Below are 140,573 nucleotides of genomic sequence, written 5' to 3' on the forward strand. Positions count from 1 at the left end.
GCTCTGGCTACTTAGCTTTTGGTTTTAAGTGAAAACTTGAGTCTGACTTTTGATGTATACAGTTGGAAGGTATCAGGGATTGGGTACCTCTCTCCCAAGCTATGTGGCTGACTAGATGCCTGAAAATTGGATAGTTGAGCACACAATCTCCTATTTTTTCATTCCCTGGTGGGTAGAGATCAGGCTCATAAAAGGCTCCCACAGCCAAGGAGCCAAGATGGCTGAAAGGTCTAGTGGTAATGGCTTTCTTGCTTGCTTCCTTATGTATAGTGTTCTGTCTGCATATATGCCTGTACACCAGAAGAGGGTGCCAAGATCATATCACAGATGGTTTTCAGGACCTCTGGAAGTCTGTGCTCTTAACTGCTGAGCCATCTCTCCAGCCCGTTAATTGCTTTCTTTAGCCTCAGGCGTGCTGGGCTTTGTACAGCCAGTTCTTCTAGGAGCTAACTTTCCATCTTGGAGTGAAGCTCCTTAAGATACAGGATGTTCTAAAGGGAGTAAAACATCCCATTCTACAGGGAACCTCCTTAAGCTCAGTACGTAAACAACTCAATAGCTTCAGGAAGTCTCTGAAACCAACCACATTTTCTGGACCCTTTCTCCCTTCCCAAGTTTTTTTTTTTTTTTTTTTTTGGTTCTTTTTTTCGGAGCTGGGGATCGAACCCAGGGCCTTGCGCTTCCTAGGTAAGCGCTCTACCACTGAGCTAAATCCCCAGCCCCCCAAGTTTATATAATAGCAGTTCTCAAACCCTTTTTGGTGTTGAATGACTCTTTCACTGGGGTCCCCTAATACTATCAGAAAACATAAATATTTACGCTATGATTCATAATAGCAAAATTATAGTTATAAAATAGCAATGCAAACTTTGTGGCTGAGGGTCAATACAGCATGAGGAACTGTATTAGAGGGCCATGAGGAAGGCTGAGAACCACTGTTATAAGGATTGCAGAGACACTTTCAAACAAGCTCAACTACCTGGAGAAGGCACGTGAGCTTGTTAGAAACAACAGGACCTGGCTTGACTTTGAGTTTGAAATTAAACTTTACTCTTTTCAAAGTAATGTAACTTAGAAATGAATAGAGGTTTAAATAAACCACACAGAAGTCAGACAGACAAGGAAATGGGCAGACAGACAGACAGACAGAAGAGGGCTGGCGACAGTCAGCTGTGGTCAGATCTTCTTCTCCATCTTAGCAATGAGTTCATCGCAGATCCTGTTCAGTTCATCGTTCTCTTTAGTCTGAAGGAGAACAGGCGAGGCTGGCTTCAGAGGGAGTGGCTACTGACTAGAAAGATCCCACCCGTCTCAAGCAGAAAAGGAGACTAGAAAGGAAAAGGCTGGCCCTGGACTTCCTGAAAGATAATGTCCAGGAACCCCTGAATCAAAGCCAGCTCCTGAGCAGGCCTTGGGGTCTCTGTGTCCTACCTTCTGCTCCACAGTCTTCTCCAGTGACTGGATCTGCAACTGTGCCTTCCTCAGGCTTGCCTGGAGAGCCAGTGCCTCTGCTTGGGCCTTGCTTCGCACTTGGGCGATCTCTTCATTTGCCCTTGAGGTAGAGACACAGGCTAGGCCTGGCCCAGTCACAAGCTAGCCAGCCCTCCGTCCCAGGATGGGATCTGATACTCACATCTTGAGTTTTTCTTCTGCGTGGGCCTTCAGCGCCTGGTACCTCTGGCCTTCTTTTCCAATCTTCACTATGTAATCCTCAACACACTTCTTCAGTGAATCTTCATTCTAGAGAGTGAACAAATAGGAAACCTTAAAAGTACATTGTTCCACCAAGGCTGGGGTTATGTCCAGGCTTGGCATATGGGACTCCCAGGGTCAAGTGCAGACTGTAGACATTTAAGGTTTTGGGGGACATTAGTGATACACAACTTGACATTTTCTCTTTAGAAAAAGCCTTGTCTGGTCTCAATGGGAGAAGATGCCCCAGGGAAGAGAGATGCTGGTGGGGGTGAGTGGGTGGCTGATCACCCTCTCAGAAACAAAGGGTGTGTGTGAAGAGCTAGGGGAGGGGAGACTGGGAAGGGAGGCAACATTTGGAATGTAAATTTTAAAAAAGCACCCCTTGAGCTGGGTGTGGCTGTACATACCTTTGATCCTAGTACTTGAGATGCAGAGGCAGGCAGACCTATGAGTTTGAGGCCAGTCTGGTCTATGAAGTGAGCTCTACAACAGCCAGGGCTCTTACACAAAAAAAACCCGGTCTTGAAAAACCAAAACAGTCTATCCCACCTTCAAGGTAAAGAGAGCTTCTGGACTGTCACCTCTGGGAACTGAGCCTAACCCCCAGACCTTAGTACCAGGCATCAGTTCTTACTCGAGTGCAAACCATGACTAGGATTCCTACAGATTGTGACTGGGGGTAGCACAGTCCTGAGGAATATAATATATGCAGCCTTGCTCCTCTCAGCACACTCTGGGCCTCTCATAACCACTACTGAGGGCCATGTAGCAGGAGATACGAGAGCTCCGCAGCTGGTTTCTGACATGACTTGTTTTTTCCACTTGACCCCATGGGGAAGTCTAGTTTCCCCTTTCTTGCAAGATATTCCTGAGCCCACTGTTAGCTGTTCCCCAAACTCCATCGCCCAAAAATACCAATCTCTGTGTGGTGACTTGAATATGCTTGGTTCAGGGAATAGCACTATTAGGTGTGACCTAGTTGGAGCAAGTGTGTCACTGTGGGGGTGGGCTTAGAGACCCTCTTCCTAGCCATGTAGAAGATAGTCTTCTCCTGGCTTCCTTCCAATCAAGATGTAGAACTCTTGTCTCCTCCAGAAGCATGACTGCCTAGACACTGCCTTGATCCTGGACTGAACCTCTGAACCTATAACCCAGCCTCAATTAAATGTTTTCCTTTGTAAGAGTTGCCTTGGTCATGGTGTCTGTTCACAGAACTCTATAACTGCAAAGTTTTTTTTTCCCCTCTTTTTTTCTTTTGGGAGGACAGGAGGGTTGAAAAGTTAATGGAGAGTGAGCTAAGGGCCTTGTGCATGCCAGACATAGTAGCACTAAGCAGGGAAACCCTCAGTCTCTTCTGCTGAGGCTCCTAAAGCCTCTAAAACCACATCTCACAGATCGGCCGTGCTCTCCTACCAGAGTCTCGTGGTGCAGCTTGTCCTGCTGATAGATAGGCTATCACGTCCCTGGTGCCAAGGAACAGCACAGTTAAGAACCCAGATGTACGGAACACAGCTCAGCCAGAAAGGGATTAACATAGCAAGGACCGAAAGGGGATACAACGCACCTTCTGGTAGCCTTCAATCACTTCCTTCTGCTTCTCAAACCGCTTGAAGAGGTCAGAGAAGGACTTCTCCATAGAGTTCAGATCCGCAGTAAGTTGGTCTCTCTCTCTTAAAATCTTTTGAATTTTGTCTTCAGCTAGTTCCTTCTGTTTCTCAGCCTCCTCTTAAAAAAAAAAAAAAAAAAAAAAAAGCACCTGGGATTAGAAGTAACCACCCCACTGGATGCCAGAAACAGCAGTGACACAAGGGCTGAGGCAGAGCAGCAGGAAAGAGACAGGCATCCAGGAACAGCAGGTATGGACACTACTGAGTGTCCCATAACAAGACTCTCTGGGATGTAGCCCAGGCCCAGAACGCAGCTGGTTTTCCATGTCAGCCTCTAAGGAGCTTGCCTCATGACCCAGCAGTGAGAGGCTTAGATTAACACCATCATACGTGGTTTATGGGTCTTGGGGAAAGGAGAGCAGGGAGACCTATCGGAGCCACTGCTGGCTAGAGGTTCCTCAGGGACACCTGTGTTTCTGCTCTGATGCCTGCAATTAATTATCTCTGGGGAGGGGAAGGCAGGACAGGGTACAGTGTGACAGCTGCACAGAGCATGGGTTAGGAGAAGAAATAAACAATATGTTACCTCCAACACAAGGGGAGACGCAGCTGGCACTCACCCATTGATTTGTACACGATCTTCTCAAATCCATCAACGATCTTCCTATAGGAGGAGAGAGGATGAGCATCTGTGGCTCGTGATATGAGCAGACCTGGTCAGCACTGGTGTCTGTACTCTTACCCCATCTCCAGATACTTCGTGTTGAGGTCCTCATATTTGTTTCTCAGCTCCAAGTTCTCCTGCTGCATCACGTTCACCTACAAAAGCCACACGCCTGGGTCAGAGATGGACCAGTCACAGGGCTGTGGGGAATCTTCCCACAGGGACGGTTTCCTCAGTCTCTGAGATATGTTCCTGAGCTATGCTAACATACTGCCGTATGAAGTCACGTGGGGATGCTGGCCATGCTCCTGAGGGGAACCCAGCAGGCACTCGAGGACTATCTCTTAATGTATTAACTTACATTACCCACAAGGGGGCTCCCCAAACCCATTCAGTTGTCTGTATAAAAGCAAGTACCACAGGCCCAGGTGAGGGCCCTCGGACTGTCTGAGATAGAGAAAAGGATGCAGGCAATTCCGGTAGGCAGTGTTACAAAGCAGCTGCCTGGTCTCACCACTGCATCCAGGTCTTTCTGACTGTATTTCAGCACGTCCACAATAGGCTCGGCAGGAAGGAGACCTCGAGGCTCAAGGACACACAGGGGTGGGGCCGACACCTGTGTGGATAAAACATAGGTTCTCAAGATCTCCTCTCTTTGGATCACAAAAATCGCACCAAAGATACCAAAGTGCTTACAGGAACATCCAGACCTCCCAAGAAATCTAAGTCGACGAGCTTGGCTTCTGTTGGATTTCCGGAGCCAGACTCCTCTGTATCCTGTGTACTGAAACCAAACAGGCAGCAAGATCACCTCGTGCTGAGTACTCAATAGGGCATAAAAGTCAGTAGTGTTGTCTTAACAAGCTTTGTGTTTGGGTCTTGGTCTAAAAACAAATACAAACAAGACAGAGACTAGGAGTTGGGACTGGAGAACTAGGCCTGGCAGTTGCTGCCTCCAGCCCCCTCTGCCACCTGCCCCTCACTGTCCCTGTGAGGCAATGCCGTGCTTCCCTGGCTCATAGCAAGCTGTGCAGACAGTGCAGATGCCCTACTGCGGAGTCCTCAGAATGTACAGGGTTAATACCTAGTTAGAGGGGACAAATCTTTCCTTCCCTGGGCTCAAGGGTCTTGTGTTAGATTTAGCACATAATTCTCAGTAATATTTGATTATATTTTCTTCTAAAGTACTAGTTATCAGCCTGGGTTTTCCACAGATGTCAGATTTGAAGGCCCTATGGTTTCTGTCACAACAATTCGGATCTACCTTTTTTTTCCCCCCCCAGAGCTGAGGACCCAACCCAGGACCTGCTCTACCACTGAGCTAAATCCCCAACCCCCGGATCTGCCTTTATAATACAAGTCGTCATAGACGATGCATGAAGGAACAGGCCTTTGAAGTCCACTCATACAAACAGACTGTCTGGCCTGGCCCAGGCTCGTGCCCTCCTGTGCAATCATTGCTTGTGTGGCTGTGTGAAGAGCATGGCAGAGTACCTTACTAAAACACGGACTACCTGATCGATGAGGCTGGCTCTAGGCTCAGAGTCCTGTTTGTCTATTACCATCACTCATTTTAGCTGAGATTAGCCTTTTCCCACAAGTTTTCAATCAGTACATTTAGTAACAGCCACTAGATTCCTTGGCTCATGCTAACAGCTTCAAAGGAGGAACATACCTATTTGTCACTGGGGCCACTGGCACTGGCATTGACCGCAAAGGGCTCTCTTTCAGAAGGGGGTCAAATTTCAAGTACAAAGACTGCTTCCTCCAGGCTGACTCCTTGAACTGAGAGTTGGAGATGGGACAAGGAAAAGTAACAGGATTCATCATTGATTTAACAGATACCAGAAGCCAGGATGACCTTGTTGAGCAAAGTGGGCTGGGGAGACCACAACACACCCCGATAGGTCCAGGATTATCTGGGAGTGAGGGGACACCTGGGTCAGGACACTGTTGTAAGGCAAGGGCTCTTACATGCAGCCTTGACCAGACACAGTACAGGAACTAAAGGATGCTCCAGGAGCCAAGGATAAGTGGCCTAGGCTGACTGATTTACACATTGCAGTCGAGGCTGTCATAACGGGCAAGTACCTACCGAGGAAGTTCCAAATTGCTCCAGATAATCCACTTCAGCACCAGCACCTAGAACTGAAACAATGAGTGGTATTAGCCATTCCCCCAAGTACCGCAGGTTCTGAGGGCCACATGCCCAAAGTATTCAACAGAGTGGGATCACTGTTCTTTGAAATAAATTCCGAGATTGGTTCCAGCACCCAAACTAGCAGCTTCTCTGCTTCTATGAAGAAAGCCCTAGGTGAGCCCCCAATTGTTTTTTTGTTTGCTGTCTTGTAGTTCCTTCCCACAGACCTAACGAATAGTCATGAGTCAAGTAAAACCACAAGTTACTATACGAGGCGTTTCCAACGATGTGTGGCTACCAGAGAAGCCCCATCGGGATAGACCTCAAAAGGAGCCCCCAATTTTATACAGGAAGAAAAAGTACTTTCTTTCCCTTTTCGTATTCAATAAAGACACTTAAAAATTCTACCCAACGTTGACTGAATGAGAAGATGTGAAATCCATGGATAAAGACCCGACTTTTTCATTCTGGGGACTGACTGGCTCTCTAGTCTGGCTGGCCTTGAACTCTCAAGAGGACCCTGAATTTCTTTTTGTGTTTTTTTGAGACAGAATTTCTTTGTGAAACCCTGGCTGTCTGGAACTCACTGTGTAGACCAGACTGGCCTTGAACTCACAGAGATCTGCCTACCTGTGCTGGAATTAAAGCCTGTGTCACCACTAGCAGGCTGGCCATAGTGTTTCATCACAGCAATAGCAACCCTAAGACACTGCCCCATCTTTTAAGGACCAAAAGCTGATTCTCCCACCTTCCCCTTCTAGAGACAGGGTTTCTCTGTGTGACAGCCGGGGCTTGGAATTGGCTTTGTAGACCAGGCTGGCCCCAAACTCAAGAGATCCTTCTGCATCTGCCTACCCAATGCTGGGATTAAAGGTGTCACCATGCTTGGCTGGGAGCAAAAGTTTGTCAGGGAAAAGCCTGTGGAATAACTGCCTGGAACCTGCAGGTACGTAAGTGTCCACAGGGACTTTCAGAGAAACCTATGGTGACACCTTGGGGCCACAGTGTAGGCATAATGCTATTGTAATCTGTAAAGATTATCCTTGATCCTTTATTCAAGTGCTGACGAACCTCCCTCTCCCCCCCCCATATTTGGCTGCAATCTGGACAAGACACTGTAATGATCATTTTAAGTATCTCCTGCCTGAATTTTGTGTAAATATTGCTCCCCACTTACTCTCAGACTTGTCAATAAAAGCTGATCGGCTAATAGGGTTGAACTTCCAAGACCGAGGATTGGGGGAGGGAGTGAAAGAGGGACTAGATTCCACAGGAGAAAAAGAGACACCAAGGGGCCAGACTGATACTAAAATGCAAGTGTTTTGGCTGGGAAGTAGCCAGATTAGTTTAGAGTAATAAAACAGATTAATAACTGCTCAGCTACTGTACTATAAAGCTTATAAATCTTATAGTCTGTTTCATTTATTTGAGAGCTAGCCAGTACAGAGAAAAGATTATCACTTTTAAAAATGCATTTATGCCACATACCTTCTGCTGGGTCTCTAAAGCTCTCTTCCTTTGGGTCCAAGAGAGGTTCTGGTCCCTGATGGGAAGACTCTGGCACTGGTTCAACAGGAAGGGTCACTGGCTCACTGTCCAAGAGAGGTTCTGGTCCCTGATGGGAAGACTCTGGCACTGGTTCAACAGGAAGGGTCACTGGCTCACTGTCCAAGAGAGGCTCTGATCCCTGAGGGGTAGGTTCCAGTACTGGCTTGACTGGAGGGGTCACCGGCTCACTGTCCAAGAGAGGCTCTGGCCCCTGAGGAGTAGGTTCCAGCACTGGCTTGACTGGAGGGGTCACTGGCTCGCTGTCCAAGAGAGGCTCTGGCCCCTGAGGGGAAGGCTCCGGCATCGGCTCGATTGGAGGGGTTACCAGCTCACCGTCTGGAAAACTTGTGAAAGCTGAAGGGCTCAAGGAATTCAAAATTCCCTCCTGGAGAGAAAGTCAGCATCACCTTGTAGTGAGGTTCTGGGTGAGGGAGAGCCCCGCTCACTCTTTCCTTAAAGTAAACCCAGACAGGGAGGCAGCTTTAGGGGATGGGAGATAGTGTTGTATCCCACCCTGTTCATAGAAGAGAGCTGGTAGCCTCTTCTACTATGTTATTTTTCTGAGACAAGGTCTCACTCTGAAGCCCTGCTTGTCCTGGAACTCACTATGTTGACTGGGCTGGCCTAGAACTCAGAATCTGCCTGCCTCTGGGCTCCATGTGCTGGGATTAAAAGTATGCACCACTGTACCTCAATGCTGTTCCTCTGCTATGCAGTGTATAATAGTGTTGACAGCACACATACCTGTAACTCGTCCTCTGCTTTCAGGATCTCGGCTGCCATCTGAACCACAGGTACATCGTCCACTGGGGCTACCGGCAGCTGGCTGGAGAGACAGGGTCATCAGAGCTGGGCCTTCCCCATGTTCCTGATCCTGCACTGAACTATTATTTACCTCCCTCCTACGCTGATCACGTGAAAACTGCTCATGCTAAAAAGTACATGAAAATTATGAGGAGGTTTCTCTGGAGGTAACAGTTTATCTGGCTGCTGGAAAGCTAGTTTCAGGTCACAGCTGCCTCTGGAGTACCCAAGGACAGTGGCTTGTGGTACCAACCAGTTTTCACCTGATTGGTAGCCTATGCTTTCTTATAAAAGAGATGTTCTTACCACATAGAGAACCTCTTTTTTTTTTTTTTTCTTTTTTCCGGAGCTGGGGACTGAACCCAGGGCCTTGCGCTTGCTAGGCAAGCGCTCTACCACTGAGCTAAAACCCCAACCCCATAGAGAACTCTTGATCTGACTTCTCAGCCAGGGTGCTGGGATTTCTGGGAGCTACCCGCACTGATTTGCTAGTGATGCTGCACGTACGCTGTAAGAACTCTGGAGCGCCTCTCCCAGCGTCTGGGGATAGGGACTCTGGAGCTGTGCCTCTTTTGGACTAACCCAAGACCTGTTTGTCTTGAACTAAAAAGGATAGTAGTATGTTGGCTACATAAAGAGGTGGCATTTAGGCCCCAGATCACACACACATTAAATAAGCTGCCCTGAGATGACAACGTTCCCCTTTCCTACTTACTGGCTTGGAGAAGACTCCACGTCTGTAGGCCCAGCACTCAGCTGCTCAGCCACAGGCAAGGACAACCTGTTCTTGGGACTTTCAGGGAGCTTAGCCTTTTGGCCATTATACTTGGAGTCACTTCCAAATGGGTTGAAGTTTGGGTCATCCAACTTCTCCCAGTTAAGGTGATAAGAGCCCCAGGAAGTAGGCTGGGGACATTCATTTCTCTCTCTGGTCCCATCTCTTTCTTCTGTTTCTTTGGGGCACTGCTCCTGGCTGGTCTCTGATTTCTTCAGGAGAGGCTGGAGGCCAGGTCTCTCTGCCAGTCTCCTTGGTGAAGATACCTTTGTGCTGGTTGTACCATCAGAGAAGTCAAATTCTAGACTCATAGAATCATGACTTGAATGGATGACCATTTGGCTAGTGGCGGCTTCCTGAGTACTCGGGTCTGTGGCCCCATCTGTCTCAAGAGGGCCAGTTGGGATTGAGTTCTTAGGACTAGATGAACACAAACTAGAAGGGGTGTCAGTGCCTGCTGCTGGCTCGGGTGCCTACAATCTTGGGATAGGCGGAGGCCTTATCAGTCAGGTCTCCAGTGTTCCACTTTACTACTAAACTGCTTTTGTAAACTATTTAAACTGCCCATGTCTCGTCTCTCTCGATAGAATCCATTCTTTCATAAGATAAGAACTGCAAGATTGCTATACCACCTCCTAGGCTAGGACCTCAGATATACTAGAAATAAGCCCTGAAGAATCAAATACCTATCCAATCGCTCTGGTCATCCCCCCACCCTCTACCAAACTCACTCGAAGAGCTACCACCGGGGCAGCCTGCTTCTTCGGACACAGGATCGGCAGAGTGTTTTAAGTTGGTGAATGGCAATATGGTCCATGCATGCCTAGGCCCCAAGGATAAGCTTACAAGTGACATAACTGCTACCACTCAGAGCTGCCCTTCCAGCAGCACAGGAAGAGACAACTTCTTGGTCTCAAAGTAGGCTGGATTTACAGCAGCCAAGCGCCAACTGCTGGCTCTGTGTTTCTGAGGTTGTTATAGACCAACAGTGTTTGACACCAATCTCACTCAATCTCACTGGACTGAATTTCAGTAAAAAAAAAAACAAAAGAACCCCCCCCCCAAAAAAAAAAACAAAACCAAAATGAAGTTGTAAAGTAACAAGGACACCCTAAAAAAGAAACAGACTTGGGGGTGTTTTGATAGGACAGAGATAGCACAGAGCCCAGAGAGTTGTAACATTAAAGAGCATAGGAGTGATGCTTTATTTCTCATGCCTCCCCCCACCCCACCTCTCTTGTAAATTAGAAAAAAGCTTCAACAGCTGAATTAGTAAAACTGGAACAAACCCATACCAAAGTCCCTTCCTGCTCTGGATGTGTTTTTAATAATTTTCTGCTTAACATTCATTGGTGTCCTTCCTGTATTCATGTCTGTGTGAGGGTGTTAGATCCCCAGGAACCGGAATTGGAGATCAGTTGTGAGCTGCCATGTGGGAGCTGGGAATTGAACTCAAGTCCTCTGGAAAGAATTTCCAGCCCTAAAGATGTGCTCTTGGTGCCAGATTGGTGAAGTTCTAACTCCAAGGCCCTCCTCTCTAGGTAAAAGGTCAGCATCTGCTTGTCTGACTTCCACCAAGGAAATGTCTAATGTACCTATGGATGAAGCTTTCCCCTGTCCTTTTAGCTACACCATTCTTAATAGTTCCTCCTTTGTGTATATTTGCATGCAGATGTGTGGGTACACATGCACACAGTACATGCATGGTGTATGACCACTGTGTATGTGCGCATGTAAATGTATAAGAAGCCGGAAGTCAACACTTGATATCTTGCTCAACCATTCTTTACTTTGTATCTTGGAGCACAGAGTTGGCTAGAAAGCTTGACAGATTCTATCTCCACCTAACTAGGGCTGGAATTAGATGTGCACCCTGCTAGCTTTTTTGATCTAGATAGTGAGGATTAAACTCAAGTCCTCATGTTTGTATAGCCAACAATACCAAGGGTGCCACTCTGAGGCCCCAATTAATCAATCCTATGGTAATTTCTCTGTTTATCAGTCTATCTGCCCTTTCCAAGTTTTGAGCACGGGAAGCCAAATGATAATTTTAAGCAGCAGGGAGAGATGAACAGAACTCACTAGGAAGGAAACTACAAATAATCTTTTTTGGAAATAAGATCTAATTATTCCATCAAGTTATAGAAATAAAGAATGGGTGGTAGGTTTTGTGGGTTGTCCTGATGCTGTTTATATTCTGATGTCAAATCTGCTTCCTCAAGAGGGGCTGTCCCCGACAAGCAACCTATCATGTACTCTGGTGATCTCATGTGAATCTTCTCCCCATTTTAACTGGTCAATAAAGACTAGAGCCTTGATCGGGCAGTGGAGGGGAAAGATAGGACTGGAGGTTTCAGAGTGGGGACAGATAGAGAGAGGGGAGAAGAGGACGAGGGGGGAAGGAGAGGAGGTGGAAGCTACAGTGAAGCAGAACCAACGGCAAGTAGCAAGAGTCTCATAGCTGGGAACAAGTTTGTACAGTGACAGATCTGCACAATCTAGGCTCTTAGCTTATAACTGGATTGTGTGTTTTTTATATGGGCTCACTGGGGCTGGTTAGGGACCCAGCAAGAGTGAGGGATGGAGTTAAAACAGTCCAATTATCTGATGACTAACTCTCAACTAACAACTGTGCCAGATACTCCATTTAAGGGCAGTGCTCAAGAGAAGAAGACGTCTAGATAGGACAGGACCGAAAGCTTTGGCAACAACCCTCAGAGAGGACAGAACTGCAGAAGAGTTAAAAGGCATCAACACTTACTTCTCTTTCTGTAAGAAGACACAGTGGTCATTTTGTAATCCAACACTGTCATCCAGAGCAAAAGGAGCCTCAAGTTTGCTGGTCATATTAGGACTTAAGATCCTGTGTGTCTGTGGATCCCGAAGAGGTGTCTGAAAAGTCACCTAGTGAACGGTGGAAAGTGCACATGCTGTGACACAAGCCCTCACAAGTGAGCCCGAGTGCTGCCGTGAGGGTCCTCAGAGAGTCAATCCCAGGTACCCGCTGAGGACATGCATTACAGCCCACACTTACCTTTGCGGCTTTAGCCTGGTTCTTGGGAGGTACATTTTCTTTCTGTGACAGGCGAAGAACAGAGGATCTTCCGGTAAGTTCTGGTGCTGAAAACAGGAAGTCACGGCTTTCTGAACTCTTCTCGTTGGGGACATTTTCGTCAGTTAAGATATGCAGACTCATCCTGGGAAAACAGTATGTTGTAGTCACTGGGAGGTCAATGATGCTGCAGTGTATGTACAGGAATCCCCCACAGGTATGGCAGGGAGGTATCCTACTTCCGGACAGGTAGAACTAGTACTTTTTTTTTTTTTTAAAGATTTATTTATTTAATGTATGTGAGTACACTGTTGATCCCTTCAGACACACCAGAAGAGGGTACTCTACCCCATTACAGATGGTTGTGAGCCACCATGTGGTTGCTGGGAATTGAACTCAGGACCTCTGGAAGAGCAGTCAGTGCTCTTAACCACTGAGCCATCTCTCCAGCCCCAGAACTAGTACTTTTTACAGGGATAGGTAATACTTCAAGTCGGTGCCATCTTCCAGAGGAGGCCTGAGTCCCTTGTACTGCATTGGAGACACTGCTCCCTTGTGCTAAATTGCTAAAAGGGTTCAGGCAGGGAAGGAAAGAGAACCAGGAGTTCAGAATGACTCCCATTAATGTATTACACTTAAGGCAAGAACAGAGGAACACAATTTTGGTTTGAAGACGACTACAGAAGCAGGGTGGTAGAGGAGAGCACCTTTCATCTCGGCACTTGGGAAGCAGAGGCAGAGAACCATGGATTCTTGGGGGCAAAACCTTGGGAGCTCAGGTTGAGGAGTAAGGAGAGGCACTGGGGAGGGAGGGCATCAAAAGAGAAGCTATTGCTGACTTTCCTTTAGGAGCCCTTGAGGAAAAATGGGAGAGGGAAAGAACCAGAGGTTCCCTTAGCAAAAAGAGAATTAGACTAGGTTGCTCAGCAAGGTGCACAGGTCATGAGATAAAGGGGAAACAAATCAAGAGCAAGTTTTAGGCTTTTTGGCCAGAAAGCTTGGGGAAAGGGCACTGCAATGGCTGTGGGATTTGCAAGCATCGGCCTCTGGGCTGTACGGCATTAGATGAAGTCTTTCAGGCAAGAAGGCAGAAGAACAGTTGGCTCGGCCTTTGTTTGGGATTGGATTTTGGGGGGTGGGGTGGGGAGTGTTGGCGCTTGTAAAGGGGAGGTCAAAGGTTGGCATGAGGTGTTCTCTTCAGTTGTCCTCCACCTTGTTAGACTAACTGAACCTGGAGCTTACTAAATCAGCAAGACTCTGTGGCCAGTGGGCTCCAGGGATCCTCCAGTCGGCCTGCCCAGTGCTGGGATTGCAGACAGGTGAGGCTATACCACCCAATTTCTAGGTGGGTAATGAGGATCCAAAGTCAAGTCCTCAGGCTTGTTTGGCAAGCACGTTACTGTCTAAGCCATGTCCCCAGCTCCTGGAGGGAGTTCCTGGGGACGAAACTTGACAAGCTAGGTTTGGGTTCTGATGTCTTCTTGGTGCAGGAGTGACTATGGGGTGGGACAGGGAGCATATGAAGTTTTGTTGCTGCTGCTGCACCTGTCGTTCTGAGATCAAATATGGGGTCAAGGCACCTACGGGAGATGATAAAACTGAAGTTGACTAATGGTCTCCCAGGTGGAGTTTGGGGGTTGAAGGAGGAAGATGAAACACATCCCACCTGGAACAATGAGTTGGCAGGTGTGTACAATCAATGCCTGGAAACATGCATTTCTGAATAAATTGTATAGGTATAGGCATGAGGTCATCCTGGTAGCTAGAGTTGTGGAAAAAGGCCTTAGCCTTAAAGGACTCTGTTCAGAGAAGGATGCCATAGAGAAGAGAAACTTATCACGACCATCTGGAAGAAAGCGTTTCCAAGAGAAGCCATTTATTCTGAGGTTGTGGCCAGGCCGTACAGAAGCAGGACTTAGGGCTGGAGAGATGGCTCAGCGGATAAGAGCACTGACTGCTCTTCCAGAGGTCCTGAGTTCAATTCCCAGCAACCACATGGTGGCTCACAACCATCTGTAATGGGATTTGATGCCCTCTTCTGTTGTGTCTGAAGATAGCTACAGTGTACTCATATACATAAAGTAATAAATAAATCTTTAAAAAAAAAAAAAGAAGCAGGACTTAGAGGCACAGACCCAGGAACAAGAAATATCCCCTGTGAGAGTTGGTTCAGGAAGACAGTAGACAGATAGCACAGTTTCGCAGAAAAGGTGGAGAAAGAGACTTGGGGCGAAAGATGTCCTGGCTCTGGGACGAGAGTTTCATACAGGAGACCCTCGACTAAACAGGAACCTGGCGCGGCCTCTTTGGAGGACCGACATCAACTAGGTCAGACCGAGACCACGGGCAGGCCGGCCTGCAATGCCCAGTACGCCGGTTCCAGTCCTGTCTAGGAGGCTAGGCCCATCCCTTAGCTCAGAAAAGAGGGATGAGGGGTGGTTGCTTAACAAAGGAGCGAAGCTGCGGAACAAAAGAACAGCAACTCAGCTTGAAGAATCCAGTTCCGAGGGGCTGATCCCCACCCCGCGCCCAAGGGAAGTAAGAAAGCGCCGTTTACCTTTCCTGCCTACGGCTGCGGAGCCCTGGGCCCGCGCGGACGCCAACCGCAAGGGAGGAGAGCCGTATTTGCTCCGCAACAGAAAAACGAGCTAGAGAAACCGAGCCAAAGGAATCCGAACAAGCTCTGCTCTCTCGGTCCGTGAACGTCGTCCGCTACGCCCGCCCCAGATTCAAATACCGAGAGTTGACGTTCTGCAGCCAATCAGCGCGCTGCAGAAGAGGCCTCTGTATAGCTGGCGGCAGCCAATAGCAGGCCATACCAGTCCCGCCCTTCATGCGCAGGCAGTTCCGCTTCCGGGATTGAGGGCACAGTGGGAGCGTGGGGGCATATGGGAATTGTCGTCTAGCATCTCGGGCCCAGTGGGCTTGTTGGTAGCTAGTGACTGTGAGATCCACCACGGGACAGACAATCTCAGAGTCGGCCGCGAATGCGGTTAGAGAGCAGTTCGCCCTGGCTTGGCTTTTCTCAGCTGTTAAATGGAACCAGCTGCAGTGTCTCCTCCGAACTGTTTGTAAGGAAGAAGCTAAACCCATACCAGGGTGTCTGGGTGGCTCACAACTTGTGGATCCGCACAGGATTCCGAGAATTACCCATTCAGAACGCCGGGTGCGGCCTCACGAGACTCTGTCTCCCAGGATGCCCTTCGGGTTACCTGATAGGAAAATAGTCTCCCACAGGGCCCCGCGGGTAGCCTGCGAAGGGACTCCATTTCCTAGAATGCTTTGCGGGTGTCTTGACAGGAGTCTCTCAGTCTCCCAGAATGCCTCACGGCTAGCCTGACTAGGACTCTGTTTCCCAGAGTGCCTTTGGGCCGGTCTGGCGGTGGCTGCGGCAACCTACCAACTGTCCAGAAGTAGAAGCTGCTACCCCTGCCTGGCCCGGTGAGCGGCGGCGGGATGGACAGCCCTGAGGTGACCTTCACGTTGGCCTACCTGGTCTTCGCAGTGTGCTTCGTGTTCACGCCCAACGAGTTCTACTCGGCCGGGCTCACAGTGCAGAATCTGTTGTCGGGCTGGCTGGGCAGCGAGGACGCCGCCTTCGTGCCTTACCACCTTCGTCGTACTTCCGCCACACTACTGTGCCACTCACTGCTGCCGTTGGGTGAGCCTCCTGTTTGCGGGTCGGTGGTTGGCGCTTAACTGGGCGCTTGGAGACTCCAAGGGTGAGGAGGCTCCCCGCCAGAACCGGAGCAGAAGTCGGTCAAGACCTGGTGCAAGCGAGCGGGATCTCTGCAGCCCTGGCTGTGAGCTGGGCGCTCTAGGGCACTCTGTGCTCTTCCCAGTTGGGAGGCGGCGGCCCAGGCGCTGGCCTACTAGTCACCACTAGTCACTCGGATGGGGCTAAGCTCCAGTCTTTGACATCACTGAGGCTGGAGTGCAGAATCGTACAGCTTGTTTGCCATGTTGGGCGATTTCTAGGAAAGGGCTCCCGTTGATTCATTCCAACACGGGCTGGAGGGCTCCCGGGGAAGGTGGGTGTAAGGAGTGCAGGCAGAGATGAAGACGTTCAAGGTTGGGTATGTTAATGCAGAGTCTTTTTTGCCGGGCTAGGTCTATGGCCCTTTCCAAGGCAATGGTATGTGGTGCCCCAAGTGTAAGCGAGACCTCTGAGAGGCTCATCTGTCGGCTGTTTGGAGGGAAAGCTGGGGGAACAGCTGTGATATAGCACTGATTGAAGTCTGGGATCCAGATGAAGGAGACCTTTGGAGGAGGATACAGGGACAGGGAAAGATAGGTCTGGGAGGATAAATGTGTGATGGCCTGTCATACTTGCAGCTTTGAGCACAGGAATGAATGATTGGTGTGAGGATGCAGCAGCCTCGGCTCCAGGGAGATGGAGGCAGGTGTGGTAAATAGAAACACTCAGGTCTGTTTTGAGGAGGGTGGAGGAGACTCCATTGGAGAACTGGAGATGGAGCTGGCATGGTTTGGTTTGGGAACCTAGTACTCTGCAAGGCAGATGAAGTGAGGCTCTGAGGCAGGACTCCTGACCAAGGGCTGTCCAGTGGGCACTCCCATGCCTGAACAAGGAACCAAAGTTAATAAGCACAAGTCACTCAGGGAGGTCATATCGAGAGCAGACAGACGGTGGCGCTGTTGCTACGTAACCATAACAAGTTATTTATTTATTTATTTATTTATTTATTCATTCATTCATTCATTCATTCATTCATTCATTCATTCCGGAGCTGAGGACCGAACCCAGGGCCTTGCGCTTGCTAGGCAGGCGCTCTACCACTGAGCTAAATCCCCAACCCCTCATAACAAGTTATTTTAACATGTAGTGAATTGGCTAAAAGTAGACATTTACTATTGTTTTTTTGTTTTTTTTTTTTTTCCTTTTCTTTTTTTTTTTTCGGAGCTGGGGACCGAACCCAGGGCCTTGCGCTTGCTAGGCAAGCGCTCTACCACTGAGCTAAATCCCCAACCCTTACTATTGTTTTTTGCAGAATGGAGCCTGCTCAAACAGTACCTACAGATCATTTTGATGTTCAAGTTGTTCCCTGTTGGCTCAACAGGGCCCTAAAACTGTTTTTTTTTGTTCTTGAAACATGCCCTATCATTGGGTACTTGCTTACGTTCTTGGACAGTGCCCCAGCTCTGAGATGGGCTATGTTGGATCTGCCTCCTCAGAGGAAGCAAAATTGAGATACCAAGATATAGCCCAAAGAACTGTCTCAAGTAGGCCAGTGGTCAGTTTATGCAAAGTCATCATTTCCTTTTATTTTTCTAGGACTTTTTTTGTTTGTTTGGCGTGTGTGTATGTGTGTGTGTGTGTGTGTGTGTGTGTGTGTGTGTGTAGCCATGGCTGTCCCAGAATTAGCTCAGTAGATGAGGCTGGCCTTGGATCCATCTGCCTCCGAGTGCTGGTATTAAAAGTTTGAGTCACCGGGGTTGGGGATTTAGCTCAGTGGTAGAGCGCTTGCCTAGCAACCGCAAGGCCCTGGGTTCAGTCCCCAGCTCCGAAAAAAAGAAAAAAAAAAGTTTGAGTCACCTCCAACCAGCAATTTTTATTTTTATTTTTTTCTACTTGGCAATTTTTGGGAAGTTATAGTAGTAAATTGAAAACATTTTCCTCTAATATGTGGTGCCATTGCTCTGGCTAAGGGCTGAGGCAGGCCTGCTGTGGAGGTGCAGACGTAAAAGCAACATGTCCTGGGACTAGGTGACTAAGACAAGGCTCAGGGTTGGCAATGAAAAGGAAATAGCTCTTCCCTTCCCGAAGCACAGGGGTAGCATTTGTGGTCTTCAGGTCGTCCCCTGAGATGTCTTTTCTTCTGCAGGCTACTACATGGGCATGTGCTTTGCAGCCTCAGAAAAGCAGCTCTACTCCCCCGGTCAGGCCCCAGAAGCCTGGCAGCTCTTCCTTCTCCTGGCTGTGACCCTTCCCCTTGTCTCCTGTACCCTGATCTACTATTGGTCCTGGGATAGGTGGGCCCGGCACCCACTGGCCCAAACCCTGGCCCTCTATGCCCTTCCACAGTCTGGTTGGCAGGCGGTTGCCTCTTCCATCAACACAGAGTTCCGACGGATTGACAAGTTTGCTACCGGGGCACCTGGTGCCAGAGTGATTGTGACAGACACATGGGTAATGAAGGTGACCACATACCGTGTGCATGTGGCCCAGCAACAGGATGTTCATTTGACTGTGACAGAGTCTCGGCAGCACGATCTCTCGCCAGACTCAAACCTACCTGTGCAGCTTCTTACCATACATGTGGCAAGCACCAGCCCTGGTGCACAGCCCTTTGATATTAGGTGAGTACATGGTGGCTATGACTCATGCATCTCTTAGGAGGTGTTAAGGGTGGAGGAGGATGGAGGCACTCCTGGGGTTTATATGACATTGGTCAGTTGAACCCATCCGTGTCTACCTCTTCTTGCCTTCTGCTTTCTTTTTGTTGCTCCTTCTGCTCTGTCGTTGAGCTGTCCCTATACCTTCTTGGGATGGCCTAGAAGTGTAGTTTGGTGGCACTTTAGCTCCAGATGCTTCCTATCCTCTGTGCTGGGGATGAGGGAGTCTGTGGACTTTGCCTTGCTGGCCATCTTTAGTGGCTACTTCACGGAGGTGGCTTGTTTTCCCTAGCACTGGCTGCTTTTGGTTTTGAATAGCTTTAGGTTGTGGACCCAAGGGCAGATTGTCTCAGCTCATTAAGCATGCCTCTTGCAGGCTGAACTCCTCAGAATATGGCGAACTGTGTGAGAAGCTCCGTGCCCCAATCCGAAGTGCAGCCAATGTGGTCATCCGCCAGAGTCTAGGCGACCTCTTCCTAGAAACATTTGCTTCTCTTGTGGAGGTCAACCCAGCCTATTCAGCACCCAGCAACCAGGTGAGGGCTGGCCCAAGTGGGAGTGGGTGGTCCTCCTCCCAGGACCTTCTTGTCTGCCTTTCTGTAACCCCTTTTGTTTCAACTACCTCTCTGTAGGAGCTCGAGGCTTGTATAGGCTGCATGCAAACACGGGCCAGCGTGAAGCTGGTGAAGACCTGCCAGGAGCCAGCGGTGGGCGAGTGCCAGCAGTGCTACTGCCGACCCATGTGGTGTCTCACTTGCATGGGCAAGTGGTTTGCCAGCCGCCAGGATCCCCAGCGCCCTGACACTTGGCTAGCAAGCCGTGTGCCCTGCCCCACCTGCCGTGCCCGCTTCTGCATCCTGGATGTGTGTTGTGTACGCTGAGCATCACAGTATATTCTGTGTCTCCACTAGCCACTTAGGGAGTGGCTACAGCTCCTTGACTTCGGCAAGATGTCCTAGTTAAAGCACACACTTAATCTACAGCCACTCTCTACCTTGAGTCTATGGTCAGTTGAAGAGTTTTAGAAGAAATTCTCATGGAAATGCTCTATCCCTGACCTTCAGCGGGATCCCCTCTTCCTGTTTACCTCCAGGTGGGGCTGATATGCCACATAGGATGCTCCAAAGCCCCAGGACATTGGAGTTTGGCCCAAGAGCCTTCATTTGGCCTGTTTGCCTTACTTTCTATTACAGAGCATACCTGTACCTCAGTTACCAACCAGACCTGCGTCTGTCCCAGGCCCTGTGGTGGTGGGTAGACGCTGACCATTAAGAGCGGGTCACCGGGGTGCCACTCTAGTGTGAAGGCCTTTTCTAGGGTGTCTTGGTGACTGTAGCCAGCCAAGGGACCACTTCTTGGTAGGAAGGCAAGGGCAGCAACCTAGTCCATCCAGTACAGAGTACCCTCCCAAGTTACTCATGAGGCTTGCATATGTTTTAGAGGATCCACAATACTTTTGGGGTCTTGCTTCTCCAGTCCTGGGAAGGATTTTAGGGAAGCCAAGGAGAAGAGAGCCACAGTACTACCCAGAAAGAAACCCACCAGGAATGCAGTACAGGGTGAGCCAAGGCCCTGTGGGGAGCTTGGCTCAGGAGAGGATACCTCAGTGGTTAGGGTTCTGATGGACTACTACTCACATATCTATGGAACAGATGGGTGGGGAAAAGGCTGCCCTTTACCCTCCATCTCTGACACAAGTATAGCTGCTAGAGGGGAAGACCTCTCCTTCAACTTGTAGTCCTGAAGCACCTACACTGAGTTGTTGAAAGCAGCAGTGACAGACCAAGCTAGCCCCTTATCCAGCCAACACTGCACCTAACCCCAGGGATTTGCAAGCTCAGTTCTGCCAGTCCCCAAGTATGACTCAGAGTCAGCCAGTTTCAAGGGCTGTCTGCCCAGCAGAGGCCAAGTGGTTTGAAGTTATTTTTTTAACCACAGAAGAGTTAATTTTATACAGATAAATGTAAATGTAGCTAAATGACACCGTATTTAATAAAGTGTTCCTTTTCAAGTGATGTACTTCATTTTGTTTAACCTGTGAGTAAAACCAAACGTTTACAATACAATGGCTGCAGGATGTTGGAAAAGTCTGATGAGTATGGTCACAGATCAGAAAACAGTTTTAGAAACTAGTGCTTAGTGCGTTTAGAAGGACAAACCCTTTGATGGTGCCACGTAGTTACCACCTCCAACCCACCCTCTGTCCTCTCGCTGCTCTGGGTTAGACCATCTTACAACTAGGACAGGTGGGATTTGCAGGGGCCCGGCCTTCGTGCTGGTGACTCAAGCACCAGAGACGGCCTTGCAGGGGAAAAAAAGGCAACTAAGTTTGTTGGCTACTAAGGGATAGCTTGTACGGTTTTAAAATTGTGGGTTTAAACTAGAGGCGGGCGCACCCGGAGGACAGTGGCGGTGGGTAGGAGGGGCCAGTCGGGATCCCGGACAGTATCTGGGTGTTCCACCCTCGCCGTGGCCGCGCCTCCTTTGAGTGGCAGTGGCGCGCACTGCCCAATCTCCCGCCAATACCCCTTGGGCCCGCGAAGGGGCGGCCAATCAGAGGCCCAGCAGCTTCAGCGCCAGCCTCCTGGAAGGCCATAGGGGTCGGGGAAGGTCTCCGGTTCCTTTTCACCTAGTCGGGGTATCCCATTTTTCCCGCCCTTCTGGACGGCTGCGTAAGGCGTTGGGGTTTAGCGACTGCCTGCAGTTCTGAGGCTTAGGTCGGAACCGGGTCCGTCAGCCGGGCGCGCAGAGCCGAGAAGGGCTCCCCCACAGGTGCAGGTCCGGTGGTTTCGTCCGGCCCCGCGCGCGCGCGGGAGTTATTGAGGGGCGGGGCCCTGCGCACTTAAGGGCGGTTGGGCTAGGCAGGCTCAGACCTCTTCTGTGCTGTCGCTGGGTGAGGTTCCTGCTGGTGAGCTCTCCTTCAAACCACCGCCGCCATGGCCTGCAGACCTAGAAGCCCACCCCGTTACGGGAGTCGCCGCGACGGCGGTGCGAGGTAAGCGGTCATGCGGTTTTCAAGTCTTCGGTTTCTAGTCTCTCTGTGAGGTAGGGTTCCTTGAACCATCGGTGCTTTGGGGGCCCCGCCCACTGACCGCAGTCTGTGTCCTCAGCCCGCGGTCTCCTGCGCGATGGAGTCTCGGACGGAAGCGCAGAGCGGACGGAAGAGACCGGAAGCCTGAGGACTCCGAGGAAGGCGAGCTCCAGACTGCAGACCATCGACCTGAAAGGTGGGCCCCGACTCGGTGGGAACGGGTGGGTCACTCGGGTCTGGAGGCGAGCCAAGGGGGACCCTCATCTTATGGCACTCGGTTTTTTGAAGCTGCTGGAAGAGATTAGGTTACTCTGGAGATTCTATTCAGTTTTGCTCAGTATTAGAAGCTTCTTACCAGCGACTGGAAGGTAGCAGCAAAACTGGTTTTATCCGGAGTGGGTCAGCCTTTATATTTATCACGAATAGTGTCAGTAATGTCACAAGACTGCTACTTTTAACATCTTGTTAAAATGTTTCGACTTCCCAGTTCTTCCCCGCTGCCCCAGAGAGAGAGAGACAGACAGACAGACAGACAGAGTCAGAGTCTGTCAGAGACACAGAGACCGTCTGTCCGTCCGTCTGTGAAATTAGGTTTTATTGCCTGAGTGAAAGCAAGATTCAAACCAAAATTGAATTCCTAAGTTACTCATACTTCTAGTTGTTCTTGGGGCCTTTCCTTCTGATAAGACTTTGCCACGGTGTTTAGATTTTTTTCTTTTTCTTATGAAGCATTGTGCTGAAGTCAGTGAGGTCTCTTTGGTAGCCTGATGGAGGTGGACCAGCAAGTGAAATAGTAATTCTGAGAGACCAAGAGTGTTTTTAAGAGTAAGCTAGTGATCTGGACTCCTCAGAGAAGTGCTTTCTTTAGGGACCTTTATGTAGTAATGGATGAAGAGGAAGGTGATCTCAGAAATAAGAGCTGAAGCTTTGAACCCTGCCATGGTCTCAGTTATCTGAAAGTGTGTGTGTGTGTGTGTGTGTGTGTGTGTGTGTGTGTGTGTGTGTGTGTTTTAAGACAGGGTTTCTCTTGTGTGACCTTGGCAGTCCTGGAACTCACTAGGTAGACCAGGCTGGCCTTGAACTCACTGAGATCTTCCTGCTTTTGTCTCAAGTGCTAGGATTACAGGAATGTGGGTTATTACTCAGCAAATTATCTTTAACTCAAGTATTGGGGGTAAATTTTTAAAGATAGACTAATTATTCTTAGTGCAACCAAAGTTAGAACTGTCAGGCTTGTTGGGGAGTCTTTAATTCCAGCACTCGGGAGGGTGAGGCAAAAGGATCTCTGAGTTTAAGGCCAGTCTGGTCTACATAGTAAGATTTTTGTCTTAAAAACAAAAGTAAGAACTTTAAATCCACAACACTCATATTCTCACCCATTTCACGCTGATGGAGGTGCCTCTTATGTAGTGAGTCTTGTGCATCTAAAAGATAAGCCTCATCTGTTTTGGATTCTCACTGTGGGTTGGTCACAGTTTGTAGCACTATGTATTTTTGTTATCTGGAGTCTTTAAGATCCCATAATTTGTTTGCAGCTAAATGAGTGCACTGAAGCCAGACATAGTGGCTATCACCTGTATTCTCAGCACTTAGGAGGAGGTAGCTGAAGCGTGAGAGTTTTTCAAGACTGTGGTGAGAGTCATCTGGAAACAAAGCCTAGTTTCATAGTAGGCAGGTAGACTTGTCTAGTGGAGTCCAGATAGGCTTTGAGAGATCATCTAGACGCTGCCAAAGCCGTGTCATATTCTTTCCTCAAAAACCTGAGACAAAGTACTTGCAGTTTAAATGCATTTTTTTATTTTATTGTAGCTTTACAACGCCTGAAGGCCATAAGCCCCGTTCTAGATGTTCTGACTGGGCAAGCGCAGTTGAAGAAGATGAAATGAGGACCAGAGTTAACAAAGAGATTGCAAGGTACACACTTTGTTGTGGCTGGACTTGGCTACTTTGTAGGTTCTCCCTCCCTTTATCTCCCTCCCCCCCCCCCCCCCCCCCCCCGTTTCACCCCCTTACTAGCTAGGGAAGAAGGATAAGAGAGTGGGGGGAGGTTCTTTTTTTTTTTTTTTTTTTTTTTTTCTTTTTTTTCTTTTTTTTTGGAGCTAGGGACCGAACCCAGGGCCTTGTGCTTGGTAAGCAAGCGCTCTACCACTGAGCTAAATCCCCAACCCTGGGAGGTTCTTTTTTGAATCTAATGTCTTTCTCTTTATGTGGCGACTAACAACCTCAACTAACCTGCTGACCAACCACCAAGCACTCTCCCTGCCATTGGCACTAGCATTCATACCCTCTGAAAGATTCCCAGAGTTCCAAACCGCACACAACTGCAGAAACTATCTGCAGCTGTCAAAACCATGCTTCTGGTAGAGCACAAGGCAAATCATAGTCGTTGCCAAGCAGCCCCATACCTCCACACCTGGTATTAAGATGAATCTATTATTTTTGTGCTTTTTTTGTTTGTTTTGTTTTTGTATTTTCCAGACAGGGTTTCTCTGTGGTCCTGACTGTTCTGAAAGTCACTCTGTAGACCAGGCTGGCCTCAGCTCAGCCACCTTCCTCTGCCTCCCAAGTGCTGGAGTTAAAGGTGTGGGTCACCACTTCCCGGCTTCGGCCTATTTCTGTGTTTTTCAAAGAAACCAAAATTCTAGAATTCTTTTTTTTTTTTTTTTTTGGTTCTTTTTTTTGGAGCTGGGGACCGAACCCAGGGCCTTGTGCTTCCTAGGTAAGCGCTCTACCACTGAGCTAAATCCCCAGCCCCAAATTCTAGAATTCTTAATAAACTTCATAATATGTTTTTTCAGTTACTAACTATATTCATAGGACATCTTAAAATAATGGTTCTCAAAAAATCTGTTTGGTATTCTTGCTCATTCATTGGTAATGAGTTTGCCTAGCATGATGAATCCCCAAGTTTATTGATCCAACTCTTTTTTATTTATTTTATGTATATGAGTACACTGTAGCTGTCTTCAGACACACCAGAAGAGGGCATCGGATCCCATACAGATGGTTGTGAGCCACCATGTGGTGGCTGGGAATTGAACTCGGACCTCTGGAAGAGTAGTTGGTGCTCTTAATTACTGAGCCATCTTTCCAGCCCCATCTGTTGTCTTTATGGTAGTCAAGTACAGTATTTTGGGCGACCTAGAATGATTTTCAAAGGATTGAAAAGATCATAGGATAGTTCTTGAGGTATGCCCGACAATTTCAAATAATAGTGTAAAACAGTTGGGATGCAGGGGAAGTTTCAGTGGATGGAGCACTTGCTCCACAAGAATGATGCTTGGAGTTGGGATCTCTAGCTGGGTGGACATGTGGTTTGCCTTTAATACCAGAGCACATGGGAAGCAGAAATGGAATGCCCAGTGGCAAGCTCGCTAGACTAACCAAACCAAGACCCGCAGTATCCTCTGTAGGGAAAGACACTTGCTGCCTGATGGCCTGAGTTCAGGGCCTGGGAACCAGCTCCTACAAGTTGTCCTTGTGAGAGCACACATAGTCCACACGAACACAATAAAAATCTCTGGGTTCATACAGAGATCTTGCCTCCATAAAATAGAAAGTGCCTTTGAAAGACACTGATAGACTCTCTGGCTTACTCTTGCTTATAAGATTCCAGAAAATAGCTGGATGTGGTTACACATACCTTTAATCCTCTCATTGGGAAAGCAGGTAGATCCTGAATTCAAAGGCCAGCTTGGTCTACATAGAAAGTTCCAGGGCTATACCTAGTTCTGTCCCAAAAAAGAAAAAAGATCTCAGGAGAACCTGAAAGAGGAAGAACATGCCGAAGGCTGTAGCACATAAGCCTTAATCTTAGTTTATTGTGGGGTGGGTGGTTTTTCCGGACAAGGGACAAGGTTTAACCTTGAATTCCTGATCTTTCTGCATCCACCTCCTGAGTGATGGGTTTCGAGTCATGTCACCGTGCCCTGTTTGTGGAGCTAGGGGATCACATTCAAGGCTTTTTACATGCTAAGCAAGCATTCTTCAACTAAGCTATATCTCTAGCTAGGGAACGGAAGGAAAGATAGATATTTGGAGTTTTTTTTTTTTTTTTAAGGTCAGGATTAAAACTTATCTGGGACATAAATTGCAATCAAATAGACTTAAAGAAATAATGCTGGCCCAGTGAGATGGTTCAATGGGTGAAATTTGCTTCTAAGACCTAAGTTTGACCGACCCCCACCCTCCACCCCTCCAGAACTCAGATGAAAGGGGCGAGCTGGCTCTTAACATTTGTCCTCAGACCGACACATACGTGGCATTGATGTATACTCTGTAGTACCCGCATGGTGGCTCACAGCTGTTGGTAACTCAGACCTCTTGTATATGAATGTTTTGCCTGTGTGTGTGGATTTCTTTTTGTGCCCTACGTATGCCTGTGTCCATAGAAGCCAGAGGAGGGCATTGGATCTCTTCTTTTGCTGGAGTTAACCACCATGTGGGTGCTGGGAATAGAACCTGGGTCCTCTGGGAGAAATGCCAAGTGATCTTAAGTGCTGATCCATACATACATTGTCTCCAGCCCAAAAATGTTTTTAAAGAAAAAAGTAGTGCATTTCCTGTTCCAACCCAAATCTCTAGAGTTTTAGTGCATTCTCCCATCACCAAATCATGCCTGTTCAGAGAAAAAGCTTCCTTTTTGTTGTAGAAACACTGTTCTGTTTGTTTCATGTGTTGCATACTTTTTAAAAAGCAGTATTTTATTCTATTCTCAGGTACAAAAGAAAGCTACTCATAAATGACTTTGGAAGAGAGAGAAAATCGTCATCAGGAAGGTACATGCTGAAACATTTCTAATTTGGTAATGACATTTTTGGGGGGGGGACTATCGCCCCAGCACTTATTGGTAGTTTGTTCTTCATTATTGTGTGCTGGAAATTTCCATAGTACGGAATCTGGGGTTTGTTGTTCTTGTTTAAGGTGATTTCTGTGTAGCCTTGGCTGTCCTTGAACTTAGATCTACCTGCCTCTGCATCCTTGGTGTTATGATTAGGTGTGCCACCACCTCCTGGCCCAGGTTCTGGATCTTGGTAGGATTCCTATTTCAAATGGAGAGGGGGACTGTTTGTGTTAGTTTTTTTTTCTTTTCTTGGCACCTAATGATCTTAAATTCAAAGCTCATTTAATCTTTATTCTTTTCAGTTCTGATTCAAAGGAGTCTGTGTCTTCAGTGCCTGCTGACGTGGAGACAGATGAAAGTGTCTTGATGAGAAGGCAGAAGCAGATCAACTATGGGAAGAACACTATGGCCTATGATCGATACATTAAAGAGGTGCCCAGGTAGTGTCACACAGGCCTGTTCTAACCCTGTTCCACAACATTGTGCCTGTTAAGGAGCTGCTTATATTAGACACATACGCTAGGAAGTGTTTATTACTAACTCATAAGAATTTACATGCAGGGGTTGGGGATTTAGCTCAGTGGTAGAGCGCTTGCTAGGCAAGCGCAAGGCCCTGGGTTTGGTCCCCAGCTCTGGAAAAAAAAAAAAAAGAATTTACGTTCAAACCAAGAATAGATTGGCATCAGAAAGGCTGTGGATGGGGGGCTGGGGATTTAGCTCAGTGGTAGAGCGCTTACCTAGGAAGCACAAGGCCCTGGGTTCGGTCCCCAGCTCCGAAAAAAAGAACCAAAAAAAAAAAAAGAAAGGCTGTGGATGTTTTGACATCCTCAGGACTTAGAAAGTGTGTCATTTTATAGAGTATGTAGTTATTAAAATACACAATAGGAAAGTAAACAATTATCTAATTGGAGAGCTGGGCATGGTGGTATTTTAATGATTGTGTGTATGAAGCCTGGTCATGGTGGACATACCTTTAATCCCAGCACTCAGGAGGCAGAGACAGGCAGAGCTCTCAGTTCAAGGACAGCCTCGTCTACAGTGTCAAGACAGCTAAGGCTTCACAGAGAAACCCTGTCTAGAAAAACCAGAGAGAAGGAGAGATTATATATGAGGGTTTTTCCCCTCTGCATGCATGTACAGTATGCCATGTGCATGCCGAGTACCTCTGGAGGCCAGACGAGGGTGTCGGAGCCCCTGGAACTATAATTACAGATGGTTTTGAGCCACTCTGGATTCTGAGAGTCCTTAAGTGAAAAAAAAAAAAATCATTACCCTGTCTCCCCTTTTTCTCTCTTTTCCAAGGCAGGATTTCTTTGTGCAGCCTTGGCTGTCTTAAAACTCACTTTGTAGACCAGGCTGGCCTCAAACTTAAGAGATCCACCTAACTGCCTCCAGAGTGCTGGGTTAAAGGCATGTGTCAGCTTTATTGTTCTCTTGAACAGACATATAATATGGCTGTGTATATGTGTCTTTTAAGCAGAATTGGGATTAAAACATTTTCTAGAATATGGGGTATTTTTTGTTTTGTTTTGTTTTTTTCTTTTTTTCGGAGCTGGGGACCAAACCCAGGGCCTTGCGCTTGCTAGGCAATCGTTCTACATCTGAGCTAAATCCCCAACCCCTAGAATATGGGTTTTAAAGGAATAGTAAGATTTTAAGAAAGGGTCTTGCTGGGTGTCTTTTATTTACCATTCTGCCCCAGCCTCCCAAGTGCTGAGAGTATAGGTTTGTGCCTGGTTGAGATACTACTTTTAGTGGATTTCTTTGTTCGCCTTATGGACTCTCAGTCATTACTAGGTGTGGTAGTGCATGCTTTTAATCTGGGCAATCAAGAGGCAGACATGGGAGGATCTCTGAATTTGAGACCAGCCTGATCCACATAGCAAGTGCTGAGCTTACATATGGAGACCCTGACTATGAAAAGCTAAAAATAAATAAAAAGAAAAGAGAATATAAGTTATTTGTTAAATGTTGACCTCAAAGTGTGCTAAGGTAATCTTATGTCCTGCAGACACCTGCGACAGCCTGGAATCCATCCCAGGACCCCCAACAAATTTAAGAAGTATAGCCGGCGGTCATGGGACCAGCAGATCAAACTCTGGAAGGTGGCTTTGCATTTTTGGGATCCTCCTGCTGAAGAAGGGTGTGATTTGCAAGAAATGTATGTCTTTGTTTCTTTCTTTATCTCCTGTCACAGTGACAGATTCCCTGGACACTGTTGAGAACAGACACTAGCCTTCAGGCTTGATTTATTATTGCACAGTTGTGGATGCTAGGAAGGAATTTGAGAGTTAGAAAACAGCTCAGTCTAGGACACTCGGCTGTGTGTACATTTCAGAGGAAAACCTTGGGTGTCAGTTCTTTATACCTGTCTGAGGTAGGTTCTTGTGTTCACTGTGTTTGTTACTTTGGGCCAGGTAGCCTTGGGAGCTTTCTTTGACATGCATTCTGGGATTCCAAAATTAGAAGCTTCTGCCTATTTTCCACTGAGCAATATCCCCAGTTCTATTTGAGTGGGTTTTTTTTTTTTGGTTTAGATTTTGGACCTAGGGTTTCTCTGTAGTCCTGACATCCTGGACCTAGAAGTGTAGACCAGGTAGGCCTTGAATGTAGAGTTCCTCCTGCACTCCTGAATACTGGGATTAAAGGTTGCACCACTATCTCCTGTCCTCTTTTTAGTCTGGTTTATACATTTTTTACGTATGGGTGCTTTGCATCTATGCCTGCAAAACAGAAGGCATTGGATCTCATTATAGGTGGCTATAAGCCACCATTCAGTTTTTGGAACTTGAACTCAGAACTTTTGAAAGAGCAGTTAGTGCTCTTAGACACTAAGCCATTTCTTCAGGGCTCATAGACCCCAATTGATTCATGCTAGGCAAACACTGTTCAGACCAAGCCACATCCCTAGCTGTATCTTTTTGGTGTTTTGATCAGGGTCTTAACTCTGTATCACAGGCACACCTTGAAGTTCTGACTTAAAAGGTATTGACACCCTACCATTCCTCTCTTGCTACTACTTTTCAAGAATGTTTACAGGGCCAGGAATTAGGACAGCCAGAGTGTATAGATAGATAAACAAAAAAGGGAGCTGGAGAGATGGCTCAGTGGTTAAAGAGCACTGACTGCTCTTCCAATTCCCCACATGGCAACTCATACCTGTCTAACTCCAGTTCTGGAGGGTCTGTCATTTTCTCACAGACATGTAGCAAAACACCACTTTACATGAAAGGAAGAAAAGAGAAGGAAAGAAAGAAAAGAAAGAAAGGAGAATCGGGAAAAGGATATTTATGGATATATGTGAATAACAGCATAGATTCTCAGACTAGTCCTCCAAGCTGGGTGACCTTTCACCTGGGAGTTGCTGCCAGCTTTCTGTGTTGGGTTGATTGGTCAGGAATGAAATTTGGCAAATGTGAAATGTTCCATGGGAAACAACACTGTTGTGGGTGGTGTTTGGCTTTAGCAAACAACCTTTCTGATTGTAACAGGTGACTGATAAGCTTATTTTATTTCTTAGACAACCTGTAGATCTTGGGGAAATGGAGACAGAATTCACAGAAAGCAGCTCTGAGTCCCAGACAAGTTCACAGGATAACTTTGTAAGTACTTTTAGTCTGTCTCTCAGCTTGGGTGTTTTAAGTCATTTGAGTTATGACTGGGGGTGGTAGAGTATTTTAATACCAGTGTGCGAATGAATTGAAGGCATTCAAAGCAGAGGTGTGCTGATCTTTTAAGTTCCAAGCCAGCATCTCTAACTTCCAGGCCAGCATGGTGTGTGTGGCAAAATCCAGGCCTGCTAGGTTGCTAGGACTACATAAGGGCTTCCCTCATTTCCCAGTATAATCTTTCTCATTGGTTTAGTAGTTAATGACGTCGTGCATTTGTTCAAATCTGTTCACATTTATACAGTTTACCTAAAAAGATGCCCTTATATCTGTGAATAAGACCTTGCACTATTGTATATAGGCCAATATTGTATATTTGTATATATATAATACCTAGATTCTGAAGTGGCAAAACATAAAAGACTTCAAACACAAGCAGTTATAAGCTATTCTTTTGCCATATTTGGTCATGGCCATGAACAAAGATGCATTGCCTTATTCTGGCTCCCATCTGTGTCACTCCAGTTGTACTCAGGTTTATTGATCCTTTTCATAGTATACCATGTGGTTGTGACAAGTCAGAAATGAATATGTATATACACTAAAGAAATGTCTTCGTGCTCAGAGTAATAACTAAGGTGAAGCTTGTGCGATGGACTGATGCAGGTGTGACTACCTCTATTTTCCAGGATGTATATGCTGGCACACCCACCAAAGTCAGACATGTGGACTGCCAAGTGGAGGACGAGTTTGATTTGGAAGCTTGTTTAACTGAACCTTTGAAAGACTTCTCTGCCATGAGTTAACTGCCCCCTGGTGGTTACTCTGAGAAATACTTGGCTCTGCCTGGCTGCCTGGAAGGCATGAGTTGCTGTGCATTTGTATTTGTTTTCTCTGTTAAGAATTTATTTTGTCATGATAAATAGTTTTTCTTGCCTTATTTTTATGTATGGTGAATGTGTTACGCATGTTTTAAATTGTAAATGAAGCTGAATCCAGTGAAGACTTAACCCTATTACCTTTCTGCCTCCTAAGTTAGACAACAGGATGCGTGTGGTTTTCTACCAGAACTTGGGACTCCAGCTACCACGTTTCAAATGGGTTGGCCACGGATTTTAACCGTGTGTTTATGGGACCAATTTAGAATTGGCTGCCCTTTAGGTAACTGATGAAGAATTCTCAGTCAGGCAGCTGCAGTGACTTTGTAAAAACTTATTTTCTGGTCTTTTATCAATGTGAATGTAGCTTTCCCTCATACAGAGCTCTGAGCAAAGATGTTAAGCTGTTATATTAATGGGCTTTTATGTAAGTTATATAGTTTTAATTTGGAACTTGAAATAGCATTAGTGTGAGGTAAGTATTTTAGTAAATGCTCTGTGAGTTGATGCAGAAGAGAGGAAGAGAGGGATTTAGAAAGAACTTTGTTTTTTTTTTTTTTTTAATGATCAGTTAATTTACCATGTAATATTGCTGTAAATGATGTGTACAGATAACTCTGTTCATGTATTCAATTGTAAACTTGTCAATATTTGCATTTCTATTGCTTTTGTATGGAATGATAATTGCAAAAATAAAGATGCTTTAACTGATTATAACATTGCCCTGTACTGTGTGAAGGAGTCAGGGCAAACTTTTCTTTTGTACCTGAAGCATTTGTTTGGCATAAGGGAATGTTATCTCCCTTTGGTGAGAAAACCATGTACAGACACTGCTGATGTGTTAAGTTCCCATCCATCTGATCTGTAAGGGGTCCTTGATTACAATGCTCTGACAAGCGTCACCATTTTGTGCCTAAGCACAAAGGGCCTTTGTATATTTGACATTTGTTCTCTGCAGGTTCTATGTCAGCCACAGTAGTGACCCTGAAGACTTTATGGTTGGTTTGAGACCATCAGGTTGAGATAAATGAGTAGGGTCAGGTAGGGATTCTGGAGATGCCTGGTAGGTGGCATTATGAGTTACGCCTTGAAAGACAAGCAAGTACAAAGGCCCTGAGGTAGAAGTATAGATAAGCTGACTATGAGCCTGTGTGGAGGCTAGGAGGACCTGAAACAGTGAAAGCTGGAGGAGGAAAGTAGGAAAACCATCCTTGTGCTGGATGTTGCTGTCTCGGGGGGTGGGTGGGGGGGGGCAGTACCTCCTGGCTTCTGCCATGAATAGTGGGGTTATTGATATGCTCAAGGAAGGTCTGAATCCAGAGTGGAATCTGAGTAACTTCCTCTCCTGATGGCAAACAGTGCTAAAATTAAATGAATTCCAGAATACAGATTTTCTGGTAAAGATAAGAATTAAGATTTAGGGGTTGGGGATTTAGCTCAGTGGTAGAGTGCTTGCCTAGGAAGCGCAAGGCCCTGAGTTCGGTCCCCAGCTCTGGAAAAAAAGAACCAAAAAAAAAAAAGATTTAGGGGGTTGGGGATTTAGCTCAGTGGTAGAGCGCTTGCCTAGCAAGCGCAAGGCCCTGGGTTCGGTCCCCAACTCCGAAAAAAAGAAAAAGAAAAAAAAAAAAAAAGATTTAGGGCTGGAGAGATGGCTCAGTGGTTAAGAGCACTGACTGCTCTTCCAGAGGTCCTGAATTCAATTCCTAGCAACCACATGGTGGCTCACAACCATCTGTAATGGGATCTGATGCCCTTTTCTGGTGTGTCTGAAGACAGCTACAGTGTACTCATATATAATAAATAAATATTAAAAATAAATATAATAATAAATCTTTAAAGACATTTTGATAGTTTGGCAGACATATTCCAAGCTGGAGTGATGAGAATGGGCAGTGGAAGTGAAATCAACCTTTTAGGCTTGGGGATCTTATAAACAGGAAGCAGGCTTGAGAATCCAGAGCACACAGGTGATTCTCCATGGACAAGAGGGTATACCCAGCCATCTGGAGCGTGGAGCCTGACCCATGGGGAAGAGCTGAGCCCTGCTTAGGACTGCTTTCATGGTATGTGCTGATGGGATTTCAAGATTGCAGAGTTTTGGGGGGCTGGCCACCACAGAGCATGTCTCTTCTAGTATGTAAGCTGTGACTTGTGGAGGCAGACAGGCTTGTCACCCACCAGGTCTTTAGCTTGCAAAGGAGCACAGGAGCTCATACTTGTGACTTGCTACATTCCCACCTGATGACCAGCCAGCCTCAGCAAGGTGGCCCCTGCTTTACTCTGAGTGGGATGGGCAGCCAGGGAAACCCAGAGCCCAGGGATGACTGAAGTCTAGCACTGTCTGAGACTCACTTTGAGTTCTAGAAACACACCCCGCCCCATTGTTTTGTTTTTTTTTTGGTTCTTTTTTTTTTTTTTTTTTTTTTTTCCGGAGCTGGGGACCGAACCCAGGGCCTTGCGCTTCCTAGGCAAGCACTCTACCACTGAGCTAAATCCCCAACCCCTCATTGTTTTTTTAAACACAGGATCTCCCTAGATAGCTCTGGCTGCCTTGATAGTCTAGAAAGATCAGGCTGACCTCAAACTCACATCAATCCACCTCCTTAAAGGGCATAGCTTTATACCTGGCTCTAAATTTTTTGAATGCTCTTAAACAGCAAGAAAAATAGGGTTCAGGCCCTGCTTCTCAGTGCTGGTACTATAATCTAGTATTTCCTATATGAATTCCTATTTTAAAATAACCAGTAAGCTAGGGACTGAGTTATCCTTTTACTGTGTACACTCTATAAACATGTGCCATTGTGTGCATGTGGAGGTCAGGAAGAACTTTCAGAGGTGGATTCTCTCCTTTCACACTGTGTTCTTGAGATTGAACTCGGTCATCAGGCCTGAGCAGCAAGTGCCTTTACCCACTGAGCCATATCGCTGGCTCTGGTTGCCTTGACTGTTCAACATAGAGCCAAGAAGTGTCAGAACTAAATTAAGCTGGTACCAGCATGATTAATTCTTCACAGTCCTAGGCTGATTGCTATCTCTCCCTATGCGTCTCAGGGTAGATGGGTCAGCTTATCAGGGTTGTCATCCCACAGCCTCTGGCTGGTGCTCTTTGTTGTGAAGCTGTCCTTGTTTCTGGCTGCTGTCAGGATCCTGTCTTTTTAGCAGTTCTGCTGCTGAATTGCGAACTTGTCTCTTTGGTAGGAGGTTGTCAGCTGAGACTCGAAGGCAAGTAATCAACTCTGCCTGAACCTAAGGAGTTTCTGAGCTCTGGGCAGGTCTGGTAAGCTCATGGGGCCCAGGGTCCTCCCTGTCATTGGCAGGACATATTGTCATTGGCTTGGACAAGTGGATGTTTATCCATTGGCATGGATATGTCATTGGCCAGACAAATGACATCCCTTGTAAGTTGGCATGAGAGCTTGACAACTTTGAATCTACACTGGTGCACTCTGCATATTCTCAAATATTTGAGAACGCTGAACGTTGGGTTGGGGATTTAGCTCAGTGGTAGAGCACCTGCCTAGCAAGTGCAAGGCCCTGGGTTCGGTTAAAAAAAAGTTAAAAAAAAAATATTGAAGTTTTTTTTTGTTTTCTTTGTAAAATTACTGCTTTATCATATGTACTGCATGTATGTCTGTATACCACATGATTACAGCACACTCAGAGGCCAGAGAGGTTCTCTGGAACTGGAGTTAAAGATGACTGTGAGCTACTTGCCATGTTGAGTACTGGGAACTAAACTTGGATCCTCTGCAAGAGCAGCCACTGCTCCTAACATTGAGCCACCTTTTCAGTCCCTGCTATTTGGTTTTTAATATTCAGACTTTAGACATAGCCACTTTATAAAAGCCATACTTTGGGGGCTGGAGAGATGGCTCAGCAGTTAAGAGCACTGACTGCTCTTCCAGAGGTTCTGAGTTCAAATCCCAGCAACCACATGGTGGCTCACAACCATCTGTAATGGGTTCTGATGTCCTCTTCTGTTGTGAATGAAGACAGCAATCGTGCACTGATATGCGTAAAATAAATCTTGAAAAAAAAAAAGCCATACTTCAAAGCTGTCTAAGAAAGCTGGGGATGGTGCTTCATGTCTGTAATACCAGCACTTGAGAGGTGTGGGCTCAGGAGCAGAAGGTCTAGGTAAGTTTCAGATTCATTAAACCCAGTCTCAGTAGTGTCTGTGGCCTGTCATACAAGGGAGCTTTTGGTGAGATCTTTCCTCCGCTGCCCGTCCTGTGTCCTTACGACTGCCCAGCTTGTCTTCAGAACTACATGTATAAAGCTGGCACAGTAATAGAATCTCCCCCTCCTGGGAGGTCCCACGAATTAAATGGGAAAGTGAATGCTATGGGGTGATAATAATGTTACACTGGTGCCTCTGAGACCCCATGCTCCTGAACTTAGAACACTGAATTGTGAAGTAGTGTGAGTAGCACTCTCCACGCCTCCTTAATGTGCTTTGTCTTCAGAGACCTTGGTGCTATGAGCACTCACCATCCAATCTGAGGTAATGTGCTAACCAACCCCTGTAAACAGGCTTCCACTGTATAAGGGGTTTGCTCCTGTGCCACTACCACCCGTCTGCACCTGCTTAAAGAAAGTCAGCATCCGCATGAGTGCTCACAACCATCTTCACTCCAATTCCAGGGGAAGTTACCCTCTACTAACCACCGTGAGCACCAGGCATGCGTGTAGTGCACATGTGTGCGTACAGACAAACTTATAAAATTAAAAAACAAAACGTAGTGAGACTGGGAAGCAGAGGCAGCCGGATCTCTGAGTTTGAGTCTACACAGTTCCGGGCTAGCCAGTGTAATCGGTGGTTGGTCTCTTTGGTCCCTGAATGATTTAGACCCTGGAAAGCATATCAAAGGAAGGAGAGGAAGGCTAGGAAGACTAGGCGTGGCCTCTTGTGGGCGTGGCCTCTTGTGCGGGTGGGTGGTGTCTCTCACCACCAGCTGCTTTGCCTCCGGTCCCCTTGGAGCTGGTAATAGCAGGAAGCTGGGGCAGAGCCTTTCCCCTGTGGTTTCTCCTGCAGTTGAAACTGCTCTGTGAGGGCTGGAGAGGTGGCTCAGAGGTGAAGAGCACTGACTGCTCTTCCAAAGGTCCTGAGTTCAAACCCCAGCAACCACATGGTGGCTCACAACCATCTGTAATGGGGATCCGATGTCTTCTGGTGTGTCTGAAGATAGCTACAGTGTATATAATAAATCTTTAAAAAAAAAAAGAAAATGTTCTGTAAACTGTCTTGACTCTATGTATTCCCTAGACCTGCCTTTATGACCTCTGACCTATCTCCTGGATTCTTTTTGGATATCCAGAATTTGTTACATGCCAAAAGGTATCTTGTGACTGAAGCCTTTATTTGGTATGTTACTTCCCTGGTGACAAAATAATTGACAAACCAATTTAAAAGAGAGGAGATTTGGGCTAGAGAGACAGGGCTCGACAGTTAAGAGAACTGGCTACTCTTCCAAAGGACTAGAGTTCAATTCTCAGTACCCACCTGGCACCTCACAACTGTTTATAACCGTTCTATTAGTCAGGGTTCTCTAGAGGAACAGAACTGATAGTATCAATCTCTGTCTGTCTGTCTGTTGGGGTATTTATTAGAATGGCTTACAGGCTGTGGTCCAAAATGTAGTTCAAAAGTGACTGTCTGTCAATGAAAGATCCAAGAATCTAGTACAGTGTTCAGTCCACAAGGCTAGATGTCTCAGCTGGTCTTCTGTATACACGAGAATCACAAAGAAGTAGTCTCTTCATCAATATAGGGATGGACTTAACATACAGAGCAATCAGGCAGAGGGCAAGCTTCCTTCTATGTCCTCTACGTAGGCTGCAGAAGGTGTGACCCAGATTAATGGTGTGTCTTCCCAGTTCCAACAATCTGGATTAAAAGTGGGTCTTGGCCCTGGGTTCGGTCCCCAGCTCCGAAAAAAAGAACAAAAAAAAAAAAAAAAAAAAAAAGTGGGTCTTGGGCTGGAGAGATGGCTCAGTGGTTAAGAGCACAGACTGCTCTTCCAGAGGTCCTGAGTTCAAATCCCAGCAGCCACATGGTGGCTCACAACCATTTGTAATGAGATCTGATGCCCTCTTCTGGTGTGTCTGAAGACAGTGATAGTGTACTCACATACATAAAATAAATAAATAAATCTCAAAAAAAAAAAAAAAAAAGAAAAGAAAAAAAAAGTGGGTCTTCCCACTCCAAATGATTTAATTAAGAAAAGTCCCTCGCAGGTGTACCAGCCGTTTGGGTTTTAGTTAATTCCTTATGTAATTAAGTTGAGCAAGAATAGCCGTCACGACTGTATCCAATAAAGTACAGAAGTCTTTGAAAAGCCACACACACACACACACACACACACACACACACACACACACACACACACACGCGCGCGCGCGCAAAGGAGATTTCTCTTGGCTCAACAGTTTCAGAGGGTAGTCTTTCATGACAGGACAGGGATGGTGGATGTTCAGCTCTGTCCTTGTCAGTTGGACCAAACTCTGCAGATCATGGAGCAGATACTAGGCCAGAATGTGGGTTGTATCCTTCAGATATTGCCCGTGTCTGCCAGCTGGGCCACGTGTTCCACAGGTTCCATGGCCTCCCAAAATAGCAGCACCGGCTGGGGATCACTTGCTAAACAATCTGGAGGGACTGGTTTTTAGATTCATGCTGTGTTTGGGGAAAGGGATTCTGCAATGTCCCTAAGGAGCTTGAAAGTGTTGAGTTACGCAGATGACCCCTCAAATCCAATCACTAGTGTCCTTAAAAAATGCCACAGGGGCTGGAGAGTTGGCTCATCAGTTAGGAGTACTCTTGCAGAGGACCCAGGTAAGAGTCTCAGTGCTCAAATGGTGGCTCACACCCTCTATAACTCCAGTCTCAGGGGATATGACACCCTCTTCTGTTCCCTGCATACATGCAGGGAAAACACTCAGATGCATAAAGTAATTTTTAAAAATTAAAAATATCAAAGAGGAAAAGAAAAAAACAGTTCCAAAGAGAAGTGTCACAGAGGAGAGGAGTCAGAGACTGAAGTGGCAGGGACACAAGAAGCTGGAAAAAGCAAGAAGGACCTGTGGGAGTGCAACTCTGGGACAACTCCATTTTACAACTGCTGGCCTCAGAGCCACAGGAGAATAGTTTCTAGAAGTTCTACATGTTATTTTGTGAGATTGGGTCTTGTTCTGTAGCTAGGTTGGCCTTGAATTTACAGTCCTCTTTCCTTAGCCTCCAGAGTGTAAGGAGTCCAAGCATATTTGTTAATTGTTTCTGTTGAGTGAATATCTGCTTGTAGCAGTTTTTTTTCTCTTTTTTTTATGGCAAAACCACTGAATAATAAAGTTACTGTCATGTAGAAAATTCAGCATCTTTGGACAGAAGTCTGCACGGGCTCTTTGCATAGTCCAGATATATCAGACTGGTGCATGGGTTATTTGCATATTAACCCAGATATATCTGGTGCAGGTGACAGTCATTATGTGGAGGGTAGCACTGGCTAGCTGGTTTGGCACACAGATGTCATGTACTTGGGGTACTTGTCAGCTCACTATGTCTCCTCTGGTCTGCGTAGCCTCAGATAGGAGGCAGGGGCAATGTCCAGTAGCCTAAGGCCTTTCTTCACACTGTGGCATTTAGACCCTGTGCTTACGTGTGTTGGGATATGCTAGAGTCTGTGGCTATGATTTGGGTGTATTAAGGTGGTACTGTGTTGGGATTGCTGAGCTGTACTGGGATAAGTAAGCTTGTGTGGACCAAGGTGAGCTAGGATCTGTTGGGGTGAGTTGAGGTGGGCTATGATAGTCACAGGTGTGCTCCTCTGGAACCCATCCTTACTTGAAGCTGTGTCAGCAAACTTACGTACTGGAGTAATCCGAGTTGTTCCAATGCTCTAGTAGTATACCATTGAGTAGTGGACTTTTGGAGTTAGACCATCACGGTCCTTCCCCTTAGCATGGCCCAGTGAAGGCATGTTTATCAGAGGGAGATGAAGGCAAGCATTGAGGAGGCAGGCTGGTGACATTGCTACTCCCCGTCCTGGAGGGAAATCAGCCCCCTGGTGGAGTCGCAGCTTATCTGTGAACGAGGATGATTTTAATACCTTCCCTCAGCTGGTCACCTTGATAAACACTGTGTTGCCAGCTCCTGTCCTCAGCGTCACCAAAATGTGGCCTAAGTGGACCATCCAACATTGAGTGAAACACCACGGCTGGCCTACAGGCCACTCCCTGCAATCTGATCTGTAGGAGAGTTTGAAATACTTGTTGGTTTTATGTGAATCCATCGACTAACCGAACATTTCCCTAAAAGGGCACACATTGAAAGCCTTTAGGAATTACTCAAATACAGCTGAGCGGTGTGGCGCATGTAACTTAATCAGCCACAGGGCTTGGGAAACACAAGGTGACCGTGGTGATTTGAGAAGGCCACCATAGGTCCAGATCTGCCCAGGGAGAGGAGATGAGGACTGTTCTGGGCAGAGTTCCTCTTAGGCACTGGTGCCTGCCAGATGTCTCAGTCCTTATCTGGCCCCTGCCTGCTGTGATCCAGGTCACAAGTCCCCTGTCCTCAAGAAACCTGGAGGATATTAAGGGTCTGTAGCAGGTCGTGCAGCAGGTGAGGGCACTCCTGGCCCCGGTTGGCTGAGCATGTACAGGATTGGGCTTCTGGGCCCATAACCTGTGGTGGCCTGGCCTGACTCCTGGTATGCCTAGTATCAGCCCCAGGAATACCCAGTGGCTTTCTAATGTCTTCCTTTTTAGGTCTTATTCCAGATGCTTTCAGAACTACTCCATTTTGTACATAACCTAACCCTGTACCTAACCCTGCAACCTTTTTTACTTCTTGTTGTTTGGGAACAAGGTTGTCTATAGATTACAAGCATGTGGAATTACAGCCTATTCCTAGCCAAGTCAACAGGCATTTTTGCTGCCCCCCCCCCCCCAGCACCCTGGGAAGTGGTCCATCCCAGTCACACCCACCGGTAGAATGAGCACCCACCTTCAGTGTTCAAGTGCACAAAAGTGCCTTCCAATCACACTGTAGGTCCAGAAATGAGACCCCATAGGGCAGGGACTTGCCCAAAGACAAATTACCCTCAAAAGACGGGAAGCTGGGCGTTGGTGGCGCCTGCCTTTAATTCCAGGGCTCGGAAGACAGAGGCAGAAGGATCTATAGGAGTTCGAAGCCATCCTGGTCTACAGTCCGAGCTTCATACTGAGACCTTGTTATAAAAAAAAAGAAAAGAAAAGAAAAGAAAGGCAGGGAGATGAAGGTGGTCGCATTGGGCTTTGGAATCTGGGAGCCACTGGAGCTCTGCCGGTAGGCACTACAGCCAGCCTTCGCCTCCCCGCCGACACCCGTAGGTTAACGTCACACCCGGCGCGCGCCAGCTCACACAAGGGGGCGGGGCCAGCAGCGGCGCACCGGACTCGTGGAGGGAGTGAGAGGAATGGGAGCGTGCGTCCCGAGGCCACGCCCACAACAAGCCGGGCAGTGACGTCGCCCGTCTAGCGGCGCGGCTGAGGGTTGATTGCTTGCGGCGGCTTCCGCGGGCGGGTGCGCGAACGGACGGCTGACGGCTCGGGGCGGTGGTAGCGGCACAGCGGCCAATGAGGGGATCCGGAGGGGGCGGGGCGTCGGCTGCGGTTTTGTTCCGCGGTGGCTGAGGCGCACGGTCCCCATGCGCGGAGCGCGGCCTGCGCGGCCGGCGCCTTGCCCCAGCTACGGAGCCCGGTGCTCACCCGTCGCGCGGACAGTGCTCTGTGCCGTCGTTCGCCTGCCCATCGCTAAGAGCTCCATCCACCGGAACGCCGTGTCCTTGCGCTGTAAGCCCGGAATCTCCGTACGTCGGCCGGCGCCGCGCAGCCGCACGTCGAGAGCCGGGTGCATCGCCACAGCGCGCGGAACACCCTCTAGGTCCGGCCGGCACCTCAGCACCTTAAGGTCCCCGCGCGCCCCGGGCCCAGCACTGTCCTTGTGTCCCGTGTCCCCGACATCCTAAGGTCCTCCGGGACCCAGCATCTCAAAGAACCCTGGGCCCCAGCTCCCCTGAGTTCCCTGCGCCCCAGCTCCCCGAACTCGTGGCGAGTCCCGGGACCCCTCCAATTAGGCCAGGCCCCAAGCACTCCTGTTGTGCGCGCTCCTGCACGCCGGGCGGTAAGGCCTGCCCGCTGCGCCTGGGGCGCGCTGCCACTTGTTGAATCACTTTTCAGGTCGACTTTGAGACCTGTTGTCGCCATGCTGAGCCCGTGGGCCTGTGAGCCTGCTGCTGTTGAGACTCAGTGATTGTTATTTTGTACTCAGGAAGCAGGAAGTTTGACGAGATATGATGGTCCCTTAAGAGAATCCCAAGAGCAGATCCTCCCCGACGTCCTGTGGAAGGTGACTTGGAAGTGTATTCCGAAGCCACTTTTCTGCGTAGACTGAAGGGTGTGTAAGTCCCTTTAAGACTTCCTGTGTGGAGGATGGGATGTGCGATGTTCAAAGTGTATTTTATCGCTCCGAATGGCTATATTGCCTTTGTACGTTGCATTTTATTTTCCCTTAAACTTAAGATCTGCGATGTATCGCTCCAAATTAAAATCACAGCTTAATCTTTCTGCACTTCAAATTATTTAATCATTAGATATATCTTTAAGTATGATTCTAAGCTTCCGTAACTTTTTTTTTGTTGGGACTCTAACCCTGGACCTACAACCTCCAGTCCCACTACTTAAGTTTATACTGATGTCTCAGCTCAGAATTTTGAAATGGATTAGTTTGACTTCAAGCGTGTGCTTTAGTTTTTACTTTAAGAAATTTGACTTGTGCTTACTGATGCTGCCTCTTCAAATACATATTTGGTCATCTTATGAAAGTGGGTCTTGGAAGGGAAGATCAGCATCTCTTAGAAGGTAGGACTGAGGGTAGTTTTTCCAAATTCTGACTATTCAGGATGGAAATCGAAACTGATTAGGAAGAGCAGACTTCTTTACACAGGTTTGGTTAGTGCAGGACTGCATGTGGTAGTTCTTTCAGATGACTCCTTCCGACACCTTGTTCCTCTCCTTACTTCTCTTTGTGTATTGGGGATAGCAAGTCCCATCCCTGCTAGCTGACCCCTGGAGCTTAGATCTTGCTTCTCGAACTTTTTCCTCTGGTATGCGAGCTTGCGGCTTGGATGGAGCCATACCAACGTACATGGCCTTTCAGTTTTCCTTCCCTTAGGTTGGATTTGACAACCATAGAAGATTTTTTTTTAAACATTTTTTTCACGTGAATGGATGAGTGTTTTGCCTGATTGTGTGTCTTCATCATGTGCATGCTTGGCGGGTGTCCTTTGAGGAGAGAAGAGGGTGTTGGTCCCACAGAACTGGAGTTACAGATGGTTATGAGACATCATGTGGTTGCTGGGGATCTAACAGGTCCTTTGCAAGAGTAGTCAGCGCTTTTAACCACTGAGCTATTATCCCTGGTGCCCAAACAATCCTTTTTTTCTTTTTTCTTTCTTTCTTTCTTTCTTTCTTTCCTTTTTTAAAAATTTTTTTGTGGTTATTCAAGACATGGTTTCTCAGAGAACCATCTGCTCTGCCTCTGAGGTACTGGGACTAAAGGCATCGACTTTTTTTTTAAAGGTAGTTGTATTTCCAACTTAAAGTTACAGAGATTTTGTACACACAGAGAGAGAGAGGGGGGGGGTATGCTCAGGGTTCAGGAATATCAAGAGCTCCAGTCTAAGAATGTATAGAGTGAAGAAAATCCTTAGGTTTTTTTCCCACTGGTACTTTGGAAGCACTGAAAAAAGTTGTTTTTTTTTTTTTTTTTTTTTTTTTTAAATTAAGTAAAGGTACTTCCCAAGTGACAGACACCTCAATGCCAGCACTTAGGAGGCAGAGGCAGGCAGCTCTCTGTGAGTTCTAGATCAGCCTGATATGCAGAGTGAATTCCAGGACAGCCAGGGCTATACAAAGAAACTCTTGTCTCACAAAACAAAACAAACTTACTGGGTTGAGGATTTAGCTCAGCGGTAGAGCGCTTGCCTAGGGTAGAGCGCAAGGCCCTGAGCTTGGGGGTGGGGTTGGGGGTGGGGGTGGGGGTGGGGGTGGGGGGAGTAAAACAAACTTACTGTTTTTGAGACATGGTATCCCCGTGTAGCACAGGCTGGCCTGAAAATGGGAAACCTCTTGCCTCTGCCTTTCAAATGCTGCAGTCATAGGTGTACACTATGGTGTCTGGTAATCCTTTATTTTTGGGAGCAGTTTTAGGTTTACAGGAAATTTTGCTCTCTTTCCTCCCCTTACTTAGTCTATGCTGTTATCAATATCCCTATTAGTGTGACATTTGTTACAGTTGATGCTGGACTTTTTTTTTTTTTTTTAATGTTTCTTTAGAAAAAAAAATGTTATGTATTTTTATGTTTTGAGTGTTTTGCCTGCATGTATGTATGTGCACGACATGTGTGCCTGGTGCCTGCAGAAGTCAGAAGGGGATGTCAGGCTCTCTGGAATTGGAGTTGTGAATGCTTTGGAGCCAACATCTGGGTGCTGGAGGTTGAACTCTACTTCTGTGCAAGAGCAACAAAGACTCTTAACCACTGAGCCAGGCCTCTAGCCAGATGCTACTCCAGGGCTACTTTGCTAATTCTTTCAGATTCTTTTCTGTAGATGATCCTGTGCTTCTATTTCTTCTTAAGCTGTTGGTCTTTTATTTTCCTTTCTTTATTAGAACTAACTAGAACTTGTAGGATGATATTGAAGAACCGATGGTGATGGGACAATTTGTGCTTAAGTCTCAGCGATTTGAGTTTTTGGCTGTCAGTTAGGAATGTTAATTGTTGGGTTTTGTTCTTTTGTTTTTTGTTGGTTGATTTTTTTTTTTCTTTTTTCTTTTTTTCAGAGCTGGGGACCGAACCCAGGGCCTTGCGTTCGCCAGGCAAGCGCTCTACCGCTGAGCTAAATCCCCAACCCCGATTTTTTTTTTTGTTAAGCAGAGTCTCATTTTCATCCTGGTGTAGACCAGGATGACCTCGAATTTAGAGATCCATCTGTCTACCTTTTACATGCTGGGATTAAAGGCACCACGTCTGCCCCCTACACCCCCCAGCATTTTGCTTTGTAGCTCTGGCTGTCTTGGAACTCCTGCTGTAGACCAGGTTGGCATGAAACTCGCTTGCCTCTGCCTCTTCCTCTGCCTCTGCCTCTGCCTCTTGAGTTCTGGGTTTAAAGGTATGTGCCTGGCTGTCTTTTGTGTTTTTTATGGGGACTTCGTTGCATAGTCATGATTGGAGCAAGGACAGCCATGTTAAATGGGATTGGACACAAAGAAGTGACTTCATGCTGACAGTCTCTGTGGTAGCAGCCCAGATTCTTGAACATGTTTCTCTTGAGCACTTGAACAGGACCAGTTCTCATGGGGGGTGGGGATCTTGCTATCTACAGTTGACAAGACCTTATCTAAAGAGAATTTCATATTAGTGTTTCTAATATTAAGTTATCTTATTCAGGGACAAGAGCTTAGCAGGTGAGGGGGATTACAGAGTCTGCGTCTAAGCCCTGTTCTAACATTATACTAATAACTTAAATAGTGAGTTGGGAAACCTGAATGAAAACCAAGCTATCTGTGTAAAGCACATTATACTGAGTAATTATAAAGAATTCAAATTTATATTCCTAGTTCTGGAGGCTGGGAAGTTCAAAACAAAGAAGTCAGCAGGGCAGACCCACATCCCCAAATGAAGCCTTGCCATTGCATCTTCTCGATGGAAGGAAGGATGCACTGTCTCCAGGTGCGAGTGAGGAAGCCATGTCATGATGCAGGAGGGAGAAGGCCATGGCCTTATGAGGTTTAAAGCGGGAGCAAGGCTGCCCTTAAGGTGGTAGGAGGGAGAAGACCATGTGCTCATGTGCACTGGAGAGAGGAGACTACCCTCCTATGGTGGGAGAGGGGAGGAGGCCATGCTTTCACATGTGATAGAGGAGGCCATGTTGTCATGTACTGTGATGCGAGAAAGGCAGGGTCTATCTGGTACAAGAAAGGGAGGGCCTGTCCTCACATTAGGAAGGAAGGACAGACAGAGTCATGACATTTTGTGATAGAACGGAAGGAGAAAGCTTTTCCTTATGTGGGAAGGGAGGGAGAGGTTGTGTTCTCATAAGAAGAGAGGGGAAGGCCACGTCGTTCTGTAGTAGAAGTCAGGGAAGACCTTGTTCTTCTAGGGTAGAAGGGAAGGTTATGTCTCTTGTGGAAGGGAGGGAAAGACCATGTTCTTGTAGAATAGGAGGGAAGGGATCCTGTAGAAGGAGGTTCAGTCCTCATGTGCTAGGAGGGAAAGAAAAGGCTGTGGTTTTACAAGGCCCAAGAGAGGGGTCGTCTCCTCATGAACTGGAAAGCAAAAGGGTGAGCTGCAAAAGCCTCTTTGATTTTATTAGGGAAGAGTCCTGGTGATGTAATAACACTGAGAAGAAGGTTGGGGATTTAGCTCAGTGGGTTGGGGATTTAGCTCAGTGGTAGAGCGCTTGCCTAGCAAGTGCAAGGCCCTGGGTTCTCAAGGCCCTGGGTTCGGTCCCCAGCTCCGAAAACAAACAAACAAACAAACAAACAAACAAAAAAACAAAAAAAAAAAAACACTGAGACGCTCTGAGATACTATTACACCCACGTAGTAACACCTCTTACACCCCCTTTCTTCCCTTTTTTTCCCCCTCCTTGTACTAGGGAGTGGAACCCAGATTCTTGCGTGCTTTTCCCCTGAGCTATTCCTAGCTCATCTGTTCCTGTGAGGTTTTATTGTTTGTTTCGGTCTATTTACTAATTTTCTTCTTTAAGATAGGGTTTCTCTGTGTAGCCTTGGCTGTCCTGGAACTCACTCTGTAGACCAGCCTGCCACTGTAGACTCAGAGATGCTCTGGCCTCTGTGCCTCAGGTGCTGGGACTAAAGGAGTACACCACCACCTGACTGCTTTGTGTGTGTGCCTCTGTCTGTTTGTCTCTTTCTGTCTGTGTGTCTGTCTGTGTGTTTATCACAAATAGGTTGTTTGCTGCATTTTGTCAAATGCTTTTTGGCATCTCTTGATTCCAAAATGTGATTTTTTTTTTCTTTTTTGTTTTAGCTTGTCAGTGTGAGGGAGAGCATGAATTGACTTTTACTCCTGTACACCTTTAAATAAACATCCTCCTGTCCAAACAACTGGTTACGGGTTTCAATACTGTCAAGATGTTGATTTCTTATGTCAGGGGAGGTTCTGTCTTTCCTGTTTCGTTTTGAAAATGGTTTTCAAAAACACTTGTGCAGTTTGCCAGTAAGACCAACTTTGTGGTACCCAACAAGGCTTTGTTCCAGGCTTGCAGAATCAGCGTGGCATCCAAATATAACATTTCTTTAAAAAGGATTGAGCCCCAGCTTATCGGTGACTGCCAAAGAAGGACAGCAATCTAAGTTGGTAGTCTGCACTGCCTTCATTTGCTCGCCTTGTGTGGCAATGAGATTCTAGCCCTCCATCTTCCCTGATTTCCTGCAGGAGTGGTGACTGGCCCCAGGAGAAGAACAGGGCATTTGCTCTGTTCTGTGGATTAAGTGTCATTGTTTGGACTATGATGGCAGCATAACAAATTACCTGCACAATTGGTAGCTGGAAATAGTGTTAGTCATTGATTTTTGTCCATGGTTGCTGGGATGTGGAATTCACAGCAACTTAGTGGGATAGCCCCATGTGTAGGGTCTCTTCCAGGTTGATCAGGTGGCTCTGGCTAGACGTCACATACATATAGGCCACTGTCACGTGTCTTCTCGAATGCTGCCTTTGGGGTTTGTCTCTAAGAGCCTGGCAGATGGAGTACCCTTTTCACTTTAGTCTGTGCTGCCCAGCTTCTGACTACTATCAAGGTGGTAATAGACTGCTTTTCCTGAGAGGGGCGTAGGTGTCTCAGGCATGTTCTAACGCCTCTGCTCATGACTTGACAGGTATAACTGATGTGCAGTCAGATTATTGGTTACTTTTCAAGTGCTCTACCTGAAAATTATTTGGTGTGTGTGTGTATGTGTGCACGCATGTACACATGTACATGTACATGTAGTATAGTGTAGTGACAATTCTGGAATTTTGGGTTCTTTTAAACCCAGAAATAAGTTGATCATGGTGGCACACGCCATTGAACCTAGCATTCTGGAGACAGAGGCATGTGGATCTCTCTGAGTTTTAGGTCAGCCTGACAGTTTCAGAACAGCCAGGGCTTCACACAGAGAAAACTTGTCCTGAAAAACAAAAACAAAAACCCACACAGAAATACCGTTTTCATTTTAATCCCAGGTGTGGAGATATGGTGCTGCTTCAGGCTGTCTTTAGCAGCTGACTGATTTTCCTTGCGTTGTGGTAGAGGTGTGGTTTTGCCAGCTGCAGATAGTTTCTGTGACTGTGTGACGTTTGGAACTCTGGGAACTTTTCAGAGGGTAGATGTTAGAGCCAGAAGAGGAGGTGACTGGTTGTTGGTAATTCAGGACCAGGGGTGGTTTGTTAGTAGTCATGCTCAAAGAAGAAAGAAGAAGAAATAAATTAGATTCAGATCTCTCTCTCTCTCCTCTCCCTCTCCCTCTCCTTCCTCCTCCCCCTCCTCTATCCTTTTTCTCTTACCTAGTGATAGGAGGTAAAACCAAAAATGGAGGGTGTGGGGATAAAGGGTGGGAAAAGAAGAACCCACAAAGTAGCAAAGACCAGCTACAAGCAAAGAAAGGAAAGAACTCGATTTAGGGCACGATCTCTCTCTCTCCCCTTTTTCTCTCCTATCTAGTGATAGGGGATGAAACCAGGGGTGAGGGAGGTGATAAAAGGTGGGAAAAGGAAGAACCCACACAGCGGCAAAGACCAGCTCCGGCGTAATAGTCAGTTCTCTACATTTCAGTCCTAGGGAATCAAACTCAGGGTGTCAGACCTGGAGGTGAGCCTTTTACTCACTGAGTCATCTTGCCCCTCCTGCGTTGTAGTTTTAAAGATGTATCTGTATGTGTGAGAGCATTTTGTCTGCCTGTCTGTATATGCACCGGTTGCATCCTTGGTGCCCTGAATAGACCAGAAGAAGTCATTGGAACTCCTGGACTGGAGTTAATAGTTGTGTAAACTGCCATGCGGGTGATTGGAATAGAACCCAGGTTCTTTGGAAGATTGGTGAATGCTCTTAACTGCTGAGCCGTCTCTCCAGTCCTGTTTATACCTGTATCTATATTCGTATCTATCTATATTTTAAGAGATGAAAATCTCTGTCCGCCCAGGCCAGTTTCCAGTCACTAGGCTTGATACTTTTCCTACCCCACCCTCTTGAATAGCTGAGATTATAGGTGTGTACCATTGTGCTTAGCTTTCAGATGCTTCTTTTGAGAGAAAACTAAAAAAAGAAACAGAAAACCTGGGGCTGGAGAGATGACTCAGTGATTTAGAGCCCTGACTGCTCTTCCAGAGGTCCTGAGTTCAATTCCCAGCAACCACATGGTGGCTCATAGCTACCTCTAATGGGATCTGATGCCCTCTTCTGGTGTGTCTGAAGACAGCTACGTTGTACTCATATATATTAAATACTTTTTTTTTTAAAAGAAAGAAACAGAAAACCTGGTATTGTATGCCTGTGTTTTAGCTGCGTATTGATTCTTAAGTTTGGGATGACCTTGGTTTAACAGAACTAACTGGTGGGCTTCTTTGTTAGAAGTACCTCAGGAAGCTGTAGTGCTTTTGTCTGTGTGGTGGGAGCAACACAATACAGATAATTCTCTGTTGGGCAGCTTTTGTGGTTTAGGCTCCAGTTTTTGTGCTTAAAGACAAACTCTTCAAGCAGGACTTGAAAGCTTTTCTTCCTATGTAATATGTTAGGAGCCAGAATGGAGGAGATGGGGTAGCCTATGAAGCTTAGATTTGAACTTGGTATCAAGGTCTGTGTTGGCTAGGTACCTGCTTTGAGCCCGCTGCTCAAAGGTGACTTTCTCCACCTGTCCATGCTATTTCCAGACTGAGCTGGAGCCTGCTTGTTCACACAGATCCTATTGTGTTGCAAATCCTTATTAAAATCCGAGTCAGATGGCCTGCCTATGGAGCACCAGGATGAGATCTTCCCATTCAAAGGGGTTGTAACTCTGCAAGCCTGAGACCCTCTGGAGTATGGTGGCAGTGGTGGCTTCCAGCTCATAGTGTAAACAGAGCAGGATGACAAACACCAGAGGAATTTCCTGCCCGAAAGCCAAGAAGTTCAGGGATCCTGAAGTTTGTAGAATGGGAGTAGTGTAGAGAAGTCATGTAGAAGGTTAGGTGATGTGTAGGCAGAGAGGACAGACAGACACCGGAGCTGCAGAGATGAGGAAGCACTGTGGAGGCCAGGCTTATCAGGTGCATGCATGTCAGGAATCAGAAAACTTAGATGATGAAGCTGTGGATGGGCTCTAGAGTGAAGAACAGAATCAGAAAGATTGGAGAGGTGGCAGGAGAGACAGATGAATTCAGGAGTCTGAATGGGACAGTCCGGGCCTTTCCAGAGAAGCACTGAGGATACTTAGTAACTACCAAGTAGCTGAGGCCCCAAGGGACTTGGAAGATACCTGAAGTTCTTTCTCATTCTAACACTGGAGAGAAGATAGGAAGCCAGACAAGGGGTGTAAGCTTTCTGGGAGCAGCAGGAGAGAGAGGCAGCATGTTTCTGGGGCACCATTCCTAGGAAGCTGCAGAAGCTGCAAGATGAGGCCAGTCAGAGTGGGCAAGAAAGCGCTGCTTCCCAAGACGACACGGTAACATCTGTGAGCTAGTAGAAGTTAGCCTAAGAGCTTTATAATCCGGCCGGAGACTTGTGGGGCAGCATTAACTAGGCAGAGACATTGTATTTGAAAACAGGACTTAGGGACAGACCTCAATATGTAGTTAAATTGGACCATTTTTCATAGGCAGTGTGGTGTTGAGAATAGGTTCCTGAAAATGTTTAGAGGGAGCTGGCAAGATGGCTCAGTGGGTAAAGACACCTTCCAGCTTGATAACCCAAGTTCAAGCACCGGAACTCAGTGTGAAAAGAGAGAACCAACTCCTGCAAGTTGGTCTTTGATCTCTACAAGTGCTGTGCAAACATACAAAATAAATACATTAAAACTTTATTTTATGTATGTGAGTGCTTTGCCTCTGTGTGTGTGTATGTGTTTATGTATGTACTACATGTATTCATGATGTCTGAGGAGGCATCCACTAGAACTGAAGTTCCAGATGGCTGTAAGCTGCTAGTGTGAGTTCTAGGAACTGAACCCAGGTCCTCTCCAAGAGTAACAAGTGCTCTTAACTGATAAATAATTTCTCCAGCTCCAAAATAAATAGGTAAATAAGTAAATGTTTAAACATTTTTTAAGAATGTTCATAGCCAGACATGGTGGCACATGCCTATAAATCCCAGCACTTGGGAGGCAGAAGCAGGTGGATCTTTGTGAGCTCAAGGCCAGCCTACACTCAGTCTATAGGGTAAGTTTCAGGCCAGTCAGGGGTGCACAGTGATCCTGCCTTATAAATAAATAAATAATCAAATAAATAAAGTACACTGAGTCTTCAGGAAGGGTCGCATGGGCTAGTACAGTGGAGCTGGTGGCTAATGATGTAGGGGGTGGGGCCACTGGGATAAAGTGAGGATCCTAGAAGTCTGCAGCTTCTCACTGCTCATGTGAATCAGTCCCAGGTCCAGAGCTGAGGGACACAGTGTATCTGTGGGGAAGTCCTTTTCAGGTTCAGACACACACAGTTGCATGGGCTTTGAACCTGCACCATATATTTTACCCATGGTAAGATAAACTATGACTTGTAACAGTTTAACAGACTATCCCCAATTTGTTTTTTTTTTTGGTTCTTTTTTTCGGAGCTGGGGACTGAACCCAGGGCCTTGCGCTTCCTAGGGAAGCGCTCTACCACTGAGCTACATCCCCAGCCCCGACTATCCCCAATTTGTATGTGGAAGTCTTAACCCCGAGACCTCAGACTTGTGAACTAAGTTTAGAAACGGGGTCATTTTCCATCTGGCTAGTTAAGTCGTGCTGGTGTGGGATGGGCTCATTCTAAATGACTGGAATGTCCTGAGCAAAGTGGGACGTTGGACACAGAGAGAGATGTGGGGACGTGGAGATTGTGAGCCAGAATCCTGAGCACTTTCACAGAGCCTAGGGAGCCTGTTCAACAAGGGCGGGGCTTACCGCAGCACTGATCATGTGGTCATGCAGCGTGCAGTCCAGTCCATGTGAGAAACTGCATCCCACAGACAAACAATAGAGAACCTACCTCGATGCTTGGGGGGGGTGTAGTTCGAGGTAATGAGGTCTCTGCCATTGGTGGGGTTGAGTTAGTGGGCACTCCTGCCTTTTGTGGAGCACCTGCTCAGCGTGTGCCGGTCTTGGGGAGCTGGCATGGCCATAGTTTGGGACAGAGAAGATGGGCTAGGATGAGGATTTTGCTCTGTATCCCGTACCCTGGAAGGATGACTGAAAGAGCCCTACCGTCACCTGCCGAGGCCAGGTCCAGGGTGCTACATGGGCCAAAGGACAGCCTTAGGAGTCAGCAGTTGCCAGGTCAAGCTGCTGGGAGCTGGGTAGAGGGTCATCTAAGCCACAGGCTTACTTGCAAAACAGTTTTGGCGAGTGTATTGTAGAGGGAAAGGAAGTGAGGGGACTGTACCCTGTCCTTCGTGGCGTGTTCACTCTACCTAGGAGTGACATTAGGGAGCAGTGTGTGTGGGACTGGGTTATTTCCCCGAGTGCCTGAGTTTGCAAGTCCTTTGTCATCAGCTCTCATCAGAGCACCTGCTGCCTCTGTCCTGGGCAGGGCTGGTCAGTTCCATCATCTGAGCCGGGTTTCTCTGATTCGGCTGTGTCTTCCCCATGTCTGCCTTGGTAAAGTCTTAGCCTTTGCCCCCCTCTTCTCTTGCTTACCTGCCAGTCTTGCTTAACACCAGAGAGGCTTCTCTGATTGCCCCTCTAAATAGGCCTTTTGAGCTATATCTCATTTTGTGCATTCAGGTTCCTGTAGGGGGAGACTCACTTGGCATTGTGGGAAGTGACCTTATCTTTTAGCACCTGGCTAGTCCACTCCACATGTATGCTGCAGTTTGTTTTGCAATGGTGGGGATGGAGCTCAGAGCCTTGAGCACCTAGGGACAGGTGCTGCCGCCCAGCCACACCCTAATTCCATGAGCTGCTTCTGAGTTGCCATATCCTTGTGACCTGTGCGGCACACACGCCTTCCTCAGCAGTTACCAGCAACCTCTTTGTTCCACGTTTTAAACATCTGTGATTATGACAAGGTGACATTCTGTACATATCCATTCCCCTATTATGCAGCACGCAGAACTTCCAAATATCCATACCTTGCCTCACACCAGGTCACTGATAAATAGAAAATAATGCTAGTAATATGCTGTCATCTAGCAACAGTTAGTCAGGCTGTGGATGTTGTCTCTTTGAGGACCATTGTTGTACATTTGTGCCCTTTGGCCTGGGTGGGGCCTTGCTATGCTCTTTCCTGACCCAGCATTTATTTTAAAAATTCCCTGGGGGGGATTTTATTTTTGTTTTATGTGTAGTAGTGTTTTGCTGGCAATATTTCTGTGCACACATGTGTGCATTGCTTATAGAGGCTGAAAGAGAGCATTGGATCCTCTGGGACTGGAGTTTAGAGAAGGTCATGAGCTGCCCTGTGAGTTCTAGGTGTTGAATCCGGGGCCTCTGGAAGAGCAGTCAATGTTCTGAACTCCTGAGACATCTTTCTAGCCAGAGGTACTGCTTCTAAAGAATCGGTCAGTTACTTTGATGTTTGCCTCACTGGGCTCCCCTGACATTTCCTCCTGATTAAATTGAGGTTCTGAGTTTTTGTAAGGAGCGCCCCCCTGTGGGCTGTGAACTCCTTCCTGTCCCCTTAAGAGTCTTGTGTCTGTATGTCCTGGCACTGGCTATAGTCACTTTGCTCCTGTGGTTCAGGCTAGTTTTGTTATTTTTTCCTTTGTAATTAAGTGTCTTGTGAGAAGATAGTTGGAGACTTCACATTCTATTGACCTTTGAAATTCACAGATGATCCCCAATGGAGATTTGTTATGTAGGATAGCTGTAAAATGGCAGGTTTTTAATTTTTTTTTCTGTTATTGTACCTCTGTTGGTAGTTGTCACTGTGTTATATAGGGAAGAATTTGACTTATGTTGACTGAATATTGATTCATTCAGGTAGATTTGGGACTTCTGCTTCATTCTGTGGATTGGATTAAAAAAAATTTTTTTTTTTTAAACTTGCATTATACTTCTGTGGCTTTTCTATGTTGATGTGTGTGTTTTGTGTGATGAGGTTACAACAAGGTGTGTGAGGACTGGAGAGAAGGCTGGGGGGTTAAGAACAGTGGCTGCAGCTGGGCGGTGGTGGCAGCCGTGCAGTGGAGGATGCAGCACACACCTTTATCCCAGCCCTTGGGTGGAAGAGACAGGTTGGGTCTCCGTGAGTTGGAGCCACTGTGGTCCACAGATTTGAGCTCCAGGACAGCCAGGGCTACATAGAGAAACCCTGTCTTAGACCAGTGGCTCCCATTCCAGAGGAACTGGGTTCAATTCCCTGTGCTCGCATGACATCTAACAGCTGTAACTCCAGGTCCAGGGGATCTGACAGTTTCTGGCCTCGGTGGACACTGCATGCATGTAGTGCACAGGCATGCATGTAGTGCACAGGCATGCATGCAGGCAAAACATCCTCATACATACAATAAAATTAAATCTTAAAAAGGCACAACGAGGTGTTTGAGAGTCTCTTTGGTGGCATGTGGGCCAGGAGGGGCCACTTGCTGTCATTACTCTTCCTGGCAGAAGACCCTGCAAAGCCCTTGCCCTGTTAGGGCCTGACTCAGAGATTGGGATTTGGGGGCTTTCAGTCTAGGTGAGCAGTGAGGCCAGGCTGCCCGTGGCCCTGTGTCCCGGCTGGCTCTGCCAAGCTTATGGATGACCAGTACTTCTCCTATGACATGGCTTGTTAGGTCCTTTTATTTGAAAGAAAGAAAAGCAGACAGGCTGGCCCTGCTCTGGCTGCTGCCCCTCTCTGGTGTAAGTTGGATATGGTGTTCACTGTGCTGGGGTTGTGTTTACTTAACGCTGTTGCCTTCAGGCGTGGTGGGTGGGATTTCAGGTCAGATGGACTAAACAGGAATAGTACTTGAGTGGTGTGTTATCCTCCTGGCCGAGAACGGCCCCATGTGTTGATGGCATCTTTTATTGAACTTAGCTCACATATGTGCTGGGTACCTGCTTCCTGCGTCCGCTAATGGAAACTCATGACAGGCTCTAAGCTAGCCAGTGTGTGCTCAGTATGCTGTTGGTGACATGTGGCCCTGATCCCCGTGCTTGCTACATGCCAGCCTTGCCCTGTTCAGTCACACGCTGGCTTTTGAGCCTCATGTTTCAAAGTCGCAGGAAGTATTTGTTGTTTCTTTTTTTTTTTAAATGATTTATTTATTTTTGTATATGAGTACACTGTTGCTGTATTCAGACACACCAGAAGAGGGCATCGGATCCCATTACAGATGGTTGTGAGCCACCATGTGGTTGCTGGGAATTGAACTCAGGACCTCTGGAAGAGCAGTTGGTTCTATTAATGGATGAGCTATCTCTCCAGCCTGTATTTGTTGTTTCTGTTGACAGAATGTATATGTATTTTCAAGAATGAAAAGTTGGTGTTTGACCTTATTTGAGATCTTTTTAATATCTGTAAAAATATCCCTATGATTTTCTTCTTCTGTTACAGAGCCCTAGGCTTGGGTGCATTTTGTTTGCCAGCATGACCCCTACCAGGCTTGTGATGTTTCTTCTAACAGGTGTGGGTGTTGTGGGTCATACCCAATGATCTTGGGGCAAACACTCCCAGGGTTGCTCTCCTTTGGAGAGCCTTACTGGGCCGGCCAGGTCTTCTTTTTGCATTCTAAGCAAGCGCTCAACACTGAGCTCCACTTCCGGCTCTATGTGTTGTTATCCCAATTTGCCATGTTTCCCACCCTGTGTTTTGGGTACTTTTTCTTTCTGATCTGGTAGCCCTTGGCTGCTCACACACCTGCAGTGAGACACTGAGTAGGAGCTCCCACGTGCACAGTAGGATGACACCTGCAGAGGGCACTCCTTGCACGGTCTTAGATGCTTACTTCCAGGACTGAAAAGCTAAGAGCTGCTGGCCTCCCTTTTCATCATTACCACGGCAGTCCTGATCTCTTGCCTCAGCCTGAACCTGGTGTAGTAGAGTTCTGTGCTTGCCTCTGGCATCCCACCCTTCATCTTTTGTAAAGAGAATCCCAGTTTCAAGGGCTGGAGTTAGGGGGCAGTTTGGTCAACTGCAAGAGCTAGCTGGCCTCTGTGGTATGGGGCCCAGTAACTTACCGCTGGTGCTCTCACTGGATATAGCTGTTGTTTCCCTTCTCATGTTCATTACCCGTTAGGGACAGAGCCTGCCACTTGCTTCTTCAGGAGAGGCCTCAGAGGCTGGTTCTAATAAGCACCTTACTGGTCTTCTCTAGAGCCGTGCTTCTCACCTTGCTGATGCCGTGACCCATTACAGTTCCTTATCTTGTGGTGACCCCCAACCATAACATTATTTTCATTGCTACTTCGTAACTAATTTTGCTACTGTTGTGATTAATAATGTAAATTTCTGTGTTTTCTGATGGTTTTAGGTGACCCCCATGAAAAGGTTGTTCGACCCCAAAGGGGTTGTGACCCACAGAATGAGAACCACTACTCTAGAAGATATTACTAGAGGTTTCAGGAAGGAACATAGTTATCTTGGAATTAGGAAGGCAGTTGTCAAGGAGGGATATTAGGAACATTTTATTTTACACAGGATGTTGTATATATAGAAATATGGACTGAAGTGAATAGTCATGTGGCAATTTCTCTTTACAGTGACAAAGCCCTGAAGAGTCTGCAAATGGGTCAGCATCTTTAAGTCAGAGCTATAACCCTGAGCTTTGGCTCAGACCTGATGGCTTGAGCCTGCTGATGTCCAGGCTTCTGGAAATCCAGTGCCCATAGATGTGGACTAAGGAAGAGCCCCGACCATGGTCACTCTCATCACGGAGAAGCTGCAGAACCAGAGTTTGGATGACCTTACCCGAAGGGCCTGTGAGGCTGTCCCGGTGAGTCAGCTTGGGGGTCAGAGCCGTAGGCGTGAAGAGCACTCTGTAGCGAGGAGGGTGGAGGCAGAGCTGAGCTAGGGGCACTGCACAGAAGCCAGTGTCTGTAATGATCATCACCAAACCAAATCAACGTCTAATACAAAGCTGACCTACACAGACTTCTGTGGCCTGCTTACCAGGTTGGCCACAGTAAGTAAGCCATCCTGTGATCCTGCTACCCCTTTCCAGGAACTGGGCTCAAGATTTCAACACAGATACGTTCACCTGCTTTAGCTTTAGGGGGTGGGTCTTTTTATTCTTTATTCTTACTGTGAACCAATTATTTATTTATTTTGTTAATTTATAATTAGTTTATCAGGTATATTGTTATGTGACAGGGTTTTACAGTGTAACCATGGCTGGTATGGAACTAACCGTGCAGACCAGGCTGGATTTGAACTCACAGAGATCCACCTGCCTTTGCCTCCTGAGTGCTGGGATATAGGCATGTGCTATCACATCCGGTGGTTACCTATTTTTAATGTTTAATATTTGTAACTTGTTACTTCTCACCAGATTCACTTTAATGTTTTGTCTCTGTGCCATGACTTGAAGCTAACACAGATACACTCTGAGTACTGCTAGCGATTCCAGAAACAAGCAGAGAAACCATGCAGACAGCTGGGACACTTTTCTTAAGGTCTTGTGTGATGATGTTGCCCAAGCTGGGCAGTGTTCATGCCCAGACTGCAGGCACAAGTCATTCTATATTTGGGTGTTTTTTCTTCCCAATACATTTTTCATAAAATTTGCTCTTAGAAAAGTAGATTTACTTTTTCAAGCTATCCTAAACATAACTAACAGTTTTCTTGGTTTTTCCCGGGACAAGGCTTCTTTGCGTAGTCTTGGCTGTTCTAGACCTTGCTCTATGGACCAGACTGGCCTTGAATTCCTGCCTCTGCCTCCTGAGTGCTGGGATTAAAGGTGTGTGTCACCACCATCCAGTGACAGTTTTCTAATAACAAAACTGAATATCAGTTTTAAAAGTAAAATTTCAAAGAATTAAATTTTAATAAAAAAGTCATTAAACATTCTGTGCCTCCATTGCTATGGCCGTGATGCTAGTCTGGTTGTTTGTGCCGCCAGCTCGAGCCCCACGTGCTGGATGGGTACAACTGGTAGTGGCAACAGTTCTCGTACTTGGGCTCCCAGAATGGTTCAGCTTTTGAATCCCAAGGCAGCTGAGTTAGAGCATTCCTTATGCAAGGACCTCCCCCAGTCTTGGGGCTTTGCTGGGGACAGTGGCTGATGTCTAACATCGTGGACTCTCATTATGGCCTCACGATGTGTGCCTGGTCCTGTGCCTCTGTCCTTCTCTAAAGCCAGTGTCCTCTAGTCCTCCCCTGATTCAGCAGGGTTGGCTCTTCCAATCTCTGCTTCTGTGTGGATTTTATGTGGTCACATGGGCTCCTCTCTTCCCAACTTTCACACCCGGAACCTGAGACACCCAGTTTTTCCTAGTTTGCCTTTTTGTATTCGAAGGATAGTGAACAATCCAGCTGTTACAGAAGGACCTGGAACAATTCTCACTGCTACCTCAGGGATGGAGTGGCACAGGTGGTTTATGGTCATAGATGGAGGATTGGTGAATACAGTGGACTCGTGTATCGATGGAGTGCCAGAGCCACAGCGAGGCTCTGTGGGATGAGTTGGAGTGTACGTTGAAGTTGGAAGGAGTTGGGGGCAACAAGGAAGGAGCAGTTGACAGGTAGTGGGGCCCAGAGTATCTTCAGACAGGAGGGGACATTGTGAGCTTGGACCTGGAGTTTACGTGTGCGTCTCAGTTGTGCACTGAGGCGTCTGATGCAGTTGGAAAAGTGTTTCTAAACTCCAGAGAGGCAGGGGGAGAGGAGCCAGTGTAGCCGGAGCATGTGGGCAGTGAGGTGTGGGAAGTGCTTTCCTGGCTGAGGACTTCGTGGTGTCACAGAAGGCTATGCCGGTTGGCTTTTGTCAGCTTCACATAGCCCGGACATATCTTGGAGGAAGTCATCTTAATGGAGAAAGTGAAGTTATAGGCATTCGTTCTGACCCACAGTCGACGGGAAGGGCACAGCTCAGTAGAAGTAGTTCTGTCCTGTAAGACAGCAGGCTGAACAAGCTGTGCAGAACAGGCCAGTAAGCAGCATTCCTCTGTGGCTTCTGCTTTAGTTCCTGCCTCCAGGTTTCTGCCTTGGTTTCTCTCCATGGACCGTGACTCAGGATGTGTAAGCCGTCAAACCCTTTCTTCCCCAGGTTGCTTTTAGTCATGGCATTTTGTCACAGCAGAGACCCCAAGACACATGCCTTGGTCCTGGGAGTTGACTCTTAGGTACCAAAGGCTTGAAGCAGAAGGACCATGATTCAGATGAGGGTAGAAGTCCCCTCTAGCTGTGGAAGAGGATAATGAGGCCAGGGGAAGCAGAGAGAGACGCCAGCCAAGACCACCGTTAGTGTTGGTCCAGGAAAGAATAAAAGGCTGAGTTAGATGCCAGTGGAAGAGGAGAGAGGACCCTGCGAGATGGCTGAGCGGGGACAAGGCACGGAGCATGCTACTCTCTAGATGGTTGTAGCACAGCTGATTGGTGCCTGTGTGTTCCCAGCCATGTCTGTCATAAGACTCTGCTATCTCAGCACATCTACTTTCTTATCTCCTAAGGAGGCTCAGCAGTTGCCGCCATGTCTCAAGGCCCTAGGATGTGGTACGACATAGAGAAAGCCTTGCAAATGGATGCACTCAGCACTCTGCTCTCTTGTGCTACACCCACTGTCCTGAGTATGTGCGCCTGTGTCCTTGGGCTGGTCACCTGCTCATCTCATCTCTCACCCAGCCAAAGCCTTGTAGATACCTGCTGTGAAGTGTCTGTCTGTGCTGTGCCAGTGCTGTCCAGTCCTTGAATGTGTGATATACTCAGTACATCTTGTTAGATACAGGGCCACAGCTCCTCAAATTTTCTAGGAGCCATTTCTGTTGGCGAAGAAAAGCCTGGAGCCTGTTGTGGTCTCATGGTGGATGCATTCTTTTTTTTTAAGATTTATTTATTTTATTTTATATAAGTACACTGTAGCTGTCTTCAGACACACCAGAAGAGGGCATCAGATCTCATTACAGATGGCTGTGAGCCACCATGTGGTTGCTGGGATTTGAACTCAGGACCTCTGGAAGAGCAGTCAGTGCTCTTAACCGCTGAGCCATCTCTCCAGCGTAGTGGATGTACTGTTATGCACACTAGGGATGTAGGCCTAGGGGAGCAGGGCTATTAAAACAGTGCAGGTGCTTACTTGCTCTCGGGAAGTGGTTGGACCTCAGCAGGAGGATTGCAGGCAGGAGTGGCTGTCGGCCTGATGGAAAAGCAATATTCTGGCCCACAGCTGGGGCACTTGCAGGTCTTTGAAAGGTGTGGGCAGCTCACTGAGTATGCCTGGCGGGCGGGTGGCGTAAGAGCTCCTGAGCATGTGCAGTGTCTGTAAAGCAGCTTTCTCTTCCCATCGAGCCTGAGGTTGTCCAGTGCCCACAGAGCCCAAGCTGGTGGTGTTTACCACCCCGATTCAGCCATTAGGGGAAGCATTGTCCACTGCAGAGGAAGACCTGCCTGTCTGTAGGCAGCCTGCATGCTGTTAAGGGCTGCCCTTTTCTGAGTCTCAAACCCAACTTTTAATTTGCTCTTTGTTTGTTTGTTTGTTTGTTCGTTCGTTCGTTCATTCATTCATTCATTCATTCATTTTCTGTAATGGAGTTACCTGGCTTTGAACTTGCTATGTAGCCAAACTCTGGTCCTTCTGTTTCCATCTGTGGAGTCCCAGGTGATGGATTACAGGCATGTGCCACTCTACTTATCTCGTTTATTGATTGGTTGGTTGGTTGAACAGGGTCTTGCTGAGTAGCTCAAGTTAGTCTGTGGAACTTGGAGTATTCCTCTCTGGCCTCTTTGAATGTTGGGATTATAAATGTGTACCAGACACCTGGCTTTCTCTGTGGGAAGCAACAGTAGTTCCCCAGCATTTCCGGTGCAGTTGCTATGGCATTTCCTGCTAAGTTCTGAGACTGCCAGTAGCTTATCTGCCTTCCTGGAGGCGGGTCACCCTGCTGTCTGGTCTTGCCAGGACTGACCACCAGACTAGGGCTTGGGTCCTGTACATGGACGAGCAGTAAAGGGCTCTTTGGTTTTGGCTCAGCCTTTTTTCTTCTTCTAATTTTGCATGAGTATTTTGCCTGAATGTATGAGCACTGTGTACCTGGTGCTCAAGGAGGCCAGGAGAGGGCTCCGGAGCCCCTGGACACGTGGTGCTGGGAATTGAACTGGGATCTTCTGAACCATCAGCCGATGCTCGGAACTGCTGACCCATCTCCCCAGCCCTCAGGTCTTTCTGAGAAGTAACTGTGGTGAGGTTTGAAAGACCGTTAGCCCAGATCATCCAAAGCAAAGGCCAGAGCTCAAGAGCAACACGAGGACGGCTGCAGTGGCTCAGGATGATGTCCGTTTGTTTAGCCAGATTTTGTTAGGTTTAAAAAAAACTTGTTCTGGGCCAGTAACATGGCTCAGTGGGTAAAGGCATTTGTTGCCAAGCCCGACAGCTTGTGTTTGGTCACATGGTGGAAGGAAATAACTGATTCCCATAAGTTGTTTCTCGTTTTAACATGTTCACTGTAACATATGCACAACCCACCCCTCTGTACCACCCCACACAAAACAAATGCTTTTTTTTAAATGTTAATTATTTTTAAGAAAAGTATTTTCCAGAGATCAGTACTTTCAATTTTAAACACCAGTGGCGGTGTTAGGGAGAAATAGCATTACTGTGGTAAACTCTTGAGTTTTCACCTGAGTACTGAGACTTCTCTTTTGTCACTTTTAGTATTCTGCTGAGAAACTGGACAAAAGTGGCCATTTGTTCCCTTTGGAGATTGGCGGTAAGTGTCTCAGAAGCCCAGGGAGGGTCTTACAAGGCTGGAGTGGCAGATGATGGAGCACGGTGTCATTGGGCCTCTGGCCAGGGGGTCTTGGAGCTGGACTGAGTGAGATAGTCCGAGAAGGTTCAGGGAGGCCGTTGTGTGACCTACATGCGGGGCAGGAAGAGCTGAGCCACCACCCTCCCTGCTCACAGCCAGGAGTCAGAACTGCTCTCTGAGCAGGACGAGCCAGGGCCAAGGCTCGGAGGAGCCTCTGCTTTTGTTGCAGGTAGTGATGTGGGGGGAGCTGAGGACTGTGCACCTTCTGTGTGAGACAGGGGTCTACTTTGTGGCTTCCTTCACCTGTTAGAGAAAGGGTGGCCAGGGGGTATGTGGTTCTGGCTGCCGTTCTGCTATACACCCTGGCTGAATGAGTGCCCCCACTCACTTCCTGACACATTGCTCTCCTCTCTAGCAGTTAGACAGGATAGTGGTCCCTGAGTGTGGGGATAAATCCAAACAAAGACCTTAGGGTTGGGCTCACCCTGTGTTGATCTTGACAGTTGGAACGAACACCTTACATGGTAGAACCACGTCAGGCTCACCTTGTTCACTACCAGATTTCTAAAGTATTGCCAACTTTTTTCACAAATAGAAGTGAAAGGTGAGGTCTCCATCTGGTTCCCACCTCACCTGGCTTGCACCTTCTCTCTCCTGGCCTGCATAGGAGGCCACATTAAGTACCTCAGTCCCTGCTCAGAGTTCTGAGGGCTCGTTTGCATTCCCTTCTTCCCTGCTCCCCTCAGTCTCTTGTCTTACCTTCGTGCTGTCTCAGGTCACCCCAGGGCCTGTGATGTATCTTTCCCCAGAGGTGACCTTGGCTGTTTCCTATTGGTCTCTGTGGTTTGTACTCCAGTGTCTCTTACCTTGTTGGTGGTTGGAGGCAGCAGGGAGAAGCTGAGTGACCTATTGGATGCCCTCCCATTAAGAGTGTCAGAGCATCTTCTGGTTAGGTCATGGGATATTTGAGCTTTACAGCTGGGCTGACTGCATTTGAAGTCACCCACATACCTGACTTTGCACTTCTGTGAGGAAGGGCTAGAGTGGGTGCCTGCCCTTACAGCCAACAGGAGGAACAGGAGGTTGGGTCATGGCAGCTCTGAAAAGCTCACGCAGGGTCTGGGTACCAAGTCCTGAGTGGTCAAGCTGACCAGAGGGGAGCTAGACTAGGCTGGACAGGTATGTGGAGAGCTGTCATATAGGCTATGCCCCGGGGAAAGTAGATTTGTATTGACTCCTAGGGTGTTGGGTCTTGTGAGCTGTTGTGAGCTATGGTCTGGCTCAGATGTCTTAAGGATTCCTGATCTTCCTTAACGGATTCGATGGTAGAGGCAGAGAACCCTACCCCTTATGCTGCTCTCCTGTGATGTCTCGGGCACATGGTTTTACAGGATGACGAGCCACCAAGGCACATTGCCAGCACCCTGCTGGAGGGCCGAAGTAGAGGGTTGAGGATGTCAGAGAGGTCTCTGTCCCAGTCCACTGTCCAGCAGGCAGATGTCCAAGCCACGTCTTGTTTTGTTTTGTTTGAGACCGGAATTTGCTGCGTATCCCAGATACAAAGTAAAACTCAAGGGCTCATTAATCCTGCAGTTGCCTCACAGGTACTAGGATCACAGGGGCGAGCCTCTACCCAGGTTAAGCTGGATCCTCTATCTGCAAGAAGGTTTGAGACTGGCTGTCTCCTTGGCTGGTTAAGAAATGAGGCTGGGGGGGTTGGGGATTTAGCTCAGTGGTAGAGCGCTTGCCTAGGAAGTGCAAGGCCCTGGGTTCGGTCCCCAGCTCCGGAAAAAAGAACCAAAAAAAAGAAAAGAAATAAGGCTGGGGCTGGAGAGATGGCTCAGTGACTAAGAGCACTGACTGCTCTTCCAGAGGTCCTGAGTTCAATTCCCAGCAACCACATGGTGGCTCACAACCATCTGTGATGAGATCTGATGCCCTCTTCTGGTGTGTCTGAAGACAGGTACAGTGTATTCATACATAATAAATAAATAAATATTAGAAAGAAAGGAAGGAAGGAAGGAAGGAAGGAAGGAAGAAAGAAAGAAAGAAAGAAAGAAAGAAAGAAAGAAAGAAAGAAAGAAAGAAAGCGAGGCTGTTTCCAGGAAATAGCTTTGGCTCTTGACTGGCAAAGGTCTGTCTGTCTTTAGAGACTGACCAGGGACAGTGGTAGAGCGTTATGATGGCACAGTGTATTAATGAAATGGGATGAGATCAGAATCAGATTGTTTTCAGGAAGTAGGTGGAAAGACAGCTCTTTACGACCATGTGAAGCCAGGTTTGGTGGTGCAGGCCTTTAATCCCAGAACTCAAGAGGCAGAAGCAGGTGGATCTATAACTTGAAGGTTAGCCTGGTCTACAGAGTGAGCGCCATGACAACCAGGGCTACATGGAGAAACTGTCTCAGAAAAGAAAAAAACAACAGGAAGGACCAGGTGAAGTCTGGCCATTGAGATGCCAGTGGCCCATGTGAGCAGATATGTCCGTGGGCCTGGGAAGGGAGGCAGCAGGGTGGTTCCCTATGTTCACCTGTGTCTTTCCACACCTTTGTGTTTCCTTAGTGGATAAAAGTCCCTGGAAGGCCTCACATGGAGGATGGCCCTTTCGAAGCCGGGCAGCCTCAGGCCCCTTCTCAGTGGGCCCACATGGTGTGTCTCACACCGAAGGTCTCAAGTGGCAGCTGGAATCCCCAGGGCCCATGGCTGTGGGCCGCTTCCTGGACCTCCGTGAGAGCACAGGGCCACCCGCAGCTCCACCAACCAAGCGACACTGCCGGTCCCTGTCAGAGCCAGAGGAGCTGGCTCGATGCCGTTCCCCATGGCGCCCTGGTAGCTCCAAGGTGTGGACTCCCATCTCTAAGAGGAGATGCAACAGTGGCGGGAGTGCCACGCTGCAGTGCTGCAGTGGTCTCGGCAACCCTGCACTGCAGGGCAGTCTAGCCCCCGGCCTACCCAGGAAGCCTGTGTCGCCCACCGGCCCTACCTCACCGATGACGCCCCGGCCAGCTTCAGCCAGCAGTGGCTTTGTGGATGGCAGTGAGGGCAGTACGAGCTCAGGTCCACCCTGGCTTTCTACAGGACCCTGCCCATTTTCCTCCAGGCGCCGACTGTCCCTCTCACAAGAGCACCTTGTAGATGCAGGTGCCTGCCTGCCTTCCGCCAGCAGCACCCCCACTTCCACACCTGAGCTAGGCCGGCACCATGGCCTGCTCCGGTGCCGCTCACAGCCTTGTGTGTTGGATGGGAGGAGGGTTCGGCGCAAGCGGAGACGGGAGGAGGATGCCAGGTGGACGCGCCCATCCTTGGACTTTCTGAAAATGACTCGGGTGAGGCCACATCTTTGTTCTTGGGTGCTTAGGAAGCCTATGGTTTGCCTTCTGTTGGTCTTGGAGTGAGGTTGGTTGTTGCCAGCAGTCCTGTAATCTTACTGACTAGTTTCTTCTGAGCCTAGCGGCCATCGGGTACCTGGGTGCGCAAGCTCTCACACCCTGACACTCCTGGCACATCCTGGAGGTGTTTGGTTTTGAGGGAACGTTTTAGCTGGCGTAGTAGACCACTGTGTCTGGCAGTACCACTGCCTGTCATGTGAATCCCAGAGAGGTGCTGACAGTAGTGGGAGAGGACAATGAGAAAGGCCTCACTGTGGCTGAGTCCCCTCTGATGCATCTGCAGCCTGGGCACGGTTTCTCAGCTCCTCTGTGAGAGCGGGAGTAGGGCCCAGCAACTCTGCTCCCCTCTGGGTTACTAGGGAGGTACAGAAGTAATAGACCCCTCATGCTTTTTTCTCAGAGCCAGGGCCTCACTATGGAGTCTTGACTGGTTTGGAACTCATATAGACCAGACCAGCCTGGCCTTAAAGTCAGAGATTTGCCTGCATCTGCCTCCTGGATGTTGGGATTAAGTCATGGCACCCTGGCAATTCAGGAACTAAGACTGTGGGTATTGGGGAAGGCAGTGTTGTCCTTCTTCTCTGAGTGACTGTCAGTGGCAGTTTCCAGACTCCCCGTTGCCCATCCCTGTCCCTGGGGCTTTTGGCCTGACTTGTCTCCTGTCGGCATTACTGTGGATGCACGTCAGACTCAGCGTTGTGGGTGGGGTCGGGGCTGTCCTGAGCAGAGCTGCTTTAGTGTGCAGACTGGGGACAGTGCAGATAGGTCAGCCTCTGCCACTAGGTTCGGTAGAAGCCTATCTGGCAGTCCCAATCTTGTGGGAGGTAGCCTGGCTCTGCTGATGCCTGTTGTGCATCCCGCTGATGTGACTGTTGACTCTGTCTGACAGGTTTTCCAGAAGCTTCTTGCTTGCAGCTGTGAGGGTTGAAAGCGCATTCTTTCTGGTATGACTGTAGAGGGCTGATAGAAAGGAAGTGGTGGTGCTTTTAGTGTGGTGTTGACTGTTGGGAAGTTAGCAACAAGTTCTGGATACCCAGGCTTTCCCTGCTAGCCAGTGCTGTGGGTGTGGCTTGTGGCATCACTGTGTCCTCTGTGGTGGTAACAGGACAGCAGCATAGGATGCTGTCAGCAGAGAAGTCCTGGACTTGGGTGCCTTCTGCGGAGGGGATAGCTCGTTACACAGAGGGCTGATGGCCAAGGGCTGCTGCTCTGGAGATGCTGTGAACACTCTGGGTCCTTAGGAGGTAGAGGAAAGTAGCTCTGGCCAGGTGTGCTGGTGCTCGACATTATAGACGGCTCAGTGTGGAGCTGTGGTGCCTGAGGGGCCCCACCTCATCTCTGCTCCATTCTCAGTCCTCCTCCCGAGCAATGGCTGTCACTTGGGTGTTCTCCCTCCCCTCCCTGGTTGTCTGCCTCAGGACTCAATGTCCTCTGTTCCTGACATGGACACTATTCCTGTCAGCCTCCACTTAGCCCCCACATCACATCGTAACCTAAACTCAAAGGTCAGGATTACGTATGGTTAGCTGTTACTGGCTGACAGGGGAGCCCAGCTGATCTGGAAGCATCTGAGCTGTGCTGTCTCTCCATCCCTTCAGGTCATGGGACAGGAAGCTCAGCCGGAGGCTCTGGTCATACTTGGCTGCAGGATCTGCTTCCTGACTCCCTCCCGTGGCTCCTGATCATTGGCATTTATGGGACACATTAGTGTTCTTTATCTATCCAGAGTGGGTGATCTGAAGAGCTGGCGAGGAGACACTGCAATGTCTTTTGGGACCTAGTTTCTGTGAGTGCCATTCATGTAGTCCACACGTAGCACACTGACCTGCTTAAAGGACCGCCTTGTAGTGGCTGCGGTAAGCCCTGCGAACTGAACAGGCACTGGCTGAAGCAGCTGGAATTATGCCGGCAGATGGTGTTGTAGGGACAGGACCAGTAGGGAAGGAGGCGGGTGAGAATAGCCTTATGGCTTTTGTGCATATGCATTTATTCTTATTTCTGTTTGTATTTATGTGTGGATATGGGTGTTCATGTGAATGGTGCATGTGCAGTCCAGAGGTCAACCTTGGTAATATCATCTACTTCATTTTTTTTGTTTTTGTTTTTTGTTTGAGATGGGGTTTCTCCGTGTATCCCTGGCTGTCCTGGAACTTATTGTGTAGACCAGGCTGGCCTCGAACTCACAGAGATCTACCACCTCTGCCTCCAAAGTGCTGGGATCAAAGGCCCTTGCCTGTCACCATACCTGTCTTCCAGACCATTTTTTATTTTTTCTTTCATTTCATTTTCATTTATATTTTCTTTCATCATTCCTTATTCCTTCAAACTCTCCCCATATACCCCTCCTTGCTCTAGTTTAAATTCTTGACCTCTTTTTGTTATGTGCATATATGTATATGCACACATATTCCTGTAGGTTTTTTTTTTAAAGATTTATTTACTATATATGAGTACACTGTAGCTATCTTCAGACACACCAGAAGAGGACATCAGATCCCATTACAGATGGTTGTGAGCCACCATGTGGTTGCTGGGAATTGAACTCAGGACCTCTGGAAGAGCAGTCAGTGCTCTTAACCGCTGAGCCACCTCTCCAGCCCTTCCTGTAGTTCTTTGTGTAGGCTTGAGGCCTCGTGGTCTTTGCCTGCTCCACTCTGGCATGCTGTCCCTGGTTAGCTCGTCTAGGCAGTCATGTGGGTGAGACTTTATGCCTTCTGACATAGTGGAAAACACAGTCTAGCAAACTTGCCCATCTTTTGTCTCTTACAGTCTTTCTGCTCCATCTTCCACAGTGTTCCCTGAGTGAGCCTTACGTGAGGGACTTGTTTTGTAAGTGTGTCCATTGGGCTGGGCTCCACAACTCTGTATTTTTGATTGGTTGTGATCCCCATCTTTTGTAGAGAAGTTTCTTGGATGAGGGGCGAGGACTACACTTAGCTGTGGGCATAAGTGCAAATATTTATGATACAGTTGGGGATTATGCTAATTTAGTGACCACTTTTTTCTTTTTAATTGAAACAAGGTTTTTCATTTTCTCTCCAGGACCTGGGCTCACTGGTTTGGCCAGGCCAAGTGACCAGAGGCCCAGGGATCCTCTGTGCCCCCAGTGCTGGGATTACAAGCATGTATCATCATAGACATGTTTCTTTTACATTAGGTACTGGATGCCAAACTCAGGCCCTCATACCCATGTGGCAAGTGTTTTACCGAAGAAGACATCTTCCCAGCCCCCAAGCATTCTTAAGTACCTCCCTCAAAATGACTTTAAACTTTTGTCTAGATTTTGATCGATTAAGATGTCTTGGGCGGAGTCAGTGCGCTGCTCATTAGGGCTGAAACTCTGCTCTCTGCTTGACAGGCACATGCTGTTTCTGACATCGCCATTCTCAGTGCAGACTCTGGGCAGTGCAGCCAGCAGCGCAGAGGCGCAGGCCTGTGGTTTTGTATTGTTGAAGCTTCGTGATCTTTCAAATAAAATAACATCTGAGACTACTAAAAAGCGAAGTAATGAATGTTTGTGCCTCCCTCCCCAGTGATGAGTGACACTTTACAGTGCTTTCTTTAGTTGCCTTTTTAATAAACAGAGTGGCTGGGACCTCACAGGGCCAAACCCTGCGCATAGCTTGGGTCACCTAGTCTAGGCATCTTTGACAGCTGTGGGGTACCAGAGGGGCATGCTCAGTCATCCCTACCCTCTGACTATAGCACTGTTAGAGCTAGAGGCCCTCTGTGAACATCGAGAGCAGGGCTTCCTCTCCCTCACAAGTCTGATTGCATGCAGACTCACAGGCAGAGGAGCCAGCAGGCAGGCTGTCTTCAGATCTGCCACCCATGGGTGACCATGCCCACCCCCCACACTTCCCTCACCTGTCTGTGTGAACCTGCCTCATCATAAATGGCTCCACATTTCTCCTTGCCCTAGCCTCTCTGCTCCCTCTCTGTCCCTGTCAGCTAATGGTCCCCACATCCCCCATTCTTGCCCTCTAGTGTTGACTTCAGAATCGTGGGCTAGGTTTTTGTTGTTGTTTGTTTCACGGTTTAAGATTATTTAGACTGTGTGGTGGTGCAGTTCAATCCCAGCACTTAGGAGGCAGAGGCAGGTGAATTTGAATTCCAGGCCAGCTTGGTCTGCATAGTGAGTTCCAGGCAGCTAGGGTTGGTTACGTAGGGAGAGACCCTGTGTCAAAAGCCAAGGTGGAGGTGGGGAGATGAGTTGTAAGGCATTTCATGTTCTGTAGAGTGAGGTTTCTGAGGGACACCATGGCACCAGTGTGTTAGGTTCAGGAAGCAGCAGCTCGCTCTAGGCCCAACCCTGCATATGAGGCCCGAGTACCCGCCTCCTCCCCTGCCTTTCTTTGCTCATCGCTGCTGGTCTCTCCTGGCTACATCTGACCCGTGTATGGCTACCTGATGCTGTTACCTTGTTCTGAAACAGCTGTCCCACCCAGGAAAGTCCTGTCCCATCGTCTTCCTGCAATAGCCGGTGCTGACTTGTGTACTATGGCTGTGGCTGTGGCTAGGGTGCCAGGCCTGCCTTTCCCCAGTCTTATGGAGCACGGTCTCCAGGGTGGGCAGTTTTCCTGTGTACCTAGAGTGGAGTACTACCCTTATATCCCCTTCAGGCCACTCTCCCGTCTTCCTGAGACCGTGACCAACCTTGTTTTTCTCTTGGAGTAACACTTGCCTGGTGGCTGAGCATCTACTTCTGGGGCGGCCCTTTTGAGTTTCTGGTTTGTTGGCTCTGTTCCGCCCTGTCTCTGTTGCCAGGGTTTTATTCAGTGGTGCTGAGGTGCTGGGGCCTCCCGAGTCCTTCCTGCTCATGGCTGTCGGCTGGTGTCACTCTGCTGTTCAGTGATTACTTTGGAGGGCCATGATGTCTTACCCCTGTGGACACTGCACCTTGTTGGGAGAGGACGGACATCTGGGGTGGGGGTGGGGCTCCTCTCCTTACAGCTGGCTTCCCCCCATGCTTACTCTGACATGCCTTCAGATGCCTTCAGATGCCTCTAGTGTCCCCAGTGTTTGGCAGTGCCCGCCGTTTGCTCCTGTCAGATGGAGACAAGAGTCTACCCCATCTTTGAGATCTGTGGTGTAGACTGGTGTTGGGATTCCTGTGTTCTGGGAAGACTGTTAGTCTCTGCCTGGAGAATGGAGTCTTTGGAGCCTGGCCTTGTGTTTGGGGTACAGATGTTTTCATTTCACTTTTAAGGTGTTCTTAAAACCTTATCCATTTTTGAAATTCTTTTCTGAGAGCAGACCTCTCTTCTTGGACAGAGGTGGGGGTGGACACTGTAGGGTGTCTTTGTCATCTGCCACGGCATGGATGCTCCATGTATCCCTCAGGCCTCCGTAACTTGGGACCAGGCGATCTTTCCCTCCCTGACACTGAGGAAGGCCCTCTTGGATGTGCTCAGATGTCTACTGATATTTCTTGGCCAACCTGGGGTCTTGGCCGGGCACAGACACACACATGGCTCGGCTCTAGGCATGGCTTACTGCACCTGTCTCAGGCTCCAGCTCTACTCGGGTTTGAAGCAGCCTTGCTGGCAGGAGCAGAGCTCGTGAACACAGGCTTAGTGTCTGTATTTGCCAGGCGGCTTTCTCAACACAGAGAGGAAAGCGCTTGGATGCTTGTGGCAGCAGTGTCAGGATAGCTGTAGGATGCTGGTGTTTTAGAATCCCCCTGGCTTCATTGTGGTGAGGTTTGCAGTGGTGACTGGATACAACAGAATATGTCTGTTTCACTCAGCTTGGAAGATTCCTGGCATGGACAGCACCCTGGCTGGCCGACCTGTCTGCCTTCCTTCCTTCCTTTGTTTTTGTGGCAATAGGTGCTAGTGCCTCCCTTGAGACACGGTGGCAGGTCAAGTCATGATAGGTGTGGGCTGATTGACGGTTCTCTCAGGGATGGTAGTTTTGTGTCGGGCTCTTTGCTGGGTAGCAGTTATTTCTCTGTGCATAGAGGAGACGGACAGAGGTTGCTGCTTGCTGCTGAGCTGACCCAGAGGGCACTGGAGTCCAGCGGTGTTTTCTCCACATGTCAGACCATGTGGAAGTCCTGAGGTGAAGGCAGGCTTCTGACTGCAGACCCAGGTAGACCTTCTATGGTTGGGACAACTGGTGCATGCCTAGGGTCTGCTGTCCTGCATTTGGATGTCCCACTGTCCAGCAGGGCCACAAGAAATAAGCTGCAGGCAGAGTCTTCCAGCTGGTACATGACAGTCCAATTCATCTTGGTTTGAGCAAAAAATAAATTATTCCTTATTATTTTGGGGCCAGAACCTAGCTGCTTGTGTCTTTAAGGATTTGCCTTTGGAATATTGCTGCTCACATTGGCTTGTGTCTTTAAGGATTTGCCTTTGGAATATTGCTGCTCACATTGCTTGCTGGGTTTGCTTTGTGTCTTTGAGACCGGGTTTCTATGTGCACCCTCCCAGGTAGCCTAGAAGTTGAGCTCCACACTGCTCTCCTGAGCACTAGACGACAGCCGCATGCATAGCCGAGTGCCATGTGCCTTGCAGAGTCACTGTTCATAGTTGAACAATAAAACCGAAACAGTGCAGTTTGTCTTGTTGAGACAGCTAATTCCTGTACAAACACAGCTCTGAGGAAAACTGTGTTCTCCCTTGGCTTACGTGCTTATACTCATTTGTGATGGGCATGTTTCCAGGGATCTTCTAGTCAAAAAGTAGATTTTTGCTAAGAGTGGTAGCACGTGTCTGAAACTCCAGCAGTCAGAAAGTAGGAGGAGGAAGATCAGAAGTTCAAGGCCACACTGAGCTACATAGCAAGTTTAAAGCCACCCTGGACTACTTTGTCTGTCCTTACTCCAGACGAATTTGGGATTGGGGGGTGGTGGTGGTTGCTGTTGTGGTTGCTGTTGTTGTTGTTGTTGTTGTTGTGGTTGCTGTTGTGGTTGCTGTTGGTGTTGTTGTTGTGGTTGCTGTTGGTGTTGTTGTTGTTGTTGTGGTTGCTGTTGTGGTTGCTGTTGTTGTTGTTGTTGTTGTTGTGGTTGCTGTTGTGGTTGCTGTTGTGGTTGCTGTTGTGGTTGCTGTTGTGGTTGTTGTTGTGGTTGCTGTTGTGGTTGCTGTTGTGGTTGCTGTTGTGGTTGCTGTTGGTATTGTTGTTGTGGTTGCTGTTGGTGTTGTTGTTGTGGTTGCTGTTGTGGTTGCTGTTGTGGTTGCTGTTGTGGTTGCTGTTGGTGGTGTTGTGGTTGCTGTTGTGGTTGCTGTTGTGGTTGCTGTTGTGGTTGCTGTTGTGGTTGCTGTTGGTGTTGTTGTTGTGGTTGCTGTTGGTGTTGTTGTTGTGGTTGCTGTTGTGGTTGCTGTTGTGGTTGCTGTTGTGGTTGCTGTTGTGGTTGCTGTTGGTGTTGTTGTTGTGGTTGCTGTTGGTGTTGTTGTTGTGGTTGCTGTTGTGGTTGCTGTTGTTGTTGTTGTGGTTGCTGTTGTGGTTGTTGTTGTGGTTGTTGTTGTGGTTGCTGTTGTGGTTGCTGTTGTGGTTGCTGTTGTGGTTGCTGTTGTTGTTGTTGTTGTTGTTGTTTTGTATCACTGATTAGCTAATGTTCTCAAGGCCAGGGTGGCCTGATAGTCTGTGTCCTGGCGTCTGTGCTACTTTCCCGGTACCAGTGTACCTCCTAGAGTCCCCATGTAGTGGCACATGGAAGAGGGCTGTTTAAAGCAGCCTGGTGGATATTGTGAGGACTTAGACAGGGCTGTGTGAAAGGGACTGAGCACTGCAGGAGGGGACACAAGGTCATACCAGGGACGTGGCAGCGAAGCAAGGCCCAGCCATGTCAAAGGCAGGTATGTGTAGCTCTAACATGTGCATCCCAGGACATGGGTGAGTTCCAAGAGACATGCGCAGTAGTCTGAGGTCATGGGGCAAGTGGACCACGCCACCAGACAGAAGAACTGGTAAGGTTAAGTGAGCCCAAACTCCGTGGACCTCAGGATTGAGAATGGTAGGAGTGGGGCCAACTCCCTGGTAATTCTACCTGCCCTGGATCATGTAACCATGCACCTCCCTGAGAGGGCCATGACAGTCAGGTATTTAATCCCTGACTCACCCCGAGTTAGGTGTGTGCATTCACATTTGCCATTGAGTAAAGCAGTTTGGACAAGCCAGGACAGTCTCATCATCAAGGATCAGAGCAATGGGTCGGCCTCCTAAGGAACAGCACCTGAGTCTCCCAGAGAAGCCAGCTGTCTTACAGCCCTTACATACTCTCACCACTCACTCGGAATCAAACTAGGTTCCACTCCCCACCTTCCACTTCCTGCCTGGCTCATGGGTGCTCCAAGGGGAAGTGTGGACCAGGACCCCCACCCCTTCCCAACTCACCTGGGTACTCAGGAGACTGGGAGCCACAGCAGTTGTTCCAGACTCCCCTGTTTCCCACTTGGGAAAACACCGACTGCATTTTGCCTCCCCTGAGCGGTGTGTAGGCAACATTCCAGGCACCCAGCCACAGGCAGAATGCAGCCCTCTGAGTAGGCAAGTCTTTTTCAATAAGCGAGCTCTGGTTTGGAGCAGAGACTGGTAGTTGAGTTCACAGAGGGCATGCGGACAGCACAGCCTCTCAGCTGGCTCTTCTGGCTCTGTGCCTTGGGTGCGCCTTGGGTAGTATATGCTAGAGGCAGTCCAAGATGCTGGCAAGGCTCAGAGTGCATACCTGGACAAGGGTCATTAGAGGCCCCTTGTGTGTTTTTCACTTAGAGGTTTTAGGATGAGAAGGCTCTCCACATATTGTATTTGAGATGAGAGTGGACGGTGGGAGGCAGGGTCGAGGCAGTTAGGTTAGGGATTGAGGAATGAATCTGTGTGTATGTGGGTCTGATAAGTTACAGCTGGCTAACCTGACCTGAAACCTGTTTTGAACCACTGGGTGGTGTTGGAGATGGGGTACATGAGGAGAGGATTCCTGGATAGTCTGTCTACCAAGAGAAAGGCAGGCTCTGAGATGCAGCCTCTCTGAGGTCTCTGGTGTCTGGGGCTTCCCAGGTAGGTGTTAGGCACTTACATACCTGGTGTCTCTGGTCTTGCAGGCACTGTGGGAGCTCTGTGGCCCTGGTTTCTGACGAGGCCAGGAGTGAGATGAGCAGAGTCCAGGAAACAGCTCTTGGGCTGTGAGTGGTGCTTGGTGACTGGGATGGGCTAGACATCGTTGTAGGCAGGCACATATCTTGCATATCACCTCCCAGAAATGCCTTCAGCCCATTTTTTTCTATTGCAGACTTTAAAAAACTCAAAGAGCCTTTGTTCCCTGGACTATGAAGATGATGAGGATGACACCCAGGCGAAGACGGTTGTGTCCTCTCCGTGTAACTCGCAGGGCCTCGTGGGCATCATCACTCCCAGCTCTAGCCCAAGGATTCCCAGGCCTGGCCCTGCCAGCCCCAGTGTCTGGGCTTCAGGGGAGCCAGAGACTAGCACCGGTGAGGGTGGGAGCAGTGGGGAACCCAGTGACTGGGACAGTGCAGGAGAGGAGGGCATTTTCCCGCTGGACCACGGCGACCTGGACTTGGAGCAGATTGAGAACAACTGATTTTGGCTGAGCAGTGGCTGCTGTCTGTCACCTTGGTGCCTGACCAGTGGAAAGAACTTGTGTGTTATTTTGAAAATTGAGGTGTAATTTTGATTCAGTTTTTCCTAAAGAAGTATTTTGCATTTTTATGGCTTCTACAGTTTGGGAGAGCATCTCTATTTTGAAATGGGTTTTTAGAGGGCATTCTATTAAACATGGTTCTACGTACATTCTCCTTTTGTCAGAAGCTTGCTGTGAAAACCGAGTGTGATTTGCTAGACAACCTTGAGGCTGATGGTCTGCAGGCTTCCTGGGGAGGGAGCACAGCCTGAGAGCTCGGGGAGTTCTGCATACTTGTCCTTGCAAGCTGCTGGCTGGAACCACAACACCCACCGCTTTCTGATGGTGAAGTGCTGGCTGGGTTGGGCTGAGTCTTGAGGCTGCTCTTCTGTAGCCTGGTGACTTTAGGCTTCTGGGGCATGAAGTGGCCATTATCAGTCCCCAGGAGTGATGCTTCTAGCAGCATGGCTAGCACCTCTCCAGGGATTTAATCCCTAGGAGGGAACTGAGGGAACAACACCATTATGAGAAAGGGCTTTGTTTTTGTTTTTTTGTTTTTTTTTGGTTCTTTTTTTTTTTTTTTTTTTTTCGGAGCTGGGGACCGAACCCAGGGCCTTGCGCTTTCTAGGCAAGCGCTCTACCACTGAGCTAAATCCCCAACCCCGAGAAAGGGCTTTGTGACATCACAGGGAAGGATCATCTCTGGAGACATTTTCGTTTTTACTCTTTCAAGAAAATTTATGAAAGGTGACTGGCGTTAGTCCTGCTTCTCTCTCAGATGATCTGGGGCATGCATCAAGTTATGTGGAGATTGGCTTTCAGGGTCTCTTTCCCTTTCTCCTGTGACTGAACCAATGTTATGCCAGCAGCCCCCAGCCCCATCAGCAGACAGCAGATTCACATGAGTCTGTGTTCAGTGGTTCTTGTCTGACACATGGACTTGCACAGCTGTGACGTGACCTTCAAGGTTTCCTTTCTGTTGATGTCCCAGAGGGTTGTTGTTGTTTTGTTTTGTTTTTAAAATCTGGGCTGCATCTGAAGAGCCCTCTGAGACAGGCAGCAGCCCAGCACACCAAGCTTCTAATGTTTGGTTCTAGAACAGCCTGGTCCTCACAGTGTGTGTTACTCAGGATTGAGCAGTGTGGCTTCATAACTGCACCAGTTGGTTAGCATAGTCTATTACCTAGGGCTGATGAGTTTCCGGGCTACCAGGTACCCAGGCTTATGGCCTAGCACCGAGAACCACCCCTCTCTGGCTTCTGGACTCAGCTTTATCATGATTGTCCTGGCTCCCTTGCTGTGGTCCACGAGGATCCCGTGTGAGATCACCCATTCCTTGGCCTGTCATCCTGAGGACATCACTCTCAGGCTGTGCAGTGTCCCCTCCCATGCCAATGAGGGTTAGCCACCTGGCCTACTGGAGGCAGGGTGTCCTCATGGGAGACTATAGGGACAATAATAGGTTTGCTTTATGTCCCATCAGCACACCTGAGTCGCTACATGCTTAGTCAAGCTCAGGTGGGGCTGCCTGTCGCCCTTTGCCTGTTTGCCATATACCCTGTGGCTTTTCTTTAGTTCTTAGAGAACTCAGACTTCACAAAGGCTGCTGGGCCTGCCTACCATGTCTTCTGTTCCCAAGCCCTCTAGTCCCACTTCTTGCCCCCCTCCAATTGCCTCTGTTTCCTGCTCTGGGCCTCTGAGCTCTTCCCTGCCCTAACTTCCCAGCCTGGGTGGGGCCCTCCTGGATCTGCATAGGTGCCCTGTTTCCTACCAGTCAAGCAGCTCCTGGCTGCAATCCTGCCAGACTTTCTCCCGCATCCTCACCTCTGCCAGCACCCATGTGGGAGACCTAGACCCCTCGGTGAGGCTGATTTCCTAGTATCCTCAGAGGTGATATTTGGAAACTGTCCTGCTGCTTTAGGTACACAGTTCAGTGACATCAAGACAGTCACGTGCCTTCCATCTCTAGAACTTTCCATACCTTTCTATTTTTCTAAATTTATCATTTACTTATTTGATGTATATGTGTGTTTTGCCTACATGCATGTCTGTACAACATACATGTGCCCGGCGTCCTTGGACATGAGAGGAGGGTCTCCTGGGACTGGAGTTAGAGAAGCTTGTTAGCTACCATGTAGGTGCTGGGAACTGAACCCCGGTGCTACTTCAGGAACAGCCAGTGCTCTTAATCTCTGAGCCACCTCCCCAGCCCCTGAAACTTTTATATCTTGAAGCTAAATCCATTTTTCTCATTTGTCACTTTCACCATTTCCCTAGTCCACCTCTGTCCCCACACAATGGCATTGTGTGGGTTTGTCTGTGATCTATATGACGTCTCAGGCGTTTGTATGTTGGAGTCTGTTAGACTTAATGTTTTTCAAGGACAGACTAGATGGGTGGCCTGAAGCCTGCTTATCTTTGAATCTCGTGGAGATAGATGTTGGCTCTTACTGTTGTGAGGGGGCAGAGACATACCCTGGTAGCTGTTCCCTCTGCCCAGCCTGCTGTGGACCTGACTGCCTGCTCACGCTCCCAGATTCTGTGGCTTGGCTGGCTCCTACCTCTTGAGTGCCATCTTCACAGGTGATATCTGCTCATGGGCCCAAACCTCCTGCCTGTCCATGTGGGGCTCAGGTGGAACAGGTCCTGCTGGTGTAGATACAGCGGTGGATCCCAAGCATAATGTGGCCCTCACCCAGGCCTGGTAGGCACAGACAGAAAACCTGGTCTCAGGCATCCATGTGCCCTGTGCTATTACTTGGCTGGGTGCTGCTCCTCACTTGTGGGGGAGGCCTCTGGGGAGACATGTTCTATTCAGGGAGAGCAGATGGTGGTACAAAGGCTCTGGGGAAGGGGCAAGTTTGGGGTGCTGGCTGCAGCAAGGGGACCTGGAATTCAGAGGAGAAAACAGGATTGGGGCACAATAGTTAATAAAAGTTGTTTAAAACACTTAAGAGTAGACTAAACTCTCCTGTGAATAGGAAGAAACCAGATGTAACTGTTCTCAGAAGCTGTGTGCCATGACAAAACTGGACAGACAGACAGGGAAAAAATCAATCTCCTCTCCCTGGGTGGGGGGGTGGCGTGGAGGGGGGATTCTGGTGAGTGGTAAGGACAGAATGAGCTCATGTATACCCCCTGGCAAAGCATTCCAGGCATGGGGAGTCTGAGTGTGAGCAGGAGGCTCTATCAGTACACGCCGCGGGATTGACACTCACCCAAACTACCTGACCATAAGTCCATAGCACATACAAAACTTCACTGTAAAAAAAAATTGATAAGAGGGCTGGAGACCTGGCTCAGCCATGAAGACCACTTGCTGCTCTTCCAGAAGGTCTGAGTCCAATCCCAGCACCATATCAGGGTCTACCAACTTCTTGTAATCCTGGCTCCTGGGCATCCAACACCCTCTTCTGGCCTCTACAGGCATCCACACAAGTAGCATACAAATGTATACATGCACACATAAAATAAATTCTAAATATTCACAAGAAATGCACCTAGGTAACTCATAGGTCAAAGAAGAAGTAGTAGGAATTAGAAAAAACATTTGGAACTAACAGAGTGAGGCTCCATGATAGCTCATGTCTAGACTCCTCCAGTGAGGGCCGGGCAGGACCGGGCAGGGCTGGGCAGTAGAGTACTTGCCCAGAATCCACCAATGAAGGACCGTAAGTTCTGACCTGGAACCTACCAGCAGGAGGCAAATGACATGGCTTAGAGTCTACCAGTGAGAGACTTGGAGGTGTGGCTTGGTGACTAAGTCCTGGCCTAGAATCCACCGTTGAGGGGTATGGCTTGGCCGCAGAGCGTTTGCCTGGCTTTCCGGGGCTCTTGGTTCATCCCTAGCACCAAACTAACCAACCAACCAACCAAATGAAAGAACAAAACAAGAAAACTCCCAAAAACCAAAACCAAACATTAAAACAACCACCCACCAAAACCCCCAGAAAATCTTTAGGACTAGGTGCCAGAGGAGAGGCTGCGCATCAGAATTCATAAGACGTGAAGTTGTAATGAAGGGAATTTATGACCTTAGGTGATTGTAAAAGAAAAAAAGTCAAGAGTAGAACACAAATAAGCTTAGTTTCCAGTTTGAGAAATGAAAAGAGTACCAAGTGTTTGTTTTTTTCAGGCATCAGATAGTGTTCTGGTTTTACCATCTATAAGTGCCCACCTGAGCAGCCGTATTCTTCCTTCTCCTCAACCCTACGTGAAAAGTTTGCAGGGCAGTTGCTCATGCCTGCAATCCTGGCTCTCAGGATGAACAGGTTTGTCACCAGTTCACTGACGTGGAGTTCCAGCTCAGCTGGGGCTACATAGTAAGATCCCGTTATAGGGAAAAAAAAAAAAACTAACTACAAATCTGTTCTTAGCTCCTGTTTTTTACCCAGGAGACATTTAGCTTAACAGTAGTTATTTTGCTCAATGAGGAGGAAAGAATAAATCTTAAAAAGAGAAAGCTCGGGGTTGGGGATTTAGCTCAGTGGTAGAGCGCTTGCCTAGGAAGCGCAAGGCCCTGGGTTCAGTCCCCAGCTCCGGAAAAAAAAGAACCAAAAAAAAAAAAAAAAAAAAAAAAGAGAGAGAAAGCTCAAGAGATGGCAAGGAAGGTTTAAGAGCACTGGCTGGTCTTCCAAAGTCCTGGGTTTGGTTATTAGCACCCACGTGCCAGCTCACAACTGTCTATAACTCCAGTTCCAAAGGTTCCAGTGTCCTTTCCTGGCCTCTGTGGGCACTTCACACAAGCGGTACACAGACATATACCTTCTCTTCTCCTTTTTTTTTTTTGTTTGGTTCTTTTTTTTGGAGCTGGGGACCAAACCCAGGGCCTTGCGCTTCCTAGGTAAGCGCTCTACAACTGAGCTAAATCCCCAGCCCCTCTCTTCTCCTTTTTTAAAAGATTTATTTATGAGTGCTTTATCGGCATACACCCCTACATGCCAGAAGAGTTCATCAGATCATAGTGTAGATGGTTGTGAGCCACCATGTGGTTGCTGGGAGTTGAACTCAGGACCTCTGGAAGAGCAGTCAGTGCTCTTACCCACCGAGCCATCCCTCCAGCCTTCATGACCCATTTGTACTCTTATACAATCAGGACCCAAGGCTAGGGAGTAATGCCTCTCACAATGACTGGGTCTTCCAAACCAATTAAGAAGATCAAAACCGTCCCCACAGAACAGTCTGATCTAACTCTTTGAGACTGTCTTCATAGATGATTCTAGATTGTATCATGTTGACATTAAAACTTAACTATCACACTGACCAAAGTTTCAAAAATGATAAACACTTCTAGGAATGGAAGGCAAGACTGTGCCAGAAGAGGTAGATTGCAGAGAAAGAGAGAGAGAGAGAGAGAGAGAGAGAGAGAGAGAGAGAGAGAGAGAGAGAGAGAGAGAGAGAATATAATATTAGGGGCAGCTAAGAGGAGACAGACAAATCCTTGAGGAATAAGGTCAGGAACTGACTCAAGAAGAAAGAGAACCCACAGTCCTGTGGCCATAAGCTCATCTGAATGGTAGTTAGAAATCTTACTACAAAGAACACTTGACCTGAGCCAGATATGTTAGAGTATACCTGTTAGTATAAGCACTCAGACTGAGGCAGGAGAACCATGAGTTCCCACCCAGCCTAGGCTACAGAATAAGGCCTTGTTTGTTTGTTTGTTTGTTGAAAAAAAAAACCAATATAGGGGGAAGGAGAGAGAGCTCTGCAGTTAAGAGCACTTGTTGCTCTTACAGAGGACCCAGGTTGGATTCCTATCACCCACACGATGGTTCATAACCATCCTTAACTTCAGTTCCAGGGACTGGCAACCATGCACTTGGTGCATGGACACATCTGCAAGTAAAACATTCACTTGCAATGAATAAATCTATTTAAAAAGATAAGTATGGCTCTGGGTGATTTTTTTTTTAAGAGAACAACTTAAAAATTACATTTGTGGGACTAGGGAAGTGGTTTAACAGTTAAGAGCACTTGCTGCTCTTGTGGAAAACCTGGGTTTGATTCTCATCACCCAGGTGGCAGTTCACAACCATCTATAACTCCAGTTCCAGGGGATCCAGTGTGCCCTTCTGCCCTTTCCAGGTCCCAGAGATACACGTGGTGCATGGACATATATTCAGGCAAAATTCCCGTGTGTGTGTGTGTGTGTGTGTGTGTGTGTGTGTGTGTTTACACATATGTGAATACCCAAGTGCCTGTGTGTATATGAGCATTCACATGCACATGAGCCGTAGTAGGTGTGTGGAAGTTAGAGGACAGCTCGTGAGAGTCCGTTCTCTCCCACTGTGTGAGGAGACATACGTGGGTTGGCAGGCGGGTGGCTGGCTTCTTTTTCTGCTCAGCCATCTCATTCACACTCTTCTGGGTGATTTTTATAGGCCAGGTCTCTCCCTCCACCCCATCTTCTTCTTTTGAGACAGGGTCTCAACCAAGGATGACCTTGAATGTCTAATCTCTTCCTCCAAAGTGCTGGGGTCACCATCAAGCTCATAGTTTCTGAGAACAGAGAGAAAGAGAGACGACCTTCCTAAAGCACAGCACAAGGCACACGTGATCTCCGCATGAAACCAGACAGACTCTGTGAGTTGAGGCAGAGGGCTGGTCCTCTCTCATTGTTCTCCCTGCATATCTGGATGGTATGGGGGAGAAGGAGGGGGATTGTGGCCTCATACTCACGTCCAGGGGGCGCTTGGATAGAGGGTAGCTAGCTGGTCCTGGTGATGAGTGGCTGTCACCACCAGCACACCTTGCTCTCTTTCCAACGCCTGAACAAGGGTTCTGGTTACACAGAAAAACTCAGGCCCCTCTCATCCTCCTCCAAGACCAAGGCTACAGGCAGGTGGTGCCCACTATGGCCTCAGGTCCTCAGCCTCCAGCCCAGCCCTCCGCACAGCCAGGAAGAAGCCCCTTCCCTCACAGTAGCCACCATTCTGCCTCTAGAGGGGGATGTTGAACTGGTTTCCATCTGCCATTCACCCCCCACCGCAGAGAGCCTCTCCCTGGTCTCCAGCTGGGTTTTGCCCCTTGAGGTGTACTAGGTCCTGCAGAGGTCGCTCTGGGGGGTGTGTTTCTGCCCCGCCCCCGTGTTGTGTCGGACTAGAAGCAAACGCACCAGTTGGAGCCTCACAACACACCTCTTTCTACCGCTCCGAGTTTGTGGATCTTTAAGTTAACTTTGGTAATTTATATTATCTTGAAATTGTCAATTTCGTCAAGAATATCAACTGTATTAGCTTGTCACTTTCAATCTCTTCCGCCGTTCTGACTTCCCTCTCCGCATCCTTGTGGACCTCTGTGTGTGTGTGTGTGTCTCTCTCTCTCTCTCTCTCTGTGGGTTAGACTGGCCAGAGGTTTGTTTATTTTATTTATTTATTTAGAGGAACCAGCTCTTGGATTTACTGGCAGGCACTCCCATTCTTCTTGTTTCCAATTCATTAATCCGCCTTTATCTTTACCCCCCTCCTGCCTCCTGTGGATTTACTTTATTGTTCTGTTTTTCCCTCCTTGTGTCGAATGTTTAGTTCATTTATTTTCGGGCGCTCTTGCTCAGTAATAAAAACATTTAAGGTTGTGAATTCTCCGCCAACTCCCCGAAGCCGCTCCAGGAATGTGCAGTAGGTTGCTCCTCCAGTATAATTGTAAAATCGCCTGTCGCCCGCATTTTATTAACTCTCTGGCTTAGGAATAATTTAGGAGAGCATCTCCCAATTTCCAAACCATCTGGCTTTAGCTTTTAGATCCTCTCTTGAACTTTTCTGGCTTCGTGCTTTGGTTTAATGATGTCTGTAGAAAGCAGTGCGTGTGCATGAAGACGAACCCTCCTTCCCCCCTACATACATGTACATGCATACAAGTTATCATGTGTATCCTTGTGCCTCTGTGCACATGCATGTTCACACATTGCACAGGTCTACATACATAGTGGTGAATGGCTTTGTGGCCTCCCTCCGTGTGGGGTCTACAAACTCACTCGCGTGTACCTACATGTGTGTGTGTACACTTTTATGTATCTGTGCGTTTGCATGGGAGTCTATGTATACCTGTGTTTCTGTGTATACAGTGTACTGTGTGCATCTATATGTCTATGTAGATGTGTATATATATGTAGATGTGTATATACTCAGACACGGTCCGCATCCATATCCGAGCACATGTGTGTGCATACATGCAGAGTGAATGTGGCTTTGGGTGATCATGCCATCTGCGGTATTAGGATCTGTGAACATAACAGCTGTTTGGTCAAGGACATCTGTGAGAGGATTCACTCCACATTAGTTCTCTTGATTCAGGGTGAGATCCAGGCATCATCCAGGGTGGTCTGAAGACTGGCCTCTGCAGGGGGAGCGGGGCCTGCGCCTGTGCCCATCACACATGTCTCAGGCTCACTGGCACTATGGCGATCAGGGCTGAGGGTGGGACTACCAGAACTCCTCTGGAATCAGTGGGAGACAGACACCTTTGATGTCACTGGGCTCACCCTGAACAGGCCACCGAGGAATCTTGCATACAATGTGGTAGAGATGGGCTTGACCTGGGGCCCTGTGCCCTTCTTCTAACTTTGCAAGGGGTCCACATGGTTAAACCACAGAGCTCTATGGAAGGGCGCTGGGAGATTTTCAAATACAGCGTTCCAGTCTCTCCCGAGTCGGTTAATTAAAATCACGAGTGGGGCTGGGATTTTATTCTCAGCTACAATGATCATGTAGCTGTGGCTGCCATCTTGGGCTGCCATCCCACAGGGCCGCAGACCAGGCTGGGCCTTGATAACCTTTTCACAGACATTGGAAGTAATGGCAAAATTTGCCACTTTAACCATCACCCCTGCCCCCTTGAGAGGGTTTCTCTGTATAGTTCTGCTGTTCTGGAACTTGCTCTGTAGACCAGGCTGGCTTTGAACTGGGAGATCCCCTTGTCTCTGCCTCCCGAGTGCTAGGATTAAAGGTGTGCACTACCACTGCCCTGCCATTCTAACCAGGCTCTGTTGCTGGCTGTGGCACCCCTGTTTCCCTCCCTGTTCTGCGTCCCTCACGTAGTTGTCAGTGTCAGTGCTGGCCCGTTTCATTTTCATAACTTCTCAAGGTTTATACATGTTGTGGAAGGTGTCTGACTTTCATTTACTTTTGAAGCAGAGCAATATCCCATCAAACACAATTGCCTTTCCCGCTGACGACGGACACTGACGACGGACACTGACGACGGGCTATTGTGAGTCTATAAGCAGTGGTGTGCGTGTGTCTCCTTGAGAGCTTGCTCCATTCTTTTAGGTCTATACCTAGAAGTAAAGTTTCAGGGTCACACGTGATTAATTCATCGTCAGTCTGACAGTGATGTCCTCTGAGTGGAACTTCCACCTTCGTAAGATCAGCTGTGTCTGCTTGTGAACGGCTGTCACAGCTGGGCTTCCCACCTGTTGGCATTTCCTCATAGAAGGAGGGAGCATGGGAGGTCCTCTCATCCTAGCCAGTTGTATGCAATCCTGCCTAAATTGCACCTGGCTGTCTGCTAGAGGTAACTGGGTAGACAGACTAGGGAAGGCTGGAGGGGTCCGTTTATACAGCCTTGAGAGAGTCATCCACACTGGTTTCGGGACATACAGTGTGGCAGCTTTAAGGCCACCCATGTTCCTGTGAGTAGCCAAGCCCTTCTCTGTGCACCGTTAGTGGCCTAATAAATTCATTGTTTCCCAAGAGGGACCGTCAGTGGAATTGAACTGTGATTTGCCATTGAAACTGCAGAAGGGTCTGGAAGTGCTGTCCAGTCACCCCACCCCAGGAGATGATTGTCACAGCAGTTGGGTTTGGAATAACCATGGACATAACATGGAAGAAAGAAGACCTACCCTGAAGGCTGGTGACATCAGAGGAAGCAAGCTGAGTCCGGGACTCATCTCGTGGCACTTCCTGACTGTAGGCACCATGTGACCAGCTATCACGTGCTCTTGATGGTATGCTTTCTCCTTCAAGGTCGGCCAAATAACTAACACTCCATCCATAAACACGTTGTTTAGATTTTGAGGCACCGACTGTTTTCCATGGCGACTGTGCCACGGTGCATGTCACCGTTGTGCATGAGGGCTCTGACTTATCCACGTCCTCCCTGCGCTTAGTGTGTTCTGTCTCCATCTTGTTTTGTTTGGCATCCAAACGTCCACACACGCAGCCTGGGAAGATTTGCTGATATCTAACCTACTTTACAGCAGTGAACTGATTTGAACTTCGTGTGGAGAGGAGCTCGGGGGAGTGAAGGGTTTATTTGGCTTACACTTCGTCAGTGATGAAAGCCCAGGCAGGAACCCAAGCAGAGACTGGGGAGGAACGCTGTTTACTGCCGTGCTCCTAGGCTCACATCCAGCTAACTTTCCTACACCTCCCTTGACCACCAGAGCTCTTTCTCATAAGTCAGCAACCAAGAAAATATCCCATACACATGCCCACAGGCCATTTGTACATCCAACTACTTAATATTGTTCAAATCTATATCCATACTTTCTTATGGCCTTTATTTATTTTATTTTATTTTATTTTATTTTATTTATTTTTGGCAAGGTCTATTATGTAGCTCTGGATGTCCTGGAACTCACTCTGTAGACCAAGTTGGCCCTCAACTCCCCCCCCCCCCCTCCTCCTCCTCTTCCTCTTCCTCCTCCTCCTCTTCTTCCTCCTCCTCCTCCTCCTCCTCCTCCTCCTCCCCTTCTTCTTCTTTTCTTCTTCTTCTTCTTCTTCTTCTTCTTCTTCTTCTTCTTCTTCTTCTTCTTCTTCTTCTTCTTCTTCTTCAAAGATTTATTTATTTATTTTATGTATGTTACACTGTAACTGTCTTCAGACACACCAGAAGAGGGCATCTGATCTCATTACAGATGGTTGTGAGCCACCATGTGGTTGCTGAGAATTGAACTCAGGACCTCTGGAAGAGCAGTCAGTGCTCTAAACCACTGAGCCATCTCTCCAGCCCGCAACTCTTCTTTTTATGTGCCCTCATGCCTACCTCCTGACACATTAGTTATAGATGGCCACGTTAATTCTCCACTGTCTGACTTATCTATTCCTTCCCACAGTTCTGTTGGTACATAGAAGTTTAGAAGGCTACATTTTTATGGATTGAAACTTTTAAGTTGACTTTTTTTTTTTGGTCTCTGGCAATACTTTTTACCTAAATCCTATTTTGCCAGAGGTTAATGTAGCTTACCGCCTTCACCGTGGTAGGCCTTTCCACCGCAAGCTTGCCATTTTCCTGCTTCTCACTCTTCCGCATAGCCCCGAGCTTCCCTCTGCATTTCTCTTCCACCCCACTCACCTTCTTTAGGATTTATTGTGTTTATGCCTGACATCTCAAAGGTTGCTTGTTAGATAGAGCTTGTTGCCTCTTTGCAAACTTAAAAAAAAATTACACTTATTTTTTGCGTGTTACTGTGTTTGGGGTGGGAGGTGCCTGCCCCAGCACACACATGGACATAAGAGGACAGTGTATGGGAATCTATTCTATCCTTCTATCATGCGTGTCCCTAGGGTGGAATATGGCTGTCACCAGACCCCTTTCTGTGATTCTAAGAATCATTCCCACTGTCTGGCTTGCTTAGTTTGGGTAAGTTCCAGGCTCGTTCTCCCCACTGCGGCGGCTTTCTGTGCAAGCTTCTCTAGCAAGTGCTTTGCACTGATGCTGCATGCTGTCCTTGAAGTCCTCACTGAGCCCCTGTGGGGAGCTCCCGTGTTGCTGTTGGGCTGATCGTGGCTGTGGATTTGGCCAGACAGCATCTACCCTCTGGACTTGTAGTTCATGCGGCTGGCCGGCCCTGGTCAATTCCCCATGCCTGTTGTCTCTGGAATGGCCCCTGCTAGGTATACTCTGCAACCAGGAGTCTTTCCCCCTCCAACTTGCTCTCCAAGGCATCCCTCAGTCCCTCAGGGAGCTGGCCTTGCTGATCTCTCTGCTCCAGCCTGGATAGACACTGCAGCAGACAATTCTTCAGTGTGGCCTGCCAGCTTCCTCAGCCTCAGGAGCCAGGGCTTCGGAGCCGACCGGGAGCTTCCGAATCCCACCTGACTAGTTTCACATTTTGCTTTGCTGTGCCTTCTGTGGCTTTGTTATGGACCTTCTATCTCTACCTATTGGTGACAAGGTGAGCTCCAGCAGGTGACAGGGTCAACTCCAGCCTTGTCTAACCCTTTTCCTAGAAATGTCAAGGGCCTTCCCCTCTTAAGGCCCATGGCTCCAGTGTCCATGCTTTCCTTCCGGACAGTGACAGGACTTTGTCTGTCCATCTCTCAGTCTCAGAGCTTGCCTCTCAGCTGCCCTGTGTGTTTTCCCAGTGCTGTGAGCCATAACCACCTTTCACGGACTCTCCACTTTGACAAGCTCCTCTTTGCCCTTTGATTCCATTGATTCCCCCAGGGTCAGTCACCATTCAGCAAGGACAGCATAGTTCACAAGCAAGTGACAAAGGTAGTCTTTGTTTCCTGCTCCTCCCGTGACCTGTCACATCTGCCAATCCTGTTCATCGAAGCCACCCCTCCCCTTCAGGAGCACAAAGATACTGAGGAGCATGGGTCACCGAGCCGGAAGCCGCAGGGATGCATGACAGAGGGGACCCAGCACTGTCCCCAGTGTCATGTATGTCCCTTCTCAGTTCCCCTCGCCCTTGCTGTGCACAGCAGAGCTTGGGTCCTGGTCGGAGGTGCGCCCTGCAGTTCCAGAGGCTCAAGTGACATTCCCCATTCATCTCAGCTGCTCCCCAGGTGGAATTCCTCCAGGAGCTGGGAGGGGCGGGGCTGCGGTTAAGGGTCAAATTCATCTCCTCCAGCACAAACATTTTCTTGGCTTCCAAGGAGCACCCTTTGCTGATATATATGAAACTCACTGATTTGGGATATTAATTTTATACATGGGGTTGGGGATTTAGCTCAGTGGTAGAGCGCTTGCCTAGCAAGTGCAAGGCCCTGAGTTCGGTCCCCAGCTCCGAAAAAAAGAAAAACGAAAAAAAAAAATTTATACATTACTATATATGTGAACTACCTGTCTTCTTTTTTTTTTTTTCTTTTTTTTTTTTTTTTCGGAGCTGGGGACCGAACCCAGGGCCTTGCACTTCCTAGGTAAGCGCTCTACCACTGAGCTAAATCCCCAGCCCCGAACTACCTGTCTTCTTGAGACTTTAAAAATTCTATAACATAAGATTCCCATTTTAAAAGTGCGCAATTTAGTAGCATTTAGTACCCTCATAAGACTGTGAAGATAACACTTTTCCCAGTTCCATTTTGCCCTGAAGCCCACTAGAATCTCTAAAGTCAAGCCCCAGCCCTGGGGACAGCAGCACCTTCCAGCTCAGTCTACATATCTGCACCCATTTGTAGTTTGGGGGTTTTATTGTTGTTTGTTTGTTTTACTGAGTAGAATGCATGATTGCGAAGGTCAGAGGGCAGTTTTATGGAGCCAGTTCTCTCCTCCCACCTTTGCATGGGTTCCAGGGATGGACCGCAGGCCCCCAGGCTTTATGCACTGAGCATCTCACTGGCTCCACATTGGTGTTTTATTTATCTGTGTGTGTGTGTGTGTGTGTGTGTGTGTGTGTATGTGTGTGTGTATGTGTGTGTGTACTGTGTGTGTATGTGTGTACTATGTGTGTGTATGTGTGTGTGTGTATGTGTGTACTGTGTGTGTATGTGTGTTTGTGTGTGTATGTGTGTGTGTATGTGTGTGTGTATGTGTGTGTGTGTATCTGTGTGTGTGTATGTGTGTACTATGTGTGTGTGAGTGCGTGTATGTGTGTTTGTGTACTATGTGTGTATGTGTGTGTATGTGTGTGTATGTGTGTGTATGTGTGTGTGTATGTGTGTGTATGTGTGTGTATGTGTGTACTGTGTGTGTGTATGTGTATTTGTGTACTATGTGTGTGTATGTGTGTACTGTGTGTGTATGTGTGTGTGTATGTGTGTGTATGTGTGTACTATGTGTGTGTATGTGTGTACTATGTGTGTGTGTATGTGTGTGAATGTGTGTTTGTGTACTGTGTGTGTATATGTGTGTACTATGTGTGTGTGTGTGTTTGTGTACTGTGTGTGTGTATGTGTGTGTATGTGTGTGTGTATGTGTGTACTGTGTGTATGTGTGTGTATGTGTGTACTATGTGTGTGTGTATGTGTGTGTATGTGTGTACTATGTGTGTGTGTATGTGTGTGTATGTGTGTGTATGTGTGTGTATGTGTGTGTATGTGTGTGTATGTGTGTACTATGTGTGTGTATGTGTGTGTATGTGTGTGTATGTGTGTGTATGTGTGTACTATGTGTGTGTATGTGTGTGTATGTGTGTGTGTTTGTGTACTGTGTGTGTGTGTGTGTGTGTGTGTGTGTGTGTGTGTGTGTATGTACTATGTGTGTGTAGAGGTCAGAGGACAACCAGTGGGAGTTGGTTCTCTCCTTCTACTACATGGGTCCCTGGTATTGAATTCAGGTCTTCAGGCTGGTAAAATGCCTTTACCCACGGAGCCACCTCCTTCGTCCCCACATTAGTGTTTTTAAAGTGAGTTCCAGGCCTTCGATGTGCTGGGTCCTTGCTGGAGGGTCTTGGGTAAGGTGGGGGTGGCTGTGTCGTGCTGTGTCAGGCACTGGATCAGCTTGTTCCAGATGTAGAAGGCCTGCTGAGCACCGAGTGTATGATCAAGGGGATTTTGAGCAGTAGGACATTTGGGGCCTTGAGTGATAAGATTGTCCTTGAGCCTGGGATTATCAGGGAAGGTTGGCTCTTAGTGGGAATGGTGCTACTGGTGGCAATTTGAACCTTGTGTGAGCTGCTCAAGGGGACAAGGTTGAAGCATGAGAGGTCAGAGCCCTGGAGAAGCCACCGCTCATCAATGGGTTTGAGAACATAGTGAAGACAGGTGTGGCCCTGTCTGTGGTGGCCCAGCCTGATGCCACTTTGAAACTAAAAGCCTGGGGATTGCGGTCTGGCCCTGTTGTATGTGTGGTCTGTCCCACACAAATGTCATCCACTGTGAAGCGGGCAGATGAACATTACGACCCCTGATGCTGAGGGCAGAAAGGTCTCCAGATGTTGGAATAATCATGCCCAGAAACCAGCCTGACCTCCACAGTTTCCTACCCCTTCCTGGCCAGGCCAAGTAACTGACCTTAGGCCACTGGGGGAGGGGTGGTAAGCCTTGCGAGTCTGCCCCCTTTGGCCAGTCTTCTGCCTCAGCAGCCACTGGGTGGCAGCAGAGATCAGCCCTGGCAGTGCCTGTGCCTTCGCATGTTATAGTTGGCCTAGCCTGAGGTGCCCCAGACCCAGAGCCTGAGTGGGTGCTCTGACTTTCTGGACTCCTGTGGTAGAGAGAAAAATATGTCTATCCTACCAACCTTGTGCCTGGCTTTCTAGCTTGGTCTAGACACTGGGGTCACCTTGAGGGCATCAATGCTGTCCCTAGGAGAAAGTACTAGGCATCTTCTAGAGCTATGGATGGGAAGGACTTATCCCATGGAAACCAAGGCATCAAGGACTGTTCATCAATTCAGGGAGGAGGAAGCCCTTGTGTGTGGCACCAGGTATGAACCCCAGGCCTGTGGAATCCTCATTCTTCATTGCTAGGTGCTCTGGACTCTGAGCACAGAGGTGAGGAGACACTGCCTGGTGCTACGGCACACAAGCTGAGATGGGGCTGTTTGTCAGAGTCATTTCATGGCCCCCTGACGCACTGCATTGTCCCATTCCCCCACTGTACCTACCTTACAGAAAGCTGCCTTCTCCCCAGGTAAGGATGTACAATGAAATAGCTGGTGGTGGTGAGTCCTGGGCTCTGTTATCTTTTGGACCCTGGAAGTCCTGTCCCCACAGTCCTGAGTCTTTCTCCACCAAGGTAAAGCCTTTCTTGATCTGCCTCGGCCTGTCTAGCTGGCTGGGCGATGGTGCTTTGTAACCAGTGGCATGAATCTCTCAATTCCAATTGTCTGAGTCAAACCCCTGAGTCACCTAATGAGAAGGGCTAGTGCAGATCCCAGCATCTCTCCCAGCAGGCGTGTCAGCTCTGCAGGGTGACAAGGATGCATGGGTTGCCTTACCTGTCTGTCCGCATGGAGGACCCCACCATTGCTTTTGAGGGTGCGTAATGTCCCGGCGTGTCTGGGGTGAACCTCCCACGAGGCTTTGCTCAGATCCTGCAGGGTAGTCCTATCTGGACACTAATCATCTTTGAAGCTCTGGGTGTGTGGAAGCGCCTCCTCACCGAGATCCTGATTTGCTTGGTGCAAACAGCTGTACTCAGGAATACCACACAGTCAGGCTCTGGCCTCCTTGCAACCCTGGGCCAGTCTTTTGGATATTTATCTTCTCTCATACGTAGAAGAATGTTTACTGACCAACCCAGAGTACCTGGTAAGCCCTGGGCCAGCAATGTCCTCGCAGTGATGTGGCATCTTATTCGGGATGAAGAGACTGGGTACAGAGAACTGACCAGGCACCAGGAAGAGGGGCCAGGGGCACTGTCCAGTGCTCTCCCCAGTCTTGCTGGGCATGGGGTCTTTTGTTCTTTGTTGATGGGAGGGAGCCTGGCAGGAGGCTACTGGCTATCCTTGCAAACAGCAAAACCGAGTCACCGCTGGCCAGGAACCATGGAGACAGGAAGTCCAGGGGCTCTGAACCCCTTCCCCAGTAGTGCTAACACCACATGCCTTGCCGGTTCCTCAGGATGGAGCATCTGTCCTGCCTGGGGACTGTGCTTAGCCGGTTCCAGTGTGTCTCCCTGCCACTGGAGACAGAGCCCAGCAGCGCTGTCCTCCTCAAACTTTTTTTCTCCTCCCCAATTAATTAATTTAAATTGACCATTAAGTCAGCCGAGTTTTTGATTGATATTTTCATTAGTAGCCCTGTCCGACGCCCCAGGAATGTATGGTGATGTCCAATCTAGGGGCGGCCATGCTCCTCCTCGTACTGAGTTATGGCTGGCACCAGCGTGTAGCTCCCAGGGTAATTTGAATTCAGATGAGCTGCAGCGGCGTTCCGGAGGCTGGCGGCCGGCTGCTGACGGATGGCACTTGGGTTACTACAAGGTCACCGTGCAGCCGCCACCACACTAGAGGAGTAGGCCAGGCCGCTGGGGGAGATGGCCAGTCTCAGGGTAGGCAGCCCCACAGACCCCCCAAAACCACCCAAAACCACCTAGCCCTATGCACTTGTCCTGTTACAGCATAGTTGCACTCTCAGCTTCACAGCCACTGTCCATACAGTGCAGCCCCCTCTGTGGAAGGCAGAGCCAGGTCACATCCTCAGGAAAGCCCAGAGCCAAAGGGCACCTGCCAGTGGTAGCAGCTGGGACAGACATACTTGGAGCGTGACACTGTCTGTAGTCAGTATCATGTCCTGAGGAAAATGCTCCAAGTCCTGTCACACCAGGTAGGCAGCTGGACCAGTTTCACTCCTACTGCCCAGCATGGGAACTGATGGCAGAATGTCATGTGATCCACTGTGCACCCACATGGCTGTGTTAACTGTGGCTCCCGTGCTTTGTTACCTATCTCTACAGCAGTGAGAGCATGATGGCTGCTGCTTGGTTTAGGATGAGGATAATGTGTAGCTGGGCAAAGCATACAGCCTCCGCTCTGTGCACACTCAGCCCCTGCTCTGGACACACTCAGCCCCTGTACTGTGCACACTCAGCCCCTGTACTGTGCACACTCAGCCCCTGTACTGTGCACACTCAGCCCCTGCTCTGGGCACACTCAGGCCCTGCTCTGGGCACTCTCAGGCCCTGCTCTGTGCACACTCAGCCTCTGCTCTGTGCACACTCAGCCCCTGCTCTGTGCACACTCAGCCCCTGCTCTGGACACACTCAGCCCCTGCTCTGGACACACTCAGCCCCTGCTCTGGGCACACTCAGGCCCTGCTCTGGGCACTCTCAGGCCCTGCTCTGGGCACTCTCAGCCTCTGCTCTGGGTACACTCAGCCCCTGCTCTGGGCACACTCAGCCTCTGCTCTGTGTACACTCGGCCCCTGCTCTGGACACACTCAGCCCTTGTACTGTGCACACTCAGCCCCTGCTGTGGGCACACTCAGCCCTTGTACTGTGCACACTCAGCCCCTGCTCTATGCACCCCTCCTGCTCTGGCTCCATGGTCACAGGAGGCACTGACCAATGGAGGTAGATCCTCCCAGTCCAGTTCTAGATGTAGTTACTCCCGGGGATGGAACTCCTTTGTCCTTGTGTCTGCCCCTTCCAATGTGAACTCTGCCACATGGCTAATCTACTGAGTGGGGACTGGGCAGGGAGGTAGCAGTGTCCAGCAGGGATCTGTCTGCTGTCTGTCCTCTGCTGTGCTTTTCTGGTCCGAGTTACCTGAGCATGGTGAGTGGATGAGGTCCTGAGAGAATGTGTATTGTTTGACCCAGGCAGGGTCATGCCAAGAACCCCAGGGTCTCAGATCCATGGGTGTGGACATCCTATCTGGGTGAGGCTCAGAGGGGTGGCAAAGCCTTCCTCTTGTCTGAATGGGAATGTTGATGGCGTGTGCAGGCACTACCAACCACAGCTTCCTCCTCTGGGATGACTGCAGCCTGGGACTGTTCCACTCCAGAAACACCTACTGAGGTGAACTAAACCTGTCTCCTTGTCCAGCTGTACACAGCAAGCCAGACTCCTCTATTCAGAGGTATGAGGTAAGCCCATTAGTTTCTGAGCCGCTACGCTTGTTGATGCTGTACCTTTATCAGAGAGCACACAACCCACCCTCTCCCAGTTTCTCCGTGCATGCTTCTGTGTGTCTATCTGTTCTTCATTCCTGCCTCACTTCAGTCAGGTTCCCAGGACCAATCCATACGGGACATGGCAGCTGAGGTTGCCTTCCAACTGGAAAAATATTACAGCGGAAACACCGATTCCTAATTGAAATAGTGACCCATCCCCTAGTGACATGATGGGGTCCTGTGTCCTCTCACCCTCTGCTTGCCATGTCCACAATACTTGTGCCATCCCGTAGTTGCCTAGTAACCACCTGTTATCAGAGTTAGCCATCTCAGTATCTCAGTGGTCGATACGAGGCTTGCGTATCCATGGTTTAAGGCACCTGTCAGGGTGTGGAGCCCATTTCTCATATGGGGGACACAGGACCAGCGTTGCCTCCAGTGATGTAGTTAGCCCCAAGATCTCCACGATTGCCGGGCATCCACAGGGCTTGTTGTGTGCTCAGTGGCTAGCGTGCTGTGTGTAGGTCTTAGTGTTGATGATTAGTTAGCACTGTTCTGCTGTCGATGGGTTGACACTGCTTAAGTAGTGATGTGGATGGCAATGTTTTGACCGTTAGTGATATTGGCATTGAGGGCGGGTGTTGTTAGTAGTTCTGATGGGAACAGTGGTGTGTTGCGGTTGCTGGAGGTGTCAGTGTTGCTAGTGTTATTGGTGGTGACGGTGGTGTGGTACGTTATTATTGATGGGGGTATGTTGTTAATGTTGCCGTTGGGCTACTGCTAGGATATTGGTAAGGAGGCTGATGTGTTATGAAGGTTTACTGGTGGTGGTGGTGTTACCGTTGTTGGTTGTGTGTGAGTCTGTACAGCACCGAGGATTCTACTCTGTGAGGAAACAGCCCTGAGATCCCATATTTAGGATCATCAACGAGGTGAGAGGAGAGGCCTGAGGTGGACCCTAGGGAACATCTTATAGAAAGAGAATCATATTTACTCAATACCAACCATTTGAACACACTCAGAAAAGATTTGTTATGGAAACAAGACGACACTCAGTAACACATTAGCTTGGAACCATGGGAACAAGAGCTGAGAACCAAGATGGTCAGGGGTCAGAGGGAGTGAAGTTAATCCAGGAGTCAACATTTGTGTGGAGGTTTCTGTCCTCTATACTCGGTCTGCCCAGACCTATTATCTGTCTGGGTTCATCCTAATTAGGACCCTGTATCCATGATCCAGCCTACTTCCCATGGTCCCTGGCTGGACAAGAAAGGGAAGAGGTTAGACCGTTGGTGTGGGCTGATCCCATGGGACCCCGGGGCCTGCCCCACCTTCCCCCTACACATCCCTACAGGCCTCTTCCCACTGCCCGGACTCACAACAGGGTGGAGTGGTGACCTCTTGCCTATATTGGCAGCTGCAGCCAATGGTTAGTGTTAATGGGCTACTTGTTATAAGAAGGTGCTGGATTTGGAAGTGAGCACACGAGTGTGTCTAGCCTCCGAGCCCTGCTGCCCAGGAGGACCCTGGTCTATTTGGGTAACTCCATAGTGCTCAGTCCCCTCCCCTCCTTGCTTTCAGCCCTAGTCTGGATGACTGGTGTCTCACAGATGTTTCTGTTTAAGGGCTCTCATGTTGTTTGTTGCTCAGGGTCACCACTGTGGGTGAAGCCCAAAGTACTCAGCCCAGGTCAGTCAGAAGGTCCTGGCGAGGGACCGGGAGCCAGTCTTTACACATTCTATAGCTCCATAGCCAAGTCATGCCAGGTTCACAGCAGGTCACATTCCAGCCTTTGAGGCCCTGGCTCAGTTCCAGCTAACTCCTTAATAGGGTCCCCGCTGCCCTGTTTGTCATTCAAAGGTGGTGGCTGATCCACTCTGCCACCCACCCTCAGGACTTCGCTTGCCCTCATCGTCTTTCCAAGGAACGTGTGTGACAGTCTCTCCAAATGTCTTGCTGCTGTATAGTTCAGGCCTCCACCTTCTCAGCGTCCTGTCCGTCTGCCTACTGGCCCACTTCATGCCAAGCAGATGCTTCTGGTGCCAGTTCCTGATGGCGAGGTGGCACAGGTTGTGTGCAGTGAACTTTCCAGTGCTTTCACCGATGCAGACACCGTTGAGCCCCGGATCTGCTGCTTCCAGTGCTGACGGGAGGGTATGTCTGTAGGCAAGGGTACATATCTACACAGGATGCTGGTGTTCCACGAGGCCATCTTTCAGTATATCAGGATGATCCCGGGTAACAGGAAGCTAAGGGTTGGTCACCGGCAGACCACTCCAGAAGAGTGGCCAAAGAAGTAAGAGTGAAAAGAGACAGCAGCTCCTACTCTGGAGAGAGCAGCCAGAGACTGGTGAGAGCTCTGGCCTCTTCATCTTTGGGAACAAGCTAGGGCCTGCCTGAGCCTTGCGGCGAGAACCAGATGTGGTTTCACAGGACTCCTGACAGAGGCCGAGACGGCTTTGCTGAGTGGCGCAGGCTAAGGGACAGTGACAAAGGGATACTCCACACTTCAGTCGGATGGCACAGCACCAGCAGCAGAGAGCTGTGGTACGTGATGTGCAAGCAACTGCAGACAACAGCAGCCCACAGTGCGTCGTAGTCTCAAGAAACCCACCAAGTCAGCTAATGACCCAGAACCATGAAGAAATCTTGAGAATTTTCTAGAAGAGTCACAATATCAGCTTGTGGCGTGAGGTCGGAGTTCCTGTGTCAAAGTCATCCTCTGCAGGCTGTTAACTGATTGTTGCAGCTCTGTTCTTGGGAGAGTCCTTCCTCACTCCATTAAAGAGCATTAATGTCTTGCCACATGTAATTGACTGTATGTGCGGACCCCATACCGCTCTGTGTCCTCTGTCCTTACCCCTCTGATCTGTGAGCCTGTCTGGATCCTACTGTCTTGATTACCTCCGTGACCCTGTAACCCCCACAGTCTGCACGCACGCAGAACCAGCATTGTGTGAGTGACGTCAGGGTCTGCTGTCGGCCTGACCTTAGCTGGGCCCTCTTAGACCCCATAGCTTTAGTGATTTCTAAGCGCCCGGATGACTGAACCTGGGAAGACACTTCCTGGGCAGCCCTGTGTGACAGAGTGTTCTGGGGATAGCTCCGGAGGCCTAAGAACCACGAGTCAGGTTTATTATGAGAACAGCCTCACTTCTTGGACTTGGTATCACCAAGATCAAAACACCAGACCTGCACAATTCTAAGGGAGGGAAGACTTATTTGGGCTCAAAGTTTTGGAGAATTCGTTCCATCATGGTTGCGAAGGCAAACAGGCAACTCACACCATTGCGGAAAACAGAGGGATGGGAAGGAGCCAGAGACAGGGTTCATCTAACGGTTCCACCTCCTAAAGTTTCAAGAACTTTCCACAAGAGCCTCAGCAGCTGCGGACCTGTATTTTGTACCCCATGACCCTGTTGGGACATTTCATACTTAAAGCCTAACGAGAGGGTTTTACAGTTGGAAGTGTTAGGCCTTTTATCCTTTCTAACAAAAATTTTAGGTCATTCTAGACTTTTTGTATGGCTCAGCAAGTTTTACAAAGAGGCCATTGGTATTTTGATTGGTATTATGTTAGATCTATATACCAACTTAGAGGATAATTTACATCTTAACACTATTGAGTTTTCCGTGACCTCTGCCCTACTTATCTGTCTTTAGTTTCTCTCAATTATCAGCATAGCATTCCTGCACACAATTGTTCAATTTATCTCCATGTGTCTTTTTGGTGTTAATTAGGATTTCCCCCCATTTTCCGATTGTTTTCTACTCGCTTATAGAATAGAGTCAAATTTTGTCTACTGAATTTATCTCTACCGTCTCGCTAATTCATCTATTAATTCCAGTGGTGATACTTTGGATTCCTTAGCCCTTCCCCCCAAAACTTATTTTTTTAAACAGCTTTTACTCTAATTATTTATCTGTGTAGACGTGTGACTGTGCCTGCTATGATGTTTGCGTGGGCAGGAGAGGACAACTTGCAGGAGGTGTGCCTTTCCTTCAAACATGGGTTCCAGGAAACTCAGGTCCTCTAACTTGCTTTTCCCTGCTGAGCTATCTTGCCACTCCCCCAAACTTATTTGCTCAGAACATTAACTGTTGACCATGTTTTTGTGTCCAAGGGTCTATGACAGTACGGGGCTTAACTGGGCTCGGTCTTAAAAAGGTCTTCAGATGTGGCCCAGCTATGGGGTGGGATCCAGATCTCATCTGAGGAGCTCTTTGTAGGAACACAAGTCAAGAAAGTGGCATTCAGTGGGTGAAACCACTAGGGTCAGTGTCCCCAGGGATGGCAAGAGGCTGAGAAGGAGGGGGTGTCAGAAATAAGGATCAAAAGTTGTCTCGTTGGCTGGGACAGGGCAGGGTGGAGGCCCCAGGGAGCACAGAACAAAGTGTGATGTGCATCTTGAGCTGCCGTCACAAGGGAAGTGACAAGGACCTAGAGGAAGGGCTCTGAGCATTAGGGTGGGTGGGCAGGGCTTGTATATATGGTGGGCCCACCTGCATTTCTCCATTCTTAAATATATGTGAGTGTTCATGTGTCCCTCAGGTCCCCAGAACCCACATTGCAAGATCCTTACAGACTCTAAAGCCCACAAGTGCTCAAATCCCTCCTGTAAAAGGATGAGTTGTTTGTGTACAGCCGCACATGTCTCTTCTAGGCTGCCTATCATCCACAGGAGAAGGTGGCTTCCATGCCAACAGTTAGCACACTGACCTGTTTAGGGAGTAACAAGAGTCATCTGTATTCATTTAGTAGAGACAGAATGTAAAGATAGTTTTGATTTAAGGTTAACAGAATCTGCAGATTACAGAACCCACAGGTGTGCATGCGCTCGTAAACACACACACACACACACACACACACACACACACACACACATACACACACACACACACAATCTTCCCATGTCCATCTGTGTGACTGTCTGTCACCCTGAACTCTAACAAACCCTTTATTTGCTTCTCTAACACTTGGACCCCAGGCCTCTGCCCTTATACATTTGGCCATTGGTTGTCCTGTATGTCTCCTCCTCCCCACCTCAGCTGCCCTTTCAGCCTGGCTCAGCTCTATTCACCTAACCTGTTGTCCTCCCCACACATGTATCTGGGGCTTGCAGAGCAGGGCACCCAATTTACAGTCCACTTGCTTTTGTGCCTATGGTCAAACAAATGTCCCTAGACCCCAGCCATCTGTGCCCACTTTCTCTGTTCCTCACCAGCCCTCCCTGAACCGTGTTGGTATCATGTCTTGTGTGTGACTTTTGGGGAAAGTGCTCTTTGTAAGATTCTTTATTTGTGATATTGCCTTTCTGTTAAAGTATGTTGGGGACCCCCAAATCAATGCCTGCTATACTTTGTGGTCATTTACAGACAAACATAACCACTAGAGTCCCAGGAAGGTGAGCAGGTTACACTCTGAATGACAAGGAACCTATTGGAGTTTGTGTCACGCTTTCTCTCTGGTCTTTTTGATTTTTTCCTGTCTAGTGTTCCGTGCCAGGCAGCTAAGTGTTACTTAGTGGAAAACTTGGATGTTGCAGAAGTTTTGGTCAAACGTATGACGTGCTCTTGGACGGCTGTTGACATTGTTAACTAACCAGCAATGTGCTTAAAAGAGCCAAGCAGAGCCAAGAGTTATCAGAAGACGTGACCCAGAAGTCCATGTCCCTGTAAACCAAAGGGGTGACCTGGAACATGCTAGGTGGCATTCACAGACACCCACAACAGAAACGCCTCCATCAGTGACCATCCACTGTGGGTTTTAAGCTTCTCTGGGGCTTTGGGCTGGCATCGGACACTTGCCCACCCAACTCTTGTGATGAAGTCCCATGAGTGGCTGTGTCCTATGGGGTGGTCTAGGCAGTGTGTATGTCCCCATCATTTCCAATAGTGAGCACTTGGGCCCCTGGAAAAGGTCTCCTTAGCCTCGGGAGCTCCACAGCAGATTTTGGAGCCTGAGGGTCCACAGACACAGACCTACCTCCTCAAGGTTTACTGTCTGCAGCAGGATGGCCTGGGCCTCCTGTGCCCGCCAGGCTCAGACAGGATCTGACCAACAGTGTCTGTTCTCTTGAGGGGACAATGTTCCAGGTTCACATTTGTGTGATTCCTGTTGTGAGACTTTTCACCAGGAAGTGACCCAGTAGCTCTCTCTTGGAATTTTTCTGAACTTTCTCTTTCCTTTTAAAAAAGTTTTTCTTCTCTCATACATTAAATCTCTTCTACAGTTCCCTCTACCCCTCTTCTCCCAATCCCTCCAACGCCCCCAGGACTACCCCTTCTCTGTTTCTCTTCAGAAAAGAGCAGGCCTCCCAGGGATATCAGCCAAACACTGCATAACAAGTTACAATAAGACTAGGTACAAACCCTCATATCAAGACAACACAGTAGGAGGAAAAGGGTCCCAGGAGCAGGCAAAAGAGTCAGAGACGGGGTTGGGTATTTAGCTCAGTGATAGAGCGCTTGCCTAGGAAGCGCAAGGCCCTGGGTTCGGTCCCCAGCTCCGAAAAAAAGAAAAAAGAACCAAAAAAAAAAAAAAAGAGTCAGAGACGCCCGGACGCACACTGTTAAGAGTGTTAGGAGTGGGGCTGGAGAGATACTCAGCGGTTAAGAGCACTGACTGCTCTTCCAGAGGTCCTGAGTTCAATTCCCAGCAACCACATGGTGGCTCACAACCATCTGTAATGGGATCCGATGCCCTCTTCTGGTGTGTCTGAAGACAGCTACAGTGTACTCATATATAATAAATAAATAAAAATATAATCTTAAAAAAAAAGAGTGTTTGGAGTCCCACAAGAACACCAAGCTACACAACCACAACATTTATGCAGAGGACCTTGCTCAGACCCCTACAGGCTCTGTGATTGTCGATTCAGTTTCTGTGAGCCCCTATGAGCCCTGCTTAGTTGATACTGCGGGCTCATAGGGGAGCCCTCCTCCTGGGGACCTCAACCCCTCTGACTCTACAATCCTTCCTCTCTGTCTTCTGAGCCGTTCGCTGAGCTCTGCCAATTGCTTGGCTGTGGGTCTCGTTATTTATTTATGTATTGTTATTTTATTGATAGTTACAGTAGGAGTCTATTTTGTGTGTGTGTACACACACTCGCATGCACACTTGCATGCATGCTGGGGTGTAAAAGTGCATGGCCGAGTGCTGGCATGTGGATGCCATGGTGCACACATGGAGGTCAGAGAACAGTTTTCAGAATTCTTTCCTTCCACCGTGAGCTCCAGGGACTGAACTCGGTGGTCAGGCTTGTGAAGCAGGTGCTTTTACTCACTGGGCCATCTTGCTGGACTGGCCTTGAAGGATGGCCTTGACCTTCTGATCTTCCTGCCTTCACATCCCGTGTTACCTCTGAGCTACCACTGTGTGCCACTGTGCCTGGTTCTAAGCAGTGCTGGCGGGGGGAACCTGAGGTTTTGAACACATCAGGCAAGCATCCTGCCCACTGTGCTACATCCCCAATGCTGACTTTTTCCATCAGTTTCAAAAACTTTCTGACATGCTTTCCCGATAGATTTTTGTATTTGGCCTGAGGAAGGATGCAGCTACAATCCGCCCTCCCCCATATAATGATCGAGTTCACTTTTATCTCTAGGTTTTGTTGTTGTTTTGTTTTTCAAAACAGGGTTCTTCTGTATAGCCCTGGCTGTCCTGGAACTCACTATATAAACCAGGATGGTCTTGAACTCATAGAGATTCACCTGCCTCCCCGGTCCTGGGACTAAAGGCATGCACCACCCCCACCCCTACTTTTTAGTATATTTTTTTTTTAAAAAGAGATCATCAAAGCCTGGAGTCATGGCTCAGTGGATAAAGTGCTTGTTGAGCAACAATGAAGACCAGAGTCCAGATCAGCAGAGCCCATGTGAGGGCCAGAAGGTGTGGTGGCAGCCCTCACCTGCAACTCAAAGTCAGAGGCAGGGGTTCCTGGGTCAAGCTGGCTAGAGGAGGTAGAATTGGTGAGCTCTGGCTTCAGACAGAGGCTGTGCCTCAGGAAATGAAGGGTAACCAAGGAAGATGACTCTTGTCACCCTTGACCCCTACACTCAGCCACATAAGTATACCACACACATACAAACACAAAACCAACTAGTATTAATCCTCATGAAGCTTGTTTTGAGACTACTGTGCAGTGTATTTTCTCTAGACTCCTGGCCGCGCTACATTTGCGTAGCATGCTTTCTGCTGTGGAGCCTTCCGAAGGCACTCGACTCAATTTGTCATGAAGCCTCGTGTAAAACACTCCACTAGACGCAGTTAGTAACATCTCACTTAAAATATACACATCGCCAGATGTGGTGAACCCCACCTGTAATCCTAGCAGTCCAGATGCTAAGGCAGAAGGATTGAACGTTGGAAATCAGGGGACGATGTGATGATTCAGCAGTTAAGAGCACCTGCTGCATGCCGGGCGGTGGTAGCCTACTTCAATTCCTCACTCGGGAGGTAGAAGCAAGTGGACCTCTGAGTTTGAGGCCAGCCTGGTCTACAGAGTGAGTTGTAGGGTAACCAAAGCTGCACAAAGAGAAGCCCTGTCTTGACCCCTCCCCCCACTCAAAGAAAAAGAAGAAAAAGAAGGAGGAGGAGGAGGAAGAGGAGAGGAGGAGGAGGAAGAGGAGGAGGAAGAAGAGGAGGAAAAGGAGGAGGAAGAGGAGGAAACTGGAGACTATCTGGCTATACAATAAGCCTCTATCTTAAAAAGAGGAGAAAGGGCTAGCTAGCAAGGTGGTCCTAGAACCCACGCTCACAAATTAATAAATATAAAACTTACTTTCAAAGAAGAAAGTACACATAGTCAGACACATGAGAATGTGTGCATGCATGCCCATGCACATGTGTGCATGCATGACACAGCTGTGTGATTATCTTATGTGCCTTGTGTGCTTTGACATCAGAACACCTATGGCTTGAAGGATCATGTCCCTCCAGAAGTCACATTGAAACTTAATCTACAGTCACAAGGATTCTGCCCTTGGGAAGGAGGACTGTACAGAAGGCCTTGAAGAAGGAGGCTCCCCTCTGTGAGGTCAGCAATCAGCGGCAATGGTAACAGCTTGGTCCTCATCAGACAAGGAGCTGCCAGTGCCAGGTTTAGGATGCTGAGGAATGTGTAACAGTTACTTGTAACTTGCCTAGCTGTGGTATTTAATGGTAGCAAGAAAGGTTGAGATGAGGGTCATTCTGTCTCCCCAGAAAGGTAGCTATGGCCAGCATCTGCTTCTTGGAGAGCTGCCAGGCAGGGTTTTCTGAACTGACAGAAGGCTGGGAGGCATATGTGAGACAAGTGCTGAGTGCTGTGACACATAGGGTGAAGAGGGCCCGGTCCAGGGCAAACTGGGGTGGAGGAGACAAGAATAAGAAATGGGGTCAAGTCAGGGCCTGGTGGTACGCACCTTTAATCCCAGTACTCAGGAGACAGAGGCAGGTGGATCGCTGTGAGTGAGTTTACAGAGTGAGTTTCAGGACAGCTAGGGAAACAGAGGAACCCTGTCTCAAAAAGCCAGAGAGAGAGAGAGAGAGAGAGAGAGAGAGAGAGAGAGAGAGAGAGAGAGAGAGAGAGAGAGAGAGAGACAGAGAGAGAGAGAGAGACAGAGAGAGAGAGAGACAGAGAGAGAGAGAGACAGAGAGAGAGAGACAGAGAGAAGAAAAAGAAAAAGAAAAAGAAATGGGTGGTGAAATGTCTTAGTGGTTAAAGACTGAAACCTCAGTTTTATCCCCAGGGCTCTCATGTTGAAAGAAGAGAACCAATTCCCAGAGGTGTCCTCCGGCCTCCACATGGCACATACATGCACACAAATGTAATTTAAAAATTATAGCCTGAGAAAGCCAGAGCTGGTTTGTAGACACTGCAGTGGAGATCAGGCTCCTACTACAGTGTAATCACGTCTATTATGTCCTATAATGGAGGGGCCGTCATGGCCATGAAGGGAAAGAACTGTGTGGTCATCGCTGCAGACAGGTGTTTCGGGATCCAGGCCCAGATGGTGACCACGGACTTCCAGAAGATCTTTTCCATGGGTGACAGGCTCTACATAGGCCTGGCCAGCCTGGCCACTGACATCCAGACAGTTGCCCAGCGTCTCAAGTTCCGGCTTGAACCTGTATGAGCTGAAGGAAGGTCGGCAGATCAAGCCTTACACCCTCTTGAGCATGGTGGCCAACCTCTTGTATGAGAAATGGTTTGGTCCCTACTACACAGAGCCTGTCATTGCTGGCTTGGACCCCAAGACCTTTGCTCTCATTGGCTGTCCCATGGTGACTGATGACTTCAGTCAGTGGTACCTGATCCGAGCAAATGTATGGGATGTGTGAGTCTCTCTGGGAGACCAGCACAGATCCAGAACACAGTTTGAAACCATTTCTCAGGCCGTGTTGAATGCTGTGGATGGAGATGCCATATCAAGCATGGGTGTCATTGCCCACATCATTGAAAAAGACAAGCTCACTACCAGGACGCTGAAGACTAGGATGGACTAACCTGTGCTCTGAATGGTCTAACCTGTGCTCTGGTCCCGTCTCCCTTTTGTTGTTTTTCTTTTTAATAAAATCGCCTTTCTTTCAAAAGAAAAGTTATAGAAAGAAGCAGTGGAGAGAGAGCCTGTGGCGGCCATAGAGTGTCACGCTCGCTGGAGCTGGCTACAGGCAGTTGATAGCCTCTGTGGATGCTGGGACTGGAGCATGGGTCTTCTGCAAGAGCAGTAAGCCACCTTAGTCATTGGGCTCTCTCTTCAACCCCTAATACAACCATTCTTGCCTTGGTCATTTTGGCAAAGAGTTTGCTAGGGAGCCCAGGTTGGTTTTGAACTCACTCCCTCAGACTCCCAAGGCTTGAGGTCACAGGCTTGGGTCACCATGCCCAGTTTGCTGGTACATTTGTGTAGAGTTGTACATGTGCTGGTTGGGTATATGTTCTGTGTGCGTGTGGGCATTGTATGGGATTGGTTGTACATGTGATCGTGTGTGTACTTCAGTGTAAACGTGTACATGTGTGAACTTGTGGCTTTATTCTGTGTACAGTGCTGATGCATGCCTAGTTCTTTGAAATGTGTCATGTGTAAGCATGTATGCTATGCATATGAGTTTGCACACATGTACATTCATAAGGGTTTGCATTCATGTACATTTCAGCATGGACCAAGTGCACATGTGTGAATACTGTGTGAGTATGGGCAGGTTGCATATGCATGTGTGTGTACGTGTGCATATGTGTGTGCACATGTGTGTGCATGTGTGTGCATATGTGCGTGTGTGTGTGATTCCGAGTTCACCCTGGTGGACCCTGGCTGGGGTTGCTGGTAGGAACCTGAACTCAGTGTCTCTGCCCCACCCCTGGACTCCTCAGAAGACTGTGTGCTTAGGCACTGGTGGCTCTCTGAATTTAACCTTCACCAGCCAGGGCCCATCAGAGGCCTGTGTGACCTGGTGTAAATACAGCAATCCACACTTCAGATAAATACAAGATGCATCAAAAGATTTAAGGCACCTGTTGTGTATTTAAAAGAATTATATCTTGTTTATGGTTCGGTATAAAATGCACAGCTGATTTATATAGTGGCTGGTCCATCGCGGAGGAAATCTCATTTCAATCATAAATGGCAGGGTTTGATTTAAGAATTCATTCTTTAATGGGTCTGCAATGTTCAAATTTAAACCCATTCAATTCATCAGCCAAATATTCAATATGGGCACAGGGAACTCATTTAGGCAAACAGAGACTTTTAATATAAATTTTCCGGGAGATTTCTCCATCGATTCCGCAGTTTAGTGCAAAATGATTTGTGCGATACATTCTTGGGGATCAATGCTGCCGGTCAATGGCTCCTATAAAACCTCCTCCCCCGCATGTGGGTCAAGGAACTTTGGCTCCCAGGGAGCGCCTCCAGGGCTTCAAGTGCCACCCACTGACAGAGGTGCTGCATCCAGGCTTGCCCTGAGGATCTCGGGGAGGGGGCCCTTACCTCTCCTGTTGATTTATTGTCCAAGGGGCAGAGACCCCGAGCTGGTGCCCACCAGCTGGTCTCTGGCTGGCAGGCTATACTGTGCAGCAGAGCTCTCTTGAGCCTCAGGCCTGTCTGTGTCTCAGGACCTAGTGGAGGGCTTGAGAGACAAGTATCCTGTCTTCATGCGTGCCAGGGATAACCTAGGGGAGATCCTATTGGCTTTCCTGGCCATGACTAGCTGTGATCACTGTCCCGAGAGCTAGTATAGGAAGGTCCTTTGGGGCCAGGGTTTACTAACTCTGTGCCTTTCCCCATGCCCAAACACTTATTCTAGGATAAATAGGGGTTGAAGTGTTCTCAGCTGCAGAAACCTGGAACCTCCTGGGCTGGGGGCAGACTGGTTGCTGAAGGCCAAAGAGTCAGATTAGGATGAGTGGGTTGAGTTCTGCCATTTGGGGTCTCTAAGGGTCCAGAGAACAGGACTCCTCATTCCTCAATTACCACTTCATGCTGTGCTCCAAGGATAAGCTGAACATGAGAAGCAAGGGCCATGCCAAGACTGGCACGGTACACCCAAGAGAGGAGAGGGTGTTGCCTATTTTTCTCCTCTACGGCAGATACAGAGGTGTACATGTATGAATTTGCCGACCTTCTCTGTACTTGTTCAAGTGTATGTGTTCTTTCTAGGTCTGAGAGATCAAGATGAATTACTAGGATAGTTCACGGACCTCATTCTGTAACCACAGATGAGGCCCCAGGGGTGAACCCAAGATCCCTGGGCAAGGGTCAAGGCCTTGTGCTCACCTGGGCAAGGGTCAAGGCCTTGTGCTCACCTGGGCAAGGGTCAAGGCCTTGTGGTCAGGCATCTTTCCCTACAGTTGGGAGAAGCTAGGCTATTCTCGTGGGCCTCATGAAGCGATAAGGAAGAAGTCACGGGCTCTTCCTACACAGGCTTTGCTGAGGCCACTTCCTGCTCAGCACCCTGAAGCAGGGTAGGGTCTCTGAGCCTTGGGAGCCTGAAGGGAGGTTATCTAGTCTGTTCCCTCCATCTCCCTGATGTTGCTTCAGGGCAAAGGCTATGGGAGGGCATTTGTAGCCTGCGCTAGAGGTAGTGGTGATGGTGCCAAATGGGTCACAGTGTTGGGCTGCCTGTCCACTTAGCACTGACATGGGCAGGATAGGGTGGGATTGGGATACAGGCTGTACTGGCACAGTGATGGCCAGGAAAGTCTCCCAGTTTCAGGCCTATGGCTACCGACGTCAGCAGGGTCACCTCTCCTGAACTTGACTGCCTTGCCTTGATGTGAGCTGGTAGAAGGTCTTTGACAGGAAGGAGGAAACATGGCTAGATCTGTAGGCTATCTCACACCTGACTAGGGAGATTTGGGGAAGCAGTGTGGGTACGATGTCACCCTGGGATTTCAGGCCCTGGAGCCATGGTTAAAAGGGCTGGTGGGAAGTTTAGCACCAAAGGTCTGGGGATCATGGGTGGCCTTACACTAAGGGAAGCGATAGTGTGTGTGGCTTAGCTACCTGCCTTGTTGGAACATGAGAATGAGGAGAGGCTGGTGAGCTATGGGGGATCCAGGCCCCGGGTTCTGCGGCTAGGAGGGCAATGCCTGGCACAGACACAGCATCACTTCCCTGAGACCTGCCAGGTCTGAGTGCACGGTACCTCTGCTCTAGGACACAAAGTCACTCCCATTCCACTTCTCCAGCGGGAGGTGGCTACCACACCCTGCTACTCCCAGACCAAGTAAGTGACACCTGCCCATGGTGCCTTGTCCCCATGTCCTAAGCCTGCTGCTTCCTCAGCCAGCCTGGTGCACAAGGGCCCTCCAGGAATGAAAAGCAGAGCCCATATTGATTTCATTTCCAAATTATTAATCAAATCCACAGCTCAATAGAAATATTGTATTGTTCAGCTTGGGCAGATCTGAATGGCTCTCCCTCGGGCAAGGAGCAGGGAGTGGTGAAGGACAGAGGGTGATGAATGGGATGAAAGCACTGGGTGCTGGTGGGGAGGGCAGGCACTTCCCCATCCCTGCCTTCCCATGGCCTTCCTACCTGCCCAGAGTGCCAAGAGACCCGGGAGGTGGACGTGGGTGGTGCTGCTAGCCCAGCAGAGGCTTCTGTGGCCTTCTAGGCATAGGAGTCGGGGACAGGGTCAGACTCAAGGGCTTAGCTGAGCAGCCCTTTGGCCTGGCCTGCAGCTGGAGCTGTCAAATCTGTTCTTATGGGGTCCAAGTGTTTCCTGTGGCCCTCCTTACCTGTCACCACTCCTTACAAGGAACCAGGGAGGCCAAGAGCCCACCTAGGCATCACACTTGCTATTTATCCGAGGTACACATGCTCCCAACTTCCCTCTTGCTGTGCCTGAGTCCTCTCTGTAGATTATAGTGAGACCGCACCTTGCCTGAGCTGGCCTGGTGGTTCTGATAAGGAAATGAGTCTTCCACTGCTTACTAAGTCCCCTATGAGTCCTAGGGCAGGATCCTGGGACACACAGAGAGAACTGGAGCAGGAGGTCTGAGTTCCACAGTGCTTCTGCTCTAGGACCTAAAGCCATGCCTACTCCAGTAGGAGGTGCCTACCATACTCTGCAATCCCGGGGCAGATTGATGACTGTCACTGGTGCCTTGTCCCTGTATTCTAAGCCTGCTACTTCCTCAGCCAGCCTGGTGCACAGGGTATAGCACAGTGATGGTCTGGGAAGTGTATGAGAGGGAGAACTAAAACCCTTACCACACTGATGCCTGGAGGGAAAGGGACCATATAGTCAATGGTTACCTGGGAAGGAAAGGAAGAGATAGGGTCATTGAAAAGTTCCACAATTGCATCCAAGATTGAGCAAGGGCCTAGGGCAGGGGCAGGGACAGGGGCAGGGAGAGACATTGAGTAAGGGTACAATAAGGATCAGGGGGACAACAGAGCTCTGTGTGTGTGGCTCAGGAAGCATGGGGACTAAGCTGTGTGCATTGCCTAGGCTCTGATCTGAGTACACTAATTATGTACAGGTAACACAGACACCTCCTGAGGTAGCCTGGCTGCTGACTATGTGGGCACGCAGGTGAATGATGTTTCTCCTTGCCTCAGAATATATCCTGAAGAAGAGAACAGATGGGAATAACACAGAGAGGTCACTAGATAACCTGGGGACCAAGGTCCTCCTGAGTTAGTGACTGAGTGTGTGTGGCTCCAAACCTTGGGTCCCTCTGCTCTTATGTATGTATGACCACAATGGGCAGACAGGCAACACAGTTCTGTGGCTCCTGAGATCTCAAAATCTGAGACCAGAGCATCTGGAGAGATTCTCATGTGTCTGTTTCCATAGTGTGTTTCCATGGTCCCCAACAGGTGGGCTATCCTGTGCCCAGAGCAAATGGAGGCCTAGTGAAGCCCAACACAGTTGGCCTGACGCATGGGGCACCTACTTACAAATGCTCTCTGATTGTGTGGATGCAGACCATGTAAGCCCCCCAACACCAAGCTTCTCCCTGTTTTCCATTTTTGGTAGTTTTCAGTAAGTGACAAGAGACAACAATTTCTTGTAAAATAGACTTTGTGTCAAATGAGTTCTTCCAGCCACAGGCTCCGAGCAAGTTCAAAGCAAGCCAGTCCAGGGCATCCTGGGAGTTAGAGTCATCCAATGCATCTTCACCTTGTGAAATTCTCTTCCTGACACTTACCACAACATCATCCTGAGGGTGGCTGTCAGCAAAGGGCAAGTTCTGGAGGAGTCGCCAAGAGGAGGACCACAGAGCATTCAGATCCAATCAGTAGTGCTGGGGCTGCAGTGAAGACAAGTTGGTCTCCATGGTGATAGGGGGTGGTGGTGTCTCAGCTTGGAATGATGGGATGTTCTGGGTAGTGACACTGGTGTATAACACAGGGGATGTGCTTCTTTAGTTCTTCCAAACCCTGGGTCAGCAAGGATCATTCCTTGAGAACAGGTACCACTTTCTTTTGCAAGACTCTGTAGCCTAGAGGAGACGGGATAGATGTGGCTCCTGCTCTTCTCGTTCTCCATTTTCCATCCCTCTTCCCAAGGCCTGTTCTTCTTCCTGTGGCCAGCTCATCTGGTGGCCTTCTCTCCTCCCCATATCGATTTTGGCTCCCACAACATGTAGTCACAACAGACTTTGTGGACTGTGGAGATGGCTCTCAGGGCACTTGGTAAGTGCAGCTTTCATCACACAGGTTCTGTTTTTCTGGGTGAACGTTGGTGGGTCAGGTTTTGGCACACCACAGGGCATGTGGTCTGGTGTGGGGAGTGCCCTGAGTTCTGAGTGATGGGAGAGGCTGAAGAGAGTGGGTGTGGAGAAGCTAGAAGAGCGGCCTTGCTCTGATGGGTGAGGTGTTCGGCCATCTGTTGCCAGCAAATGTCATGAGCTCTGTTGCTTAAAGGGGGCATTTAGGCTTTCTTTAGTGGTTGTCAGGGCTCACAGAACCTAAAGAGTATTGTCCCCATGTCATAGCAGTCTCTATAGGGCAAGAGACAGGAAAGAATTGGTGTTGGAGGGCTTGTCATGTGGCTTCCATCCAATGATGAGATCCAGAAAGAATCAGAGAATGACAAAACCTTTGAGAGGATTTCCGGTGGAATCCCTTTGGCGGCTTGCTGATGGCTGGTTTTATAACCCTGCTGCAAAGAAGGCCTCTCTAGGCTGTACTGAAAAAGGTTTGAGATGAAACCATGGAACCAAGATGGTGGCCTCTCAGCCCCAAGGGAAGAGTGCAGCTGCATTTTCCACAGTTGTCGAGGCCAGAGACCAGGGGCTTACAAGTCTCCTGGAGAGGAGAGTGGTTGCAATCAGAAGACCTGACTCCTGGCTGTAAGGCTAGGATAGCATTTGCTGTTCCAGCCTCCATCTGTGCAGCAGGGGGCAGTTGAGTGCCTTGTGTCTGCTAAGTTGATGAATGAGGAGTGGGCTGTTTCTCTTCAGTCAGCAGGGTCTACAGGAAGGACCTCAAGGCACCCCAGCCACAGCTAGACCTTAGTTGACAGGCCATTGACCCTGAACCTGACATGATCACTGGTGTGGTGTGATGCCAGGGTCTCCACACTGGCTGCCTGGGAGAGGCTGAGAGCTTGCCTATGAGCCGCTGAGCAATGAGGGTACTTGGGGTGAGGGGTGGAGGGTTGCTCTTGGTTTCTTTCCGGGCTGGACTTCTAGGATGTCCCTTTGTGACTGCTGGAATGGACTTGTCTGGAATGGAGGTCAGCAAGTGGGGAGACAGAGGTGTCCCATGGAGGGTTTCCTGTGAAGGAACTCTCACATAGCTCAGTGGGTGTGAGCCGAATTAGCTGAGCATCTGGTACAAGAAAAGAGTGAGGTTAGAGATGCACGGAGAGCTGGAGACTCCTGGGCCTCTGCAGAAGTATTAGCCTTAGGTCCTGCTTTCTCCATGGTATATGCACAGTGTCCCCCTAACAGGGCCTCTCACCAAGCCCTCCCACCCACAGGCCCTCTTGCTTAGTCATAAGTTCCTTCCCTGTCTCCTGGGGTCCCTGGGCTTGGCCCTTCCTGTGACTTCCCTTGATTGTCACCTCTCCAGGGGACCCTCTGGGGAGCCCAGTTAAGCACATTGCCAGAGGGCCAGAGGGTGGTAGCACATATGCTAGGCTCAAATGGCAGAGCTGCCCTGGGCTCAGGTACCTGCAGACTCCCACGATGGCTTCAATGTAGTGGCACTTAGTGGAGCCTAGGTGTCTCGTGGCTAGTTCAGCTCCTGGCCACTCTTACTGATCAAGGCAGATGCCACAATAGCTTCTCGGAATCACACAATAGCTCCAGGAATCTAACTTGGCTCTTGAGTGTGAAAGGGGTATGGGCTATGTGCTGGTCACTAGGCAGTGGATGGGCCCTGCTGCCTGGGCCTTTTCCTACTTCATACCCAGCTGCACAGGGAGGCTGAAGTCAAGAAGAGCAATGGTTCTGCTATGGCCTGAGGTTGGGGCCTGCAGGGCTCCCAGTCATGGTTGATCTGAGGCCCCACCCTTAGCTTCCTGGGCCACGTTTTAGGCTGTTTCTTTATTTTTTTTAAAATATGATTTATTTAATGTATACGAGTACACTGTACTGGTGGTCTTCAGACACACCAGAAGAGGGCATCGGATCCCATTACAGATGGTTGTGAGCCAGCATGTGGTTGCTGGGAACTGAACTCAGGACCTCTGGAAGAGCACAGTCAGAGCCTTCTCTCCAGCCCATTTCTTTATTTTTTACTTTATTTTTAGTCTCTTCTTTGGGGTTGGTCTCTAGAGTGTCTCAACACAACCAGAAAGTATTCCAAAAACTGCTTCAAAATGATCCCCATGTTGAGCAGAGGTGCCAGGGGGCTCCTCATGCTTTCACAAGTCTGGGCTCTAAAATAAGAAACATTCTGTATGTGGCTTGCCTCCCTCAAGGCTTCCAAAGCCATGCATCCTGACCAGTGAGAGTGGGGACTCTAGTATTGATCCAAATGAGTGCTCTGCTCGCAGGGCTGGGGTACCGTGCATGCTGGACCTCCCAGGCTTCTGCTCTTAACAGGGAGCCGGCAGAAGCTGTTGGCCCCCTTGGCTGAGGTTGTGGCCTTGGGGAGGGCTACTCTTGGGTGGCTGAACAGGAGATGGCCTAGTGTCTCTGTCCTGTGTCCCAGGAGATGGAGACTGCTGCTTCCTGGGAGTCAGGGAGAGAGGAAGATGCTCCAAAGGCAGGAGCCTGGTTCCCCTGGGCCCTCAGACCTCCTACCACATTGGATTGGTTACTAGGGAAGCAAATTGAAGGAGAAAGGGTTGCTTGGGTTCTCTGATAGGGCACAGCCCATCTTGGCAGAGAAGTCATGGGGTTCATGATGGAGTATGTGAGTAGACTCCTCTGCAGACCAGGAAGCAGAGAGATAGGTCTAGAATGGGGCAGCCCCTAGAAGGCCCACCCTCAGTGACCCACTTCCTCCAGCAAGGCCCCACTTCTAAGTTCTACAACCTTGACAATCAACACCATACCCCGGGGACCAAGTGTTAAAAACACACGAGCCTGTGGAAGATCTTCACATCTGTCCCTGCGTGCTGGGGTCTTAATGGGTCTCTCCCTGCAGAAGGAGAGATGACAGAAGTAGCTGGAGGTGGGCTGGAGGAGAAACCACAGGGGAGCATCAGGAAGCAACTTCAGCATCCCAGGGAGCCTTTATGGTCCCTGCATCTACCAGATGATGGCCTGGTTGGTGGTGTCCTATTGAAGAGCTGAGCCAGGGCCCCTGGGAAGGAGTGAGGTCAGACTGGGTGTCTGCAGACAGCCTCGGGTGTCCTGTGACCTCAGCCCTGGTATTGCTTTGAGGACTGCCCACTGGGCAGTATTCCTGCCTCCTCACTCTTCCTGGGTAGAGCTACTACTGTAGAGCCCCCTTTACCACTAAGGGTGGGCTTGAGACCTTTGGGGTAGCCCACATCCACTGCCGTGGTGCCCTACATGGGGTCTCCTTGCTCAGCCTGGCCTCTCTGTTGCAGCTACAAGGGGAGGTGCAGGCCGATGACTCGGACCGGTGGCCTGAGATAATTCACTTTCTCCCCCAGTGTTGAAACGAGTCAATTTTTCAAACCACATTTGCTCTCTTATTGTTTATTTTCGGGCAGCGGTAGCAATTTTCGAGGCGGCTGCCGCTGCCCACCACAGCTATCTTGCGGGTCACCTGTCATTCCGGAAGGTCAGCCACTCATTCAGAGTTCCATCATTCTTCCCATAAGCAGGCAAATACCATTTCATCTCCACAGACTTCAACTGGGCCAGAGAACCCCCGGTGCCTCTTTTCTGGCCTGGGATTGACAGCGTTTCGTCATGCCCTGCCCCACAACCAATTAAGGGGTTTCTGTTCTGGCCTTTGAGAGGCAGGGCTTGGGACTCAGCCCCTGCAGACCCTCCTGTCTCCACCTTTTAGGGTGGAATTATCTAATTACGATTGCCCTGCATGGCTGGGCTCAGCCACCATGGCCAGGATGCTACCCCTCCTCCCCATTCCCCATCTGGCCCTGTCATGGAGCCATACCCCTTCCTCACAACACCCCAGCCTCTCCTGGGTAAACTTACCTCTCCTGACAACCATTTCTCTCCATTGGTATTTTGGGCAGAAGACCTTGAGGTTAGACCCCATTAGCAGAGTTGCTGAACTCCAGGATATCTTCAGGAGGTCTCCGTGTCTTACCACCACCTCTCTTGACCTAATTCATGGAGGGTAGGGGCTTGGGCTCTTCTGTGCTGTTTAGCCCTTCCCTCATGTGCACTTTGGTGGCAGGTGCAGGACCTGGTGGGATCTCAGCCTCCGCTGACTGTCAGGTCCCAGAGGGCAGCTGAAGTGATTTGGTCCTGGGAGTGGCTTATGAGTCTTTTGTCCCTCCTTCCAGATGTTTGTCCCTAGGGGAGCTGGGCCTCTGAGTCTGTGTTCACCCTTCAGAGAGCACCAAGCCTAGTGTATGCATTGCCACAAGATGGGGAAATGCAGCAGTTAAGGAAGAGGGCAGGATGGTGGGCCGCAGAGCAAGTAGCCTGAGCCCTCTGTGATCACAGGCAGACAAAGCAGTTCTCGTACTTACATTGGTGAGCAGATGCCCAGTGACGTACATGCCAGGCCAGCACATTCACATGACTGATTCATGTCCAGATCACACTGGATGGATGGCTGTGTGGTTTCCTAGTATCCCTGTGGTTCTCAGGATCTGGGGAAGACACATACTACAAGGATGCTTCTGGCTATACTTAGACAGGGGGTTGTGGTTACCTATAGGACAGTGGATTGCAGGGCCATCCCTGTGTATCCCAAGAGGGTGGGGAGCACACAATTCCTAATGCCCATAGCATTCTAACACTGGTCCTTAAGTGCGCATCTGGCCCACTCTAAGTCTGCCTGGACTCTCAGGAGGTCCCTGTGTGAGGAAACGATTGTCTTCCTGCTGCAGGGCTAGCCTCTAAGTGAGGACAGAGGTGGCTATGGCCCAAGAGGGAACACGGTGTGAAAGGAGTTATGGGAAGGAGTCAGGTGCTAAATAGGGGGAGGGGCAAGAACATGTGGGAGACATGGGTGAGGGTCAGTTGTATCAGGAGGGAAGACCCGCTGCCCCACCAACACCCTCAGCTCTTCATGCCTTTACCCCTAAGGATCAACATTCAAGGCCATTGGCCCCAGGGAGGGTGTGTACAGATGCCCATGGTTCACTCGCTCCCCCTTCCTCTCTAGTGTATGTGTTGACAAGGCATTTGTGTGTTCGCATGTCATGTGTGTTTTCTGAGGCAGAGGTGGGGCGGAAGGGTCTCAATTATCCAGGCTGAAGCAGAGGGACCCTTCTTTCAAACATGGGGCTACTGTGCACACTTAACCTCATGCAGACCACATGTGCTGATTGCCTGGCACTCGGTCTAGCTGGCCCAGCCAGACACCCCCAGCCTGGCCTGCTTCCTATCTCACTCTTCCCCAGACTGTGGAGCCTGACACCTCATCTGGCCAGGGAAATGCTTAGGATGTCTTTCTGGTCCTGTTATGGGAGAGGCCAAACATTAAATCCCTTCAGTAGTGGGCTCTTGGTTGGCTGGCACATCTCCATGGGGTTGCATTTCCAGAACATTCTGGTCCCTCGATGGTGCTCCAGGATGCAGTAAGTCAGGAGGTCTAGCTTAGCCCACCCAGGTCTGTCGTGTGGTGCTGACTTCCTCCGCTGACCCAGAGGTCCTTCTCTATGGAGCCCAGCCTCTTCCTTGGTACTGCCAGGCTCTACCTGTCCAGCCCTCACATGTTCACTTCTAACAGGCTGAATATCCCAGCCTTGCCGGGGGTGCCTAAGACCGGAACCCATAGAACTGGGGGGCTGGGGAGAGGGATTGAGTGATCAAATCAGAGAGCTAGATGGAGGCAGATGGTATTCCACAAAGATGGAGCCTGGATAGGTGAGGTTCCTCAGGAGGAGAGGGAGCCCACAGGAAGAAAGCCTCTGCCCTAGAGAAAAGAGGCAGGGCTTCCGGGTATCGATCAAAGTGCCCCAGCCTTTTACATACCCATATAGTAGCTCTCAAACAAGACTCTTCAGAATAAGTATTCGATTATCCACTCATCCATCTATCATCCATTTATTTATCTACCCATTCACCAATCACTGCAACCGAGATCCACCTAACCATCTACCTCTCCATCCACCCACTCACCCACCTACCTACCTATTTATCTACCTACTCATTACCCAACCCACCCATCTATACACTTACCCATCAATCTACCCCATTCATTCACCCATTCACCTACCTATCCACCTACCCCATCGACCCATCCAAAAAAAAAACTGCTTATTCATCCATCCATATGCTATAACCAGCCATCTACCTACGAATTCACCTGTACACGCAATCTATGCATCTTCCTACTTGACCACTTACCTATCCTTCAATCCATCTGCCCATTCACCCACCTATCCATCTGCAGGTGAGATTAGATTCAGTCCTGGAGATGTCAAAAGGGCTTTAATCTAGGGTCTCAGTACCTCAGGGAACCACTCTGCATGCAGGGAACAGCATTGTTTAACGTAGACCAGCAACAAGGCTGTGTCTAGAGACTAACCATAGGCTTACTGGGGCCCAGGCTAGGGACCCCTTAATTAATTTAGTCTTGGCATATTTACTCTGATACTGCTCCAGGGCAGAGCCTTTTTCCCTAATAGCCTTCCTTGCCCCATTCCCTACAATTTTATAGCCTCATCCCAGGCTCCTGTCTCCCTGGGATAGATTCCACTGGGCAAAGGTAGAGCCAAGTGAGGGGATGCTGCCCCTAGGCCTCCTGTCAAGACCCCCAGAAGGCCAGAATATCCTTGGGGTTACCTGGAGCCCACCCCACCCCACCTCTGCATTGAAGGACACCCATCCCTGTGTGTCCTGTCTGCGCCTGCCCAGTGCCAGGCAGGTTTGCTGTAGTTGTTCAGGCTCAGCCTTGGGATGATCTAGACAGGTTTGTAAACAGCCTGGGGCGGGGTGGAGGCAGCAGCAAGGGTGGGGGGAGAGGCAGGCAGCCCACATGCACCCCTGCACACGCATGCCGCAGAGAGAAGGAAAGATAACTGATGGGCCGTATTTTAAGGCATATTAACCCAATTACAAGTATATTTTTACAATCGTGGCTCGGGCATTCATCACACCGCGTTTATTAGCCCCCGAGCTGGGCTGTGTCAAATGAAGGCAGGAACAGGAGTGTTTCATTACGCTCTGCCCGCACTGGCTCCATCCCGTGACTCCTAAACCACACGATTTTATCAAAATCTTCGGAAATTGAAGCAATCACTAAAAGGTGTCGGGGAATTAAAATGTTCTGTCTTGGTGAAAGAGATACACTTCTTGTAACATATATCAGTAGCGCCTTTTTTCTTTTTTTTAAAGACACATTACTATGCAGAGAAAAGGCATCAAACGCAGGAGGGGGACTTCCAGAAGGGTCTGCAGCAGCAATTCTTCATGCTTAAAAATTGTCTTCTGAGGGACATGCTGCCGGTAAGGGTTTTCTGCGTTCTCTCTCTCTCTCTCTCTCTCTCTCTCTCTCTCTCTCTCTCTCTCTCTCTCCTCTTTGTTTTATTTTATTTTATTATTTTATTTTCACCCTCATTGTTCGATTCTGGGGTGGGGGCCTGACAGTCTCTGCTCTGAGGAAATGGAGTCCAATCAGTCAGGAGCAGAGTCCTGGCCCGCGTCAGTACCCTTTGTGAGGTAAGGAAGTTGTCAGCTATACATGTCTGACCACAAATAATCTTTAGTCCAGTTTTTCTGCCCTCAGACTGAGGATGCCACAGCTTAGCCTGGGACTTTAAAATAGGATCCGTTCGGGGTTGGGGATTTAGCTCAGTGGTAGAGCGCTTGCCTATCAAGCGCAAGGCCCGGGGGTTCGGTTCCCAGCTCCGAAAAATAGAAAAGAAAAAAAAATAGGATCCGTTCATTATCTGCTCTCTGGTGCAGGGGTGCACGCCGGGCTGCTGGGTCCACTCGTGCTCAACGCTCCTCAGCAGTGGGGTGTGGGCGGGGTAGGAGCCTTGTGCATGCTCCACGGTGGGGTTTGGAGTGCAGCGGGATCTCTCAATACCACCTTTCAGATCCCAAGGACTGTGTCGTTCAGCACGTGGCTTCCCATAGCTGGCCTAGGACCTCACTAACTTTCCCCCATCACCTCTGATGCCAACCAGTGACAGACAGTGGGGACACATTCATGCTGGGTGTGGCTTCTGAGTAGCAGGGACCACACCGTTCACGGTTTGCCATCTCCCTGCAAAGGTTCAGGGCCACCTAAGGACACTTGTTTCTGTGGGGTGGGTTATCTTGGGGAGCTGGGGTAGAGCCTTCAGGGCCTCTGTTGATTCAATGCCCGGGGTTAGCGTCAGTTTAGATTCTGTTCAGAGACTCTGCCAGTTTCTACCGGAGCAGAAAGGGTCCTAGGGTAAGTGTTTGTGGTGGGCAGGTAGAGAGGGGTCCAGGATCCGGCTGGCAGGGGCCCAGGTAGCCCTCAGCTTGGCTCTCCCAGACCAGCAGTGTCAGACAGGCTGGGTCAACTGGACTTGGAGCCTGGGAGACATAAGGGGAGCAGGGAGGGACTGGAGACTGCAATCCTAGCAAGAGAGGCCTGGGCCTTGCTGCAGTGTCTAATTGAACATTAGAGGCTTCAGGCTGGGGCTGCTGGACAGAATTCCCAAGGGCAGATCTTGGTCTGTAAGCCCCACACAGGCCATTCTACTAAGAGGTTATGTCCTTGTCCCTCCTAATCCATTTCTCTGTTCTACCCATCTGTCTTGTGTAGGCATATACTTTTCTCCAAAGAAACCAGAAACTTCCACTTCAATCTTGTAATGAAGTTTCGTTTTAGAAACCAGGAAACAACCAATGTGTCTCTGACAGATGAATAACCCGGTCACAGCAACCATCATGGAGTGCACGGCAGGGCATGAAGTAGTACACAGCAGGATGTGGAACAGTACACAACGGTGGAAAGGGAGAGATGACCCGCACTCCAGAGAGCTGTGCTAGGCAGTGAAAGTCCTAAGGCCACATTTCTAGAAATTCTTGTCTATAATGCAATTTTAAATATTTAACTATCTAATTAATTAATTAATTAATTAATTAATACTTGGTCTTTCAAGATGGGGTTTCTCTGTGTAGCCCTGGCTGTTCTGTTACTCATTCTGTAGACTGGGCTGGCCTTGAATGCTGCCTCTCAAATGTACCCACCACCACTACCCAGCTTTGATTTACTTTTTATATTTATTCATTTATCTCTGTGTGTATGTTTGTATGTGTTCAAGTGCAATCGTGCCACAGTGAGTGTGTGCTGAGGACAACTTTTGGGAATCCGTTCTCTCATTCTGCCTCGTGAGTTCTAGGGATTGGTGGCGACGAGTCATGCATCAGGTTTGGCGGGAAGAACCTTTACTTGCTGGGGTATCTTGTCCACCCCTGCATACTTTTTGAATGTTTGTTTGTTCACTTACATAATTTGGAGTTTTCATCTGCCAGCATATTATCTATTTGTTTGTTTAAATCGGGCAATGGTGCCTCCCATCCTTAATCCCAGCCCTTGGGAGGCAAAGGCAGAGGCAGGGGAGTCTCCGTGAGTTTGAGGCCTGGTCTACAGAGCAAGTTCCAGGACAGCCAGGGCTACATAGTGAAACCCTGTCTCGAAAAGAACAAAACCTTTCGTTGTTTGTTTATTTTATGCGTATGGTATTTTGTCTGTGTGTATATCTCTGTACCATTTGTATGACTGGTACCTGAGGAAGTCAGAAGAGGACAGGCTCTCCTGGGACTGATGGCTGTGAGCCACCATGTGGGTGCTGGGAACTGAACCCAGGATCTCTGGAAGAGAGCCCAGTGCTCTTAACCGCTGAGCCATCTCTCGAGCCCCTGAAATCAGGGAATCACAGCACTGGAGACAGACTCAAGCTTAAGAAGAGGAGGGCATGGTGCTCTGAGGATGCCAAAGGGGCCACGTGGTGGAGGAATGTTTTGTCTGGACCAAATAATGCCTCTGTCCTGGCTGTGGTGTCCTGTGGTGTCCTACAGATGTCCGCTGGGAGACACCAGATGTCATGTATGTTGGACCTCCATATTGTTCCCCGTAATCTTCTGTGAATCTACAATTTCTTCAGATGCAAAGTTTAATTAGACACTGTGTCACAAGTCCTATGGTAGAATCATGTATAGGAGACATCCCTCCCACCCACCTGCAGGGACACCCATAGGACATCCCAAACCCATACCCTGAGGGCCCTGAGTCAGCCTCGGCCCAGGCCAGACCAGGAGTGCTGGACACATCTAGGTGATGTGCAGGGACAGCCCCAGGGAGAGAGAGAAGGCAGCGTCAGGGATGCACACCACAGTTTGGATGGGCCTGCTAGCTCTGACGGATCAGTACCTGTGGACTCTGGACTTCTCAGACCCTCCCTGCTGCTGTCTGCCTCCCTTGTGTGTACTGGGGCTGTGTGGGCCAGAAGAGGTGGGGGCAGGCAGACACTGTCTCCACCATTTAGCAAGCTCCAGTGAGGCCTGGCCTCACAGACGCTGGGCGCAGCCCCCATTAGTTCAGTATGTAAGCATCTCAAACTGGGAAGGGGCCAGACTCCTGTGGAAAGTGCATTAAGAGGATGAGCTAGCTCTTTACTCTGATAGAGTGGGCTAGCTGTGGCTCCAGCCTTCACAGAGTGGCTGGGGGTTGTGCCCTCTGTTAGTTAGTTTCTGGGTAGCCTTCTGTCCCCTACTGTGTCACTCCACTCTTGTTTAGCCTAGCAGCGACCCCGCTTGCCACAGGGGCAGGGACAGGCCACAGAGTCCCATGTTGGGACAGTAGTGCAGGGTGTCCTCTGAGTTCAGATAATAGTAGCTTGAGTCATGCTTGGTCTGTGGGGTCTTACCCAGAATCTGGGCAACCAAGAGTAATAGTCTGGGTTCTGGGATGGCTCTTCTCAGACAGCGTAAGGGAGAGGAGGAGACAACAGACCCAGGTTCACCACAGTTAAGCCTAGCTGAGGTCTCTCAGCACGTCAGAGTGGGAGTCTGGGTAGAGCTCTGACCTCTAGGCTTTCCCCCTGCCCATCTCGAGTGGGGCAGGGAACCAATGGCTCCAACCAGGCTGGGGTCTGCTCTGCTTGGAGGCCCTTTATTTACCTTCCACCAAAGCCACTATTTCCCAGCAGGGCTGGTTCAGGACTCATGCCTGCCCTGACCCCGTAGCTGTGGGACCTGTTTCTAACGCCAGGTACCTTACCTCCATGCTTAACATGGATGGTTCCAGGTGTGAGGTGGCTTGCCCCTTACAGGTGCACAGTTTTGCCTGTCTGTTTTCTCCATTCTCAACACACAGTCCTTCCCATCCCAGCCTGAGGTGTCCTGGTTTCCGTCACTGTCCATTGGTTACCCAGAGCCCTGGCCTCCTGAAAATCAGTGGCCCTCAGGACTCCTTTGGCCTTGTAGAGAGGATAAGTTGTGAGGTCAGAGGAACCATGTTTTACAGGTGCCGTCACCTTCCCCTGGACTCAAGAGTCCCATGTCGTGTCTGTCCTCTGATCCTAGTTGGGTGCTGGTACTCTTGGTCCCTCTGCAAGCGTGCTTGGCTACCTTTCACAGTGAGCCTCAGTGGATCCCCTGCGAATGAACCTGCTCTCTGTCCCTTCAGGGAAGGCAGCGGGACATCCAGCCAAACAGGGCTTCCTTCCTCCAGTGGGCATATGCAGGGCCTCAGGCAGTAGGAGGGGGTCTTTCCTTTAATCTCAGGGCCCACTCGGATGCGTGTTTTGGTAGGAGCGTGAACTTCTGCATCTTTAACCCTTCCAGACTATTATACTTAGGATGACCAGGCGAAGAGGGAGAGAAAAGGCCCTGACATACGAATGGCAGTGATGACTGTGTTCCTCTCTTGGTTTCTCCACGAACCCTGCAAATTCTGGGAGGCCATGCTCTCTGCAGTGGAAACTGGGGCCCGAAGTGGTCAGATTCTGCCCAGTCCTCCCATGGCTAATACATACTAAGACCATCCAAGGCTCACCCATGTCTTTGGGTTGCAATACCCATGATGCCTGAGTCCCTTGTTCATCATCAAGGCCTGCACCTGGAAGGGGCCAGCCCAGTGACTTGCTAAAGGAGGTTGTCCTCGGTGAGCTTGGCTGCCATTGGCTGGCTTGAGAGATGAGGGGTCCCAGACACTCCTCCCTGTCTAAGGCCAGACTTCCCACTCTAGCCTGGGCCCTGTAAAAGCAGACTGGGTAAATCTTGGAGGTCGGCCGCCTGCCCATGCTGTATTTTCTGCTTGTTGGTGTCACTGACTTTGCCACTTGGGGTCAAGAGTTATCCCACTGCGTCTTTTGTGTTCTAAATTTAATTGTTGCACTCCTTTTCTACCTTAAAAAGATCAGTAAAAACTGTTAATTTGATCAATACTTAATTTTTTCACCCAGAACGCGTTTCTTCTGCTGGCCCGTGATAAGCAGGCGGCGGGGCAGAGGGACAAGTAAATTGTCAGGAGTCCCCCGCTCGCCAGCGGCCACTCCACCACTTAGAGCCCTGTAATTTATACCCCGGCAGTCGCTCTGCAATTACCCTGTCTATTGCTGTCGACAGTATCACACTATCTTTTAAATAGATCCGGCTCGGCTGGTCCAGACGAGCCAACAGGACAAATGACGCCATCCCTCATCCCGCAAGTCCTAAAGAGATAAGTCCCTTAAAGAGGGGACCATTTATCAGCTGATACAAGCTGGATACTTACAAGCCCACTTCTTTGTTTGGGTTCTTTTGAGAATCCAAAGCTATTGATCTGCCAAGGGGGGGCATGGGACAGGGTGTCCAGAACAGCTTTGGGGCCGCCCTAGAGCCTGGGCTTGCCCTGAACCTTGGAGCACCTGAGAGCAGCTGTGGGCCTCCCAGACTGACCTTTGGCCAGTGCTGGGCCTGGTCACTATTGGTAGATGGGTGTCCCTCCTCAGGACACATGGAGGCTTCCAGGAAAGGCTGTGGAGGGCTGACCTCAGTCAGGCCTTGGAGGCTGCTGAACCCAGGGAGGAATGGAGAGAAGCAGAAGGGTCTTGGATGTCACTGGCCCCTGACCCAGGATCCCTGTTCGTGCTCTCTGCTCTCTTCCTTGAGCTCGGGAACCTCCTGGGGTGTGGGGTAGGCACATATTGATAAGCTAGCTGAGGGGATTGATATTCTCAAGGTCTAGGGTTGGAGCCACCTAGGGTAAGTCCTACAGGGAGAAAATGAGGTGGCACACGCTTGGGGCTGCTCTTGGGATGGGTGGAGAGTGGCTCCTATGCAGGGGGACCTAGGCCTGTATCCTCCAGGCTGCTGTAGCCAGAAGCAAGTAGTTAGCTCAAGGGCAAAGCTGGGAAGACGCCTCAGATTACCACAGCTTACGGGTTCCCGTAGCTGCTTCCCCAAGCAAAGGATGGCTGATCTAGGCACTGGGGAGATCCATGGACCCCGGAGCTAGAACTAGTTTGAGTCTTCTCAGCATGGGCTCCAGCCTGCTCTGTCTGCCCCCAAGACAGTGGTTCTGGAGAAAATCTGGGACCACGGCCATGGGCAAGGGCACTTGGGTACTATCTCAGAGCCTGTGGCAGGACCCTGGTCCCCTGCCCCTGGTGGCTGTGTTCTCTTTTTCAGGAGTGGTTCAGAGAACACGGAATTGATAGAGCAGGAGGAACGTAGACCCTTGCAGGAGGTGGCAAGCATGGTGTGAGGCAGGAGGCACTGGGGTGGGGGACACTGGTGACTTCTAAGTGGCCTTCAGAAGATACGTGTATGTGTGTGTGTGTGTGTGTGTGTGTGTGTGTGTGTGTGTGTGTGTGTGTGACAGCAGGAGGAAACCATGGCAAGTCACCTTACATTTTCCTACTTGCCTCCTCAGCCTAGCAGTGCTCAGATTGCTGGATTGGACCCTGTTCCTCTTGGGGAGCCAGAGTGATCTTCAGGGTCCTTAGGGAGCTACCCCATGGGAAGCCACGTCCTCACAACCACATGGCTGCCATGGGCCGCCTCCTCCTCCTGCTGCCCAGTGGCTGTCACTCTGTCTGCAGATGGATAGGAGCACAGAGGCGGGCGCTGCTGATGGGGCGATACACCGCAGGTCATCTGTTTGGTCTTAATTTAGAAAACCTTCACGAGATTATTACGAGGCATTTTTCCCCCGTGGTGCCTGATGGTATCAGGTGGACTCAGAGCTCAGCTTTCCCGGTTTATCTCCTTCAGAGTGCATTAATACGCAGGCCCAACGGCCCTGGTGAACCACAAAAACAAATAGAAATGGTCTTTGTGGCGTCTCTCGTTAAAAATAGTGTCCATTTATCATCCCGCCAATGGTGCCGGGCTGTGCTTGAGGTCTGTGATGGCTGGTCAGCTACTTGGGCTCAAGCCTGCCTCTCTGTTACTTTTGGGTCTCCTGCCTCCCTTTCTGTCCTGCTCCTCTGAAACAGAGGCTGTCAGTCTCTTGCTAGAGCTAGGACTGTGGGGCTGGTAGATTACTCCCCGCTGGCAATCAAGGCCTTGGGTGGGAGCCTGGGCCTCTGGAGGGAACTTCAGCTCAGGGCTCTGGTTTTTTTGCATTGCTGTGGTCCCTCCTTGGTCACCTCTTGCTCCAGGGACTCTCAGGCCTGGAGTGATACTGAGCCCACACCTAGAAGAAGAAATAGGGGGTTGGGGATTTAGCTCAGTGGTAGAGCGCTTGCCTAGGAAGCGCAAGGCCCTGGGTTCGGTCCCCAGCTCCAGAAAAAAAAAGAACCAAAAAAAAAAAAAAAAAAAAAGAAGAAGAAGAAGAAATAGGTGAGAGAGTACCTCAGGCTGGGTCACATGTTTATCACAAACAGTACCCACTTATCCAGTCCTTCAGGTTCAGTAGTGCAGATGTGGGAGGCACCCTGCAGGGGGACTGAAGGTGCTAAGGCTGGGCACCATTTTGTCCCATGGGGGTCAGAATAGCAGGGTGGCACTCACTGCAAGGGCTTGCCTATTTATCTTACCTCCTAACAAGGCCTGGAACCTACCGTCTCCATGTGCATAATAGATTCTGGGGCCAGAGCTTCTGAGAGTCCGAGCTTAGGAGACACCAAGGCAAAGCAGGCTGCTCAAACACTCAATGTCTGGAGACGGGTAGGATCTTTGCAACTCTGGTAACAGAGAAAAGGAGAAGAGGAGAAAGTTAGACTGGTGGTGTAGAAACTAGGAAAAACTGGAGAGGAGGCAGAAGCAGACCATGATAACTGAGTGCCGTCACGCGAGCCCTGTACTGCTGATGGAAGCTGCTGAAAAATGTCCCCACAAGACTTTAAAGGAGGGACACAGAGAGAACAAGAGCCAAGAGGAGGGGGAAGGACGCAGCAGGCAAATGAGAACCAGAGGAACTCAGGCAGCTCTCTTTATGTCAAACCAAATGGACTAAGAACAAAGAGGAAAAAAAGCCCAAGGGTCAGAGGAGACCATCAGACCTTGTTCAAAAAAGACCCTGGTTCAAAGGAACACAAGATCAAGGGGGTACAGCGAGGGCTCGTGCCACGGCTCATCAAGGGGCTTCCTGACAAGTCTGAGGAGCAGACTTGTTGCCTCATTCGGATCTACACAGTGGACAGAGGAGCTGGCTGTTACAAGTTGTCCTCTGACCACCACATGTGTGCCAGGGCATGCACACACATGTATGTGTGTTCACAATACAATTAATAAATCAGTGAAGATGTATAGTCATATATGCATACACCTTAGATAGCACAGTCTTTAACATTTGTAACTATTACCGAGAGGACATGATAATAAATTATGTATTTGGAACTTGGTTTTATGAGATAGGGAGGCAGGTTTTCTCTGTGTAACCTCGGAACTAACAATGTAGATCAGGCTGGCCTCAAACTCACAGAGATCCCCTGGCCTCTCACAATTTCTTTCTTTCTTTTAATGTTTTTATCTTATGTATGTGAGTACACTGTAGCTGTCTTCAGACACACCAGAAGAGGGCATCAGATCCCATTACAGATGGTTGTGAGCCACCATGTGGTTGCTGGGAATTGAACTCAGGACCTCTGGAAGAGCAGTCAGTGTTCTTAACCACTGAGTCATCTCTCCAGCCCGCACAATTTCTTATAAAATGAAAATAAACATATAAGACTATATAGAACTACTTGGATTTGAATGCCATAGTAAATTAGCCCAATTAGAGCTATTATCTATGACCTGGCCCAACCCACAGAGAATACAGATTTATGCAACTTTTTATTCACAGGAATGGGCCTCACACTGTTACGTCACCAGGAGAGGAGGTGAGCTGACCCCACAGCCAGTTCAGATTTGAGGGCCGAAGATGCTTTGCATATTCTCCTGGACAGACTGGGTTAGCATCTTTGGCATCTGTGAGAGCCAGGGCAGAAGTGGCTGGATTGAGGGGAAGAGGGAGGACTGGAGCTGTCTGCAGCCAAACACCAGATTATGGAAGCAGAAAGCCATATGGCCACAAAGGACAATATAATAAGTGTCAAGTAATTAACACAACACTGCAACTATCATACAGAGAAATAAATAACAAAAAATTGTGGAAAATCGAGATGTCAGGGAAGGAAAAAACTCTCCAGCACTAAATAACTCTTGAGTTAGGAGAAAAATCACAAAGAAGTTATTATAAAATATTTTAAACACTTCATGCTAGGAATTGTAGGGTGTACCTACACTTGTGCCCACAGCAATATCTATAAAGATATTAAAAGCCAAAGGGGGCTAGAGAGATGGCTCAGTGGTTAAGAGCACTTGATGCTTTTGAGGACCTGGGTTTGGTTACCAGCACCCACATGGTGGATCACAACCATCCATAACTCATTTGGATGGTCCTCTGAGGACACCAGTCATGTGCATGGTGCACATACATACACAGGGAAAACATGCATACACAGGGGAAGCATGCATACACAGGGGAAGCATACATACACAGGGGAAACATGTACATACAGGGGAAACATGCATACACAGGGGAAGCATGCATACACAGGGGGAAGCATGCATACACAGGGGAAGCATACATACACAGGGGAAACATGCATACACAGGGGAAGCATACATACACAGGGGAAACATGTACATACAGGGGAAACATGCATACACAGGGGAAGCATGCATACACAGGGGAACATGCATACACAGGGGAAACATGCACACACAGGGGAAGCATGCACACACAGGGGAAGCATGCACACACAGGGGAAGCATGCATACACAGGGGAAGCATGCATACACAGGGGAACATGCATACACAGGGGAAACATGCACACACAGGGGAAGCATGCATACACAGGGGAAGCATGCACACACAGGGGAAACATGCACACACAGGGGAAGCATGCACACACAGGGGAAGCATGCATACACAGGGGAAGCATGCATACACAGGGGAAACATGCACACACAGGGGAAACATGCACACACAGGGGAAGCATGCACACACAGGGGAAGCATGCATACACAGGGGAAGCATGCTTACACAGGGGAAACATGCATACACAGGGGAAGCATGCATACACAGGGGAAGCATGTATACACAGGGGAAACATGCACACACAGGGGAAACATACATACACAGGGGAAACATGCATACACATAGGAATAAAATAAACAAATCTTTTAAAATTTTAGTGAACTCAAGAGATTTTTACAAAGATAAATCAGAGCTCATATAGGCTAATAATAAGAGAGAAAGAATCCTGCAAGCTTCAGGGAACCGGGGACAACTTCAGCAAACGGAGGGAAGTCTGTGCAGCCTCTGTGTTCCTTTCTTGTTACTGTGACTGGACACCTAACAAGCAGGAACTTGAAGAAGGGTGGGCTTCTTTGGTGTGTGGCTTCAGGAGGTACACATCATGACCAGCAAGGCATGGCAGCAGGCAGTACCCGCTGTGAGGTGGGCGTGTGGCAGAGGAACTAGGATCTCCTGGAGCTGGAGTTACTGGGGCAGGTGAGTTGCTTGAGGTGGGTTCTGGGAACCAAACTCTGGTCCTCTGCAAGAGCAGAACAGGCTTTAACCACTGGGCCATCTCTCCAGCCACACTATTTTCTAAAAGCAAATCTGAGAAGCTGGACAGCTGGTACACACAATTACATAATTCCAGCACTGAGTGACTGACACAGGAGAACCAAGAGTTCTAGGGTACCCTGTGCTGTCTAGTGAGGCCATGTCACAACAGAAAGCATCTGCGAGCTGTTGTCTGACAAGGGATTAATATCTATAGTATTTAAAGAAGACCACTCAGTAGAAAGAAAGAGAGTAATGTGACTGTAAACCGTGTGTAGGGGGCTAGCATACTGACTCAGTAGGTAGAGACACTTGCCACTGAGCCCAGCGACCTGACTTTGACCCTCAGGACCCACACGGTGTGAGGAGAGCACCAGTTTCAGCAAGGTGTGCTCTGACCTCCACGCTTGTCCGTGGCATGTGCGTACCCACATACACATACATGTGCATCGTGCACATACTAGATAAGCAAACAAGTAAATGTGTAAAGAGATTTTTGAATGCATGAAAGATCTGGGCATAATTTCTCAAAATAAGATTCATGAGTAGCCAGCAGATGCATGCTAAATCCTCAAAATTCCTCATCACCAGGGAGCTGCAAATTGAAACAGCAAGGTTGGTCACCCACCCTTAGAACGACCTGTATGAAGAGAGCTGGAGTTAACCAAATCGGCACAGCTACCATTTAAATGGCATGGAGTCTCCCTTGTGCCTTAGTTACCTTTTTGTTGCTGTGACAAGGCACCATGGCCAGGACAACTTTTAGAAGAAAGCATCCCTCACAGGGACTTACATTTCAGAGAGTGCAGGAAGCCATGGCCCTAGAGCAGTAGCTGAGAGCTTACATTCTTTCTTTTTAAAAAAGATTTATTTATTTATTATATATAAGTACACTGTAGCTGTCTTCAGACACACCAGAAGAGGGCGTCAGATCTCATGACAGATGGTTGTGAGCCACCATGTGGGTGCTGGGAATTGAACTCAGGACCTCTGGAAGAGCAGTCAGTGCTCTTAACCACTGAGCCATCTCTCCAGCCTGAGAGCTTACTTTTTTTTTTTTGGTTCTTTTTTTTTCCGGAGCTGGGGACCGAACCCAGGGCCTTGCGCTTCCTAGGTAAGCGCTCTACCACTGAGCTAAATCCCCAGCTAAATCCACAGTAAGTCCCTGTGAGGGATGCTTTCTTCTAAAAGTTGTCCTGGCCATGGTGCCTTGTCACAGCAACAAAAAGGTAACTAAGGCACAAGGGAGACTCCATGCCATTTAAATGGTAGCTGTGCCGATTTGGTTAACTCCAGCTCTCTTCATACAGGTCGTTCTAAGGGTGGGTGACCAACCTTGCTGTTTCAATTTGCAGCTCCCTGGTGATGAGGAATTTTGAGGAGAGAGCTTACATTTTTGATCCATAGGCAGAAGACAGAGAGAGTTCACTGGGAATGGCCTGGACTTTTGGAACCTCAAAGCCCACCCCTAGTGACATACCTCTGAAGTGGAAACTTAAGGGTTCTTTGGAAAGTGGGATGGATGGTGTTTTGCTGGGGCAAACACGTGAAGGAACGTTTAGCTGAAGTGGACACAGGTGAGAGACTAAGGAAGACTCGTGAAGGAGCATTTGGCTGAAGCAGGATGTTTTGCTAAAGCAAGCGTGTGAAAGGACACGTGATGAAGGATTCTTTGCTAAGGACATGTATGTATTGGTCCTCCTTACATTGCATACTTGAGCTCCATTTGTCAGGACTCCATAGAGAGAAACACACCAAAACCCTTCTGGTGGTGTGCTGCAGTTTCTTGCTGCTTCCTTGGACTTGGGTTGATCAGCAGAGCAACATCAGCTGCTGTAGATGCCCGTGTTGCGGTAAGACCCATGGAGGACATGTGGTGTTTGGAGGGTATAAATAGGACTCGACAGACAGTGATGGAGGTGAAGCTAGGCTTACTTATAGAGCAAACTGTGCAACTTTGTGGGTCTGCATCTTTGCTGATCTTCAATTCCCTGAGAGAGACACAGCTGAGAACTCCTCCTGGCCGCCCTCTGGGTCCTTCCTGCTGACCTGTGCAGAGGCTGAGGCCTGGCTGTCTCTGCTAGGTAGTGCCACCACTGCTGATTTGTGTTTGCTCTCCCGACTGCTGCTGTATCCATGAAGCGCTTGTGAGTGGACGGAGTTGGCCCTGCTGACCTGTGAACTGGACTGTTGATTTCCAGACAACACAGATGGGAGTTGCTACAAAGAATCTTTCCAAACAGGTTCACTTCCCCCATATCCTTTCTTTCTCACTATCTCTGGTGGGTGGTGGGCAAAAGGGAGGTTAAATCATTTAATAGCCATCATTAAAAGTAGGTTTTGAAGAAAGTTAAAGTTACATACCTCCTCCAACAAGACCACACCTCCCAATCCTTCCCAAACAGTTTCACCAACTGGGGACCAAGTAGTCCAAAAATGAGCTTATAAGGCCACCTTGAAAACCCACCACACCTTGAAAAATAAAAATATAACTACCACATGACCCAGCCAGCTCACTTCTAGGTTTTATGTCCAGATGGAATGAAGTCAGTGACACTTCCAATCCCTCACTCATTGCAGGACTGTTCACAGCATCCAGGACATGGACTCACCCTAAATGTTTATTAGTAGATAAACGGACAAAAAGGTAACACACAGATACTACACAGTCTTTAAAATTTTTTTATTTACTGTGCATTGGTATTTTGCCTACGTGTTTGTCTGTGTGAGGGAGTCAGATCCACCAGAACTTGAGTTACAGACACTCGTGAGCTCCCTGTGAGTGCTGGGAATTGAACAGAGATCTCTTGGAAGAACAGCCAATGATTCTGACCACTGAGCCATTTCTCCAGCTCCCCACTACACTGTTTTTAAAGGAAAAATTCTGTGTATGCTCCTTGGGACAGTGGAAGACCCTGGGGACATCAGGTTGAAATTAATGGGATGGATGCACAGAGACAAATGATTCGTGATCTTACACAGGAAATCTAAAACAGCCGAACTCACAAAGACAGGACATAGGAAGGGGTGACCAGGCCTGGGCCTTCAGTGAGGGGAAGATGCTGGATAAACAATAGAAGATTCCAGTCAGGTAGAAAGAAGTTCAAGCTACCAATGCACAACAGGGCAGCAATAGAAGACAGCAACACATTCTTTAAAAATGGCAGAGTGGCTGGGAGTGAGGGTGCACACCGTCAATCTCAGCACCGGGGAGACAGAGGCAGGTAAATCTATGTATGTTTGAGGCCAGAATGATTGACACAGTGAGTTCTGGGATAGCCAGGAATACATAGCGAGACCCTGTATAAAAAATCCACTCCCCCACAAAAAAAGAGAACGAAGAGAAATGGCATAATGGATCTTCAATGTCAGTACACGAGGAGGATGTGTATGTTATTTATCTATTAATGCTTCAGATTAGGCTTTGCCTTGTTTTTGAGACACATCCTCATGTACCTCAGGCTAGCCTCAAACTCACTCTGTAGCTGAGGCTAACCCTGACCTTCCTCCTGCCTCTGTTTCCTGAGTGCTGTGATTGCATGTGAACACATCGTGCCCCATTTCCCGTGAGCTTAAACCCAGAGCTTTGAGCACGTTGAGCATTCAGACAAAGCACTCTTATCGACCAACCAACACCCAACCCCTCGAACTATGTGGTGTATGATAAATTCGCAACATTTATGACCCGTTAAAAACCAACCGATTTACTTTTCAATGCCGCTTATGTATTTGTTTTTGTTCGTGTACATGTATGTGTGGGCACACACACCATCAAGTGTATGTAGAATGCCAGAGTCATTCTCTCCTCACACCATGTGGGTCCTGGGATCAAAGTCAGTTCATTAGGCTTGGCAGCAAGTGTCTTCACCTGCTGTTGTGGTGGCTTGAATAACAGTAGCCCACATAGGCCCACAAGGAATGGCACTATTAGGAGGTGTGTCCTTGTTGGAGTAGGTGTTGAAGGAAGTGTGTCACTGGGGGTGGGCAGATCCAGATGTAGAACTCTCACTATCTCCAGCACTGTCTTCCTGCATGCTGCCATGCTTCCTGCCATGATGATAATGGACTGAAGCTCTGAACTGTAAGCCAACCACAATTAAATGTGTTGTATAAGAGTTCCATGGTCAACAGTCCAGTGCCGTGAGACACTCCCAACCCCACCGGTGAGCAGACCATGCCTTAGACGTGCCCCAAGTCTGGCACCACAGGGCCCTGGCAGGGAACTAGTCTGAGATGACCCCTGCCTGGTGCCACGCAGGCCCTGTGTAGGGCATAGCATTCCTGGGACTGACTGCTCCCGAGATGACTTCAGACACCCAGAGGCCTGGGCACCACTAAAATGAACAAGTGATTGGTGGAGAGACGGAAGAGAAAGAAGCAGCAGGATGAGGGTACAGTGAAGAGAGGCAGACTTGCAGAGTTGAGGTAGTGAGGAACAGCCAGATGTGAGTGGCTGGCGATGCCACCTAAGGCCATGGTGAGGTTCTGGCCTGTGCTGCCATGTCTGTGTTTGTGGCCTTGCAGCAGTGGGGGTCTGTTATTATCAAGGGCCAGATAGACATCCCTGCTGCTGCCTGAGACCACGCTGACGCCTGGTGGGCTGTGCAGAGCTCACCCGACCCCTTCCATAGGCATTGTGGGAGAGCTGCCCTAAAGGTGTGAGAGCAAGAGAGATGGCCCCGCCCCTCAACAGCTGTACTTGGGAGAGTGGGACTCCCTCAGCACCTTGCCCAGGAAGTACAGTAGAGCTGGCCCCAGTTAAGGGAGTTGTAGGTGATCCAGCCCTGAGGGTGTGAGCATGGAAAAGCTAGCCCTGTCACTCATCTGAAGAGATATCCTCCCCTCACCTCATCACGGAGCAGTAGGGCTGGCTTTGCTCCTTGCCAGTTCAGCATTGGGTGAGCTAGCTGGGGCCGTACTGAAGGAGAGCCTGCCCTGGTGGTGTGGGTGCAGGAGAGCTAGCGGGCTGGCCAGACCCAGATACAGGGCTTCGTGTTGGTCCATCCCAACATCTACCGAATCTATGAACTGCTGGAGAGTGTGAAGGAGCCAGTCCTACAGATTCAAAGCTGCAGGATCTCCACAACAATAGGATGTCCAAGAGGAGTCCTGGTGAAGGTTGTTAGTGTAGCAGAAACTCCAGGCCTCGAACCAGACCAATGACTCATTGCCATGGGACATTTGCAAGTAAAGAAGAGTGGACAAAAGGGAATACCGTGCTGTGGGACACACTGACACATTACAGCTTCCACGAGATTTTTGTATGTTTGTTTCTTTTGGGGAGGAGGTTGCAAGGGTAGGGGTGGATATGAGGGGACAGGGACATGAGTGGGTTTGGGGTGCATGATGTGAAGCACACAGTCAATATCTGTGAGTAAAAAAGAGTTGCTGTGGTCGTGATGTCTCTTCACAGCAACAGGAAACCTAACTAGGACACCTGCTGAGCCATCTTGCCGACCTTAAAAAGTAACTAGCTTAAAAAATTGAAAAACCAAGTAGGGCCATGTCTACTCTCTTTCAACAAAGACAGACCTTAGGGACATGCTGGTTCATACTAGGTTGAATGGTGGTGGAAGCCACACGAGGGACCAGAAACAGCACGTATGTCTGCCTGATTTTCTCCAGTCAGTGGCTCTGGGTTCAGCTAGGGCTGAAGTAAGAAATCTGAAAAACTCAAGATCATCCTGTAGAGTGGTCACACAGGCAGGGACTTGTGCCACAGCCTTGCTGAGCCATGGTCACATGACCAACTTATCCTGGAGACTCTGGTAAGTTAACTATGGCTGCTTGCAGAGGGGAATGCTCTCTCTCCCTGGGGGTGGGGGGCGGTGTCCTTTTCTGGGTCCTCCTGGAAGTCCTTGTACCCAAACACACAAGCAAATGGGGACCTTTGCTTGGGAGCAAAGATGATCTGTTACACAGTCATGGAAACTATAACAAACACTGGACAATTCCCCCACTTCCTGGGAAAGAGAAGACAGAATCCCTACCTCAGGCCACATGCAAAATGTAATGGAGTCAGAGACCTGAGTCCTGGGTAATGGTGAACTGCAGGTTGGAAGGACAAGGTGCTGGGGAATTTCTCTGTGACCTTGGAAGAAAGGATTTCTCAAACAAGACCCAAGAGAACAAATCATAAGGTGAAGAATGGATGGATTTGATGGTATCAAAATGAAGGATTCTGCTCGATAAAGAATTCAATAGACCATGTTAACAAATGGGCAGTGGGCTAACAGATGGTATTCTCAACATCTGAAACTCACGAGGGATTGATAGAATATACAAGAACCCACCACCAATCACCTGGAGAATGACAAAGCTCCCAAAAGAAAAATGGGCAGGAGCTGGGAGCTGGTGACTCCCCAGGAGAACCCCAATACCCAAGTGGTATGGAGTCTCTTGGGATCTCCAGTGGTCAGAGGATATGGACGGAAGGATATAGACTCTGTGAGTGTCAGATGAGCACAAATTAGAACACTGTACGGTTCCAAGATGCAGGCAGGAGATGTTGTCTAGCCCTCGAGGACACTTTATGCAAAGCCACCTGGTGGTAGGTAGTGGGGTTTCAGGTGCCCACTGAAGAGCCAGCAGCAATGACAGGTGATGTCCTTAGTGGGGGGGGGGTTCCCCTCTGAACCAGGCTGTGTGCTGTGTTCCATACTCACAGATGCAGGGAGAAGGCAAAGGAAAGATGTCTGGGGGTGAAACGCATGGCAGGAGGTCAGTGGGGTCCACGTGAGTATCACACTGGCAGGGACCTGGAGAAACATCCAAGATGCCAGCCAAGTGTGGTAACGCTAGTGTCTGAGACAGGGGCATGGGGTTGACTGGTGGCTGTGGCCTTCAGTGATGCCCCAAACATGTTCAAGAGAAGCTGACCCTGGCACCGTGAGCTTGGGAGGCTGAACTCAAGCTGCTGTCAGAGCCCATGTCTGGGTGAGAGAGGTGGACTTTATGCAGGGCACAGAGGCTGCCACCGCCTTCATGAATCTGAGTACACAGCAAGCTCTGGCCACTTTGGCCTTGAGGTGCGTCTTCAAAATCATGCGGCATCTAAACTCCCTGCCCCACCCTTGCCTTACATCTCTCTTCTTCATTTGGTCAGGCTCCCTGATTCCCTCACTTCTTTGACTATCCCTGCACCCCCCCACCCACCCCTGAGTATTTCCTGCAGGCCTTCTCTAGGGTCTCCATGATCCTCAGGTCCCTGGTCTACACAGAGCACACACTCCAATCTCCTTGTTCAGGGCAACACCAATAGCACATGGACTATAGCTTTGTCCAAGGTCCTAAGACTCACCCAGCATGCCTTGCTCACTGATGGGTTGAAGGTTAAATTCCAAGGCTGAGAAAGCATCTCTGTGTGTCAGTGCAGCCTGGTCCTTGGATCAGAAGCCACAAGTTGAGGTCTGGCCCTGCAGGCAGAAGCCAGCTCCTGCCTTTTGGTTTCTGCCCCAAGGGCTAACCTGAAGGACAGTGGAGAAAAAAGAGCTGGGGACAGGACTTTGGGGGTGTCCACTCTGCAATAAGTTCTTCCCAGGCAGAAGGAACCACAAGTCCAACGGAGTTGCTCATGCTGGATTAATGGCATAGTGTTTGGACTGAGCCTGACTGGAATACTGGTGACAAGAAAGTGTGGTAGGAGCCAGACGTGGTGGCGTACACCTTTAACCACAGCATTCGGAAGACAGAAGCAGGTAGACCTCTGTGAGTTCAAGGCCAACTTGGACTACATAGTGAGTTCCAGGGCTATGTAGAGAACCTGCCTCAAAAACAAAAACAAAATCAATCAAACACACACACACACACACACACACACACACACACACACACACACACAGAGAGAGAGAGAGAGAGAGAGAGAGAGAGAGAGAGAGAGAGAGAGAGAGAGAGAGAGAACACGGTAAGAGCTGTGTTTGTGCTGGAACCTGACAGAACTTTCCAGAATGGACTCAGATGATGCAGATGTTTATGTCCCACATACATGGTCACTGAGGCAGTCACTGCAGAGCATCTCGGCACTCGGGTGAAACATGCTTGCTCCTCATGGTGCTCCCTCAGCCTCTCTTGTAGTTGTTTTGCTGGCTCTGTGATCAGTGAGCAGAGGGGCTTGGTGGCAGTTGGGTGGACCCTCGGCTCAGGGTACACTCACAGTGACTTCCTCACAAGACTGAAGCAGCAGACATCTGAAGGCGAGTGGGAACATGGAAGCTCTTGTCACAGAGGACACATGACAGATGTCCTTGCTCCTGAACTGCTTCACTGGTTGTGGCTTGTGCCCCCATCCTCATGCTCCTTCCCCATGGGAGCATCCCCAATGGTGGGCCTGGTTCCTATCAGGGACAGGTCACAGAGGGCCATAGACCCATATGGTCCTATCGTGATCTCTACACCTCTGCCATCATGTTGAAGCAGCTGGCCTGGTTGGGAGGCCACTTGGTTCTGAGCCTACTGGGAGACACTGGGAAGGCGGTCTAGTCTGCTGCTTTCCCAGTCAGCAGGGCAACATTTGATGTCAGGGGGGCCCAAGTCAGAGCCCTGTCTCCAGTATGGTCTGTGTTGACCTAACTGGGCACCGTGCTTCCTTCTTAAAGAGACAGAGACATGGCTTTTGTCTTTTACTTTCAAAGACTATCTTGGCATACCCGAGACACTGATCCTTTGATAAGGGTAGACATGGCGGGTCTGGCACCTGCTGGGAGGCACACCTCATGAGAGCTCCAGTGCCCTGGTCAACTGTTGCTTAGCCGACATAGCACTGAGACAATGGTGTCCATCATCCCAGTCCCCTCTGACCAACACAGGGTCAGAGAGTGGTGGAGTCTGGGCTGGACTATCTCAATGAGATGTTGCTGTTCCCTCTCCTTCCTGTAGGACGCAGGTGACTTGCACCAAGGGCAAGCTGTCTTTGAAGGGCAGACGCCCCACCCCCACACATGTGGGTGTCAGTGTCACCACATACCAGCACCAAAAGGCTGAGTCTCCCAGTTTCACCACAAGATAGACGTGTGTCTTACCTGGGCCGCAGTTGCTCACAGTGGTCACGATCTACCTGGACCTTTTGTCCTTTCGATGGTCTTTGAAGTGTCTGCCCCTCTCCCAGGGTGCTGTTTGCTGAGTGAGAGGTGTAGATCCTTTGGTGAAGGGATGGAATCAGGCCAGAAGAGGTCTCTTCCTCTTGTGATGTTTGGGTTTGAACTGTCTCCCACAGGCTCATGTGGGCGTTTGGTCCCTAGCTGGTCCTCCAGTTGGAAGATTGAGGGGCCTTTGATTAAAGGAAATAGGTCACTGGGGGCAGGATTCAAAGGTATTGGCTACTTCTTATAGGTCTGAGCTATGCTTCCCGGTGAGTGTCATGTATGAAGGCACTGCTACAGACAAACCCTTTCCGACCACCATGCCTGGCCTCAGGAGACTACAGCCTGGAAACCGCAACTTGAGGTGAATCCTTCCTCCCCTGACTTTCCATCTGTCAGGAACAACTTTGCAGCAATGAGGAAGTAATTGGAGCAACATCCTTGGCAGCCCCTGGCTTATCCAGGGTGTCTCTCCCGTGGCAGCTCCCCGTTTACGTTCATTGCAGACTTGCTCCCACTCGTGTGACAGACAAAGAGTATCCTGGCCTCTTTGAATCATGGGCGGGGCTCCAGCAGCTTCTCCTGTCGCCATTTTGGATCGTAGTGATTCTGAGAAGTGACCAGTTATGGCCTTTCAGTGCTCATTGGGTGTTCCTAGGGCATAGCCTGGGTGAATGCGTTCTCTGAGGCCAACGCTAGCCTCCAAAAGGAGCCTCTGCCAGCTTCTGTTTTCTATGGCCAAGCATCACAGAGGCCACCTGGAGAGTGCATGTGTGTCTGTCCCGCTTGCCTGTTTGGCTGTGGTGAAGGTGCCTCTTCCTGCTGACTGCTATTCGAGCTGTGGTGATGTGCGTGGCTGAGGCTTGGCAATGGTACTGGCTCTGTAAGTTCTGACTTCTCTGTCCTGCACTCTGAGTACCACATCACAGGCTCCGAGGTGGTGATGGCTGTGAGCCTTGTGTCATGGTGTCTTCTCTTCCGCCTCATTGGCTCATAGAGTAGGCCACTGCAGTGGACAGTGTAGGGTCACATGCAATAGCATGTAGCTGCTTTCTTGCCTCTTTCTCCCTTCCTTGGTAGACTGAGGAGGTGGCATTGTTCTCTCCTGAGCTGCCTTCAACCTACCTTGGTTAGTCACAGTAACAATGCATGGGACTAGCACAAAACTCAAGCAGGCTGGAATGGGAAAATGTCTGGAGAGAATTCAACACTCATAATTTATTTTGGTCATTTTCTTCTGCTTCTCTTGGGGGAAGGAGGGTCGTTACGCTCTGGGCTGAGCACGGCTGTGCTGACCCTGCTTTGGGCAGGATGATGTCTTGACTGGAGGCCATGTGCTGTAAGGGGCATGATGTCTGCCCCCCTGGAGGTGTGCTGCCACCCTGTCACACTGGCCTCAGGCTCTGGCTCTGAGCTGCCTTCCCAGCCCTGTGGTCCTCCTCCAGCCCCTGAAGACTTCCAATGCCTCTAGTCAGATGCGTGTTCTCCCTGCTTAGCCCCTAGCATAAGGCTGCGGGGCTGGGGGTCCCCAGAGCTGGGACAGATGTTTCCTCAGATCCAGAACCGATAGCTGTGCCCCAGAGGTCCTTGCCGGGGTGACTGCCCTCCTGCCTGGTCTGGCGCTCGGTGTCTAAGGGTTTGATTTGGCTTCAGTTCCTCAGGCAGAAGCGGCTGGAGCCCCATTCACACTCTATCATCGGAGGATGACAGCGGGAACAGTGGGAGTTCATTACAGGGGCCATGAATTGTTGGAGGTAATTTAGATTACAATTTAAAGTTTAATTTAAAAATCTATCAACAAATGTGAAAGTACTCGAGGAACATTTTAAAATGCACTTTAATCTCACCAGCACAAATAGCTTTTCGGGCCTCTAAACATCATCACCTGGAAAAACAGTAAAACTTTACTGCATCTTTAATTAAATTACAAACACAAAGGATAATTAACTTTTTTATTTTTATTTTATTCGTGCCATTGTTTCTCCTCTGAGTCAATATCTTCCAGCTGCAGGAGCGGCTGTTATGAGGAAGTTTACAGCCTCGAGGCCCTGATGTGATGGCTGTGGGGATGGATTACCCTGCTGCACAGGGTGGGGGCCAAGCCCTTTCGGGAAGCCAAGGCTGTGCCCTGAATGATCTCTCGATGCCCCCTCCCCAGTAGCACATCTAATCACAGGTGCCAGTGAAACCATGGTCTGACCCCCCTGCGTGTTCACGTGCATATTCATTTTCCTGTCTAGAAACACAGGGAAAACCTGTGGTGACAGGAGGCATCTTGGGGCCATGTGGAAATAAATCACTCTTGTGTGTTGTACATTTAGTCTATCCCAAGCCAGGTGATTAGCCGCCTATGTCCAAACGATCCTCACGGTGACTCTTAGAGATGCTGCCCCTTATCAGACGTGGGAAACTAAGGTGGTCCGAGGTTGGGCAAATCAGCAATGGTTTCAAAGATGCCACACTGATGAGAACACTCACTTCGGACTTGAGTGTGAATTGCCCTCTCCTGACACTGGCTTGAGTGTAGACTTCATTCCTCCATGCTGGCTGAGCAGTGTGGCTGAGCATCTCATCGTGCAGGCTGAAGGGTATGGACTGTGTTCATCTGTGCTGGCTGAGGTATTAGCTCAAACCCCTTACCCTGAATGGGCTTGGGAAGTGTTGTGATGAGGGTCACACAGTGGTCTTTGGGCACCCTCACGGGCATGCGTGGTGCTGAGCAGGGCCCAGATTGGCCACCAGGGGGCCCCCTACAGACGTGCCGCTGTGGGAGCCACTGGCTAAGGACGAGCTTTCGGGGCTGTAGATAGACAGCGATGAGGAATCTTGGTGGGCACACAAGGCAGAGTGGCAGGATAGCAGGGCACAGGACAGCAGCTGGAGCTCGATGAGGTAGGAGGCCCGAGAGGATAGAAGCTCCTAGACTAGCATTTCCTTGAGGGGCACCCTGTGCCTCACAGTTGCTGCCCTTTCCTTCCTGGAGCTGTGCTGGGGACTCCCCTGCTGTGTCTGAGCTTTGCAGGTGCTGCAGTCAGGGCTGGTGGTAACAAGAGGGTCCCGGTCTGCCCCAAAATAGTAATCCAGGTTTTCCTAGAAGCCCTGTCTATGTGTCTTTAGAGCCTATGTCCCCAAACTGGTCCCTAGGTCCCCAGACATTGCTACAGGACCCCACGTCTTGCCCCGAATGCTTCTGTGAGGCTTCTACATTGGGTTCCCCTCTGCATATGTCCACACACTCAATCACACTTGTGCATGCACACTCACAGGAACTGCAGCCTTCAGACCACCACCCGCCTCTTTGATGGTTATCCACCCCCACCCCTGGCCCTGGCAGGGGGAGACAGTGGGGTGCTGGCCACATGGGTGTGCAGTTTTAGTGTGTTGGCTGCTTAATTATTGGTTAATCTAGCAATTTAGCATGCTTCATTTAATTCTAATTAGGAAAATTAATAGGCAGGCAATGGCGGCTTCAACAGACTGGCACAAAACAAAACCACTTGGGGACCCTTTCCATCCGGGGTGGTGTCCAGGGGCTTGGCATGTCTAGAGGTGTGGGAGGGGGTGGGCAGATTTGTGGGTGCCTGAAGGTCACAGAAGAGTGTCCTGAGTGTCCATGCAGTAGAGTGTCCTGAGTGGGTAGAAGTGCTGGGGAATGGAGCTGTGATCATAGGGGTAGGAGCAGGTATGCCTTGGTGGCTTCTAGTACCCAAGAGTGGCTAAAGGGAAGGCTCGCTGTACCCCCTTGGGCAGCCTTCAGCCCCCCAGTTCCCCGTGCTGCCTCCCCATGCTGCCTGGTGTGTTTGTCTCTGCTCATCAGGCCGGCTCCCTGACAAGGGCCCGACATTGGACAAGGCTGTTCCTCTAATTAAGGTGCTAATTGAATTAAATGGCTGCGGTAATGAGCAGATGAGCGGCATAAAAAGTAAAGAGTCAGATAGGCCAATTAACAAGAGCGAGCACAATTATAACACTGGCTACGCGCCCCGGCTCCAGCATTGTTAATTGTTACCGGGGGATTTATGGTAATTGGCCCCACAACAGGCAGCAGCCAAACCTGCCCAGGGCCGGTAATTAAAAAATGATATTCTACACCAATGCCGGATGGGCTAATTAGGCCTTGATTTACATAAAGGCCTGAGAGGAGGCCGAAGCCATCTTACCTGGCTGACTATGGGGGCCAGTCTGGCCAGCCTCAAAGGCAGCCAGACAAGGCAGTGGGAGCCCCCTGCAGGCCATGTGGTGGCACAACCAGTGCTGGCCTCTGGGACTTCCAGGTCACCATTACCACCACCTCCCAAGCCAGAAGGACACAGCATAGTAAGACCAGAGCAAACCCAGGATCCCCTTATCCACCCCTCAGCACAGACTAAATGTTTAACTCTTTTCCTCCCTTTCATTCTGCAGGGAAACTCTTTAAACAGGAAGGTAAACAACTGAAAATACCTTCAGGAAGTCCCAGAAACTGACCAGATTCAGGTGGCCCCTCCCTACCAGAGTAAGGAAGCTGAGCTGCAGAGAAGACTCTGGGACCAGACCAGGTGCCCAGAAGAAGCAGAAACTGGCTGAGCTGCCTGGAAGAGGTTTAGACCAACTGAGGCACCTGAAACGGACTCTCTCCGACCTGCTGAGCTGCCTGCAGGCTGGGCAGTGTGCTCCAGGTTCCCAGCTTGGTGGTTCCATGCTGAGGTTGGCTCTGATGATGTACTCATCTTTGAGTCATTTCTGCACTTGTAAGTAGTCCCTCACCTGTATTCCTGTAAGTAAGAAAGCCCATTGGTTCATCAAATCGGACTTTAATG

The 140,573-nt window shown here is 49.0% G+C and overlaps 4 protein-coding genes, 1 non-coding gene and 1 pseudogene across 63 annotated transcripts; 4 read left to right on the plus strand and 2 right to left on the minus strand.

Annotated features, from left to right (window-relative positions):
* Positions 1-1,027: 1,027 nt before the first annotated feature.
* On the minus strand, positions 1,028-15,016 carry Tacc3 (transforming, acidic coiled-coil containing protein 3). 8 transcript variants are annotated; one of them, XR_015636746.1, is made up of 16 exons: positions 14,843-15,016; positions 12,268-12,430; positions 11,995-12,137; positions 9,174-9,506; positions 8,399-8,480; positions 7,595-8,039; positions 6,062-6,114; positions 5,642-5,751; positions 4,663-4,750; positions 4,481-4,582; positions 4,045-4,121; positions 3,923-3,966; positions 3,260-3,420; positions 1,634-3,158; positions 1,432-1,552; positions 1,028-1,245 (listed from the first exon to the last, which is right to left on the minus strand). XR_015636746.1 is itself a non-coding variant. In XM_087583859.1 (16 exons), exons 2-16 carry the CDS (start codon positions 12,427-12,429, stop codon positions 1,177-1,179), a joined length of 2,097 nt encoding a protein of 698 aa, XP_087439985.1. In that variant the 5' UTR covers position 12,430; positions 14,843-15,016; the 3' UTR covers positions 1,028-1,176.
* On the minus strand, positions 6,306-6,434 carry LOC120096793 (small nucleolar RNA SNORA18). The gene has a single exon (XR_015637767.1). It is a non-coding gene; the product is annotated as a small nucleolar RNA SNORA18 (small nucleolar RNA).
* A 626-nt stretch (positions 15,017-15,642) lies between the features above and the next one.
* Tmem129 (transmembrane protein 129, E3 ubiquitin ligase) lies at positions 15,643-20,702 on the plus strand. Of its 3 annotated transcripts, none has more exons than XM_087583209.1 (4): positions 15,643-17,032; positions 17,786-18,603; positions 19,016-19,175; positions 19,272-20,650. In XM_087583209.1, exons 2-4 carry the CDS (start codon positions 18,137-18,139, stop codon positions 19,518-19,520), a joined length of 876 nt encoding a protein of 291 aa, XP_087439335.1. In that variant the 5' UTR covers positions 15,643-17,032; positions 17,786-18,136; the 3' UTR covers positions 19,521-20,650. The 3 variants fall into 3 exon arrangements, with proteins under 3 accessions (XP_087439335.1, XP_087439334.1, NP_001119746.1); XM_087583208.1 differs by having other exon boundaries at positions 15,643-16,007; positions 18,129-18,603; NM_001126274.1 differs by having other exon boundaries at positions 15,665-15,946; positions 18,129-18,603; positions 19,272-20,702.
* Positions 20,703-21,533: 831 nt separating this feature from the next.
* On the plus strand, positions 21,534-31,711 carry Slbp (stem-loop histone mRNA binding protein). Its single transcript, NM_001130988.1, is given in 8 exon segments — positions 21,534-21,634; positions 21,750-21,866; positions 23,480-23,584; positions 26,389-26,448; positions 26,816-26,953; positions 28,525-28,674; positions 30,034-30,115; positions 30,811-31,711. Coding segments are annotated over 8 exon segments (828 nt in total). The 5' UTR covers positions 21,534-21,575; the 3' UTR covers positions 30,928-31,711.
* Positions 31,712-40,685: 8,974 nt separating this feature from the next.
* Positions 40,686-74,234, plus strand: Fam53a (family with sequence similarity 53, member A). Of its 50 annotated transcripts, none has more exons than XR_015636636.1 (9): positions 40,686-40,948; positions 41,309-41,434; positions 43,880-44,208; positions 44,657-44,768; positions 55,892-56,124; positions 60,997-61,051; positions 63,652-64,415; positions 66,077-66,264; positions 73,711-74,229. XR_015636636.1 is itself a non-coding variant. In XM_087583222.1 (8 exons), exons 5-8 carry the CDS (start codon positions 56,047-56,049, stop codon positions 74,020-74,022), a joined length of 1,209 nt encoding a protein of 402 aa, XP_087439348.1. In that variant the 5' UTR covers positions 40,686-40,948; positions 41,309-41,438; positions 43,880-44,208; positions 44,657-44,768; positions 55,892-56,046; the 3' UTR covers positions 74,023-74,229.
* A 28,348-nt stretch (positions 74,235-102,582) lies between these two features.
* Positions 102,583-103,214, plus strand: Psmb3-ps5 (proteasome 20S subunit beta 3, pseudogene 5; annotated as a pseudogene).
* Positions 103,215-140,573: the final 37,359 nt, after the last annotated feature.

The sequence above is a fragment of the Rattus norvegicus genome, chromosome 14 (assembly GCF_021556685.1).
Source record: "Rattus norvegicus strain SHRSP/BbbUtx chromosome 14, alternate assembly SHRSP_T2T, whole genome shotgun sequence".
Lineage (NCBI taxonomy): Eukaryota > Metazoa > Chordata > Mammalia > Rodentia > Muridae > Rattus > Rattus norvegicus.

Bases quoted from the DNA above. Each gene is read 5' to 3' on its own strand.
- Tacc3 (XM_087583859.1), bottom strand. From the start codon at position 12,429: ATGAGTCTGCATATCTTAACTGACGAAAATGTCCCCAACGAGAAGAGT. The intron at 4,583-4,662 runs GTAAGCACTTTG...TTATCCACACAG, and splicing joins TGGGAGGTCTGGATGTTCCT to GTGTCGGCCCCACCCCTGTG. The intron at 3,421-3,922 runs GTGAGTGCCAGC...TTTTTTTTTAAG, and splicing joins GATCGTGTACAAATCAATGG to AGGAGGCTGAGAAACAGAAG.
- Tmem129 (NM_001126274.1), top strand. From the start codon at position 15,742: ATGGACAGCCCTGAGGTGACCTTCACGTTGGCCTACCTGGTCTTCGCA. The intron at 15,947-18,128 runs GTGAGCCTCCTG...TTTCTTCTGCAG, and splicing joins CCACTCACTGCTGCCGTTGG to GCTACTACATGGGCATGTGC. The intron at 19,176-19,271 runs GTGAGGGCTGGC...ACCTCTCTGTAG, and splicing joins ATTCAGCACCCAGCAACCAG to GAGCTCGAGGCTTGTATAGG.
- Fam53a (XM_087583222.1), top strand. From the start codon at position 56,047: ATGGTCACTCTCATCACGGAGAAGCTGCAGAACCAGAGTTTGGATGAC. The intron at 61,052-63,651 runs GTAAGTGTCTCA...GTGTTTCCTTAG, and splicing joins GTTCCCTTTGGAGATTGGCG to TGGATAAAAGTCCCTGGAAG. The intron at 64,416-73,710 runs GTGAGGCCACAT...TTTCTATTGCAG, and splicing joins ACTTTCTGAAAATGACTCGG to ACTTTAAAAAACTCAAAGAG.